General features: G+C 47.9%; 2 protein-coding genes across 2 annotated transcripts; both read right to left on the minus strand.

Annotated features, from left to right (window-relative positions):
- Nucleotides 1-13,052: 13,052 nt before the first annotated feature.
- JADE2 (jade family PHD finger 2) lies at nt 13,053-85,516 on the minus strand. Its single transcript, XM_066560475.1, is given in 13 exon segments — nt 13,053-17,590; nt 19,731-19,859; nt 23,772-23,889; nt 28,206-28,667; nt 34,115-34,231; nt 34,741-34,908; nt 39,848-40,059; nt 49,627-49,796; nt 66,942-67,099; nt 78,297-78,382; nt 80,781-80,838; nt 84,499-84,597; nt 84,600-85,516. Coding segments are annotated over 13 exon segments (2,712 nt in total). The 5' UTR covers nt 84,678-85,516; the 3' UTR covers nt 13,053-16,733.
- Nucleotides 85,517-133,466: 47,950 nt separating this feature from the next.
- UBE2B (ubiquitin conjugating enzyme E2 B) lies at nt 133,467-141,213 on the minus strand. The gene is made up of 6 exons (XM_066560056.1): nt 141,094-141,213; nt 137,975-138,055; nt 137,207-137,232; nt 136,091-136,180; nt 134,808-134,896; nt 133,467-134,034 (listed from the first exon to the last, which is right to left on the minus strand). The coding sequence occupies exons 1-6, from the start codon at nt 141,135-141,137 to the stop codon at nt 133,906-133,908; spliced, it is 459 nt and encodes a 152-aa protein (XP_066416153.1). The 5' UTR covers nt 141,138-141,213; the 3' UTR covers nt 133,467-133,905.
- Nucleotides 141,214-144,179: the final 2,966 nt, after the last annotated feature.

Raw genomic sequence — 144,179 nt, forward strand, 5'->3', positions numbered from 1 at the left:
TTTCCCTATGAATTTTTGTAATTAGAGGTGTCTCATTAACCAACAGTTGTGTTTTCTGCCTTGTGGCAGTTTATGGAAACTTGATATTTCCAGGTATTTCAGCTCTATCATTTGGATCCTTGACTTTCCTTGCAAGCATTTGTATTTAACCCACAGAGAGATTGGCAGTGAGATGTGGTTCATGTGAATGCTCCTCATAAAAAGCGAGTACAAAAGCAAACAGAACTCCAGGTTCACTGAGGAATAGGAGCAAACCAAGGCTTAACCAGCCATGAGTCAATGCAGAAATGAAGTGCCTATTTATTGGTAAATAAAGGCTGGCTCCCATTCCCTGCTTCCAAGCCCACGTGCCCCCGAGGGGTTTGGAAAGTGGTGATGCAAACTGATGAGTCACAGTTTAGAACAATAGTTTCTTCATGTGAAATGACTCAGGATAAAAGAAAAACAGGTTTTTCAAGAAGCTGATGAAATCACAAAAAAAAAATTAAAATAATAAACCAGTAGGACATCTTGAACCCTGTGCTGAAAGTATATCTGTTTCTAATTGGTAAGGTGGTGGGTGCCTGACATCAGGGGATCAGGTTGTGCCTGTTTTCAGCTCATTTTCTACTTCCACAGCAGGCATGGGGATAACCAGAGCAAAAAAAAAAAAAAAAGTATATGAGCACCATGTATCAAACGACATCTCATTTAACACTGAAGTGTGGTCTTTGTCTGCACCACAGTCCCTGCCCTCTCCTCTTTGCCCAAGAGGGCAGCACTGTGAGGTCTGGTGGGATTTTCTTGGGATGGGAGATGTCCCCTGCCATGGCCCAAAGAGCCTCTTCATGAACTAAGGGCTCTGCTATAAAAATAACATATCCATATTATAGCTGTGTTGTTATCTATAACATCATCCATATTAGACATATCTCTGTTTCCTCCACTGAAGGTGGAATATGCTGCTCTGTAATTTTCATGGCCCCACAAATATCCATTACAGGTGTTTTGTTGAGTATTATTGCAGAAATTATCACCTTAGAAATCTGAATGCAAATATGTACAATTTTTTTTAAGGATTTAATTACAACAGAACAAATAGGCAAAGGGGAAGGCAAGCTACAGTCTGTCAATGAAAACACCATAATCAGATTAATACAGCAGGCCAAAAACCAGGCTTATTTCCTCTCTGCACTATTTGTATCACATGATGGGTAGCCAATTTCCCAATACCCTTCCTCAGCCCTTTGAGTCCTACACTTTGCTGGGTTTGTCTGAAGGAGGAGGGAGCTCCCGTCTTTCTGGGCTGCCGGCATCTCCCCAGCTCCAGGTACTTCATCCTCAGCTCAGGTGTCCTTCCAGTCAGGCATGCTCCCGGGAGGATTCCTGCTCTCACTGCTTTCCTTCCATCCATAGGTGGCAGCAGGCTTTAAAATCTTTAACCTCTCACCACTGATGTTTTTGAAGAGCTCAGGGAGTTGTGCAACGATCTCCAGAACTACTGTGCACAGAGCTGGGGAAAGAGGAACGGATTCTTTTCAAGGAATGAAACGTCCCTTGCAGCTGTTTGCTGAATTGCTGAATTGTGAAGACAAACAGCAGAAAGTCAAACTCGGGAGCAAGAAAGGGCAAACAGGCGCCTGTTTGGGGCCAGCATACCCTTGCAACGAGCAGCAATTTCATCAGATAAGCAGCTCAGGAAGACTAATGTGGTTAGCAGCTTTCCCCTGCAAAAGTATGTGGATGCAAAAAGCTGTGGTGTGGATTTTAGCAGCTCTGCTCTAATTTGCTTCTGTGTGCCTCTGCCTGCAGCTGGGGATCTCTCCTCTCTCTGCCATGGTGCTGCCTGGCTGCTCTCTGGGTCAGCTGAGGTGGCAGGGCCAGCTCTGCGTGCTGGGGACACGGGGACAGGGATGGCTGCTCCTGCTCCAGCAGCACGTGGAGCACACTCTGCTCCATGGTGGTGTCAACTGCAGCTCCAAAGGCTGCTCAGGATCTCCAGGGCTGGCATCTCCTCCCTGATGCCCCCAGCTGCCACAGCAGCTCACTGGCTGCCCTGGGCTGGGCAGGGCTGGGAGCCAGCCTTCCTCCAGCCCCCCAGCCCAGCTCCTGAGCATGGAGGAAGGTGGTCAGCATCACTGTCTCTCCTCACATTGATTTCAGGCTGTGAGTCCCTGCTCGAGCTGCTCAGCACCTCCTGGGGCCCGTGGTGCCGCGTGCCAAGCACACTCCAGTGCCTGACTGTGGTTTGCCTTCTACTCCCATGTGTGTGGTGCCAGCTCACACAAACAAATCAGATCCTGCTGACAAGGACCAAAAGCCACGTGGGCTGGAGGTCAGAGGGCTCCCCAGAATGAGGCACTGAGTCACGGCCACCTCCCAGAGTGATTCATTGGGAATTTGTTGAAGCATGGAGAAGGAAAAGGTCAGCAGCAGGTGCACTGGCCAAGGGTGAGGGAAACCCTCCACAGAAGTTATTATACTTCTAATTAATCACTGCTCCAATTGAAGGAGACATTCTTTTCCACCTGCCCAGTAGCTGATGGGGTGTTGCTGGAACAGTGGTAATGACTCATTTGGAAACCACAAAGGTGACGGGAATTTGGACAGACAATCCTAAATAAAACCTTGCAAGCTTTACAGGGTTCTTGTAAGATTAAATAATAATAAAATTATAGTTGCAGCAGTGCCTATACGCACAGGGAGCTCTGTGACTTGGCCTGGAGGGGAGGCATCCAAAGGAGAAGAAGAAAGCCTGGGTTTGTGGGTGGATGTCTTGAGGCTGTGAAGGAGCAGGATCAGGCTGGTGAGCAGAGGGGCTGGCAGGGGATGTGGTTCTCCTCAGCAGAGACAGACCCCAGCTTTCTGCATGTGCTGGACTGGGGGCTGTGCTCAGCTGAACCTCAGGCAAAGGCATCTTCCCCACATTTACATCCCCAGCCCCATTTTCTGATCCTGTAGGGAAAAGTACATGGAGACTTAAATGTAAGTTTTCCAATAACATGATAAAATACACGTTTTACACAGCTGGCTCTCACAAGGCAAGGAGGATTTCATGTGCAATGCTGGTACCAGTGCTGGGACATGGGACACCAAGGGTGCCATGCAAGGTGACAGGGGCACCGAGGCTGCCACATTCCTGGGCAATCATTAGCCCACACCCCTGGCAAGGGGATGGCAGAGCCCCTGCTGCACTGCAGAGCTCTGGAGGGAAGCACAGCCTCTTGTTTACAGCCACGAGCTGGCTCTGCAGGCACAATTACCCCTATTTTGACACCTCTCAGGAGCACTGAGTGACGGCTCTTGGAGAGGAGCAGCAGCTCCACTCAGGCTGCCGTTGACAGTTCCAGATGACAGGAATATGAAGGCTTAATTGTGATATAATTAAGTTGAAGTGATCATCTCATGTCTGTTTAGTGTCTAACATAAAATGATCTGGTGATCTCAGTCTAGTTTGCAGTGGCCTTTGGTTACAAACCAGGAGTGTGGGGGTGGGAGTGGGTGATGAAATCTTGGGGGAAAAGGGGGTCAGGGAGAGAGGTCCTGCCTGGGCAGTGGAGGCTGCCCAGGAAACTGGGCTTCTGCAGTGTTCTGCCTGTATTTGGGTGGATTTTTGCTTTGCCTCCTCCAGGAACTTCCCAAAGAATGATTTCTGTGTCAGACAGCTGTGAGAACAGCAGTTCTTCATCTGCTGGAGCATAAAATGCAGATTTGTGCATGACACAGGCGGTGGCTGTCCTGTGCTGCTGCCTGGCCTGGGCTGGGAAAGGGGGAGGCCTTCAGCCTGGATCACCCTTGCTGGTCCTGACACCCATCTACCATGATCCCAATACCCAGCACACAAAAAAAAAAAAAAAAATTCAAGATAACCACTATTCAAATCAGTGATGCATACCCCAGCTTCTTGGTAGCTGCCAATGTCATATTTCCTTGGAGGCAAAGTTCAGAGGATGGATCCTATCCAGGATGAGCACCTGCCATGGGGCTGCAGGGAACCCCCTGTGCTCTGAGCACCCCAAGACTGAGCCTTGGTGGTGGCTGGTGCCACACAGAATCACACAGGATCAGAGAATATTCTGAGTTGGAGGAGATCCACAAGAATCATTGAGTACAGATCAGCACACAAGTAAACTCTTCTCTCTCTTCCCATGTGGAATTGGATTTTTCAGCCTTAAATTCTAGGAATATAGCTTTTCATTTACAGATATTCAAGATATCTTGACTATCTGCAGATGAAAAACTATATTTATAGAGCTATCTATCTATAGGTATTTACCCATATAGATTTTCATATATAGATATCTCAAGATATTCATTATAGATGTGCCTGTAATATACTTTTATAAGACTAAAAACCTTTGTAATTTCAGGAAAGTGTGGATGCTGGCATTGGTGGGTTGCTCAGCTGTAATTCCTGAGTAGCTTCTGTGCCTGTGGGTGGGAGCTGACTAAGGAGAAGCTCTTTAACCTACAGCTTCAGCACAGATTTGCTCCTTGGTGGTTTCTGGTGCCACCCAGCCTGGTTTGGTTGTTCTTCTCTCATCGAGGGTAGGGTAGGAAACGTTAGGACAAGTGTCAGGCCATGTTTGTGTTTTAAAGGCATTTCATGTTGGGGTTCAGATCTGCCTTGGGAAAACCCAGCGAGGAGCTGCAGTGAGTGGGGGACATTGATCACAGTTTAAGTGTCACACTCAGTAGAAGTCCTGCTCAGCCTGGGCTCTGATCTGTCATTCCCAGCCTCCTTCTTGTCCTGCTGCTCCCACACACCAAGGGCCTGCAGTTAATTCCAGGAGAAGTTCAGCCATTCCCCTCTGGCTCAAACAGTCCATGCCTTTACCCAGAAAAGATCTCCAAGTGCTTTTTGACTCCGAGCTGGGGATGCCACAGCTTCTGGGCAGCTGAAACAGGGCTCAGTCAAGTGGACTCTGCTCCATCACTACAGCAAATGCTGCTTTTAGTTATTTTCACCATTTCTTTGCATTAGCCACATGGGAAGTAGATGCTGTACAGCCAAGCAGTGTTTGTAGCTGACAAGAGCCCACTATTTCAGACTCTCCACCCTTCTCCTGTGGCTTTGCTGCATTGTTTGCTGCTCTAGGGGTTCATGTGGAGCTCACTAAAGGTGCCAAAGCTGGCAGCCAGAGCAGAGCTGTCCCTCCACAGGCACAGCAAGTGTCACTGCAGGCAGTAGGACAATTTCCTCAGCTGCTCCTAGGCTATCCCAGGGGATGAATTTGCTCTGCAGGCACTCGGTGTAGTCCACATGGCAATGCAAACCAGCCCAGTGGCACTGCACTCCCAAAAATGCTTTCCCCAGCACTGGGATGCCTGCCCAGAGTCAGCAGTGTCCAGGCTGGAGCAGGCACAAGTGGGGTGTTCATCATCAGGATCTTGGCAGTGGCCTTGCTGGGGCCTCATATTCCTGCAGAAAAGAGCATTCTCCACGTGCTGCTACCACAAAAGCTGTTCCTTCATGCCCAGCCCTGTGTCACTCTGGGTCACCTCTTCTCCCTGGTCCAGGGACTGGTCTGGGAGAGTTGAAGTGAGCTGGGGAAAATCCTGTCTGCAGCAGGCTGAGTCTTATTCCTTTATGAAGGTTTTATTTATTTATGGACTTATTTTGTCAGCTCCAGCCTTGCTCCCACCCACCAGCTTGTTGGGTGATGAGCCACCAGGACACCAGGGACAGCCCAGTGTCATTTGAAGGAGCAGTGAGGGCTCTGGTGTTCTGCACCATAACCACCTGTCCATGGGGCTGAAGTGCCAATTTGCCATCAAGCTAGACTTGAAAAGTCATAAAATTGTTGTGGCAACATCTTCACACTGTTTACATCGCTAAGCAAAACCTGTGCATGCACAGAGCACGAGGAAGCTGATCCCCAGGCTGCAGAGGTGCTGAGCATCCTGCCGTGCCTCAGGGTCCATGTCCTCATCCCTGTCCCTGTCCCTGTCCCCCCTGCTGGAGCAGGAGGGTGCCCAGCAGGGCTGTGCAGCACCAGCAGCAGTGAGGGGCAGCTCTCCTGGATCAGAGCCCCTCTCACTGCAGCAGAGCCAACACAAACTGCTCGGAGAGCATCAGGGAGGGAGCATCAGCCCCGCTCTGCCTTCCTGCAGCCAGCTGGCCCAGATCGACCGCAAAACCCCGCAGCCTTCCGAAGAGCAGCAGAGCCTCGAGCAGAGCTGTGGCTGGCGGTGGAGGGGCAGGAAGGAAGCAAGGAAGGAAGGAAAGAAGGGGAGCCGGCCGCTGCCGGGAACCGAGCGGCTCTGCCGGCTGCGATCTGCGGCTCGGCCGGCACCGACACCGGCACCGACACCGGCACCGACACCGGCACCGACACCGACACCGGCACCGGCACCGGCACCGGCACCGACACCGACACCGGCACCGACACCGGCACCGGCACCGGCACCGACACCGGCACCGACACCGACACCGACACCGGCTGCTGCTGCTGCTGCTGCGGTGACTCACGTGTTTCGCAGCCAAGATGATGCTCTCCATGCCGCCAAGTGATGCCTTTGCTTTCCTCCCCTCCCCTCCCCAGGTGAAGGTGCCAAAAGCCTTCCAGTACCTAAAGGGGCTGCAATGATGCTGGAGAGGGACTTTCTATAGGAGCGTGGAGAGACAAGAGAAACGGGAATGGCTTTAAGCTGAAGGGGGGTAGATTTATATTCGATATTAAAAGGGAATTCTTCCCTGTGAGGGTGGTGGGACACTGGAACAGGTTTTCCCATAGAAGCTGTGTCTTCCCCATCCCTGGAAGTGTTCAAGGCCAGGCTGGATGGGGCTTGGAGCAGCCTGGGCTAGTGGAAGGTGTCCCTGCCCATGGCAGGGGGTTGCAAATGAGCTCTAAGGTTCCTTCCAACCCAGTTCAAGCTGTGATTCCATGAGAACTGCACTGAGAGCAGGTGATGGCTCTGGGGATGGCAAAGCAGGGGTTGAGCCCTGTATGGCACTGGCAGTACCACAGCTCCTCTTCTTCATTAGGAAGGAGTTGTGTTCCCTGCTCTGATGGTTTGGGGACACAACTACTCATGCTGGAGTGGGAACTGGGCATCCCCCAGTGCTGCTGAGCTGCACCAGAGCTCAGCTGTGTATGGCACTCGGGCAGTGGGATCAAAGCCAGCATATGGGCAGGGGGCTAGGGATGAGAGGGACAGAGGTGGGGCTGGGCTGGGGGCAGAGGTGTTTCAGTCCAGGCTTTTCTTTCTATTTATGTTTGATTGTGAAACAAATTCGTCTGTGGAGGATCTCGGCCTGTGAATCCTCTTGCTCAGATGGGGGCTAAGAGCATCCTAAAAGGGGCTGCAGTACCCATGGGAGGCCAGGCTTGGAGCAGAGGTCTGCCAGCCAGAGGTGCAGGCAGTGAACTGGTGTCATCCTGCCCACTGCCCTCGGCTTTTGGTGTTTCAGGTGTCATTTGTTCCCCCACCCCAAGAGTTCTGGGCTCTGACTTTTAGTCTGGCGTGAGTCAAACTCTAAGAGCAAAATGTAAATGAAATTGCTGCCTGTGGCTGGCTTTCCACTTGTACCAGATTGCAGGAGCACCCTCGGGGGGACAGCCCTGCTCTGAGTGTCAGGTCCTACAGGGGGACACAGTCACAGCCCCACACAGCCTTCCTGGGAAAGACAAAGAGGCATAAAATGGAGAGAAGGGGATGGGATATTTTGTCAGCAAAGCCCCTGCTCCTGCTGCTTCCCTTCTGAGGGCTGCAGATGCTCATTCCAGCTGGGCTTAGCCTACAGCTGAGTCTGGAAGGTGCTTCAGTTGCTGCTGCAAACAGACTCCTCATTCTTTCCCATCATTCAGCAATGAGACAATTCCTTGCTTATTCACCCCATCAGTACAGCCCTCCATGTCCACAAACCTTTCCTCTGATTCCCTCATTTCCAACAAATTTCTTCCATTGATACAGAAACCAAAAGGCAAAATGAGTTTGTATATGCATGACAATTTCACTTCTGCCAGCCCCCAGCATCGCAGCTCTCCAGCAGCCAGCAAACACCACCCCCAGACTGGAAAATCAGCTGAAATGTGATTTCTGTGAGGGCCCCAGTGTGATTCCTCGGGCTATCAGAGAGTGCTGCCACCTGCCTCAGTGTAAGGTAATTCTGTTTGCTGAAGCAGCTGTTGTCCACTTAATTATCAAGAGGTGAAAACCCTTGCCTAAGCCAAAGACTTTATGAAACAATTAAAAAGAAGCCAGTGAGCAGTCTCAGAGGCCAGTAATGGCATCCTGTGTTGCCCCATCAGGAAGCAGAGAGTTAGACTGAGTTTCAACTCTCAGGTCACATTTTCCAACAGGCAGCTGTGAGCCAGGGGCAGCAGTGACATCTCCCTTGGTGTCAGGTGTGGCTGCAACTTCACCATCACTGAACATCCTCTAATGCTTGGGATGGAAAACACTGCAGATGCCTGTCAGGGCTGGTGGGATGCTGGGTGGGAGCTGTGGCTGTTGATGGAGTGGAGGAGGCGCAGCCACTCTTGGCACACTCTGGTTGTGCCAGTGCCATGCCCTTGCCACTCCCAGCCTGTGCTCCTGGAGCTCAGCTATTTATGCTCCTTTATTTACACTCCTCCTTCCTCCTGGTGTGTTGGCATGAGCTGTTTTTGGAGCTGTTGTGCACCACACACAGAGGACTGGGGAGATGCTCACAGGCTTCAGATCAGAGCAGTGACCTCAGTCCTCACGGCTCAGCAGACATCTTGCTCTTGCTGTGCCAATAAATGTGCCTTGTGGCTGGCTGTGCCCTGGCATCCTTGTGACTCAGCCTGAAATCTCAGCCATGGGTCCTTTTGCTGCTAGGAGAGAGCTGGTGCTGAGCAGGTGATGCTCGTGGCACAGGGATGAGTATCCCCAGCCTGCCTCTGGCCACAGAGTGATGCTGCTTGGCCTGTGCTGCTCCAGAGCTGCTCCCCGTGGGATGGATTAAAAAACCTGCTTGGAACCAGCTCATTGCTCGTGGCTCTCCAGAATAGCCCTTCAGGGGGGCTGGAGCATGCCAGCTCTGTGTGCTGGTCTCTGTGTGTGTCAAGGACTCCTGTGTCCCCCAGCATGGCACCTGGCTCAAGCTGGCTTTGGAAATGCAGGGCACAAGGGCTGGCATCCCTGCTGCTGTGCTTTATCCCCCAAACTTACTCCTTTTAAAGCTGGAGCTGCAAAAATTGCTGATTTCCCTCTTTTAGAAATGCTTTATTTATCCTGCTTTCTTATTAAGGGCAGGAATTCATCCCCTGCCTGACAGTCGCTCTGTGGAGTGTCAGTGTTATTTGTGGTATCCCACACAACAAACACCTATTTATAGCTGAGCATTCTTGGAAGGGGTTTTGGTACCTTGTTGTCTGCAGGGAATTTTCTCTCTTGCAGGGTACAGCACTCCAGCCTGCACAGGGAGATGTTTGGATGGAGCACAGCACGTGGCAGGTCCATTCCCACATGGATGGCTGGTGTCCTCAGCAGCTCTCTCTTGGGAATAATTCTCCTAGGAGTTATGGCTGCAGATGTGTTATTTTGCTTTCTTGACCTGCCATTTTTTCCCCTGGAAAAACTCCATTTCATTGATCTGACCATTTGGAGCTCATTGCAGAGCTGCTGATGACCAGGTGGAACAGCAGCATTTTAACCTCTGCATTTTCTCCTCGTGCTCAGTGTCAGCATTATAAAGTGCCTCTTAAAATGTAAGCACAGGCAGTCAATTACTTTAATCTTTATTACATCTGAATGTACAGCAGCTACTCCTGAGGAAAAAAACTGCATCTGATACTCAGCAGAGTGGGTTTAGCTGGGAAACACCACCCCAGCACTTCGGGAAATGCCAAAATCCCACTTTGGGAAACTCCATCCCAGCACTGCACAGAGCAGCAGAGCTCAGACCCCCCCAGGGCTCGTTTCTCAAGGCACCCACAGCACTAACAGTACCACCAGCACCTGACTTCTGATTTTGGAAGGGAGCTGCATTCCTCTGACCCCCTAATTCCCCTATAAACTCTGGTGTTTGCATGATTTATACCCGATGCAGACAAGGTCCAGGATCTGTGCCCATAGCACCCTCTCATGGATGAGGGATGGGTATGGGCAGAGCTGTGGGCTCACCCTGTGCCCCCAAAACTTGGCTGGGGCCTGGGCACCTCCCCACCATGTCTTCCTGCTGGATCTCCAGCATATTTGGCCATCTCAGGAGAAGGAAGAGCTGCCTGCAACCAGCACCAGTCCCAACTCATCCCAAGCTAAGTTGCCATGGGAAAATGTACCTGTTTAAACCCTCCATGAAAAATGCCTAGTTAGACCCTCCACAAGTCTAGTTTTCAGTTGTGCATTAAACAAACAGGGAATGAGTTTGTCAGATAGAGTTTGGGATGGGCAGGACAGCAGAGGCAGTGCTTGTGAAAACCTCTGGATCAGGCAGGGTCGAGACTGGCTGCAGTGGGATTTTTCCCTTGTTTTGTGGGTTAGTCATAGGTTTGTTTATTTTTTTAGGGATTTTTTTTCTTATTCATCTGTTGCAATCACAGCCGACACATCATTTCACAGCCCTACATGGAAATCCAAGACCAAGGAACTATTTTTAGTGTACAAAATGTCTCTCCTAAATGTATTAACTTTGGAAGAGTAAATATTAAATATGGTCTCATCACATTAGAGGCATTTATGCAGAAGTACAGCACCAGTGGTTTTAATGGTTAGGGGAAATTATGTTATACCACCAGCACTTAATCAAACACAATAAAACAAGGTCTTACTGCAATTCTTTCAGGATAAGCTGAAGGAAAATTAATTCCTTTCCACATCCGTTGCTGATGATTTACTGACACCAGGGGGTATTTGACCCATTAGTATTTATGGTGGCACTTGCAATCTGTATGCAAAACATATAAGGACTAACCTAACATTTATTTTGCAATTAAATTGAAATGATTCTTTGGCTACTCACTCCAAACCCACTCCAAACCAAGGCATTCAGCACCATCTGTGCTGAGGATACTATAGGCAAGCCCTGAGTGAGTACCATAGTGAAGCCCTATGTGCTCTCACTGCCTACAAATACATGTTTAATAATAGCTTTTTGTAACTTTATTGAGGAATCATTTCTCAGGTTGGGCTGTAGGACAGTGTGGTGCTGCTGGTGGAGCCCCAGTGCCCCAGGTCTGCCTGTCCCTGCCCTGCCAGCAGTGCCCTTCATGGCTGGTGGCTCTCCTCTGGTGATGGTGAGGGGCAGTGGGGTTGCTGCCTGGGTTTGGTACTCAGGACTGGGGTCCTGGCCTCGTGGAAATCCCTCCTGCACCTCACTCCTTCAGAAGGCAGCTTGGGGTTTAGCAGGTGTCTGTCTAAACAGAAAGATGTCAGATATGAGCTGCTGGGCTGTTCTTGGTGAGTTGGTCAGCTTGGTTGTTTTATTTCCTGTGAAATGGGGTCTCTGGGAGAGGAGGTGACATACAGAGGTGATGTAGTCTTTTCAGCAGCCCAAAATTCTCTGCCTTTGCTTGCAGGCACTTCTGTTCATTGCCCATTTCCATGATACATCCAGCTGGACCATCCCAGCCATCTCTGGTCTAATGCAGGTGCCAGCAGGCAGGGATGCATCTTCCCAGGAATTTGGCCAGCTCTCTCTTCCATGAGCCTTAAATATTTTGGAGACGAAATCCTTGCCAGTTTGTAAAGATGATGCCTCATGTTCCCCAGCATCAGATCTCTGAGATCCATCTGGGCTTGGCATCATCCCCTTGGACATTTTGGGGCTGGGAAAGGGGTTGCTGATTCAAGTTAAACAGTAACAGTCAGGCTGGCCTTGCTCCTTGCTTTATGGAATTGAACTCCTGAATATCTCCCTGCCTTGAACAGGTGAAAAACTTGCTAGAGAAGGCAACTCTTGAACTGGCTTTTTGACAGGTTCATGCATATTGCTGTGGGCATCACACCTGCACTGAGGGGCTCTGGGGACTAGACTGGAGTTTGAGTTCATCACTGGGGCGCCTGGAGAGCTGTGAGCAAGAACACAGCCCAGTAACAAAATCCTTAGTTTGTGCAATAAACCAATCCTTTCCCTTTTCATTGAAGAGCTAAATGTGAGGCCCATGGTGGTTGCTCCATCCCCAGAAGACCCATCTCAGATGAATGGTTTTGCTCTGACTTCACTGTGCACCATGACCTACCTGATTAATCACTTAACCAACAAATTGAATTAAGTATGTCTACTAAATAGCTCCTTTTCCTTCAGCAGCTTGGGCACTTGGGCAATTTTACAGAAGAAAAATGTGCCAGTAAAGGCCAAAAAAGGTGGAAGAGCCATTCCTTAATTACTCGAATATTTGCTGAAGAAGGCAGCACCCTTGCCTGTGGCCTCCAAACCAGCCAAGCATGCACAAGATGTGGATCCTATTCAAGTTTTTAAAGCTGTGTGATGAGCCCTGTGCTCCCACCACACTCCACAGGTGGAGGGTCAGGCCACAGCCCATATCAGCAGAGTCACAGAATTGGGCTGGAAGGGACCTTAGAAACCATTTAGTTCCCACCTCCTCCCATGGGCAGGGATGCCACTCACTGGATTGGCTGCTGGTTGGCACCAGCAGGATGCAAGGAGTGTCTCACAAACAGGAACACATCACTGGAGTATTTTGGATTTCACAGCTTGCTTTTGCTCCCATGAATAGCAGATCAGGCAGTGTGTTTCCCTGCCTGTTAAACCAGCTCCTGGTGCAAGAAGCTGTTTCTCTGAGCATCCTGTCTCACAGCAGGACTTCCTCTGTGGGCTTTGCTCCAAGTCTGCAAAACAAGACTTAAATCTCCACCAGAAAGGTGGCTACATTGAATTACAGAAACTTTCAGGCATGGGGAACTTTGTGAACATCCTCTTGCTTGGGCTTGCTCTTCCAGCTGTTACAAACGTCTCCAGTTGTGTTTCCCCAAGAGCTGGCTAAGATTTGGCAATGGAAATGCAATGAAAGTTTAAAAATGTGCTGCCCACAGGCAGAGTGGCTGCATCAGCAGGGCTGGACCAGCCCTGCATCCCCACAGAGCTGCATCCCTGGGATGAGCTTGCTCTGTGTGACCATGCTCACTACACCAACACGAGGTACACAGAAAACACTGCTTTATTGACTGCATTAGCCAACACATTGAGGAATGCAAAGGGGTTTCTTTTCATAAGCAATGGGCCATGGTCCCAATGTGTATTAAAGCATACACTGTATCTAAACAGGATGAAAATAATGGCAGACAGAGCTATTCCAAGGCAACACAAATAGCATGCATAATACAGTCTCACACAGAACGAGTTTGATAACATTATATTGCTTTAAGGATTAACTAACATGGAAAATGTACAAAAAGGAGAAATAGGTTTTTGCATTAATGAAAAATACATTTTTTCTCTACAAAGGAATTTCTAATACAAGAAAATAAATATTGCAACATAAGCCAAAAATAATTTAAAATTGCTCTTTTCAATATATTTTCAATATTTCTCTTTTGTATTAACAAATGGCACATCACGTTCTTTGAAACAAAGAAAACAGAAGGGTTTCTCCTCCTGCGACATTCATATCGTTTCCTGTAACTGATGTGAAGTGGATTGGTTTGCATGTGGAATGGTGCAAACTGCAGGGGATTTCCTTAAAGAACAACCAAACCTCATGCCCTGCCCTGTAGCAGCATCGTCCTGCAGCCTGCATCCATCCTGGCTCCATTCTGCATCCAGCCTTGGGGTGAGCTCCATGGGACAGTAGGCATCCTAATCCCATAAAATAGGTGCAAGTGAAAAAAATATAAAAGAAAAGAAAAATGAAAAAAAAAAAAAATCAAAAGATGGGTGTGGGGAAAATGGGAGTGTGGAATGGGAGCTGTCCCGGGGAAACTCCCTCAGCCATCAGGGCTGGGGCTGGTGAGGGGCTGTGCTCCATCAGGGAATGATGCTTTCTGCATCCTCATCTCAACAGTGGCTGCTTCTCCAAGGAAACAGGTGCTCTTACAGTGCAAATGTCAATTCCTGCAGTTTATACATCTTAAAAGATAACATTTCTGTACTAAAATAAACCTTTTTTTCTTCTCTTTCTATTCATTTCAAAATACATTTACATTAACATCAAAAATATTTTCCTTGTGCATTTTCTCTCCAGAACAGCAGACTCCCCTGCTCCCAGGACGCTCCAGGCAGGGGATGCTCTGGGGTGGCTGCAGCCATCCTGCCATGGTCCAGCCCTTGCTCAGCCCCAAAGCTCACCAGAGCCCTTTTCCTCCTCTCTATTCCTGCCATCCCATTCTTCTCCCTGTGCCCCACCAGCTTGCTTAGCTTTCCCCCCATCTCCTGATGGCAAAACACGATGCCTGATGTTTTGGGAGTGTTTCAAACTGTGCTATTGCCCAATGTTGGAGGTGCCAGGTTGGTTGTTCTTTAAAGTTTCCCCATTTTTGCTTTCCTGTACTGAGAAGACAAGTAGTGCAGAAGCTGATGAATGGAACTGTGTACAGTGAAATTTGTGGATTGCTTTTTTTTTAACCATAATTGAGTGAAGCACACGGAAGCAAGATTCATTAAAAGGCAGCATATTGATTATTGTTATGACTCGTATACTAGGATACTGGAGCTAAAGCTAGCAAGCCTGATAAGATAAACTAAGTCCTATTTACTGTATTTAACATTATCTGAACATACTGAGCCTTAATTAATGAGCAGATTTTCATTTCCAAACCTCAATGGATTATGCTAATTTATAACAAAGGTAGTTCCTGTTTTGTTGGTATTTTGTTGTTTTTTTGTTTTCTTTTTTTTTCCCCCGCTAATAACTTGTGTCACATTTTCCCATCTGAGGAAGATTCCTTCCCAGGCACGGTCAGTCTCAGCCAGGTGAGTGTTGGGCTTAGGCAGGACTGGGCATCCCACCCACAGCCCCCACCGGTCGCCGTGTCTGGGATCAGCTGGGCTGTCATCGCTGATCTTCGCTGCAATTTGATCAATAATAAGGACTTTGGAAGGCTGATAAAGATGATGATCTACTCTAAAACATCAATCGAAATAGTCTCAGAGTTTCAAAAAGAAAGCTCACAGTGAAATGAGCAAAAAGCATCGGAAACCAAAATGGCAGGATGCGGTCTCGGAGCAGCAGCATCCCTCGGAGCAAGCTTGGAACCTAACGCCGCAGCAGTGTGGTATGAGTGTGTCTTTAGTCCTTGGTTGCTAAATAACTTCCAATTTTTTTTTTTTTTCATAATGACAAGTTTCCGGTTTCTGGCTGTGCTGCTTGACTGTCAAAATATTTCTTTGGCATCCACAAAATTCTTTGACTGATTGGTTTGACAATTGCAAGGTTTTTTTGTTTAGTGATGGGTTTTAACCGGTTGCAGAAGTGTCCCAGGTTTGGGTTGGTTTTGTGGTTTTTTTTTTTTAGTTTTTTTTAAAACATTTTTTATTTTTAAAAAACAACAACAACAAAAGTTTCAGTGAATTCCTTTTTTTTTTTTTGTTCCCTGAGCTCACACTGGGGTCACTCCAATAAAACACGTAGCATGACTTAACTGTGACCTTTGAAGCCAAAACCGAAGTAATGGTGCAATTAAGTGCAAACATGGAAATTCGCCTGACTTATAGGTAACATGGGCTTTTAAACAACATTTAAGGCTTATTGGGGACATTTTATGCATTAAATTATTGTAGTATTTATAATGTCAGCTTCTGTGAATCACCCCCCCACAACGAGTCAACAGCTTGTAACCAGGATTTAAGGTCAAAAAAAAAAACCAAAACAAAACAAAGGATGGAGAGGAATAAATTCACCATTTCCATTGTAGCATTTAGAAGGAAAACATAATGGTGGTGGCAACATAGTTTCCCCTCAGTGACGGCACATTTGGCCTTGGGGCCATGGTTTTGGTTTGCAAGGGGGATTTCAAATGTACTGCCCTGGCATGGTAGGACCACGGCAGCATTGGAGGGAAGCATGGGCAAAAAAATTGCTCAGCCTCCTGGGTTACACCAACCCTGACTCCCCATGGTGGTTTTAAAGGATGCTTTCTTCCTCCATCCTGCCCCACATTTCCATTCTCCACTTGGTGATCCATTCACCTGAGTAAATCACTTCAGTGTTTCAAAGAACCTCACTAGGGGCATGAACGGGGAGGACTTTTGCATCCTGGCCCCTGGACGGATCCCAACCAGATGGAAAGGTGAGGGGAAAAATAATGACCAAGAGGTTTTTTTCCCTAAAAATAGAAATGTAACATTGCTCTCTTCCACCCCAAGCGTTTTCCTCCAACAAGCTTTTTGTGCTTTAGTCATTATTTATTTTAGAATCGCTTATTTCGCTTCCTTCTCTCCGTACACACAGGTGGGAATTTCCCCTCCCACAGCTGGCCACTGCCGGACCCTCTATTGCTCCCTGCTCTGAGGGCAACCGTCCCAGGCAGAAATCTGCCCCTCATTAAATAATGCCCATTAACTGAACTGTCATCCCTGCAGAAAGCACAGGCACCGGCACCCTCCACCCTCTCAGCGCCCTCAACATTGGTCCTGCCGGGTGCCGGCTCACGTTCCCAGGCAGTGGGGTCTGGCAGGGAGCCGGGGAGGGACCACTGCTGTCACAGTCGTCAATGTCGGTGAAGCTGAAGCTGTATCTCAGGCGTATCAAGAAGAGAAAGACAACAGTGCCGAATTTCCAACTATATACACATATTAAAAACCCCCCTCGCCGTGATACCAGGCAGAAATTGGACATGGCAGTTGGAACTGGGCTGAGGCCTCGCAGCCGGCGCGGTCGGAGGAGTTAGGAGGCCAGGATGCTCATCCTGACGATGTCCTCGCCGGCCGCCTCCAGCTGGCCCCGCTGTGCCCGGCCGCTGTGGGACTCCCCGTCCGAGTCGCTCATCTCGGCATCGGAGAAGTATCCGTCCGTGTCGGCCTCGAAGCGCCGCAGGGGAGCTCCGCCAGCGCCCTCGGCCTTGGGGGGCTGTGACCGCCGCGCCCCCCGGCTCTCCTTTGGTAATTTGAACCGCACGATGGTTTTGGGGCTACCTATGGAGTCAGGCACTTTGGCCGCGGGGCTGGGCTCCGGCTGAGCGCAGCGCGGCGTCTCCTCCTCCTCCTCCTTGCTGGCGCAGCCCCGTGTCCCAGCAGGGGGATGAGGCTCGCTGGCTTTCTGGAGAGAGCCCTTCCTGGCCACCTTTTTGGCCTCCCCCGTCCCTTTGCGGTCGGCGGGGAGCTTTGCCGCCCCTTTTTCCGACTTGCTGGGTCTGGAATCCAGAGCGAAGGGCTTGGCGGGATCCTCCGACAAGCTGCTGGCGTTGTTAGTCCAGGGCTCTGAGCCCTCCGGGTGGCCCCCGCCCACTGCACAGGGGCTGCTCCTCGGCAGCTTTTTCTTAGTGTTCGTTCTCGTTCTGCTTTTCACTTTCTTTGTGGTCTCGCTCTGCCTGAACGGGGACCTGAGGGAATGGTCCATCATGAAGCTCAGCAAGGTCTCCTCATCCTGGAGGAGCTCCTCGGAGAGGCCAGGGGTGCTGGCCTCGTGGTGGGCATTGTTGAGTGACCACTCGCTCATTGCCATGTTCTCCGCAGTGATCTGCACTGACTGTGCCAACCAGCTGTTGAAGAAAGTCCCATCGATGGGGAAGGAGGTTGACAAGCCTGGGAAAAACACAAGAGTGGAAGATTGCTTCAGAAGCCAGGAACAGCCATGTTGCCCTCTGTCACCATCACCCACTTCACCAAAACTCCCTGGCACTGGAGAAACACTTGAAAGATCAACTACAACACACTGGACACAGAGCAGGGGTTACTCCAGCACTAGAGCTGAACTTGGGGTGCGCTGGGGTCACAGCACAACAACCCAAGCAGTCCCTCACATCCAGCTCTCCACAAACCTCCCTGAACCCAAACCAAGCTTCCTCCTTCAGTGAAGATGACAACGAATGACACATCCCAGCACAGGTGGAAACATTCTCATGCAAAGGTGGACAACAAACAATTCAAGTGTAAGTTAAAAAATATGGTGATAGGGCAAGACAGGGGAATGACAGGTTCCCCAGGAAGCAGCTGCTGCAAGGCAACCCCCAGAGCCAGGCAGCCAGCATGGTAATGGGACCACTGCTACATCTGCAGGTCTGAGAACATCTGAGAAGGCATGGAAACTGAAGAAGAGGAGCAGAGATGAAGGCTGGAATGGAAAAAGCTGAAAAACTTCCTGATAATGATCACTGAGAGCAAGAGTGAGCACTGTGGGCTGGGCTAATTGGGTCCAATTAGTAATGGGAAAGGTGCACACCTACACAGGCACAGGCAGTTTTAATCTCTGAAACAGAAACCCACGGGTTCCACATCTGAGTTGGTTTTGTGGATGGAGGAAAAATGAGGTTTGATTTTGGATTTCAGGAAGAGCTTTCCTTTGAAACAGTCAGTCTGGCAACAGAGAGGGAAAGAGCAGTGGCCTGGGCAGGGTGACTCATGCTGATAGCAGTGTCAGCCTTACATCACCCTCACCTGTGAGCAGCAACACAGGCTGTGACCCTGCACCTCCTGCAACTCACCCCAGCCTTTTTGGAGAAGACAGCACCCATCCTGACAGCAGCCCAAGGCAGGGAAGGTGAAGGAGGAGCAAGGATGAAGTTTGGCCATTGTGTGGTACCCAAACACCAAAAAGCCCAAGTTTTGTGGGCAAGAGCACTGCCCAGCTCACCTTCCCCAGCCCTGCTCTGATGACAGCAGCCCCAAGGGATGCTTCAAGCCCTTCACAAAATGCAGGAGGTAACAAGACCTTGGTGAAGCTTTGGGTCAAGTTGCCTGGTTTCCCAAGCTCATAGCCATGCAGTCTTCCTCTGAGATTCTCCAGCCTCCATTGTTTGCTGGATTTTGCCCCAGTAAATCCAAAACTTTAGCAAAGAACAGAGCAGAGACAGAATGAGTGCAAAAGCCCCATTTCCAAAGGTCCAACAGCCAAAGGTCCAACAAAGCAGAGCAAGGCAGGGAGGTCCAGACCACCAGACCTCCTACGGAAATGTTCTGTACCCCCTGGAGGGTTTTACAGCATCTCCAGACTGCCTGAGAGCCTCAAAGGACCAGCACTCCCCCGTGCCCTGGCAGCTAGGCACACATGAACTCATCACCTTCTGCCTCTGCTGCTGGAGGTGGCAGCACCAGAGGAAGTAAAGCAACAACCCAATTCCATGTAAAAACCATATGCAGTTGTCAAGGACCTTGTCCAAAACAACCTTTTAGGTGATGGGGACCTGCTGGAGGTGGCTGCAGCATGTGTAGGGCCAGGCTCCTCACCCCTGAGCAAATTCAAGAGATGGATGAGCTTTGTGCCTGACTCCTGGATGCTCCTGCACCACTGGCACAACCAGCATGGCCATACATGCCATGGATGGTACACAAAACCTCACAGCCCACGTGCTGTACTCACCATCACTGCACAGCACAGAAGGCACAGGGCAGCAGCCCTACCGTGGGGTGGGTAAGTCTGATTTTATCACCTGAAAGTGAAATCCCGCTCCAGCAGCACATCACCGGTTTGTAACACATTCTCCCAATCCTGCAGCTACAGGGGGAATTTTAAATCCCCTGCCCTGCCAGCAAGCATGTTTCTGAGCCAGTCTCTCTAGTAGGACCTGGATGATTCAGGCTGATTCCCACAAAAGTGAGATGGAAAGTGTAACTCCACCGTGTTACATGCAGGAGGGATCAGGGGCTGGGACTCTTAACCCTGCTCCCCCAAAAGAGGGAGCCTCCAGCATCGCGGGTCAGCTCTGCGCCATAAAATCAGACTTACCCAGTTGTCCCAAAACAGTTTCGTTGATCGATTTCCTTTTCTCTGTCTTCTCAGGACTATTTTTTCTACCATCTCTTCCTTTCCTTCTTGGGTCACTTTTCTTACCCTTTGTCTTCTTCCCAGTTTGTTCTGGCATTTTTTAGAAAAAAAGGAAAACGCTGTGTGAGACGAGGCATCAGGGATGCTGCGGTGAGCGAGTTCCCCGGGGCACACCCCTGCAGTGGAGACCTGCAAACACCTCCAAGCCAAAGGGAGAGCAAGGGCCATTCTTTGGCCAGCTGTAGGCTAGGGTCTCTACATCTTAAGAAAATCTGAATCCTGTAGGTTATAAAAAAAATGAGATTTTAGCCTTAGAGAAGAGTGGCCACAATGGCAGCCCCACTGAAGGCAGGTGGCTTGCTGGAGATTCTACAGCCACAGACCTGGAGAGCAGGACTATGGGGTGAGGACCCACTAGGGAGTAACCCCAAATCCTGCCCAGACACCTTGCAGAAGCCATAGTGACCTACAAACCTGGTGCTGTGTCACCCATCACCAACAGGAGCATCTCCAGAAGGGATTCAGCTGCACAGCCAGACTGACAGAGCAAAGGTACCAGCAGTTTTAAAGCCAACCTTGATCTGACCTTTTGGCAAAACTGTGCAGGAGTGAAAAAACCCCAAAGTGATATAGGTACATGAAGTAGGAAAGATGACCAGGACTGTCTATGGAAAGGCAGGGATCTAACTCTTTGCTATAAAGACATTCAGCTAAAAATTAGCATTTCCTAAATGGCTTTGAACTTCTACTGGATTTATTCCTCTTGGGCAAACGGGACAAATACCCTATAAAAGTACAACTTGTATTGCCAAGTAAAATACTTTCAGCAGTTTTTACTTACTCTGTTAGGCCATTCTCCCCCAGAAATCCATGCTAAAACTACTGTTAATGTTCAGAGAAGGAAGGATATCGCCCTAAAACCAAAATGTGGGTGGCTCATGGAAATGGAGGCAAAACAGGCAGTTTTTCATAGTCTGGCCCATTGGCTAAACAATGATCTTAAGGAAGAAATCAGTTTATTGTGTGAGCCAGCAGCAAATCCTCAGCAGAGAGGCCATGGGGTGGATGGGTCAGAGGGAATAACCTCGGTTCTCCCCCTGCAGCAGCAGTGGAAATGTACTGGGTGGGCAGGGGAGGGAATTTGCATTGCACCTGCCTGAGTCTGAATTAACAGAGGATTTACAGTCCTGGAGTTGCCAGCCAGGAACCCCTCCTGACCAAAGGACTTACAAGAAAGAAAGAAAGAGAGGCAAAAGCAAATTTGGTATTTGCTACGTTTCTGCCAAGTAATGGGAGGAAGGCAGACACATTTTTCACTTCGCTTACAAAATCAAAATCTAACTTTGTTTAGACAGCACAACGGGGCTAAAGAGAAACCCGAGCAGCACTTTTTGAAGAGGAACCTGTCAAAATAGTAGCCGTGTTTCAAAGCCAGACAGTGTTTACTTTCCACTCAGTGCAAGAAAAATACAGGGAAGAGAGGAAGGTTCATTTTACACGGGAAGTTCTCACTGATTTTATTAAGAATCTCCTGCTTAAATGATCATTTGACAGCGGGAAAAATAAACCTCTCCTGTTCTGAGTTTTGTGTGGGAGCCAGTCCAAAAAAACCTTTGTGCCAAAACCATCTTTGGAACAACCCCAACAGATCTCAGTTGATGGCTACTGTAACAGCAGCTAAAAACTGGCCTCATCCTGGTGAAATAATGGAGACTTCTTCCTTTCTCCCAGGAACCCCAGCAATGGATGGGGGAACATTCTGGTCAGGAGCTGTGGGGGAGGATGCTAACAGAACCATTCCCCCCTTCCAAACCAGTGAGTGCTTTGTAGTGCTGGAAAAGGCAGCAGTGAGTTATCCAAAGCTTTGGTTTCACTGGATGCTGAGTATCTGCAGTTCCTGGTGTGGTCTTGGCAGGGGAACTCCTCGTGAGCTCAGGACACTCCACAGACTGATGCTGAAAGGCACTCGGGTCCCTAATGTCCCCCTGGCATGGGAAGGACCCAGATGCCCAAAACACCTGGAGATGCCAGGACCAAATTCCTGGAGCTGGGTTGTTTCCCTGGCAGCAAGAACTCATGGAAGCTGGGTCACAGAGGAAGCAGTCAGTCCCTGCTCAGGCTCAACCAGTAAGTCCATCCTGGGAGAGACAAGCAGCTCAGCTCGGTTGGTTCAGAGTGGAAAAGTGCAAACACCAGCCAGGTAGGGCAGGAGAGAAGAGCATCTGCATCATAAGGTCTGAAGTGATCCCTACACACCAATCCCTGTACAAGCAACCCTCTCACTGTGGGTTTGTCTCTGATCACTCACCTTTAGGCAGAACAAACACCATGGGCACAGCAGCCATGCTTTTCCTCAAGTACACCCATAACATTTTTGGGAAGGGCAATTGCACAGCACTGACACTGAGCAATGCAGACAACCCCAAACCCCCATCAGCAGAGCTTCAACATCAGCTCCCCATCATTGGCTGGCATCTGCACCCCACTCGTGAAGCTCCCAGCTCACCTACTCCCACTCTCCCTGGGAGGAACTGCTGGCTCCCATCCCACTGGCTGCATCAGAGAGGGTTGGACATGTACTCCCAAGGCATTTTGGGGAACACAGGTCCCCAAGAGCATTTCCAGTTATCTAACACCCTGTCTGCAAGAGAGGAGAGCTTAAAAACCCATCCTGGCAAACTACCCTGTGCCTATCTCCTTCTGAGAGCTGCAAATGCTGGGCTGGGTTTGCCCAGCTGAACTAAAGAGCATCCTCAAGTCCCCTGTGATGCCTCCAAAACCCTCAGAAGCTGGCAGTGACAGCACATGGCAGGTGGTGCTCCTGGCAGGGATGCTGCTGGCTGGGACAGTGAGGTGGGGGTCCAGCTCAGGAATAATGTGCACATTATACCCTGGGTGCCAGGGAATGGATGTGCAGTGTGGGATCCCCAGTAATGCACACACCATTTGTGTGTGTTCAGGCTGCTGAGCTGTACCTCTGGTCCAGCAAGGACATGCAGAGCAATTCAGAGTATGCCAGGGACTGGGATCTGCAGGACCCCCATCACCCCAGAGCACACCCTGGGGCCCCACCTCTGCCTGGCCTTGGCTATCAACAGGAATTTGCATGGGCCTGACTCACAGACATCTCAGCACACACATTCCTCAGCCTCCAAAACTTCAGTCAAAGGAGACTTTTGTCAAGGAAAGTTCAGCCCAGACAGTTCCTGAAGAAACCCCAACCATGTGATGGCTTCAAACACAACTCCAAAGCCACAAACACAACAACCGTCGGAAGCAGCTGCCAAAGCACCAGATGCTGCTGCTGGAAAAACTCTTCTGCAGCCACAGGGGCTGCTCTGCCCTGCCACAGGAGGCACAGGATGAGAGGGAGGAGGGAGCAGGAGCTGTGGGCTCCGGCACTGCTTGTGCAAAAGGAAAAAAAGTAGGACAAAAGGAAACCAGCTTTATTTCAGCTCCTTAATAAAAGTTGGCAGAGGCTTTGCAGCCAGCAGCAGGATCTCCACTAAGGGGCAAGTGAAGCAGGGAGCTGCAGCTGACCAGAGCTAAAGGAGCTGGTCTCCTGGAGCAACAGACTCCCCACCAGCAGCTTAACCCTTGGTTCTTGACACAATGCTCAGAGGCATCTGCAAAGAGGCTGAGGCAGGGCTCCCAGCCCGTGCCAGGGAGCCAGCTGCAGAGCAGCCCCGTGCCCAGGATGTGCCATCTCCTCCCAAGCAGTCCCAGCTCACAAAAGTCCAAATACTGTCTTAGCACCCCCACCTAAGCAAATGCTTGGTCCTTCTGAGTGATTTCTGGGAAGGGGAGGATCAAGAGGGATCTGTGAAAGCAAATAGCTCCAGCACTCCAGTCACCCAGAGTCTGGCTTTATTGAGTGTTTCTGAGTCAATATATCAACCATGCCAAAATAACACATCAGGGGAGGGGGCAGCTCTGGCTTCCCTGGCACACAATTTGGCTTCAGTGGGAAGCATCTGTGAGAATGAGTTTTGTGGTACTGACCTGGGTAAAGATCTTTCTCAATAAGCTTCATCTGGAGATGGAAGATCTGCTCCTGCAGTTTACAAATGGTGTGTTTCATTTTCTCCCGTCTTGTCACCATGTAACAGAGATTTCTAACCTACAGAAACACAAGAAACAGTGTCTGGTTTAGGCAGGGTCAAAGCAGGTCCCCTCAAGCTGTGCTGCTGCTCCTGCTGCCCAGGGAAATCCCCACTCCCTGGGATTCCATCCTTTTCACCTCACCATCATCTGTGCTGCTCTCCTCCCATGGCCCTTTGGGTGAGCCAGGGCTGGCAGAGAGGGCTCTTGATCCAAACTGTGTGGTACATATGGGAAAAGCCATGCAGTGAATCATTCCAAGCCCAAACACCTCTGTCCTGGCTCCATCAGCCAGGACCCCACAGTGGGCAGGGGAGGCTGGGAAGGAAGATGAGGAAGATGCTGTAGAAGGGGCATTTAACACAGTCATGGACAGGGCCAGCACCAACACCTGAACATTGTGCTGAGTCCTTGGCCCAGCAGCTGCATCATGCTCATGTCCTGTTCACACCTGACACGGCCACCTGCACAAAAAATGCCAAATTCAATGAAGCAGCTTGGTGCCCCCAGTTCTCATACACAAACTGCACCTTGAGCAGGGAGGGATAAACCCTCTTCCCACATCCAGTGCAGGGGAGGGACTGAGCTGGGATGGGGATGTCAGAGCCTCACAGAACTGCCCTAAAGCAGATACCAGGGAAAAGCACAGAAAACACAGCAAAATACCCTGGGGGTGCTGACCCAGGTCAGCAGCTGCAGCAGCTCCCTGCTTCAAATCTGGCCCCTCCACATGGTTATTCACACTTGCTCCACAGCTACCTGCAAATCACTGGTGCATTCTGTCCCAGTTCAAGACCTTTCATTAACCTGGCAGTGGGGTTGGAATAAGATGATCTTTTAAGGTCCCTTCCAACCCAACCCATTCTGTGATTATCTGAAGCTCTAAACACAAACAGCAAAGCACAAAATATAACTGCTCACATGAGCCCTGCAGCAGCAGCGGCTAAACCCTGCTGCTGATAAACACCCCCAGCAGCACAAGGTGACAGAATTATTGCTGATAACTCCTGGCACTTCTTGAGTTTCAGTGTCCTGCTTTTGCCAGCCCCACGTCAGGGTGGCTGGAGAGCCAGGCTCTGGCACTGCTGCCACAATGGACACCAAGGCCTTTGGAGCAAGCAGAGGCTTTCAGCTGCAGAGCATAAAATGCTAATGGCAGCTAACAGGATTTGACAGCATTTACTCAGCTTTTTGATGCTCTGAAGGAGCAAAGCTGCCTGTAATAAGGTAAGGAGGAGGTGGCCTGAATAGAGGAACATGCACATAGTTATGTCCACACCCACATGTGACCTTGATGTCTTCGATTCCTCCCCCTCCTCATGCTCACACTCTTCTCTGCAGGGAATATTTCCAGGCTTGGGGAACTGTCCCAGTGTGGCCAGGAGCCTCTCACAATGACACAGCAAGCCAGGACATCATCCCACACTCACCTCATATCTGCCACCACAGGCTGTGAGGGCAGCAGGACAACTGCAGGCAACCCCTGCCTCACATAAGGACAATTTGGGAATGTTTAGAAAAAAAGGAGAAGAAGCTGCTCTTTTTTTGTTGTTGTTGTTGTTGTTGAATCCCCTAGCTGTAAATACAAGGCAGGGAGTTCTATAGCATATTTTACTATGTTCTCTTTTTTTTCTTTCTGGATTGGAGAAAACATGAAACTATTTCTTTATGAAGAAAACAACTGCTTCTGGCAACCTGATTCTCCAAGAGTTTGGCCATATCTCTTCCCTATGATTTGATATTCCTGGAAGAAAACATTACTTTAGCTTTGCTTAGAAACTGCTGGTATTTACCCACACTTACACAGCTCAACACCACCCAGGGCTGCTTCCCCAAGCCAAGTTTAGATGCTGGTGTGAAAGCCTGGAAACCACAGCTTTTTGTTAAAGTTAATTTAAACACCCAGTCCTTGGAAAAAGCTTTTTTTTAAAGGCAAAGAGGGTTTAAAAAAAAGGCCAAAAATAAAATGGGGTGACTGTATTAGGATTCCCAGGTAATACCAGGTAATAGCTTTAATTTGCTAACACTGTGAAGTACAGAAATGTCAGGGATTAAGAAATGACAGAGAGAACCATCATCACTATGGCTGTCCCCATGTCATCTGCTCTCTGCTTCTGCCTCTGCAACTCCAGGACCCCTACACCATGACCAGCCCCAAAATCACTTCTGCCAGATTAATTGCTGAAATTGCTAAAATCCAACATGATGTCCTCTGAAAACCTTCAGAGCCTTCCAGGCTGCTCCTCTCTGATCCCAGTTTGATGTGATTCCTCACTACTTGCTAGTGAACCAGGGTGGCAGTGACCTGCCAGGTGCAGGATCAGATACCTGGGATGCTCTGCCCACAGTTGGATTTAAACCCCTATCACCCATCTGAGCACTGGACTTTGATCTGGCTGGTGTTTATTGTTCCACTCTTGGAAGCAGAACAAACAAACAGCTCTTCCAGGGACAGGCAGTGAAACCTGGCAGGGAGTTGCTAAGCAGAGGCTGAATGCTGATGGGCACACCCCACAAAGCCTGGAGGCAACTCTGGAAAATGAGAAATCTGGTAAAACACGTAGTTTTGACACAAAGAAATCAAAGAGAAACTGCCATGAGCAAAGCATGGTACCCAGGGATGCACAGTGGTTCAGTGCAGCTGGAAAAGCCAAGCTGGCAACAAAAGGAAGCAGCAGGAGGCAAAGCAGCCTGGTTTAGATTTGCAGTATAGAGCAGATGAGGGGGAAAAGTGAGTTGAACTTGTCACCCTCGGATCAGGCAGATGCAGCCTGTTGCTGGAGACCCACTAATGGTGGCACCAGCCCAGCACAACACAGAGATGGAAATGTGGTAAGTAAAGGCAGGAACAAAGGGGGACAGACTGGCAGAGGGATGGCAAAGATGACCACAGGGATGAAAGCCACAGAATCACAGAAAATAGTTCAACAGGTTCAAATCCAACTATTTCCACACAGAAGAAGGCTCTTGGGCTCCAGGATCCACACGGGACTGGGTGCAGCAGGGGACCAGGGCAGGCTGGTCCAAAGCTGAACCCCCACCTGGACATGGACACAGTGCCCACCCACACTGCCCCTTCCCCCCACAGGTTCAGTTATGCTGCAGACCCACAGCAGATTGAAGAGAGGGCTCAGGGACATGCAGGGCCAGCATCCCCACCACCTTCACCTCCCAGGGAACAGCATGTCACCTACTGCACCCTCAGCCCCTGCTCAGGAAACCACAGCATCATATCCACCAGGTCAGAACAATGCTATTCTCCTGCTTTCCTTCCTCCTAGAGACTCCCTAAGCTGTGGGTGGGGGGTCTAACAGGGATGTGGGCAAGGGCAGTGGATTCACCCCTCTGGCAGGGGCAGGAGAGAGGGGACCAGGCAGGGCTTGGGTATTAAGCAAAGCAAGTGAAGGAGCTTGGGCTGTGCGTGCCAAGCTTGGCATCCCTGCCCTGCCTGTCCCTGTGCCACTGCTGCAGTGTGCTACACCCATGTGCCTCCCCAGCAGCAGCACTACTGCACCTGTCCCCTCTCTGCCATCTCACCCCAGGTTCTGTGTGTGCTGCTTCTTCCCCTGTGCCTCTTCCTCTTGCTGCTTCTCACCTTCCAGCTGCTCCTCCTCTCCAGCCTCTGCCCCATCCCTGCTCCTGCCCACTGTGTGCAGCAAGCCCAGCCCAGGGAGCACTGGCACCACTTGGGCACTGCTGCTCCACCAATGCTCCCTCTCACCCAAAAAGCTGCTGTGGAGGCTGCTGCTTCCTCTGCTCTGGCTGGGAGGATTCCAGGATGTCCTGCACCACTGGGAGCTGCAGGTGCTGCATCCTCTGGCCTGGCTCTGCCTCTGCTCCCTGAGGAGCTGACCCACTTTTGGCTGCAGCAGGGCAGGGCATGCCCAGTCCCACTGGCCCTGCTCTCACTCTGCTTTCACTCATCTTTGATGTTTAATGTAAGTAAATGATGATGTGTTCCCAAGCCTTGCTGCTGCAAAGCACCTGAGGGACAACACAGGATAATTTTGTGAAACTATTTACGTATAGTGGACACAAGCTGCAGCATCATCTGCCTCCCATCCACCCAGCCCTGCCAAGGCACCCCTCCCTGCAGACATTTGTTTTTTTGAACCCCTGGATGAGGCCAACATGAACTTATTCCATCAATGTCAGTGTTTCGGCAGTGATGATGTGCACACACCGAGCACTGCTAAGTTTCTGAATGAAGATGGAAGAACAAAACCGCAAGAGGAGTCAAACTGAGGCAGGGAGAGCAGGGCTTGTGCTGCCTGTGGGTGCCAGCTGCCCTGATGGAGCACAGGGGTACACCACTGAAGGAGAAGCTGTACTCACCCTCTCCAGGTCTTGCCTGAGGTGCATGAAGAGCTTTAAGCGTCGGTAGAGAACATCCTGCTCCTGCTGAGCCAAGTTGTCCACTTCATCCGTTTTTGGTGTCAGCAGTGGTTTGTTGGAGTTTGCTTTCCTCTTCAGCTTCCAGTACTGGTAGACAAAATCCACCAGCGATTCACTCAAGTCAAGGTTCTCTGCCACCTCTGAAGGCTTCACGAGCTCATAGAAGTCCTCCTCCAGCTGCTGGAGCTTCTGCTTCCGCAGCGTGACCTTCTCCAAGTCCAGCTGGGCTTGGTCGGGCTCTGTCCGCGCCTCCTCGGGCAACTTGGTGGCGCCAGTGCTGTGCTCAAGGCAGAAGGACTTGAACTTCACCTCATCATTGTCTGCAAGGATGGTCCTCATGTCCAGGTTGTGGTCGAAGGCGCAGGTGACGTGGAATGCGGTGACACAGGCAGGCATGGAGCACTGTGGGAGAGGGACAGGGCTCAGGGACAGCAATGAGGGGACACACAGCAATACAACAGGCGACTCGGGCACACCACAAACCCAGGGACAGCACCAGGGTGGCACCTGCCATGAAGTGATGGATGCTCCACCACAGGAATTCCTGATGGAGGAATGCCGGTATTGCCCCACTCACACAGACCCAAGGGCCCAAACACCATAAACACAAGCAGAAGAACCCAGGGCTCAAGAGGTGGCATTTTTCCACCTAATCTTCTTTAATCCACCTCTGTAATGGGCCCTGCTCAGCTCTCACCTACCACAACCAGAAGCTTCACATGGTTCTTCCAACAAGACATGTCAAAACCCAAAGAACAGCACGTGCCCATGGGATGCTCCAGGACTGTCAGTGGATTTGTCCTGATGGAGAAATGCTTACCTGTATTTCACCATCAAGCTACTCCCCCTCTGTCACCACATCTAAAGCCAGCATGCCATTTTTACAGGAAGCATACAGAACATGGCAAGGTTTAGGAGTGAACATGGGATCTAAGAAGCAGCCAATGCTCCTAAATGCCTTCCTCCTCAGGAAATTACACAGCCTCTAACTTGCTCCATTTAAAAAAGAAAGAAAAACGTAACTGGAGCAAAACATCACAAAACGAATGCTTTAGAACTTGTACGTTGGCTACAATGTTGTCAAAATTGCATCAGATCGATTTTTTTAATGATCTTCTGAACTTACCTCAGGCTTAAATTACTTTGGGCCCCACAGGCAATAAATCTCAGGCTGGTGTCCCACAGAGGAACTCCCACCAGCCAGTGCGTGCCCATGTCCATGTCAGCACCTTTTCCCCCTGCACTCATTAACTGTTTTTAATGGCTCAGAGTGTCAGGTAATTATTTCAACCATAATCCATAAGAAATCAGTCTATTCCAGCTGCTAATGACCAGTTAAACTGCAATAATGAGACCTTTTAAGTGGGCTATTACTGTAGGCACTACTTTGGGTTAATAGAAGGATTGTTCTTGTGGGGGATGAAGATGCACTTGTGGCCTGAAGGACCAGGTGGAGGCATGTGAAATTTCCTGAATGTTGATGACAAACCATTTAGTTTTACTGGGGCTCTGCTGCACCTTAATTTTAAAAAAGAAAAATATATTCTGGTAGTAGTGGAGGAACAGAAGTTTTACAGCTTTTTATCATTACCCCATCCATCAGCCCTGAATCCTGCTCAGGCACCCGGGGGCAAACTTTTGACGTTGCTGATTTTAGATATTTTCCTTTGATTTTTTTTTTCAGTCTGCTGGTACTCAAGAAGCTGCCAGGACCAAGAAAAGCATAGGCAAGCATTGTCCAAATCCTTCACTTCCAGAGCTCTCCAGGCCCTGCTCCAAAGCCTCAGAGAGCAGTGGGAAGAGCTGGATGCAGCTCTGGCTGTACCAGCATGGCCCGGGCAGAAATGCTGGGCACTAACTCCCGCAGGCACCACAAGCAAGCAGATTATGAACTCCAACACCATGTTCATCCTGTTTAAAAATGGCCATTTGGTCCTAATTTCAGTCTGAAATTGCTCACAAAAATATCTGGTAACTTGCAAAACTCAACTCCTTCTGCTGTGCTGCTGGCACTCGCTTGGAGCCTGGCACGGTGAGGGACCCACTAATGCTCCCTGTGCCAGCTCAGGGCACTCACCACCACAGTGGGCAGAAGGTGCCTGCCCTGCCACCCTGGCCTTCCCCTGGGACAAGCCCTGTCACACCACACACACAGCTGAAGCACCAGCTCTGTTCCCAAGTATTTATTTTTGGCAACGAAGGAGGGACAGAGGGAGCCCAGCCTGACTTGCAGCTTCCAGATTTACTCAGGGCAGTCAGTATATCACATGCTGGCTTTTAAAGCACACACAGTGCTGTCCCTTCCCTTCTGTTTCTGCCACCAGTGCTAAAAACAGCATTAACAACACGCCCATGTCTTCTGCCAGGACAGTGTCCTGCTACCAGGAATGACCATCACTCCACCTTAGGAATAAAGCAAATCCAGTGACACTCATTCTGGATCTCTCTACTCCAACAGATGGCAAGCAGCACTTGTCAGAAACTGTGCCCAAAATGCAAACAGAAAATAATTAGGCAGTTCAGCTGACAGGGCAACAAAGAAAGATACCTGGTTGGCTACAGCCACTGAGGGACCCTGGATAAACTAACAATAAAAACATATTGATCCACCCCAGAATGGCGCTGGAATGGAGCCACTTGTGGCAGGAGGGAGGGATCTGCCACACAGAACGAACCAGGCTCAAAGACTGGAGCAGTCCCTGCTTCATTATTGATTGTGCCTCATTATCTTACAGCACCTTCCATTCAAGCACTTCAGCACACTTTGCTTATCCAGGCAAATCCATTCCCAAATAAAATTCTGAGAGAGAGAGAGAGAGAGAGAGAGGGTAAAAACTGCCCCAGAGATTTAACACAGGCTCCTAATTAGTCCTAAAATCATTCTTACTGGGAAGAAACAGAGATGATTTGAGTTGCCAAGGTCACTCAAACAGAAGTTCAGCAGCTTGCAGTGGTGCTCTGCTGCAGTTTGGGGCTGAGGGGAAGGAAGCAGCTCCTCCAAAGACCTGTGAGGGGAGCTCAGGAAGGAAAAATTAATTACCGGTGCTGAACACTGGCCAAGCCATCAGACACAACACTTCTGCATCCTTAAAAATCTACCATGTGATTTTTCATGACCACAGATGGTCTGGAGCCTGGTAGAGCTTCTCAGCTAAAAATGGCAATTTCAGCCTCACAGACTCCTCAGGGCACGATGAGGGGCAGAGGACGGATGGGGCTGGGGCAGCACACCCTGCTCTTATCCCTGGTGCCACGTGCTGCCTTCTCAGGACTACAGGCAGAAGAGCTTTGGGAACCACCAGTTATCCCAGGGGATGAGGACCAGGGGCATTGATTGCTTAAGGGGAGGGGGTGGCAGTGGGCAGAGAAGTGATGATGAATGGGGGAAGTGATGGAGGACATTTCCAAGGGCTTTTTCTCCAAAAAGTGACAGCAAAAAGAAAGCTGGAAGATGATGACTTCTTTGGAGAAGCTTGCCAACAACCAAGAGAGCCCTGGCATTCTCTGCTGCCTTGGTGAGCTCCTCCAGTCACTCTGACAAGCAAGGAGGAGTCCCAAAAAAGCATGGTCAGGACTCAGGCTGCACCAGAGCCTGGCTCCTGGCACTCTCTTTTCCATCTCAGAAATGCAAACAAGAAAATTCCTCCTGCATTCTGAGCTCTCTGGCATCTCCTGATGTCTGACCACACGAACCACCATGAAGTAATGACTTCCCCTGAACAGGACTCAGGCAAAGGGTGTCTCCAGAGCTGCATCCCTGCACAGCATCCAGTACTTTAGGCTCAGTCACAGCCACGCTGAGTTACACTGGGCTCAGAGCTCTGTACCAGAGAGCAGGGGTTGAGTCACATGCAGCAGCAAAGCCAAAGGCATGGACAGCAGCAGAGAGCCCTTTCTCAGGCTCCTCTGAGTTTCTTTTCCTTTTGATGGTCAAATTTGGATAGGGGAAAAAAACACCTCCACACACAGAGGTCCCTACAAAGACTTCTCATGTTTGTCTCTGCAAATGTGGCTGAGGTGGGTGTTTGCTCAAGCTGCAGTGCTGCCTCTGAGATACCCTGCTTGGATGACAGTCTTCTACTCCTCCAGCCTGCCCCCCAGATTTCACCTTCACAAAAACCTCTTGACCACTTGGAAAACCCTCTCCTGGAAGCAGCTTCCTTCTTTCCACAGACCTGCCCACCTGCAGCACCTGACTGCTGCTGCCAGCAACAAACACCCAGTGCTTTTGCAGAAAACAACATCCTCCTTTCAGAGCTGGGTCACAAACCCAAAGTGCTGACAAGGGTAGATCCCACCTGTACAAACAGGCACTAGCAAAAATATGCTCCATAAAATATGCTCCACAAAATATGCTCCATAAACATAAGCTTTCAAAACAGAGCTCTGTACCATGGATGAGTACAGAGCGTATTTATTTACCTATGGGTGTTAATTTACCCCATAAATCTTTACATAAAGGCACTGCCTGCTTTTTTGTCACTTCTCCCCCTTTTCCTTGAAGCAAAACCATCCTGCACATGGCAGGGTGGCCTTGGCAAATGCCCCAGCGGCAATCTCATGAAAACTTACAAACCACGAGCTGCCAGCACATGAGGCAGCAAGGCTCCTGTTCTGTCTCAGGTGACCTTTAATGCAAATCCATTCAGTTCTCAGGATCTCACAGCTCCTGAGAGATGGCACTAAGAGGATGAAGCCTGAGAGACACTGAATTCTTTTTGATGCTGCCAAGCCTGTTTGCTTCCTTCCCTGCCCCTCTGTTCTTTGAAAGCAGTTGCCATTCTGACACAGTATCTCCATCTGGCAGGGTGAATAAGCACCCAGAGCCATCAAAAAAAAATGAGTCAATGCGACAGATTTAAAGAAGTATTGTGAGATTTCATTTCAAAGTATGGGGATTACTTTTAAATAGCTGCCTTTAAGGTATTAAAGCCAAGATGACAGCACAAACACAGCTCAGCACTGCAGAGCTCCTATCCCTGCTGTCCTTCTGCCACCAGCCAGCAGCTCCTGGTCCATGGTCACTGCTGCAAACACCAACTACCTGCAGCTCCTGCTGAGGTACCAGAGCTGATCACTTGGGGTCAGGACACATCCCTAAACATCTCTAAATTTTTCAAAGCTTAATGGCTATTCTCTGGGACCACCAAGACATCACACTGGCCAAGCAGGTGGAAGGAGGGGGAATCATGGGGCTCGGCAGGGGTCCCTAAAAATAGAGATCATGGTGTGGGAAGCTATGTCCCACTTTTGCAAAAGAAAAGCCTGGAGAATCCTGCTTTCTATCTGAAAACAGAATTTCTGCCTCTCCTGTTGTGGGGAGGGCAGGCAATCAGGTATCTGCAGTGGTTTGTTTAGTTGTGGCACATCAGAAAATGTGGAAATGTAATACATGGTAAGTACTTTATTCTCCCAGCCAGCAGGTCAGTGAGGACTATCCAACCCTGGTGCACCCTGATATCCCCACAACCGAAAGGCTGACCCCCTGAGGTTTGTGAAATACTTGTGTTAGGTATCCCATGAGCATCTCACTTTCCTGGCAGCCTCACAAAGCCCTTCTCCTGGAGGTTTCAGATCTAAATCAAGGTCATTTGCAGTCCCAGTAATTAGTGTCACTACAGCAACACCATTGTGTTATGCAAATAAAGTTAATCTAGATTTCTAGCACTCGGTGCATTAAATGATTGCAAACAACATCTGATGATGCCTGACAGGCTCTTGTCATTAGGTTTACTCAGAACAGAAATAAGAGTCATTCAGACCTTGTCCTTCAGCATCTCAAGACTCTCCAGTGGCTAACACAGGTACAAGCTCAGAGCTCTGAGTTTCTCCAGTGCCAAGTCACGTACCTGAATGCATGTCCCAGTGCACTCCTTGCAGAGGCTGCAGGACAAAGCCCACCTGCTTGCTGGGATATGTGAGATCTTCGTAATGGGTTCCATTTTTTCAGGACATCCAATGCTAACCTGGCCACGAGACAGAACACAAGTGGTAAATATTGGATATGGTCACAAATCTCCTACAAGGGGGTGTCTGTGGCAGTCTGAATGAGGGATGGATTATATTTCTTATTCTTCAGGGTCAGCTGTAATCTGGAAAAAAACCAAAACCCCCCAAACCAGAAACAAATCTGGATGACAAAGAAAGAAAAATTTATGTTGGTTTTTCCTCCGCATGAATTCCTCATCTGAAGTGTATCTCAGATGGGCATACGAAATTAGCTTTACTCTGCTCAAAGGTATGCCCCTCCCTCTGTGGCCTTGCAGCCCAATTCTCTGCCCTCCTTTAATTAGCAGCTCCTTGGCTGCTAATTAAACACATGATAACTGCCCGGCGTTTTGGCTCTGGCACAGCCAAACCGCGTTTGTTATTTACACATTTGTTATTTACACCCTTAATGAACGCCCTGGGCTGAGACCTGAGGCCTCCCTGGGGTGCCCACCCAGGTGTCAGGGGAGGCTGGCAAAGCCCTTACTTCAGGTATCCATAAGGCACAGCTAACGTGGACCCATTTCGTCCCGCTGCGGGTGGGCTTCAGCGCTCCCCCCCTCTTGGGGCACAGCAGACACTTGGGCTGAACACCGAGGGCACAGGTCCTGCACAGCCAGCTCCCAATGGGCACCTTCAGGATGCCATAGCACGCCTGTGGAGACAGGAGGGACCAGGGTTAATCCAGCAGCCCAGGATGAACATCCTCCCAGACCTCCTCCCTCCCACCTTTCTCGCTGCTGCGGCATCCCAATAAACAGCAGACAGAGAGCTGAAGTTCTTCCTTGCTACCTTCCCTGTTTTCACATGGATGCTCATGGTGGATCAGTGTGTCCTGGGTGTTAATTAAAAGCCAAGTATAAAAATGTGCTGTGCACCATGCCAAGCACAACCTGGCCCCCCGCTGGGGGTGGGCAGAGCCCCCACCACAGACATCTGCCCGCTCATGTCCTGCCTGTTCCTGACCCATGATGATGGGAAAAGTCAGAAATGCTGTGCAGAGAAATCTTCTGAGGTCACTGAGGGCTGAAAAGCCACAAGCCCATGATTGAGAAAGTTGACCACACTGGTTAGAGACCCAGCACAGCCCAAAGGGGAAGCAAAAATAAATATGGAAAGGCAAAAAGGGGAAGCCAATAGTCATGAATGTAAATGAGATGGGAGGAACCAGAAAGGATAATAAATCTTAAGGATGACACATCTAAAGGGGGCACAGATAAGTCTCCAGCCAAGAGAGTGAGAAGTGAAGGACTTGGGCTCCCTGGAGCTCCCTGACCTGCTGTGGTAATGCAGGATACTGAGAAGCCAGTGTTTCATAAATATTTCTCTTCCGTGCTTGGGGAAGAGCCAAATGATAAGCTGTATCACATAATGATAAATACTTCCCACTTTTACCATGATTTATGACTGTATTAAACAGCTACTGCTAAAACTAGACAGTTTTTAACTGGCAGGTCCTGATAACTCACACTTAAAGGGTTTTCAGAGGGCGACACACTGCCTTGGGCACTAACACAGGGCTGTGTCCCTATTTAAAGCGAGGAGATGTAATTAATTCTACATCTGGCTGCTCTGACATCCCTGCAGAAGGCAAGCAGCCAGTGCTGACAAGGACCCCCAGCACTGGTAGCTGCAAATTGAGCCCAGGCATTCATCAGCTCCACTTCTTGATGTTTATCCCCAAAAAGAGCAGAGCAGCTTTTTCTCCTGCTGCTGCAGGTCACTGTCACAGCAAGTAACAGTGCAGTGGGTGGGGACAGGAACAGAGAAGGCACATGGAGATGTGTGAGCTTGGCAAAAGTTCATCATCGGTCTCTGCTGGCCCAGAAGACTACAACATGACTTTAGGTTGCCCCAAATCACAAACTGATAGTGGTTTCCAAGTGGAAAAAGCCATTTTGTGAACAGATTATTAGGACAACAAGGAATTAAGAGAGGAAATATTATTGCTCTAAGTCTACATGGTTCAAAGAGCCTTAACTCAGTGTTTCACCGTGCTTCCAAGTCTGATAGATAAATCATTTCTGGAACACAGTTTTATAAAACATGTGATTTATTACCAGGCAGGAATCAGCCTGGTATGTACTAGCAGCAGAATGAACTGGCAGACTCATCTCAAAATCCAGGGGAAAGCAGGAATTATGACCATCTCTAGCAGACTCATGGATCTTGGTTATTTATTTCTAGTGATTTTAAGAGTAGCTGAAGGTGCAATCCACTCCTGAGAAGGAAACACAAGTCTTCTGTCCCATACAAGGAGCAGCTCTAGAAACAAGGTGCATTATCAGCTAAACACACTCCTCCAAGTCCAGCAGCAGGCAGAAGGTGCTCCAGAAATATGAAGCCAGAGGAATGCTGAATAGGAGCAGCACAGCTATTTTTATTGCTGCATCTATTTGGGGTGCATCATCACTGAGAACAAGATGCCAAAAAACCAGGGAGGATGCCAAGACATAGACAAGCTTGGTGTGGTCCATGGAACAGAGGGTGGGTTCAGCCATGTGCCACACCAGGGAAAGGGAATTCAGTGATGACAGGCCCATGGCATGGTGGCTGCAAACTGGAGGTGGCTCATTCCCATGCTAAACAGGAGTGTGATGCTGTCGCTGTGAGAGCAAGGAACTGTGATTTAGCAGTGGGGGGCATGGCTCCACCTCGCTGACAATTTTAAGAGGACAACTGCATGTGCTTTCCAAAAGCTTCCCTTCATAGGAATTAATTAATAGCAAGCCTCATGGCCTGTGTCATGCAGATGAAGTGAGTACAGAGATATCACCTGGCACCATAACCCACCACCACGTGTCCTGAGCCCCTTCCCTGGGGATGCAGGAGGACAAGGCATGGCTCTGGTGAAGCCCATGGCACCAGCACCCGTTTGCCTGCAGGAAAGCATCATTCCCAGCAGGTTTTGGACGTGGTGCTGGCAAAGGCATGGTGCAGGTTAGATAACCATGATGCCATCTAACACCCTGCACTGTGGCTCTGCACTTCGTGGCTTAGGGTGTAAATTGGGGCAGAGAGTAAATCACAGGCAGCTTATGGGCTGCTATAGGGCTTAGGGCTGGACTTTGCTCCCTGAAAACAACTGAAAATCCCTCTTTTCTTTCAACAGCCTTGAAATCCAGGCTGCTGTGTCCCCTCCTGCAGCACTGGGGCTGCTGCTTTAAGTGGAGCCCACACGGTGCCACGGCTCCTCCTGAGTCCCTGCTGTGGCTCATGCAGCTCACAGCCTGACACTGCCACTTGGGCTTGTTAAAAAAGAGCCCAAGACAAAAAAATACCTCGAACCCAACCCTGAATCATTCTGGTATTTTGTGGAATCTGATTCACTGATGGAAACCATTCAAAACACCCACCACCCGCAACTATAGATATCTCCAGTGCTCTCCCACCTCCAGGAAGCACTGATGGAAAAGCTGCCCAAAAGATGAGCAAATGGCTCTCTTTAGAACTAAAAAAACCCAAAACTGCTCACACAGAGGGTGAAGCCCAGGTGCTGCTGCTGCCATCCCAGCACCACACAGCTTCCCCTTGAAGCCTAACCAGTAAAACCTCCCTGGGTCCACGAGGGACCCAGGAGACCCTCACGTGGCTGCCTTCCCCTTGTCAAGGTTTCCCCAAAAGCAGGAGGCCCACAGACTCCCCCCAGCAAGAGCCTGAAGCATTAGCACTCAATTCTAAAAATAAAATTATTTTCCTCCAGGCAGCAAAATAAAATGAAATCCCACGCTCACACAGTGGGGAAGCTGGGACAGAAACCCTGTGATGTGAGACTGCACTGGTGGAGCTGGAAGGTCCCACCACTCCCCAGACAAAGCAGAGGAGGAGGAGGAAGCTGGGGGGTCTGTGCAAGCCCACCCCTATGGTGAGCACAGGACTGCAGACCCACATCCCACCCAGCCACCAGCCAAGTCTTGCACACAGTGCTGGTCACATGAATGTGCTAAAGATCCCACTGGGGTTCCATAAAAACCATAAAGAAAAATAAGCATATTAAAGGACAAGGAGACAAAATAAAATAGCCCAGAGAGCAGAGAATAAGGAGGAAGGGGCACTTCAACCTCTGGTTGAGTGTTTCTGTGGGCACTTATAAATTCCTGGGAGTAAGAAAGTTGCCCCAAATCTCAGGTTGCCCCAAATCCATGGGACTTGGAGCAACCTGAGATGGTGAAGGTGTCCCTGGGTTTTCCTCTTTCTTGATGAAGGCTGGGGTTTCCCACCACTTCCTCAGCCACCATTTGTGGTGGAAACTGATCCTTCTCTTTTGGTTGCAAGGTGCTTTTGCCCTTCTCATTCCCTGAGAGTTCATTACTCCTTGACTGAAGCAGTGACAGCCACTGCATCCCTCACTCCTTCAGGAGACTGTGCCAGTAATAATTTCAATCTCTTTCATTTTCAGAGGTTTCAGCAAATTCAGATGGTAATGCTGGGAAGTATGAAGATAGAGGAGATAAGGTAAAATTTCCTGTAAGTTTCTATTTCCTTACTCCCAGATGGGGGTAAGGAAGTAAGAAAAGCAAATTTGCTGTCTGCCAGCTATCCAAGACCCCATTGCTGTCCCCACTCCTCTGGAGCTGCAAGGAAAGCTTACCAGGTGTCCAGAGCAGCCCAGGGGAAGGGATGGGCAGGGATGGGAGGAACCCAGAGGAGGAGGGTCTCAGGGCTTCTGCTGCTCAGAGTGACCCCAAGATGTGTTAGAAAGTCTTTTTTCCCAGCCTGGCGGTCAAAGAAGGAGTCAGAACTCTTCAGTTCTCATTCTCAAGGTTGCTTATTATTTCTTATCTATAAAATTCTTCCTCTGACCGCCTCAGGTCTGTCTGGCAGGCTGGGTTGAGGCACACTGGCAACCCTCAGGGGGGTGTTATCTTTTTATACTAAAAACTACATGTACATTGCTTACCATAACTTCCCAATACCTATCACCTATGTCAGACAGTGAGCTTCTACTCTAAACCAATCTAAAAGTGCCAGCATCACAGCAGAAGATGGAGGCCAAGAAGAAGAAGAAGGAGAAAGGCTGGACACATCCAGATTCCTCCGTCTTGCCTCCTGAACCCCCCGTTCTAAAAAATCCCAAAAAATCTATTTTTCACCCTGTCACCAACTATTATTCTACTTAAACTCTCTTGACTTACAATTCTTCATATAAAGGTTGGTAATTGTTTTTTTCTAAGGGCTAAATCAAAGGCACAGGGGTCTTGGGCTCTGTGCCAAGGTCTCTGAGCCCCCTGGGCAGGGTCTCGAGCCCTGCGGGGCAGCCAGAGGAATTTCCTGGGTTCTGACAGGAGGGTACCAGAGTGTGATGAGCAGAGCCACGCCCCAGGGCTCACCTGGTGCATGTGTCACAGAACACCATCTCAGTGCCATGCTCCCCCAAGGCTCACCTGGTGCACACAGACATTGCCCTTGTCACAGAACACCATCTCAGTGCTGCCATGCTCCCCCAGGGCTCACCTGGTGCACACAGACATTGCCCTTGTCACAGAACACCATCTCAGTGCTGCCATGCTCCCCCAGGGCTCACCTGGTGCACACAGACATTGCCCTTGCCACAGAACACCATCTCAGTGCTGCCATGCTCCCCCAGGGCTCACCTGGTGCACACAGACATTGCACTTGTCACAGAACACCATCTCGTTGCCGTCCTCCCCCTCGGGCGAGCGGCACACGTCGCACACCACGTCCTCGTCGTACTCGATGCCCAAGCCCTCCTCGGTCTCGATGGCCATGTTCATGTTCTCATAGCACATGGTCTCCAGCTCCTCCAGCACTCGCTCCAGGGTGGGCTCATCCAGCTCAGGCTTTTCTGCAAGGCAGAAGGCAGAGAGTGAAGGCAGAGCCACCAGAGCAGCTCCAGCACAGGCGCCCACCCGCCTTCGGGCAGTGTTTGGCCAGGGGCTGAGCATTTCAGATGGAAAGTCAAGAGCAAATCCACAGCCAGGGTGAAACGGCTGCTCCTACCTCGGGATGCAGTTTGTGTTTCATAGACAGTAACAAAATATTGCTGCTGGCTGAGAGGAAGGAAACCCATTCAGCTGAAGCAATGCGGATAATTGGGGCTGACAGTTTCAATGTTCAAGGAGACAAGTTTTGCAAAGATGCTTTCTGCAGAGAGGGCTCAGACAAGCTTTGGCAACAGAAAGTCAGTGCTTTAATTGTTAAGACTGAAAATTGACCATTTTAAGGCCAATTAAACAGAAATGTAAAACCAAAGCCAAAGGCAGAAACTGAGCATAAATGAGGGGGGGTTTTGGTGTTTGGGTTTATTGAAAGCAGGAGGTCAGACCCAGGTGGGTCTTTTATTCCCCCCACACCAGGATCTTTAATGGAGAGAGGCAGCAGAGATGCTTTACCAGAGCTTTCTCCACAGAGACAACTAGGAATGTAAGGTCAATCATCAGTGGAGGTTTTTTAGAGCAGCAACCTCTAGCAGAGAGATACCCAGCTGCCTTTAGACAGGACATGCTGCTGCCCTGTCCAAACCACCCAAAATGGTGCCACACAGAAGGCTTGTCCCAGAAGTGCTGCCTCCCACCTGCACACTAAGATCCTGGTGCCACAAATGCAATGTAAGGTCACTCCAGGCAAGGAAGAAAATCTGTCAGGAGCAGGGGTGAGGCTCTCCCTGAAGGGTCAGAGGCAGAGTTAAGCCCCCATCACACCCTGTCTCCCAAGAGCTTTATGTCATCAGAGGAGAAGGGACAGGGACAACAGAAGTACCAGCAGGATGCAATATAAAACAATTAGACTTTGTAGTTCATTACTGTGGATAGAAATATCCACAACTGGCCAGACAGTGGAGGAGCCTGACCCAAACTGCTGTCCACCCTCCTTGCTCCAAAGCAATGGAAGAAAATACCTCATTTGTAAGCAGAGACGAGAAAAAGGGCTTGAGAAAGAACCCATAAGGACCAGTTACTAATTAAATGTCCAGTGAAAATTCTGGCATCCTGGTCATCTCTCAAGCCACAGTGTGATGTCCCTGTTCTGGGCTGAACTCTGGGCTTCTCCAAAGCCCCAAGGGATGGGGTTGCAGGGGTCCCAGCACCTCTGGCTGGATGGGGCTGGCAGAGGCTGCATCTTTCCCCCCATAGCCACTGATCAAGTGAAAAAACTCTGTCAAGGGGGAAAGCACCACGTAGGCGAGCTCAGCAAGCAAACACACCATTGTCTGCCTTTTTAAGCTCTTCCCCAATGTTTCACTGGCACGGTTTCCCTTGGCTTGACAAGTCCCTGCAAACATCCAGCCTGGCATTTTACATGTCTATGTCGAGTCTGAGATACCATCTAAGACAGACAACACTGCTCCCTATCACAGCCCTTGCAGGAGCTGGGGCTGCTGTGCTGCAGCGTGCCAAGGAACCTGCTGATACCTGCTGGATTCCACAGCAGCCTGGAGATAGGTGTGGGATCTGAGCCCCAGGCTGGCACAGGCTGCCTGGGGCCTCTGCAGCTCAGCAATGTGAAGCATCCTGCACTAGCACAGCGAGTTCTGAGCACCAGGGCTGGGATGGAGCCACCATCTTGCTCTTGGCACCGCTCCTGCTGGATGTCATGGAAACATGGAAGGGTTGAGATTGGAAGGGACCTTAAAGATCTTCCTGTTCCAGCCTCTCTTCCACGGGCAGGGACAAATTCCAGTAGACCAGGTTGCTCCAAGCCCTGTCCAAGTGTTTGCTTCAACACTTGCAGCCACAGCTTCTCTGGGTAACCTGTGCCAGGGCCTCCCAACCCTCACAGGGAAAAAATTATTTCCAGTATCTAATCTAAATCAATTCTCTTTTAACTCAAAGCCATCCGCCCTTGTCCTGTCATTGCCTGCATGTTACAGAGAAAGTCAGAGTGTTATTTTTGCCTTAATGGAGTCCCTTTACAAACACACCACCCGAGGTGCACTTGCTCAACATGACTTTATGTGAGTATTAAACCAGTCCAACAAGAACATCCTCCTCTTGGTCAGGGTTTCAACTCCCCATCTGTGAGTATGAGCCTGAGCACCAGAGTGCCAGTCTGGAGTTATCCATTTCTCCCAACACTTCAGGCTCTGCTCTTCTGGAAAGCAAAATGATCGTCAAGGTGTTCCCAGTGCTTTTCCCCACACACTTTCCAGAGCTGCCCTGTGCTCATGGGAGAGGGCAGGCAGAGAGCTGACAGCTGCAGGCAGCATGAGGAAGGAAAGGGAGGGGGTTTTCCACAGGAATCACAAACTCAACCTTGCCCAGGGTCAGGATCATGCTGGCATTGCCACCGTTCCACTTCACCTCGAGTGGAAAGAAGCAGCACCCATCCCACCTCCCAAATTTTCCACCATCGCCTGCCTAACCCTGGGGAGAAAGTTCATGCTGATCCCAAAACTCCTGCCAGAGGAAGGGCAGAGGCAGAGGGAGAGCAGTGCCTCGGTGGGGTTCCCCCATCAGCCTCTGTGGCATGCAGCTATTGCAGCCCTAGATGGGAGTATGGATATCACACACACACACACACACACACACACACACACAGAGGCACTCTCCCACTCCATTTAGGTGTAATTACATCAGGAATGTGTTTGCCAAGCCTCATCCCAAACACCTCGGAGCTCATTGAATTGACAATTGCACTTGATGGGGATGAAGCGATTAATCGTTTGTGAAACACTAAACAATGGGGCCTGGGGGTGAAATGCTTTTTCCATTTGTGCTCGATTTATCTCCTTCTGTATCACATGAAGTTTGTGCTACTAAACTGCATTCATAAAATTGTCATCTTTCTGGCTGCAAAAGCTCTCTCTTTATTGATCGTGGCCAGCTAAACAGCAAACAAAAAATCCTCCACCAAAGCACTCCCTGTGTGCACATGCACAAGTGACACTATTATTGTCCCCAGAGAAGGAAAGCAAAGACAGACAACTGATCTTGGCTACTATTAACAATCCAGTGATGTCCACATTTGGGACCATCCCCAGGCCAGTGGACTCTACCTGCTGACCAAGCGAACAGTATTTTCACCTGGTTAAGGTGTGCCAAGGTCTTAGAAAAGAAAACAAAGTTATTCTGAGCCCCCACAGAAGACAGCAGTGATAGCCATAAACTTCTTCAGAGTTTGTCTGGAGAGAGGCAGGCAGAGGTGAGGTTTCAATCCTGTGCCAATATAATCCCTGGCTATTTAGCTCAAAACACTGACACAGGAGGAGAATGTCCCATCACCCCTTCCAGGAGGCCACCCACACCCTTTCCCCATTAACAGGGAGCTCATTAACCATGATGGGCTTTGATGTGGCCACCCAGCCTCCCTGGAACACCCCAGTATTGCCCCACAGTGGGGAGGGCTGTAATCCAGGGAATGCTGCCTCCCACGGCACCTCAGAGGAGAAACTCTGTCCCGTTTGGTTTGCACAGGGCAGGATGCTGCAGGGCAGCACCTTCCCAGCTAAAGGAGGCACCTGAAAATGGGGCTGGCTTCAGAAATGGAAGAGAAGAAGTGACAGATAACTATGCACTACAGGAGGTCTCCAGATCTGATTCATGAAAAGGAAACATGAAAGAACTTTGCTCCAAGCAAAAAAGTCATCCCTGTGTGTCTGTGTCAGGGTCTGCTGTGATCCCTGCAGCTCCACAGCATCCCCATCACCCCAGGGGCTCCCAGCTCCACACAGCTCCGCCCTTACAGCGCCCACACAGCACCTGAAACACGGAATTTAACCCTCTGTCCCAAAGGAACTGGGGTTACTGGGCTGGCCCTGCAGGCACAGTGCCAGGCTGGGGACAAGCACCAGGCACATTCCTTCACACAACGCCGCCCTCCTTACAATTATTCCTCTAATATCGTAATTTATGTGGCATGAAGGAGCAATATTCTTCTGCTAAATGAATTCTCAGCTGCTCCTTGTCGTGGTGTGAGCCAACTCACTGCGAGGGGAGGAAAAAAATAGCTGGAGAGCCACCTTTCACAAAATAGAGACCTATTTCTGACTGAACTGTGCTCCACTAATATCAATTTACTGAAACAATAAATCCTTTCCCCCTGTGGAGAATACCTGGAGATGGAAACAGCTCATGAACAAACAGCTATCAGGACTGCAGGCTGTGCCATTCACTGATTCACAGACTATAAACCTGGGAGTCCACTTTTCAGGAAATTTATATATATATAAGAAGTAAAATTACTGCTTTTTAAAAGTATAATTAAAAATGGAAAGCAATTGTGAGATGATGTAGGCTTGTCTCTGACTATCTTTGAAAACGTGAAGCGAAACAATGACAGGTCCCTGATGGGATGGGGTGTTCACACATGGTACAGGGACCACACACTCCAGCAATCTCCTTCCAGCTCGCCCCAGGCAAGCCACTTCAAACCTGTCTGCTTTGTCACCTGTGGGGACACCAGCCACCCTGCCCCGGGCCGAGTGCCCCCCTGGGCATCCTTCAGGGACATCAGGGGATGACAGCCAACCACCTGAGCACCACACCAGACCACCTGGGACTCCCAGAGCCACCTCCTGCAGCCACACAGCCCTTGGACGATGCAGCAATTGCACATTCATCTTTTATCAGTGTTATTTATAAACAGACCCGGCACGTAAAGCGTGACCCACACACAAACAGTGAACTGAGCATCCACGGTGAAGCCTCCAGACATTTTGTTACAAACACAGCCTGCTAATGTACTTAAAAGATTTACAGGAACCAATTATCACCCTTTCTGCCACCCACCGACATCAATTATTGCTCAAATTTAAGATGATGACAAAATGTTTCAGAAGGCACTTTAGAAGCTGCTGCCTCTCTGCAGCGATGCTTGGCTCTGACAGGGCTGTCCTGGAGCACTCCTGATGAAAGCCTCCTCACCTCATCAGCAGCAAAGCTGGAGTACTGCTGCAAACTACTGCAATTACTGCCAGGAATTTATGGAAACAGCAAAACAGCGACTTGATGTAAAAACTGATTGTGCTGAAAATGTGGAGGGAAAACGTCTTAAGGGTCTCCCACTGATCTCCAACCCTGCTAATCTATACATTAATACATCACATACAAACAATTAATACATTCATTTACACGTGGTATTGATTATCTGTATCTCTGAGGAGATAAACAAGCTCAGATCCAGAGGCCTGTGGTGTTTTACAGCGGGGAATGGCTTCAAACAGACAGAGGGCAGGGTGAGATGGGTATTAGGAAGAAATTCTTCCCTGTGAGGGTGGTGAGGCCCTGGCACAGGTTGCCCAGAGAAGCTGTGGCTGCCCCATCCCTGGAAGTGTCCAAGGCCAGGTTGGATGGGGTTTGGAGCAATCTGGGACAGTGGAAGGTGTCCCTGCCCATGGCAGGGGGCTTGGAATGGGATGAGCTTTAGGGTCCCTTCCAAACCAAACCATTCTACAATTCTATCCTGGGGTGTCCTGCACAGTGGGACATGGACACACAGTGGTGGGCAGCAGCTGCTTGCAAACAGGCTCTGCCTGGGGAGTGCCAACTTGCTGCCTCACGGTGAAAAAGGGGCTCCCAGAATCCCAAAAGGATGCAGTGGGGTGGCAGCAGCCTCGGAGTGTGACACCCAAGAATGCCAGGGTGGGAAGCAGCCACTCTGTGAGGAGCAGGACTGACAGCAGCCTCTGCTCCACTGAGCACATCTTGCCCAGGGTGCTCCACTGACTGCAGCCTCTTTCACATCTATTTGACCAATCTCACCTCCACCAAGGGAGGGATCAGCACATTAGCACACAGACATATCTCAAGTATGCAGCGCTGAATTCCCCCCGAGCTTCAAAAGCAATCCATGTGACCTTTGCATGTTCCTGCCATAAAATACCAGGAACACCTCCAGCTCCAAAGATAGAAGCTGTGGTGGGCATATGTGAGCAGAATACACCATATGGATTAAGTCAAGGGAATACTTAGAAACTTTGACTCTGCCTTCAGCAAAATTGATTCCGACAACAATTTTAGCAATTTCTTGAGGATTTTCCATGTGTTTATGAAGTGCCCATCACTGCAAAAGGATCTTTCAGCCTTGGTCTTTGAAGTCTCTCTAGCTCCACTCTTACAATAGCTTTGGATTTAGCGGAGATCACAAAACACAGCATAAAATGTTAATGTAAAAATGAAGACTTATGGCATGGCTGCTGTCTAAAAGGACAGGCCTGTGCTGCCTGGAGTGGCATGGACATTAATCTGGCTCCAGGCTCCATTCAGTCTTCCTCAGATCCACTTTTTTTACAATCTCATATTGCAGCAGCAACAAATAAAACACTTAGGCATGCCTAAATACTGACTTCATCTCTAGGACACAAAGGTTCTTTAAACAGCACATTTCCACCGAGTACAGCAACAGCTACTGAGGCATATTACTAGGGGGTTTAAAACTATTTAAAGCTGTTTTATGTTTAAGACTTTTGCTTTTCATGTGAAACCTTTGCTTTCTGGAGCAATTCCATTTAATTGGGAGAGGAGTCAGCAGGCAGAATGCAGAGAGCTGGAGCTATCTGGAGGTTTATCTGATCTTGGTGATAAAATTCCATCCCTGGGGTGACCTAAAAAGGACTGGAAAAGGCATGTGCTGTGTGCTATGTAGTCCCACGAAAGGCGAGCTGGATGATCTCATAGGTGTTTTCCAGCTCTCCTCCCCACACATCCTCAGGAGCCAGTCAGAGATCTGGATCCTTCTTTGTCATTAAATATTTTGGGAATGACATATTGTACCCCTGCACAGCCCAGTGACAACAGTTCAGCCAAACACCCATGAAGAATTTAAACTTCTGCCTACCTCCTAAATTAACGCTGGGAGATAACTCCTGACTCCTCTGAATGGGAGGACAGGCTGCCATTCTCTAGTTAAGTCATGTTAATGATCTTGGAGATTAGCAAAGCAGGTTTGGAAATCTCAGGGAGTCATTAACAGTGTCATTAATGTCAAGGGCTTCCGGGAGAAAGAGCTATTTATGGACTGCCTTGGGCCAACCCTCTGCCTTGGGTGCTGAAGGGCACCCAAATCCCACCCTGGCTTTTCCCATCCGGGAAGCAGAGGGAGCAAAGTCCCTGCTCTGGCTCAGCCCAGGAGCTCAGCAGCAACAGATTTGCCACAACAATTTTCCTCTATGAGCACCCAAATCCCATCACTTCCAGGGGCAGGAAGATGCACCCCCTCAGAGAAGCCCAACGACCTCCAGCCTCCACAGCAGGCACAGCTCCCATGGGTGATGAACCACGATCCTGCAGCCAGGAGCACCAGCTCCCATCCTGCTTCCCACCTGCCAAACCCCCAGCTCCCCACAGCAGCAGGGATGGGGCATTATCAAAGCCACATCTTTTCCTTTCCAAGCCACTGGAAAAAATGCACCAGCCCTTGCACTGCTAGAGAAGTTGGGAGGACTGGGGGAGGGGGAAAGATACCAGAATCTATTGGGCTGAAGCTGAACCTGCAGTGGATTTCACATGCCAAACACTGGTTTTCAAAGCTACTCTCTCCCCAGCATATTTAAGGCTCAGCCAGGAATGACAGAGCTCCCTCAGTGACAGGAATGGGCAGGAGAAGCAGGAATGGGCAGTGATGCTCTCTGTACTACCACTGTTGGGGTCACCTCAGTCCTTATCACCATCTAGAGCTGGTGAGCAGGAAGGCTCAAGGGCTTCCTCAGATTCTGTGGTTTCATCCACCCTGGACAAACATCTCCTGAGGGCACTCCTTGGAAAAGGTGACTGGCTGATAAATGATGAGATGGAGGGAAAAAGATGCAGCTTGCTCAGCATGGCTGAGGGTCAGCAGCAAAGCAGTGCCTGTGTCCTGACCTGGGATTGATTCCCTGGGATGCTGAGGCGCCAGCCACACCACACCTGCACAGAGCAGGGCTATGGCTGGGATGGAGCTCAGCCTAAAGCTCCCCTCCTAAACTCAACTCACTCCCAAGGCAGAGCTGCTGGAGAAGCTGCCCCTCTACCCCAGCACTCGTGGGGCTGGCACATGCCAGCCCAAAGGTGACATGGGGACAGCCAGCTCCTGTCTGGGCTGGGGCAGGACCTTCCAATTATCTCAACCTTCCATCACCCCAGGAGCTCCACAGCTGGAAACTGCATTTGAAACCTAACACCCTGAAGAAATAATAAAGCAAAGCAAATGTAATCCAACTGAGCTGGAGGAGCCAAATCTCTGCCGTCTTCACTTCTAGAGACTTATGAAATACACACAAGAGGAAGTGGAAATAGAGACAACGCTTCTCTGGAGCCCAGAGAAGTTCTGATGGCCATGCAGCTGTGGAGATAGCGAGGGAAATGCAGCAGGGGATACAGTGAAGGCACAGTGAGGTCAGGATGATGCCCAGTGTGGCTGAAGGTGGTTTCTTGATGCAGCAACAGCAGCTGTGCATGGTTAGGAAGGGTGGATCCTCTGCAAGTCCTGAGCAGGACTGAGGCACTTGGCTCTATCCAGCAGCACCCTCTGCTCTGCACAAGGACTTCACTGTAGCTGCCAGTGCCTCAAAACCTGTGTGTGCTAATGACAGAGCTGAGGCTGCTAATGAGGGCAGAACTGACTTGTGACTTCTCTATGATGCCACAGGCTCCACAATGTTGACATTATGGGAAATCCAATATACAGGATACCTATACCAGATAATCAGACAAACTCTGAAAGCAGCTTCTAAAACTTTCTCAAGGTCATGGTAACAAAATTTCATTGTAAATCAGGAGTACACCAGAAGGACAGATCTTCCAAAAACAGCATCAGTCAAAGTCATGGCCAACTTCTGAGCTCACTTGTGCTCCATGCAAGCTCATTGAACTGCATCTTCCTGACCTCACCCTGAATCCTGCTGCAGCCCTCAACCAGCTGCCTGGGAGAGCCAGCACAATCCTCCTGCTCCTCAGGGCACTATCCCATCTCCTCAAGCACCTGACAAAATCCTTTTCCCCACTCCTGAAAGGCCTTTGCTACCAGGACTAACCCTTCATGTAGGCATGCTTGAGCCTTCACTGACCTCACAAGGTGAATGCTTTATTGAGGTTATTACTCTTACCTGCAGGGCAGCAGCCACACCACAGCAACCCTTCCCTAACAAGGACTGGAAAATCCCTCCACAGTCTGGCAGGACTACACACACCCAGGGGTCTGTGCCAACAAATCTGCCCAGCAGACCATGCTAAGCACTAGTGCCAGTGGTCAAATTCCAAGCTCAGGTACTTGGACTCAACCAAAATCCACTAAAGGATTTGAAGAATGTGCAGTGATATAACAGCAGTGACGCAGGCAATGTTATGCTGTGATTATCTGGAGATGCCTGGAACAGGAAACAATCAGAACCAGGGTTTCTGACATTTCTTCTTCAAGGCCTTTAGTTCCACATGCTTACTCAAAAATGCCCACTGTGGGACACCCAGGCCAGAAAGAAAACAAACCCAGCAATACTCACCCATCTCCTTGAGCTCCATGTTAACAAGTTCCAACCAGCAGGCATCGAGCTCGTCCAGGTCGTAGCGGCTCATTCCCTGCAGGTAAGTCCTTGTAGCTTCTGAAATCTCAGAGCCAGGCAGGCTGCTGGGTGAAACCTGTGAAAGTGAGCTCTCCAGCTGGGGGATGATCCTGGAAGAAAAGAAGGGGAGGTTGAGAAAATTCTGTTTCTTGCCATGGAGGGTGAGAGCACACTGGGCACCTGACTCCGTGAAGGAAAACAAAGCCACTGCACCTGAAGTCAGTCCAAGCACTGACAGATGGCCTCAGGAGAGCAACTACAGCAAGAGTGCTCCCATTCATCCACAGAAATTACTCTTTACATGAGAAAAATGAGGTGCAGTGGAGATGATGCTCCAAGTACTCACAGCAAGCCCCCCAGGCATTAACTGCTCCATGAACACCTCCAGTGTGCCATGCACTGCAGTGCCACAGCCACTGGGCAGCTCTTTAGCACTCCTGGCACTGGGGAACATCTCATGGTGGCCTCTGAGATTTGTTCTGAGTGCTCTCTAATCACAACCACAGGGATGGGGAGAGGAGCTGCCTCATCTGCTGCAAACTCCCTGCACAGAGAGCAAGCAGGCACTGGCTGTCAGCTCTTCTGCCTTTCCTTGGCAGCTCTGCAGCACTATGCATGAGACTTGCCATGCACATGTCAACAGTGTCACGCCTCATGACATGCAAGCAGAGGACAAGCTGGAAATGAGAAGCAGCCTGTGGTGCCAGCTGACAGATCTGAGAGAGGTTGGGAGCTGGAGCTTGCTGCAGGATTTGCACAGCTCACATTTCCTCCCTGAAATCCACCTCCTGGCACAGACAGCAAGCCAGAAAGATGCTGCAAAGAAACAGCAACCAAACATTACTCACTGCAGCACATCAGCCCCCTCCAAACAGCTTCTCCCCATGCAAAGCTGGGGGACCCAGCCCTGCTCTTGCACCAGTGCCAGCTGGGAAGGCTGCTGATCCCTGGAAGACTTTTATCTGCCTTCTGTCCTGCTAATGTCAGAGCATCGAGTGCCTTGTGCTCTGTGATGTGTCTGGGGCAGAGCCATGGTGTCCATCACAGAACCAGATGAGCTGTGGTACCAGGTGCTCCAAGGTCTGTACGTGCCAAGGAGAGACACCTGAGCCCAGCTGTCCTTGGGAATGGGACCCCACCTGCTTTGCCAAGGTTGGGAAGGAAATCTATGGCAGGGCAGGAAAATGAACCTGGAGGTCCTACAGAGCCAGACATGCAGTTTAATTGCTGTCCTCTGTGGTCACAAACACTGGAGGTACTTCAGAGCCACCAGCAGGAGAAGCAACAGTTTATGGCACAGAGAGGGAAACATCAAGAAATGGGTTCTTATTATCTCTTTTGCTTTACCTTCCCCACCAGTAAATTGAAAATAAACATGTGACCCAATGTCCTGAGTACAGCTCCAAATTTAAGGTAAAGAACCAAAAAGAGCCACATGGAAGGGCAAGTCTCAGTCCCCACATTTTAGAACAATCTCACTGTAATCAAGGATAGGATTTGGGGATTCACTGACTTCTCTAACACAGACATTAGAGGTATGCTCCAGCCACAGCTTCAGGATTGGCATCTAAGGAGCTCCCAAACCCTTAAAAATCAGAGAATCACACAATAGATGGGTTCAGGGGGAACCTTGAAGATCATCCAGTTCCACCCCTCCCTGCCATGGCCAGGGACACCTTCCATGAGCCCAGGTTGCTCCAAGCCCCATCCAGCCTGGCCTAGGCCACTTCCAGGGATGGAGCAGTCAACAGCTCCTCTGGGCACCCTGTGCCAGGGCCTCCCCACCCTCACAAGGAAGAATTTCTTCCTATTATCTAATCTAAATCTGCCCACTGTCAGTTCAAAGCTATTCCCCTCTGTCTAATCATTACATACCCACCTAAAAACTCCCTGTCCAGCCTTTCTTATAGCCCCTTTAGCCACTGGAAGATTCTATTAACAAAAAAGTAAAGCAGAAGCTGCTGGTGCAATGTGCATTGGTTCACATCAGACTGAACCTCTCCTTCCCATGAGCTCAAGTCTGGGTCATCCCTCACAGAGACAGAACCTGGGTGTGGGAGCAGCCAGGCTGGGCACAGCCTTCTTACAAGAGAGAAAAAAACCAGTCCTCCACCTGCAATGACAGCTTCTGTTGGGAAGAGCTGCCTGAGCAGCACGAGGTCAGGGCCATAAGCCCTCATTAAGCCAAGTTACACAAGCTGCTCACCCAAAAGCCCCTGCAACAGGTGATGCTCTGACACCGAGCCAGCCACGGATGCTCGGGATGGCAGGAGCAAAGAGCTGCTATTTTTACCCTGGCATAAACCTGCAAAGATTAATGCTCTGTGCACCTATCAAAGGAGTAGCCTGAACAGGTCACTCACTGCATTGAGAGCACTGAAATGCACTCAGTGTGATGAGGATGCTGACGTGGCTGGAGCTGTCATTATCTCATCACAGGGGTTCCATGCTGTTGTCTCCTATCACAAAAGTTCCAAACCTTCTTGGTGTTTCTCGTGGGCATCTCCTCAGAGCACTGACTCTTTCTTCTTCACAAAGCAGCCAAATGACTCTAGTGCCCTTCTCACCCAGCCACCCCACTTTTTTATAGCACTCTTCTTCTCATTGGTTACAGCTGTGGCCTGTTAAAGTCAGGCCTGTTCCTAATCTTTGATAATTGGCCCAGCTCCAACTCCTTTAGGGGTGAGATTATTTTCTACACTATATTTTCTTATATTCTATCCCCCTACATGGAGCAACCCCTTGGGGTTACCTCACACAGTGCATACAGCACTGCCCACCAAGAGTGGTGTGTGGGACCAGCCCCTGCCTGAGCCTGGGCACATCCCCTCCCAGCTGGGCACACAGCTCCACCTCCTTTCTGCAGGAACCTCATGGAGAAGTTTTGCTGAACGTGATGCTCAGAGACAGGAGACAAGTGACTGTCCCTCGAGTCATGTACCCACCTCCCCAGTGCTCCCAATACCCCCAAACCTGGATTCATGTCCAGACTCTCAGGTCCTGGATGTGCACAGTCCCTGGTGATGCAGAGATCATAGAAAGCTCAGGGGCTCACTGATGGTAGCAGCTCCACCAGTGCTCAATGCCCAGCTCTTTCTGACACTGTAATTAAATGCAGTTTGGTTTAATGGGAACTGGCACTTGTAGAGGGACATTTTGCCTCTCACCATGTCACTGATGATGAAGATCAAGGTAATGAAGATACAAACATCTAACAAGCTGACCAGCACTCTGTTAAAGGTTTGAAACATGCCAGTGCAGTGATGGCATGTGCCTCTCCCCATCTGGGAGCACAGGGATCAGGGAGGGATGATCAGGTGCTGCAGCTCTCAGCAGACACTTTCCTACAAGGAATGAGCATTACTATGAACAGTATCTTCCTAAGAGGATCACTGAACTTTACTTTTGAAGTTTCCTGCCCATAACCCCATGCTGGTCTGGCAGCATGGGTTGGGATCTCCTGGAGTTAATTCAGGCTTGGGGATGCTGAGACATGTTCATGCCATTTTCTCACCATTTCAAATAGCAGCAAACAGAGAAGGTCAGAAATTAAGAAACTGAAATAGCTGCTAAATTATTTTTTATACAGTGAGAAACTTGTATAACCCTATGAAGACCTGCTGGAAGCCTGGTCCAGATCAACTCCCTGACTCATCTGAAGCACTCAGTCAAACACAAGGGTTTTATGGCTTGCAAACAATTCAGCAAACCCTAGGAGAGCCTGTGCCTGCTCCCATGAACACTGCTCCCACCCTGAGGGGAGCTGGAGGCTGCCAGATGCTGAGGCTCACATGGGGCATCCCAATGCCCTAGAGAAGCACAGCCTGCCACTGATTCCTGGATCTGCTTTGGTGGATAAAATCACATTCCTAGAAAGCAGCCTACTCCTTCCTGACACACCTGCAAAGGCCTTCCTGGTGCTGAGATGTAAAGATCAGTGACTGCAGTGACAGTGCCTTAGGCCAGGAGGAGCTTTGAAAGGAAGAGACCCTACAGTTTAAGACAAGAGAGCAATCCTTTGTAAAAGACCATGTCCTGCCTCACAGCAATACAGAAAACAGACCAACCTGGGCACCTTCCTCACGTCCAGTAGCTTCAAGAAACTGGAGCCCAAACAGTTGTAGGCTTTGTGCTGTCCAAGCACTGCATTAGAGACAAAGCAATAAAAAGGGAACAAGGCACAGAGGCTGCCCTTCACCAGTGTCTGTGCATCTCCTGCTGGGCTCCAAGAGCTGGGGATGTCATCAGGGCTCCCCTTTTGTGCAGCAACAGGTCTTAATCCACTGGGAAACCATGTTTCCAAACTGCTGCTTGGTGGACAAAGAAATACCCAGGCTGGGTGATGAGGAGTCTGCACAGGAGCCACCAACCCACCCAAATTCACCATCGTGGCAAAGAATCACAGAGGCAAAGCCTCCACCAGGAGCCAGACCATTCACAGAAGCTCAGTTGCACAGGAGGAGCATTTACTCCTTTATTTATCCAGAGACACAGCATTTTTTAAAAATCCTGTATCAATCAAAGGCTCGTTTAAACGAAGGGCTGAAAATCGGGATCAGCCTGAAAATCACAACAAACCTGAGGCCATTAGTCTGAAAGTGGGTCTCAAGGGCACTTGAGGAAAAGGAGTAAGTGGACCCCAACACTCTTGAGGATCACATCTATCCCTGGAGAAGATTACACAGTAATAAAATATACTCAGCAAATTCCCATGGTTAATCATCTCTGTAAACTGAATGCTTCACTTGGCTGAAGGGAGAAGGCTTTTTTTTCTATATGCTCCCTTTTAATATATCAGAAATAATTAATCCTGCATAGTGTTTCTCATCTAAAAATACTTAATTTTATTACAACGAAGACATTAGTCAGTAATCTTTTCTTTACCTCCACTCCAGTCTAAATTAGTCTTGTCCAATGTCCATAAATAAGTCAGCTTAAGAAAGTCAGTGAAAGACAGCTCTGCCAGCAGCCTTCAGTGCTGATACTGCTCCTACCACCAGCTCTGCTTATGGGGGAATTCTCCTGTGGCACAAAACAGTTTTAAAAGGGCAATTTAAAGGGATGATTTTCACTTTCTGTTTATTAAAAATAGTATCTAGCAGGCCATTTGGACTGGATGCCCCACTTTCTTATGAACTTAAGCTAACAGATTTTATACATGCTGTTGCCTCTCAACAGCAGAGCAGAATTTAAGCATTTAAGTTAGAAAAAGTGCCTGGGGGTATAAGAGTGAAGGATAGGGCTGGAGATAGTGGTGGATGGTCACAATAATGAGCCACAACCCACACACAAGGGTTTGTGATCCTCAGCATTCCCACACCCAGGTTTACTGACCATGTTACTCCTACTTCTTGTATTTTTATGGCTTCTAGTAAAGGCTATAAAACCATGAGCCAAAAACTATACTCCTAAAGCTGGGCTCAAAGACAAAAGGGAAGGCCAAGAAGATAATATATATTTAGGTTTTCAATTAACTGGCCTGAAGTACAGACCTGCAAGCAAGCTGGCCTGAGCAGCTGGATGAGCCCAAAAGTGGCTTTAGGCTCACCCAGGTCTTGGTGCTGACAGGTACCTGTGCACTTCACCCCTTCCCTCCTTGGCTGAAGATACTCCAGGTAATATCTGGAGCACCCTGGTCACCAGCACAGAGAGTTCAGAGCCCTGTGGGCACCCTGCTGGCACCCCTGGCATAAGGAACCTGACACCAGAGCCCAGAACCCTGCAGAGGGACCACAGGTACAGAGTTTGTCAACACATCCTCCTGTGGATGGAGAAGAGATGCTGGAGGCAGCTGGTCCTGGAGAGGGAGGGAGAGAGGTGACACAGTGCATCTAAACAGGGCACTGTCACCAAACCCTCTTTAAAACAAACAAGAACCTGAGAAGAATGAGATGGCACTGCTGGGATCACTTTGTGCAGAAAATAAATGATTTGTAGTATTTCCTTATTGGCTGCTGGAGCCAAAACCCCCTCAAGATTTGGCAACAGCCTCTGAAAATCCATGTAAGTTCATCATGCAAACATACATCAACAGAGCAGCCATGGGAAGGGGAACCTCTGATCTGGGAAGGGAAACCTGTGATGGCTGATGGATGAAGGGAAGCCTGGATGGCCCCATCTGCCACCCATTCTGCACCATTTGTAGGCTCTCTTCATGGCAGGGGCTGCAACAAGCACATTCCTAGTGAAAAAGGCTGATGGAGGGAACTTAGCATCAGCCCCTCCTGTGTACATCCCTGCTGCGGCACACAGCTCAGTGCCACGAGCAGTTTGTCCCCACTGCCCTGATGGGCACAGTGGGTGGCTGGGCTGGCACTGCCCTTTGCTATAACCCAAACCTTCCTTTAAGTGCCTGTCCCAAAAACCTACACAGGCAGTTACACACACAGTCCAGCCATGAAGCTCCATTTGCCTTTTGCTGCTGTACTGAGAGAACAAAGCAGCTGAACCTGGCCCCAGGAGCATCCAGGAACAGGAGCAGCCGTGCCCAAAATGCACCCCCTGACTGCACAGACATCAGTGCCTAATGCTCAGCTCTGGGAAGGTCCCTTTGTGCTGCCTGAGTGGCACTGAGGATGTTCAGGAAGGGGTTAATGCTGCTTGCAGCAGCGTCCTGCCCTCGGTGCCAGCAGCCAGTGAGTGCAGCTCCAGGTGACGTAATGCTGGGTGCCTGTGCAGCAATGCCTGGCTGCCTGTGCAGGCTGCACTCCCAGGCTCCTGCTGGATGCCTCAGGGACCCCGGGATGCCTCAGGGACCCCAGCATGTCCCAGGGACCCTGCTGTCCCCTGCCAGGCAGGGACCAGCCCAGGACAGGGTGCCCCCCTTTGGCTGCCGCTGCTCTTTCCCAGCTGGATTCTGACACTCGTTGCTACCCAGTGAACATCAGAAATTTTCATTATTAAAGCATCCGGAGCCATGGGGAGCATCTGATCTCTGAGCAGCACAGCACAGCTCCGCAGGGCACAGCCAAATTCCTTTCCAGGACCATTCAAGGGCTCTCTCTTTGGGCTTGGAAATCCCCCTGTGACAATCCCATTCCCATTAAGGTGGCCCCTCCCAAGCTGCTGGCAGTTTAGGATTTACATAGGCAGGCTCTGGAAGTTTTACAGAAACGCAGCTGAAGCTCCCAATTACAATTAACAGGTGCAGTAAGAAAAATGCTAAGCTGTTCCCTCCCCATCTGAAATCTCCTTCTGTAACAGCCTGTAACCACAGTGGGTCCTTCCAGGCCCCTGGAATAACATAATCCTCTAAGGAGAAAGTGATTCACTCTTCTTTGATGTGATAAAAAGAGGAAAACAAGTGAACAGGAGGCACTAAACAGCCATCTTGTGAAACCCAGACAGCTTTTCCAATTCCATTTCTGAGCTGTTTATCACCACATAAAAAGCCTGATACCCAGCAGACTAGAGGAAGACCAGTGTTGATGTCCCTGTCTTTCTCACATTTATATTCCAGCCTAAATCTCACTGAGATTTAGCTCAACAAATGAATTATTTAAGTTGCAACTCTGATTCAGTGCCCAGAGAATCATTTTGATGTAGATGGGAGCGGGGACCTGGTACAGAAGAATTCAGGTGCAGGGCAGTGTCTGCTTTCCCAAGGCAGAGGAGAGCACCACAGCACAGCTGGGTTCATCTCCACAGCTTCTGAGAGAGGAAAACCAGGGCTGCAGGGACACAGCAATGGCTGGGCAGTGGTTTGCTGGTGGGCTGACTGAACAACAAAACACAGATGTTTTTCTGGCAGACCAGACAAAAGCAGTGTCTGGGCTGAGAGCAAAATGCACACATAATTTCTGATGCTGTGCAAAGATCTTCTCCATATTCCTTTCCCCTTTTCTCTCTGTGCCATTCAGCTCTAACAGTGGTGTTGAAGGCAGCAGGGGGACTGTTCCTCCCTGCTGCTGGGAGGTGACACAGCCTGTGCTGCTCTCCTGGCTCTGAAACCCAGCAAAACACAGCAGCCTCCAGTTCCAGGGCAGCTGCAGAGGATGCTCACACAGCACCTTCTCCCTGAGGCAAGCAGGGCAGAGCAACCCCAGCACCCACAAGTGCTCCTCTCCCCCTTTCCAAGAGCATCACTGACCCACCCATGGTCCTTCAGGGACCCATGTCACACAGCAACCTCCTCCCAACCCAGCCTGCAGGCTGCCAGTATCCTGCTCATTTCCATTTAAGCAATATATGTCTTGGAATTGCTACTAGAGAAGCCAGGGACACTTGAGTGTGTGTTTTCTGGATATAAAAAGACAAAAACAAAGTTGCTTCTTTATGTAACTTAAGCCAAGCTACTAACATTAAAGCATCTGGAATTAATTATCCCAGCCAGATAATGTTTCCATAATTACTTCAGTAATGCAAACAGCTCCACTTGCCTTTGTATCCACCTACTAATGGAGACCAGAAACAGAAGACATGAGCAATGGTGGTGGCTCTGCACCTGCCATGGTCTGAGCATGAGCCACAGCAGACCAAGAACTGGACAAATCCCCCTACACTGTGACTCACAGGGCTGAGTGTGGCAAAGCTCAAAACACAGACACAGGCACAAGATGACAACAACTCCCATCCACCAGCACCGTGTCTGCACATGGGTCTCCTTACAGAAACCCAGCCCAGTGAAAGCAAAGCTTTGAGGAATTTGAAAAGGCAGCACCCAGACTCTTTTAATGTGTTCTGGATCACTGAACTGACACTGAACCCTGAAGCACATGAGAACAGCTCTGACACTCCAGGCAGCTCACAGCCCACCCCAGAGAACAAGGAGGGATCCACCTGCCTCTTCCACCATCCCCTGCAGCTACACTTGTTTGGGTGCCCCTCATGAAACCCCAGAATGGTTTGAATTGGCAGAGACTTTTAAAGGTCTCCTAATCCAAGCCCCATGCCAAATGCAGGGACACCTTCAGTTAGATCAGATATTCCAGATCTTCTTCAAGTGCACTGAGATAAACCACCTACAGCTCTCCTCCACCTCCCCAAGGTCTGGCAACATAGTGAAGCTCACTTTCCAGCCACACCTCACCTAAATTCAACAGGACTACTCACAGCAGCACCAAGAACTGAGCAGCTATTCCTGCTGCTGGGCTATCCCTCTCCTCCCATCACTCTGGAGAGCACTTAAAAGTAATAGTTGCTTGCATTGTTCAAAGGGGACCCAAGGTGCACTAAATCACTAAGAGGTGATTTCATTAGGGCTGTGGTTGCAAGCCCAGCAGTCAGAGCTGCTGGGGTTTGCCTGGCTACACAATAAATCCACGGTTCTGGATGGAGAGCAGAGGCAATGGAGTGAGATGTGGAGGCTCCCAAGGCTGTACCAAACCAGACTTGGTCCCAAGAGCTGTAAACCTTGTTACAGAGCAGCAGGAAATCCAGCTCACTCGTGCTATACATTTGCTGCTGAAGTACACTTGACTTTCTGTGTGCTTGATCCAGTATAAACCACAGGCATCCACTGGGAAGATTAGCAAACATTCAAAATAAAAGTCCAAGTGGCTCAGAATGAGGTAAGAACAGGCTGGATTAACACATTTCCCATAGCAAACTAATAAAGGTGAGGACTTGCTGAAAGCCCACACAAGAACTTGTCAAGCAGAGAGTAAACCAGAAATGATGACAAGTAACAGGCAGAGTAAATCACACTCACTCCTTTGCAAAGAACTCACAGGCACTGGGCAAGAGCCAACAACCCTCTGCAGCACCAGTGCCCCTTCTGCAGCGCCAGTGCCCCCTTCTGCAGCACCAGTGCCCCCCTGTGCAGCACCAGTGCCCCCTCTGCAGCACCAGTGCCCCTTCTGCAACACCAGTGCCCCCTTCTGCAGCACCAGTGCCAACCTCTGCAGCACCAGTGCCCCCCTGTGCAGCACCAGTGCCCCCTGTGCAGCACCAGTGCCCCCTTCTGCAGCGCCAGTGCCCCCTTCTGCAGCACCAGTGCCACCCTGTGCAGCATCAGTGCCCCCTTCTGCAGCACCAGTGCCCCCTCTGCAGCACCAGTGCCCCCCTGTGCAGCATCAGTGCCCCCTGTGCAGCACCAGTGCCCCCTCTGCAACACCAGTGCCCCCTTCTGCAGCACCAGTGCCAACCTCTGCAGCACCAGTGCCCCCTGTGCAGCACCAGTGCCCTCCTCTGCAGCACCAGTGCCCCTTCTGCAGCACCTGTGCCCCCTCTGCAACACCAGTGCCCCCCTCTGCAGCACCAGTGCCCCCCTGTGCAGCACCAGTGCCCCCTGTGCAGCACCAGTGCCACCCTGTGCAGCACCAGTGCCTCTTCTGCAGCACCAGTGCCAACCTCTGCAGCACCAGTGCCCCCTCTGCAGCACCAGTGCCCCTTCTGCATGGCCCAGACCCTCTGCTGTCCTGGTGTGATTCATCCCACCCTAAACCAGGTACCTGAAGCCCTGGCAGGACAGACCACCTTGTGCACAGACCATCCCTCCCCTCTGCCTACAGGGACAAGGGATGCCTGAGCAGATCTGACTGGAAACCTCCCTTTCCCAGTGGCAGAGCTGGAGACCAAACTCCCTGATGTTACATCACTGGGATTATTTTGCAGTCCTGGACCAGTGCCACTGGCCAGCCCATCCTCACCACAGCCAGCTGTCACTGTGGGGGTCCCCAGGAATGGGCAGGCAGGGAGCCTTCCTCTCCCCACACATAGCCCAGGGCTTGTGATCAAAACATTTAGGCCTAAGGCAATTGGGATTTTCATTTCTTTTGATCAGAGCACAGTCTCTGAGGGAAGTGTACATGTATTTCTGGAGCATACCAGAACCCAGGCATATTCAAGGGCAGGCAGCCACAGAACAGGGATAACCAACCCAAGAAATAGCCCTTTGTAAAATCGCCAGCATGCCATCTGCAAGCTCCAAACTCACACATTTTTCATGATGAGCTGGAGGGAAGGGGAAAAAAAAACAGGGGGAAAAAAAAGAAAAAAAAAAGGATTATGTTAAAAGAAAAAAAGCTGTGCTCCAAAAGCTCCTCAAACTGCTGCAGAATCCTGCCTGCCCCTTCTGCAGCAAAGCCCAAGGGAAGCAGCTGATGAGTCAACAGCCAGCCTGCGTCGCCGACCGAGGAGAGGAAGTCCAATCTGAGCACTGAGAACAAAGTGTGCTGGTTCATGGAGTACACACTGAGCAGGCAGCCTCGGGGAGCCCTCCCCAGGCTGGGACTGCAGGGATACAGCCTGGCTGCCAGCCAGCACTCCCAGGGGACACGGAGAGGTGACGTCCAGGCATAGCTGGGACATCTGCATCGTGCCACCCTGCTGCCAGGCCAGCCTGGCCACCTTTCCTCAGGCTACCATGCTCCACATTGCAGCACAGACCGCTCCTGGAGGGGCTTTCTCCCTTTGCTGGGTGTTCTGGATGCAGCACCCAGCCCTGAGAGTAGGAGCTGAGGTGTCTTCTCAGTGCCAGATGGGGGCAGGGATGTGTCCCAGTCCTACACCCACTGCTGGTGCACCAGTTCATTCCTCTCCCCGCCTCAGTACACTCATCTCCAGCACTGCTTCCCACAGACAGACCTGCTCCGTGTGCCTCCTCTGCCAGTGACACTGGCATCACAAAAGCACAGCCTGCCAGCAATACACACCCTTGGAAAGAGCTGCTGGAACTCCTGGACATGTGGGGGCACCTCCTGATGGGAGTCCAGTAACGAACAGCCCGGAGGAGATGAACCTGAGTGGGCAGTGCCACACCACCCAATCCAGCCAGCCCTGCACCAGCTGGATGTGTTCCCTGAGCACAGCAGGAGCTGCCTGACCTCTGTGTGGCCATCAGAGAAGGGCAGAGGGGACTGAGGGAGGACAGGACAGGGACAGGGCCGTGGTGCCGACACAGCAGACGGTTTGTGCCGGTGCCGCCATCGCCGGTGCTCGCCGGGGCTGTGCCTTCCTGTTAGCACAGCACTTTCTGTTTTCTGTTAAAACAGGGCCACAGCGACGATGCAAGTATAGATCTGCAATGCCAAGAATATCTGGGAAGGCTGCCAGCAAGAAGCAGCCTTCCTGCTCGTCCTCCCGCTGTGTGCAAATTCACAGGAAACAGAATCTACAGCACATACTAATGTGGCTTAATGCGAGATCCAAGAGCCACCTTGAGATCCTGCTTGCATCCCTGTCAGCCTGGGGAAGGAGCCACATGCCAAGAACATTAAATCATTAAATAAAGGAGGAAATAAAACCTGCACAGGTGCATAAAATCCCACGTAGGTGCCGCTGCTTTAGGAAGTGTTGAGCTTGCACTGTGCAAGCTCAACATGCATCGCCACCAGTACGAAGGGACAAGCCCAGGTCCCTGGCACATCAACTCAAAAATGGCTCCATAGCCTCCTACGAGCACACATCAACCAGCAAAGTCCACATCCTTTGGGGTTTATTATGGTGTGACTCTGGGAATACAAAACTCATCTGAGTTTTTCCCATCTTCCCATTTACATCAGGAGAGGTACCCAAAGCCCTGATGCTCCCAAACTGCTGGTAACTCTTATTCTTACTTTACCCTGTTTAATCCTGAAGCTGAGATGAGCCAGCTTTGCCTCCAACACCCAACTGCATCCCACAGCAGACTGGGACCTTGCATCTGGATCTCCTCATGCTGGAAATCTCTGTGCCTCTTGTTTACACAAGTGTAAAATAACTGCAGAGTTCACACAGGGGCTGTAAGGCTCAGCTCTGGTCCAGCAGAGATCCTTCCACTATGGTCTCTAGCAGAGGTGGAGCACAGTACCACGGGGATGCAGTGTCACCACCACACTGCAGGTGGGTGACCAGGAGACACAGGGCAGGGGATGCCAGCCTGCCTGCTGGAAGGGAAAGCTGCCCTGACTGCTCGCTCCTCTGATAGCTCCCATCTGACTGGAAGTGGCTTTTATCTCCACACAGGAGCCCTTCAAGCTCTGGGCAATTCTCAGGCCAATAAAATTCTCAGGTTCAAATAAAACCCTTTTGAATAGCCGTGAGCCAGAAGTAATCGTGGAGAGGAAACAGCTGATCTCCTGTGCTGCCTCTGATGACCCTGGCATCCAGGTGGCTGCCAGCAGCATCCTCCTGAGACAACAAGCCAAGATATGCTGCACCTCTTCCTCCCCTGCTTTCCTCACAACTGCACTGCAATTTGTGCTAACCTAGAAAGGACCCTGGAGTTTAAGGTGGCTCTTAGTGAAGGCAGTTTAAGACAGATGCTTTCTGAGGAAAGCATTCCTTAAAATACAGCTCTTGCCTTCTGCCTCTACCCCAGCTTTTGACATTTTACAGCTCCAGTAAAACAAAATGTTTTAAAAATCTCATTTTCAGCTTTGGAGGCAAAAAACCTAGAGCTGGTTTCCAAGCAGCCAGGAGGGAGATGAGAAGAGCAGCAGTGGCTGAGTGCATAGCACCTTTCGGACAGCGAGCTCAATCTCTGCTCCAGCTCATGGCACCTTTGGGACAATGAGCTCCATCTCTGCTCCAACTCACAGCACTTTTGGGACAATGAGCTCCATCTCTGCTCCAACTCACAGCACCTTTGGGACAATGAGCTCCATCTCTGCTCAATCTCTGCTCCAACTCATGGCACCTTTGGGACAATGAGCTCCATCTCTGCTCCAGCTCATGGCACCTTTTGGACAATGAGCTCCATCTCTGCTCCATCTCTGCTCCAACTCACAGCACCTTTGGGACACAGCTCCATCTCTGCTCCAATTCACAGCATCTTTCAGACAACAAGCTCCATCTCTGCTCCATCTCTGCTCCGACTCACAGCACCTTTCAGACACCAAGCTCCATCTCTGGAGCACGAAGTAGCTCCCATCCCACAGCACAATCTGCTGGCTGCCCATGGCTCAGCCCAGAAACCAAGTCCTGAGCAGCAGCACCATGGGCTGCCTATTATTTTGCAGGCAGTGCTTGTCTGCTCACCAGCTCTCAGGGCTCTCCTGTCTTCTTTCCAGCCTGCTCACCTCCCCCAGGAGTTCCACATGGAAGTGGCTGTCAGAAGTGACAACATCAGGACTGGATTAGCACAGGCATCCCCCCCTAAGGGCAGGATGCTCTGTTACACCTCTGAGATGGGGAAAGCAGAGCGCTGTCAGCGAGGAAGAGCAGCAGCCGCTGGGCTCCACATTTCCAGTCCAGAAAAAACATCAATGCTGGGACTTTTTTCAGCAGATTAAAGGAATTTGGATTGTCCACAGCTAACACAGACAGGATGTTCAGTTTAGACAAAATTTTTTGAGTAGGGAAAAAGGAAAATTTGGAAGCAAAGGAGGAAAGCGATGCCGAGGCCATGGGGCAGCAGCCACAGGGTGGGGGGCAAAAGCAGCAGCTCAGGCCAGACCAGCAAGGTGGCTGCTCCTGGGAGGGAGACTGGGGTGAATTAGAGCAATTAAACAGGGGAGGTAAATGGAGTTGTAAGGCCTTTTAAGGCTGCTCTCTTAAGGCAGATGAAATAGAGTCATCTCTTGTGAAAAAACATTTGACATTTCTCCAAAACAGGGCAAGATGCAAGAAGGAGTTGTCTAACCCTGGAGATAGCAAAATTACTGCAGTCTGCACTGTCCCTGGCAGTCCAACACTGCCCTTTCCACCTCCCATTCTCACATCAGTGGCCCAAGTGGGAAAAGCTTGAGGGCAGGGATGCTTTGGGAGGGAGAGCTGCTCAGCAGAACACACCATCTCTGCTGTGCCTTCTGGCGTGCATTCTGTCCTGATTAAAAAAAAATCTGGCAGTGTCACTGCCTGTCCCCCTGGGAGTGCATCATGGCTACAAACCAGGTGCAACCATTAACACTGCTGTAAAATGAGCTCTTCATTTCCCTCCCATCACATTGGGGAAGGCAAAATATCCCAAACAGGCATCTATCCGAGGACAAAGCCCTCCAGGCCGTGCTTGCTGTCCAGCCAGCAGAGAGAGATGGTTCAGGCAATTGAGACACAGTGCAAGACAGAGCAAGAGCAGAAGAAAGAAGAGGAAGCTGAAGCTGTGGGCAAGCAGCACAATCTCCAAGCAGAGCAGGAGCAGTTTGGGATGAGCAGGGTGTGACACAAACTAGACGGGATGCAGAAATCCACCTGGGATGAGCTGGGAGTGATGGAGTCAGCAATTAGTATCTGAGAGGTCATAGAGAGTGGGACAGATTTCAGAATTACAGACTTACAAAGGACTTTAAAGGGGTCATCTAGTTCCAATACCCTGCCATGAGCAGGGACACTTTCCACTAGACCAGGCTGCTCAAAGCCCTGTCTAGCCTGGACATTCTTCCAGAGATGCAGCCACAGCTTCTCTGGGCAACCTGTGCCAGCACCTCACCACCCTCCCAGGGAAGAATTTCTTTCTAATATCTGTTGCTTTAAAAATAAAACAAACGCTTTGTAGAGCAAGACTTGAACTAAAAACATGTTGAGTACTGAAGAAAGAGCTGGAACTATTTCAGGAGGCAATTCATCAAGGATTATGGAAAAGTGCCAATTAGAATAATCAAACAAGTAAAATAATCCCAAGAATTAGGAAATTCTTCAGAGGATAACGCTGGAAGAGAAACTGACACTGGAAGGGAAACTTCCCACTCAAGGTGAGTGGGCAGCACCAGGATGTCCCCTCCAGAAACCACAGGGGGACACCACCACCACCATCATGGTGCTGGGGGTGCCAGAGCAGCACAGAGTGGGATGGGGACCTGGGAGGGAATGACCTGTTCCAGGTGTCACTCTAGGAATATCCACTCATGAAAACATGCAGCAGAGCTGCTCCAGCACCCCCAAATCCAAGGGCTTGGAGACAAGAGAGGTGCATTTCCAGCCTGTCCTGCACCCCAGGAGCCCCTGGCTGAGAGGTCTGGGATGCCAAATGCCACTGCTGGGAAGCAGCACTCCCAGCTCTACATGGGCACTGCCAGCCCAGGCAGTGCCAAGCTATCACTTTTCAGCTGGAAATAGCCCCGGCACGAGCCCTCAGCTGGGAAGCAGAGCACTGGCGAGGCCAGACTGCGGTTAGCTATCAAAGACAACTAAAAAAAGATATTTCACACACAGGCTTTTTTTCTCTCCCTTCTCCTTTTTTTTGGGTGTTTTTTTTTTTTTTTCCCAAGGATTAAATCAACTCAACAGCCCCCTTTACAACTTCCCTTTTGATGTGTTCAGACTCATTAAAGTTTCATTTCTTTCTCTGTTTTCCCCGGGGGAGGAAGGGGAGCGTACACAAAAGTTTATTTCAGAAGCGGGGTCGGCAGCTGCAGCAGCAGCAGCTGCTGTTGCTGTGGGACAAGCAGAGCCTCCACCAGCCTTTGCTCTGTGCCCAAATCCCTTGGCAAAACACATCCCCCAGCAGCCACCCCGCTCCCGTGAGCAGCCCCAGCATCACCCTGGCACGATGCTGCACCAGTGTTTCTGCAGGATGCACACACGGTGTCACACGTCACAAAGGGAACACACCAGAGATGCAAAGCTCCTCTAAACCCATTGGGGAGTTTTGGGTCTGATCCTGCAACTTTTCAGATCCAGCCCTGCAAGTTCTGGGGTCCCTTCCCATCCTTTTCCATTCCCCCCACTGGCAGCACCAACCTTTCCCCCACAGCTTTGGCCACTGGCCTGGGATAATCCCCCACACACGTCAAAGGGAGTAGCAGCTCCCCCATGTTTCCTTCTCGCCTGAGCAGCTGTTTGAGTGTCTATTTTAAACCTCAGTTCCCTATTTTAAAATAGCTAATGAGCCCCCGATCTCTGCTGACAGACGTCGTCTCTACAAGGTCTTGGGAGATGCTTCTGTGTTTGCTGGGCTCCTTTTCCCAAGCCCTGAATCTCAGCATGCCCAGCACGTCTCCAATCTGCACAAACATGGTAAAGAGGGAAGTTTTTAATTTAAGGGCCAACTCCTGCTCCCCTGCCGTGAAATACCAGCGGTACAACCATGTGCTCCTCGACAGAGAAGCATCAAGCAGCCAGGCACAGGCTGGCATTCTGCATGGTTGTCTGTTGTTATTTTTTTATTGTTCCTTCAATTTTATCAGGTCTTTTTTAAAATTTCCTGACCAAGAGCAAACAAGGAGCTATCCCAGCTGGCCACTGCCCAAAAAAAGCCACACACAAGAGAGGGACTTCTCAGGATGTGGTGAGAGCATCCCTGTGCAAGCCCAGGATCCTGAGCATCACCTCTATGTGCTCTCCCAGATGGTGTGCACCCCACCAAGGCGGAGGGAACCCCACAGAGAGGACAGGTCCCCAGCCAGGACCAGGTTCCCCATGGACAGAACCAGATGGAGGAGACCCTGCTCACTCACCTGACCACAGGCTCAGGGATGGCCTCGGCACTTGCTGGCACCTGGACACCCTTCTCCCACTCCTGCCTCCAGGGATCAGCCAGCACGTAGTACTCGTCAGGACTCAGCTGGAAGGAGTCAGGGATCTTCATGGCTGTTATCAGATCCGTCCTGAAAACCTGCATGGGAACAAACCATCCTGAGTGCAGAGTCCAGGGAGGGTGTCCAGGGAAAATGCCCCCAAGGCACAGCACAGGGGGTGTCTGCATCACCAACTTCAGGGTGTCAAATTAAGCCCCTGCAGGGCAAGTTTTGGGCAGGAGAACATGGCAACAGGCAGGGACTCCCCTCCAGCCAGGCAGTGCCAAGTGCCCAAGCCCTGCAGCTGCAACCCCTTCAAGGTCTCCCATACTGGGCAGACAGGAAATCCAGCCACAGGGTGTGAACTTGGACAAGATGCAGACCAAAAATTAGTTTCAAACTGAAGAAACAGGCTGCTTTGTCTTAGGGGATTGATGGTTTCAACACAACCACACAAATCTACTCCAAATGCCAAGGGATGTACAGCAACTGGGCTTCTCCACATTTGGCCTTCACAGGCCACAAGAACATGTTGTCCTTGTCTTGAATGAAGATGTGGGGAAGACACAGCCACTTTTTCCCAAGCACCTTCATATCCTCCTCATGTCACTTCACCATCCTGAGCACCGTTGTGTCCCCTTCAGGTCACTTCACTGCCCCAAGCACCCTCATGCCTCCATCACATCACCTCATTGTCCTGAACAGGGACAGACAAAAGCTTCAGACAGAAATTATCCAGCTAAAATGTGATCTAGGTGCTGCTTACATATCCACACAGATTTTTCCTGACTCAATAAACCCCTTGTGAGATCAACACTGGCCCCCTTCTGTAGGAAAATCCTCCAGTCCTTCAGTCAGTGAATGGGTTCATTCTCCATCTCACTCGTGGCCCTGCAGCATCTTCTCCCAATACACAAGGATGAAAAACTCATTCTAAAAATATCCCTCACGGTAAGTAAGGTTTTCCTTCCAGAGGGCTGCCTGACAGCAATGACTCGAGCAATCCTGCCTCTTGCAGCACAAAAATAAATTGTAAATGAAAATGGATGATTTCTCCTCTCTACCATCTGCTATTAGCTGGAATAATAACTGCCAGTGCCAGCAATCCTGCCTGGACACCATCTCACTCCGTCCCTGCTACTTCTGCATTCCTTCCACAAGGCTGGGATGGATCAGGTGTTTTCTTTGGATATTGTTTAATCTCTTCACAGTCTGTTCTCCAAATGAGAATTGCTTTGTCAGAATCACAAGAAATAATACAGGATAGTTTTACATTTTTTGATACAAAGATAACACACTTTGGAGAGTATTTGGGAACCCAAATCGACTGAAATGCAGGAAACTAGACATTAAGTAAGACCACTGAGACCAGTATTTAGGTCAGTTTGTTTAATCCTCAGAGCCTCAGCTGCTAACCCAATTAGAGTTAATACAATATATAAACAACCTTTGCTATGTTGGGACCTCTGAATTTCATTGGTACTCTCCTCCTGATGCAGCTGTTTGGAGACATTTTTAACTATGTCCATAGAAACCTGATTTGAGTTGGTCAGACACAGTCTTGGCACACCCTTCCACAAACATAATTAACAGCCTATACATTACAGTCAGCTCAGTTTGGGAAAGATCAGGAACCTTTAAGCCTCTATGTGTTACAAACCCATGGTTACAAACACCACAGTAACCTTTTAACACACTGCCAGTGTGGGAAATTAAAAAAAATATTAAGACAGGCATTAATTAAACATGAGAAGGGATATGTGAGATATCATAGTCCCTTCACCAGTGTGGGTCTGTGTACCCAAACAAGTGCAGGAATCCCACTGTAGAGTGTTTTCTAAAACAAAATGTAGAAACACACCCTGTTCTTGACAGCCCTGACAGGTCCCAGCCTGGGTCAACAGCATCTCCTTAACCCAGGTTCAGTGCCCAGCTTCAATGAGGACAACACAAACCTGAGGGATCCCTCAAGCCTCAGAGCTCTTGGCTTGGGTGGGTGAGATGCTCCCCTGTGCCTGAACCACACGGGGCTGAGGCCACCATGGGGTCAGAGCCACGTCCCTGCTCTGGCCACCAGCACCACACAATCCCTGAAGCACAGAATCATTAAATTAAAGCTGGAAAAGCCCTACAAGATCATCAAGTCCAACTGTCAACCCAGCAGTGCCAAGCTCAGCACTAAACCATGTCTCCAAGAGCCACATCCACTTCTTTTGAATTCCCTCTAGGGATGGTGATTCCACCACTGCCCTGGGCAGCCTGTGGCAGTGCTTAACCACCCTTTCAGTGAAAAACTTTTTCCTAAGATTCAATCTAACCTTACCCTGGCAATAGCACAATACTGTTATAGGAAATACTGTTTTGAAGACACATCCCTAGGGATTTGTGGGCAAAGGCAAGCAGGAATGGTTCCAAAGGTGCAGGGCACCCAAAAGCTCTTCTGAACGACCTGGACTGGATCCTGCTGACATGTGAGCACCCTCCTCCCTCAATGCCAGCTCAGTTGCCTCCTGAGGACACCTCCTTTGATGCTCTGGGGTGCAGGAGCGTTGCATCCTTTCATGCAGGCAAATACAGCCAATTCTGGCAGGAGGCTGCTCGGGGCAGTGCTGGCAGTGCAGGGCAGGATGGCAGCATGCTCCTGCTTCCACCTCAGTGCCCAGACCTGGCAGCCAGCTCAGAGCAGTGGAGAACACTGCGGGGGGACTGGGAGTGGGACTGCCCTTTGCAGGACAACCAACCATTGGGAGGGTCCAGCCATCTCACTACCCTGCCCTGAGGCCCCTGGGCACCCACAGCAGCTGTGGCCTTCCCAGACCCTTACCCCAAGCAAAAATCACCATTTTCTTTTGCTAGGTCAGCACCAGCAGTGAGGAGACAAGCCCTGTCCCTTTGGGTAACACCAGGGCTGGTCACCCATGGAACAGTGTCAAAATCCTGGCCCATCACTCTCCTCCTCTTGATGAAGAGGGAGATGGAGGAGCCTGCACAGCCATGGGACCAGCCCTCAGTATAATTCCTCCCTCTGCCTGGTGCAGATCCCAATCCTGTGGTTTCCTGCATTAAGTCTTCCCCAAATTCATCCCTTCTGGCCTTTCAGCTCGCATCAGAATAGAAGCTTAGTTTTAATTTTAAGCCAAATAAGCACGATTGTATCTATTTCCCTGAAGATAAGGCACATTGCAGGCTGGATTTGCAATCTCACTACTTCATTTATTTAGTCCTTCTTGGAAAACAGATAAGCTCACCCATCCGACGGCAGCACGCGCGCCCGCACTTTATCATAGCGACGCCTCTGTCTTTTCATGAAGAACTGGATATGCTCAAATTATTAACTATCAAAGCAGAACACTTTAGAAATGATAGAACAGCACAGAAACTGTAAAGGAAAGCAGATCAGTTGTCTGGAAATCTCCCAACAGCTAATACGCTCAAATTGTAATCTAAATGTCTTTTTGTTTTGAATTGTCTGGGATTAGGGTTGGGAAAAGACTCAATTATTCTACTCAAACTCTTCTGAATTATTTATGAAAACCAAATAAAGGATAAATTGGGCACTGATGAACCGAGGACCTGGCGATGAAGAGAAAGTTGGGTACCAGAAAACAAGCAATTTTCCCTCAATAGGAGTGTTTACTGTTTCTCCCCGGCCGTGGGAGCTGACAGATTGTCTGCTGCCCTGCACCCGCTCCCCTCTCCACCACCACAGCCCTGGCCAGGCTCTGTCCTCCCCTTTCAGCCCTGAATGGGATCTCAGTTATTGCCTATCGATCTGCCAGCAATGGGAAAGGCCAAACCAAGATGTTCCTTTATTACCTCTGCTTGCTCAGGAACCTCATGGAGGTTTAGTGATGCTCAGGATGCATCACACCAGTGCCCAGGGCCAGCCTCTCCCTTTGTTACTGTCAGCTTTAAAGAAAGGGAAAAAGAACATGAAATTTCAAAATCCCCAGATATTTCTTCCCTCATATTTCCAAAAGAAATGGACGTAGAGTCCACACCAGGTCGGTGTGGTTGTGCAGCCTCAGACTCCAGGCAAAGAAAGGAACGTGGGGAAAACCTTAATCTCTCTTGTATCCCACTGGCCAGGCAAGCCTGGACTACCCCTAGGACCTCCCCATCCTTGCTGCCCACCAGTTTGTGGTGTTGGACTGACACACCAGTAGAGCCAGTCCTGGCAGTCCAGTAACATGAGAAGTCACTGGGACACCACAGCCATGGTGCTCCCCAACAAAACATCAGCACTTTTGTAATTTCTGTAATTTGCTATATTGAAGCAAAAGTTGTGCTGCTTTTACGACTCAAAAAAAAACTCAAATAAACCCTGAGCTCATTAAATGTGACATCCTCTGATGTTCCCATTCCAATGTGCCACTTGGATCCAGCCTGGCACTGGAAGGATGCTCCTGCAGGTATGGCAGAAACCTGCAAGGCAGGGGTTGGATTTGGCTCCTCCTTGAGCCCCTGGCACCTTTTACATCAGCTGCTCCATCTTGGTGAGGATCTGCTGCTTCGCCCACTGGACACAGCCCTGCAGCCTCTCCCTGTGACATCTGTGAGGCATCTCTGGGAGCTCTCCATGGACCATCCTCAATTTGTCCAACAGTTGGACAACCTCAGAGAAAAACACGTACCCCTGGGAGATGCCAAGGCACACAGTGCCTCACCACAACAGGAAGGATGATGGACATGCCATGAGGCATCAGAAATGCTGCACTCCATCCCTCCCTTAGCTAAGGACTCCCAGGCTGTGCTGCTTTCCAGCATTCTCCTCCTTCTCTGCCTCTGCCCCATCACCACCCAGCCCCTCTGAGAGCCTCTCCACCACCTTTCCACACAACTCTCACATCAATTTCTAAGCTCTGTGATTCACTCACAAACCCCTCTTAATGAAGTGCCCAGCAATCTCCCTGCCATTCAGTTCCCACTCCATGTGCTCTGTCAAGGACTTGGCTTTCCCAGCAACTGCACTGTGGGTCTGAGGCTGCCAAATCTCCCCTTTGCCCAAACAGACCCAAAACCACCAAACTCTGATCCCGCAGTAACGACTTCCCTCTTGTACAAAACCAGCTCCTGGGTGAGAGCCAACGAGCCGGATCTGTTTTGGGCTTTCCATCGAAATGAGAAGAAACACTCGTCTAGCACTGGCTTCAATTAGCTCGAAAGCAGCAGCCAGCCCGGGACTGCTGTGCTGGATCCGGCACAGCCCCGGCACGGCCCTGGCATCCCTGGCATGGCCCCAGCAACCCCAGCATGGCCCCGGCACCCCTGGCACGGCCCTGGAATCCTCAGCACGGCCCTGGCATCCTCAGCACGGCCCCGGCATCCCCGGCACGGCCCTGGCATCCTCAGCATGGCCCCGGCATCCTCAGCACGGCCCGGCATCCCTGGCACTGCCCTGGCACCCCCGGCATGGCCCCGGCATCCCCAGCACGGCCCTGGCACAGCCCCAGCATCCCCAGCATGGGCACTCGGCTCCCGGCGCCTGCTGCAAGCCAGCCCAGGAGAAAACAGAGGGAGCAGGCAGCTCAGCCCAACACAGCTGGGCTCCAGCAGGCTGGGTCCCTGCACACCAGGCTTCCCGAGCTGGCAGGAATTCCATCACACATCTTCCCCTGCATCTGCACCCAGCTGACTCTGGAGCTTTCAGACCTTGCTCCTGGGACACAAGAATAAACTCAATCCCTCCTCCTTCAAATCCCAGGATGGGATGCCATTTTTTTAATACACAATAAGATCTCTGTCCCTAAAAAGTTTTAGCGCAAAGAACTCTTCCCAAAGCAGTGGTACACAATGCAAGAGAAGAGAAGCCCAAAATGAAGTGTGTGCAGAAAACACAGCGCTCACTAGGGTGAGGGTGGGCAGGAGAGGTGAGAGGGAATGGTCACAGCCTGTATCTGAGATCTCACCTTTGAATTCACTCCCTCCATCACCCAGCAGAGCTGTAATCCTCCCTGATGCCCTCACACCCACAGCAGCCACGTGGTGCTCACAGTGATGACCCCTCCACAGCAAGCAGGGGTGGCAGGTGCTCTGAGTGCTGCTCCCAAGCAGGGGCAGCAGCAGGTCACTGCAGGCAGGTGTGGGACTGCTTCCTGACACTGACATAACAGGTTTTCTTCAGGTTTTGGCCCAACATTCATTTTTCCCCTCCCTTACTGCAGTCCTAGCAGCTGACTCCTGCATACCCCAGCCACAACCACCTTCCTCCATCCACACTGGGACCAGGGAAGTCTCCAGCTGCCTCATGCACAGGACTCCCTCCTCATTGCCAGCCAGCTCTCTTAGCCCTTCACTCTCTCAAGCATAAAATTGTTTGTTATAGCTCATGAGTCACAAGGATTTTTAGAGAAAGAGAAAACAACGGGAACAATGGGAGCCCTGAGAATAGGTTTTGGTTGTACAAACTGTCTTGATATCAGCTCGAGATGGCACCTCTGTGGGTGCAGCCCTGGCTGCCCCACCCCACTCCCCTCTGGACCTCCCAGTCCTACATCCCTGCTGCTCTACCACATTTTTCCAGCCCTTTCCAAAATGAGAAGAGAGTTGATACTCAGTAGCAAGGTTTTGAAATGTGGCAATGCCAGGAGTGTGTTTGCAAGGAGATATTATCTGCCTGTGGGGGAAGAAATCCTGAACTCCCATGTCCAACTGGGGAGCCAGCCTCCTATCTCTTCATCTAGTCTTGTTTCCTCTTGAAATGCTGGATGTTAAAGATTCAATGAACAACAGAACTCAAAATAGGAACAAGAAGCATTTTTGTCCAGCCCTTCTCAGCATTCAGAAGACAATGGTTTTAATCTGTTATCCCCATGCTGGCAAGGGAAAACTGACAAAGCCAAACTGCAGTCAAACCTTTCAACAGAGAGGGATTTTCTCCCCATCCAGCCCCATAAAAGCATGTCCAGTCTTGCTTGGCCACATCCATTAAAGCTCTTCTCCAAACACAGGAGAGCGCAGGAACTAAATTCACATTGCACTGGGTCATTATATACCCAATGCAGGAGGAAAAAAACATGATCCAATGCAGTAAGAATTACTTTTTAGAAGGGAAAAGAGTTAAATCCTTGTAAAGAGATATAAAAAGGCGCCTTTCAAAACATGGAAGTAATATCTAAACAAGGCAAGCAGAAAATAATGTAAATTGTATAAATTTGTGGTTTCCCCTTCATCCTGAGCCCTGCCTGCAGCTGCAGTCCCCTGTCCTCCTGAAGGTCTGGAATGAGGGAGAAGGGCAGCGAGGATGTCGGGTGGGATGAGCAGCACCTGCACAGCAGAGCCCAGACTGCACAGGGTTCTTCAGCTGAGAAAGGACGGCTGGAGGGCTGGCAGGCAGGTGTTCTGCACAAAAAAAGCAGGCTTTTGTCCCTCCAAAATGTATTCCAGCAGTGCAGGTGAGCACTGTGGATCTCAAACAGCTCTGGAGGTAATGACTAACACAGCAGCTAAGGCAGTGACTCAGAGGCAGCATCCGAGGGAGTCCCTGGGCTGCTGATGGCTGGGAGCTGGCAGATAGAACCAGAGACTATCATTACACACTTGCCTTGTTCTTAGATTCTCTCCTTAGACACTGACAACTGTTCCCTGTCAGGAACAGGAGAGAGGCTTGAAGACTGCAGTCAAACCAGCGAGGCTCATGCTCACATCCCCAGCAGCTCTACAGCCGGGGGCAGGATTGCACTGGTGTGCCACTAACAGAAGCAGAAATCCGTGCTTCAGGCATGTGTTACTCCCTGCTGCAGATCCAGATCCATGGCAGAGATAACCTGAGCGAGCATCCCCTCCTTGCAGCTCCCAGGGTGGGGAGCATGACCAGCAGCTCCTTGCAGGGACCCGGGGAGATGGGTACCAGCCACCACGCTCCATTTGCAGACAAGTTAAGAGACAAACGAGCACTAATGAGATTAATTAAAATCACCAGATTGGTACTGCTATCACTGCAGATGCAAGAAGCTGTTGGCAGCTGCCCACATTCATCTCTGCCTTCAGGCAGAGCAGTGCACCAGAGCCTTGCCCAGGGCACCATCAGCATCAGGTTTGAGCCTTGAAGGCTTTGCTGCCCAGGCAAGGGGCAGGGAAGGACAACTGTCACCTCTGCGAGGGACAGAGCCAAGAAGACAGAGGCTGGTGCCTGGGACAGTCAGGGAAGAGCCCGGGCAGAGCCCCGTGACAGGCACAGATAAATATAATCACCCTCCCTGGCAATGGCCCCTTTGCGGATGTTTACAAACAGCTCAGTACTTTTCCATGTTAAGAAGCTTGTTTTTCCAGATGCCTTGTATCCGATGGTTTTTAATGTGTATAGTTAATCCCTTCTCACAGAGTCTTTCATAATAAACATCACCCCCTGACCTGACTAATAACTATGTAACACTAATGCTTTCGATTTTTTTATCTCCTGCCCGGGCTGTCAGGAGGAATGCCTGTTCCTGTGGGACAGCAGCTCCCAGAGAAAGGGGACATGACTTGGAGAAGGGCAGGACAGGTTGGTGGCCAATTGCCATTTCCCCAGCCCATCCTCCAGCATGGCCATCCCTCAGGACACGCCTGCACCCACTGCAGCTCTTGAGAAAGCTACAATGTGTAAAGCTGGAGTTTGAGTTGTGGTTTGAAAAGATGTGTCCAGACCCAAAATGGCTGGGGGTTCAATATCTGCTAATGCATTCATCCTGCTCTCCCTATTATTCTCCTGTGGTTTCCATCTGTCAGTGATGATGAGATCAACATCCATCCTCAGCAGGATGGACAAAAGAAAAGGTGATTCACTATTTCATGTGAAGTAGTTTGATAGCAGTGTAGTTTGTGTTTTACAGTTCCCAGCATTTGCTCCAACAGGACATGATCAGGTCACAGTCTGTGCCTGAAATCCCCCAGTGTTCCTGGGAAGATGTGCCAAACCCCACAGTGCCTGGACCAGACACGTTCATGGGTGCTCACAGGAAGAGCAGAAGTTGGGTCACTCATGGAAAAGTTTTAGAGGATGCTGTTGGAGAGGAAATTCATACAGGAGTGATCTCCAAACCATCTCCCTGCACAGCTGCAAGTCCTGGGCTGATACTCTACCCACCTCCAACAATGTCCTGAGCCCTGAGTTTCACTGGTGCTGATTTCCAGCAGACCCAGACACCAGCAAGTGCAGGGGCAATGCACAGGGAGGGGAGCACAGCTGAGATCTGCACTGCTCCATCTGCCTGTGTGCCCACCATGCTTTTGTAAAAGATGGTTTGTCAGCTTGAGCATCCTGGCCAAACTCCAGCTTGAGTAATCACACATGGCCTCCCCAAATTCCCCTAGTCTCAGTTCACATAAACCACAGAGGTTCACTTTCTGTCCCAACTGCTGCTAAGCTGGGACCTGCTCAGCTTTTGCTCCACTTTATCTGTTCCACAGCTACATTTCACTGAGAACCCTCCTCAGGGGATAATGGAGCAGTAAGCAGAGGGAGAAGCCCTCTGCAGGCATCTGATGTCTCCCCAGGTGCCATGGATTAATATATAGTTTTCACCCCAGCTGTTGTAGAGCAGCAACTTGGATCCAGCTCTTACCACACTTCATCAAGTCCAGAAGCATTTTCACTTGGAATCTTGGACTTATATTCAGTAGCAGCCAGGTAAAATCCTACATGGCTGATTAAACTAACTCATATTAAAGACAAAAATGTGTCTGCACCAGTGAGGCAGAAAGATGTCCCAACTCTTGGAGAAGGATTTTACTGGGCAGCAGCAGGGTGGCAGCTGTGACACTGCTGTGACATGAGTCACATCTTCTCACATCTAACATGAGGCATTTCTGTGGCAGAGACTCCTGACAGCACCTAGAGAGCTCACCCAAGGCCTTTATGGACACATCAGGCACAGGGATGGGCAGTTATTTCAGAGAGGGGTAACAGAGCCACAGGAGGAGGAGGAGATGCCACAAATGCTTCACTTTCCAAAGGAGGATTCAGCTCACAGAAATCTCCCCCACACCCACACTGAGAGACACATCTACAACCAAAACCCAACATTACTAGTGCTAATATTCAATTTTTCAATTTTCCAAGAGCCTTGTTAGCAGTCAGTGACATCTGCACCGCTGGTTCTTGCTCTCTGGAGTATTTCCAGCTAACTCAGCTGGCAGTAACAGCTTTCCAGTCCCTCTCTTTACCCAAGGCACAAATAACTTCAACTCTCTCAGTCTGTGTCCTTTGCCAGCACAGATATTTCAATGTAAACCTATCAGAGCAGTAAGAACCAAGTGCAGCTGTAATTCAGGCAGTGACCACAGGAAAACCTCAAAATCTCTACTCAGCTTGATGCAAAAGGAGGATGTTGCAGAGGTTTGTGCTCACCAGGCCACAGCGTCAGGAGAGGTGAAATGAGGAGTTCACATGAGCCATGCCAGCTTCATCTGCTGCTAAACTTAGCACTGTTTGACTCCAGACCCCAGTCCAGAGGGAAGGGAATGTGAGAACAATGTCCCTCTGGCTTTGCTCACGCTGCTGCTGAAATGAAGATGACCACTGCCAAACACTGCAGTTGCTACAACAGCAGCTCATGCCTGGTATAGTTTCCATGGCTAGTGGAAATGTATCCGAGGCAGAGAAGGAAAAACAGGACACAGCACCAGCCCTTCCAACAGTCCTGGGGACAAACAGCTCCTCCCACCCAAGGCCCAGACCCTGCACTGCAGAGCCAGCAGGTGAAGCTGGGCAGTGTCCCCACCCCAGCCAGGGGAACCCTGCAGCAAGGTCAGGCTCTGATGGCCTCAGCTTAATGTCCTTGAGCCCTGTGACAGGGGAAACCAACACAGCACAACCTGCAGCTCAGCCCTGCTGTCTCTCATTTCACAGCTCTCCACGCCTCCCACTCGCTCGAGGGAGGAGTCTCCACATCACCCTCCCCTGCCATCAGAGCTGTGACCTGGGCCATTAATAAAAGGGCACCCAGGAGGGCACCCAAACCAGGGAATCTTGGTATGCAGACACCCCAATGCTGTAGGACCTCCCAGGCCCACCAAACTTAACTTGTCTTTACTTGCCTCAATAGGGGGGGAGTGGGCACAAGGACCCCAGTGGTTTTGGGCACAAGGACCCCCCACCCTTCACCAGGGATGCTCACTGTGTGTCCCCATCAGCTCCCTCCCCAGGGGAGCTGGGTTGACACAGCCCTTGGGAGTTGTGGCTCTGCAGCATGGGGATACCTTGTCCTGGCACCCACTGCCCACAGAAGCCATGGCCATGCTGGTTGCCACAGCTGGGTGAGTGCAGTCCCATGGGAAAACTCTCCTTTGGGAAAAGCCTGAAAGCCCACGTACCTCAGAGGGCTTCTTCTCCTTCTGCCGTGACCAGGGGGATTTGGTATTTGGAATTTTGGAGCATCTGGAGGTGGATGTGGTGTGACCTGCAACAAGGCAACAGAGACAGGTTATTTGGGAAAGAGTCAAAGGCTTTTCCTTACCTCACCAGCCCCCCTGCTCCAGCCCCAGCCAACACTTTGGGTCAGCACTAAGATGGAATAACTCCTTGACACGACATTTTTTTGTGCAGTATCATCACCACTGCTGCCACCCCAAAAGAGAAGGGTAGCTAAAGCCTGAAATGTGCTGGAACCATACACTACTGATCTTTATTTCCAACCCATTTGTGTCATTATCACTTAAATGTAAGACTCTATTTGTTAATAATAAATAACAAACTGATTATTGGAATTTCTGTATAATAATGATGACAGTTCAGTCTTCTGTATAGGAGGACCCCTCCATATTACAGTATATAAAAATGTTTCTGTGAGGTTGCAACAAAATAACTACCAATAGGCCTATTTAACACCGATTTTTTTAATCCTTGGAGGGCTAAATAGGAGGAAACAGCACTGTGCACATAAACAACAACATCCAAACTGATGGAGCCAGGAGCTGAGCTGACTCAGGGGTCAGGCTGTGGTACCACTGCAGTGGGAAGCTGCTCGTCCACCAGCTCAGGCAGCTGAGCCCAGGTAAATTTCACGTGCCTACTTTTCCTGGCAGGGGAAGAGGCACCAGCTCAACCTGTATTCTTTACTTGCAGTGCACTTTCTTGTACAGCACGAAATGAAGGCCAAACGTGGGGGCATCACCTGTTCCCAAAACACAGCTTGTTTTTTCAAGTTGCAGGCCAGATGTTATGAAAGAGGGTTCCATCCAAATGAAATTCTTTATAACACTTCAGAGCATAACAGGACTGTGTAGACAAAGCCCAGAGCAGACATCCCTATGCTGTAGCCCCACAGACACACTGCTTTACTCAGCAAGCTGCTCCACAGCTTTCATGGAGAGATCAGCCACAAATTTCCACCTTGCCCCCTCTTCTCAAGCTACAATGTGATGCTACAGCTATACAGGCTTGGATAACACACAACTACCCTTTCCTGGCAGAGGCCTGAAAAAGAAGGTCACCACTCTGTTTACAACCATCCTGCAGGAGAGCATTTGTCAAAAGCTTAGATATCACCTGCAGCATAAATATCCAAGCCCCATAGAGATAAGGCCATGTTGTTTAATACCATGATTAAAGATGCCTTACCCCTGCAAGGCAGGGAAGCCAGCGAGCACAGCTCGGCTCCATAAGCCTTTGAGCATCTGGGGATTAGGAGACGGGAAGTTTGGAGCATGGCTTCCAAAACAAACCTCTTTCTGAGATAGAGATGTTTCATTTTACGAGAAGCAAGGGTGTTGACAGAGCCTGAAACACTTTGTGTAGGCACAGCTCAGCGCCCAGGCCCCCTGGGCTCCAGCAGGATGGGGGTCCCCGCTGGCAGCAGAACAGCAGGTTCCCTTCAGCAGTTGTGGTGCAAACTCCACTCACTCTGACAATTTTTTTGGCTGAAGCTGTGGGAACAGCAGCCAAACCCAGCAAGATCAGCCTTTCCATAACCCCCTGTAATCTCTCCATCATCCTGTTAGGAAAAAGCCCAGAAGTTTAGTGTCTTTACTAAAGTCCCTTTCGTTCTCGGATATCCAGCAGCCAGATCCTGTAAAGTGTGGAGAGCAAATTCCCAGCACGGCCCAGATGAAATTACTGTGACATTTGTAAGAAACCAAGAGCAACTAGTAAGAAACTCCAGAGTCCAGACAAGGGATTAGGCTGGTGCCTTGAGGGTACTGAACACCGAGGCACTGCGGTATGTGTGCAGCGGGTGAAACCCTGGAATAAGTGGGAGAGGAGAGTGCTCTATTTATAGCCAGAATTCAGCACATTTGCACATGTTTATTGTTGAACACATGCTTCTGTGCCTTCCTGAATGAGGATGAAGTGAGGTAGATGTTGAAAAGCAAGCATGGGCTTGCAAGTTTTGCTGGCTTGAGCCTTATTCCTTTTCCCACATCACCCTTCAGTTTGCAAGAAGGGAACAATGCAAACTGGTCCAGTTTTACTCTGACTCCAGTAAAAACTTCCCTTTCCCCTGGTACAACCCAAATCAAGAGCAAACTAGTCTCAGGCTGCAGCTCACAGGAAAGGACAACTCATCTACAAAGGGTGTTTGCTGCTTCGTTAGCAGATCTGCAATCAGCAGCTCTCCTCGCTCAGACTCCTCACACGAGGGAGACACTCTCATCAGTTAAGAGGAGCCACAGCCGAGTGTTTAAATAAATTGATATCAGCTTGCTGCTGCATTTCTGACAAACCCAGCCCTGCACACTATTCCCTGTGCAGAGACTTCCCAGTAAATGCAGTTTCCTCCACTCTTTGTGAAGTAATTATTCAAGCATTTTGACTGCTGGAGATGAATCTTGTTCAAAGCTTTGAATGAAAGCTCTTACTGTCAGTGGTGTCCGAGTTATCACTGCTGATGGAGTACTTGCGTCGTTTTTCTTCCATCTGTAACAGAAGAAATTGAACATTACACCCCATGTCCAGAAAACTCATCTCAGCAGCACCAAAGCACTGCTATATGAGTATCTGCACACCCTCCTATCCCAGAACCAGCCAGTCCCTACCCTCAGGACAGACAACTACCCAGAGGCTGAAAAAAAATGCAAGAAAACAATTCTCATGGATTTTTAAAAAAACTTTAATCGTCTTTCTACCAGCTTTTCCCACTCCCAGTAGTTACAGTGGATGCATTTGGACCACTCAGCTTTGCATGGAAATTTGTCTGTGCAGGATTTGCATCCAAATGTCTCTTCCTCTGCAAGAGCACTGCCAAGGGAGGGAGCTCCAACAGGACTGGAGGATGTCCTCAAGGGACCATAGTGCTGTTGGATGGGAGAAGAGATGTCCTGGGAACCACCTGTCCCAGCTGCAAAGTGTGAAGACAGGAGAATGGAAACTGCACACTCTCGGTATGTCTGCAGGGGGAAGTACGAGCATCCCAGAGCTGAAGAGAACCCCTGGGTACCACAAGCCTGGGGTTTTACCCTCTGACTCATCTTCCCATTCAGCCACTATCTATTTCTTTTAAGAGCTCGGGAGTATCTGTCACACAGGAAGCACCTCCCATCACTGCCCTGCCAGAGGTCCCAGGGGTGGACAAGTGCCTTCTGCTCAGCTGTCCTGACTTCTCCATCCTCCAGAGCTAAAATCACAGCAGCAGCTACCACTGCACTGATGAGGAGACCCGTTTCAAGTTCAGCTGATTTGCTTTGAGAATTTGAACAAGCCACAGGAGTGCCTGAAATCAGCAGGTTGTCCTGAATTCACCCCTTGGGCAACAAGCTCTGGGAACTCAAAGTAGGTGCTTCAGGAAAAATAAAAAACTTAAAAAAAAAAAAAAAAGAAGAAAGGTATTTTAACTTTTGAAAATCCAAATTTTACCAATGTGGCTGGTGGCTGATCAATGTGGCTCCCAATAGAGGGCTTGGGCAGCTCTGGATGGAAAGGGCCACCTGTGGACCAGACAACTATCCAACAGGCTGTAAGCCAAAATACATCCACAGAAATCAGTCTTAACCTCATTGAAATCTTCCTAGTACTTTCTGAGATATTTTTGAAGAATCTGAATGTGTTCATATGTCATACCCTCTATTGCTTCCACAAATGGTAACTGGGAATGATAATGAAACACTGGGTTTGTGTGGTTTGGTTGCAACAGGTACAAGCAGCACACAGACTGGGATAGCAAGCTAGAGCATGACATTTGCCCCCAAACATGAGGAAATGTTCCTCATAAACATATAAAAACCTTGTAATAGGTGTATTTTACAATATATGTGCTATCACAGCATTATAAAGGTAAATACTACAAAATATCCTAAACATTTTAACTATCAGTGTTGTGGTAAGGCATTGCCCTGTCAAAATGTGACTTAAAACACTCCCTAAGAATATGGCAATATCAATACTTTTCCCCTGGTGATTCAAGGGGAAACAGATGTTATTAAACCAGCCTTGTTCCAAATAGCCATTAGATTTTGCTTGGGGGAAACGAAATTGAAGATAGCTCTAACTGCAGCTTACTTACTTTTAGTGAAAATCCTACCTCAACCTTTGAAACTGGTTCTTCTGGTCTAAAGTGACAAACAGACATTTGGAGCACAAAGACAGGGCAATACTTTTATTGATTCTGGAGTTCCTAATCACAGAGATTAAATAAACCAAAGCCAAGAGGAGGGAAAAAAACCACCTGAGGTGAAGCAAAGGAATGCCACTGATAGCCAGTGATATTTCCCAGGTTTCCCATCTTTGCTTTTACAGCAAAACAGCATCACTGACATCACTCTCCTTCCAAGGAGGGAAAAAGGTTTGCAATCAATGCTCAGGTAGCAGGAGGCTGGCACTGGTTTGGCTGATATGTGTGAGGAGATGCACTGATCATCCCTCTCACTGAACTTGGTCCCTGCATCCTGCTTCTGTCCTAGAGCTGCCTACAGAATTAACACACTCACTAGGTAACAAGATGAATTGATATTCACATACAGAAGTGGTTCACATTGCAGGTAAAAATAGCATCTGTACTTCAGTAAATCATTTTGCCACTGTTTGGCAGGATGCAAGACAGCATCCTCCAAACCGAACTGCATTAAATTTGTGAATGAAATTCTGGCTTGAGCAAAGTACAGACATCTCTGAACAGCAGCACTGAAAGGCTGGGCAGGGGATGGCACACAAAGTACTGTGTGCCTGAAAGAAGCAAAAGTTTTGGCCAAAAGCAGGTCATTCCAGAAAATGGTTCCATTCCAGGCCATGCTAAGAAGATGCTGTTTCTGAGGGACTCATCTCGAGCAGCCAAACAGTAGTAAACCACATGGCACTTAAGAGAGGAATTTACTGTAGAGGGGTTAATTGGGCCATTTCCCCATCTGTATCCCAGAGTTATAAAGTCTGATGGTGGCTGAGCTCCCACCACCCTTTTGGCACCCGCGGGGGGGTGGCTGGGGGTGGGGAGGGCTCACTGCCCACATCCCTTCCAGGGCTGGAGCTCCAGCTCCCAAAAGCTCTCAGGAGCAATTCAGTTGGTGAACTACTGAGCAACTCAAGTCCCCACAAAATATAGTCTCTGCTCCAAAATTAATATTTTGTTTACATTAGAAGTTAATTTCACCTTTAACTGACCCATTCCCCACATGGCATCATTAATAAAGTCATAAGCAAATACCAAAATAAATTGTAATACTTTGAAAAGGTCACTGTTAGGTCAAACTTGGCCCAAAATCTAGTTTTTACAGAGCCAGAAACCAAGTGAAAGGTTTCTATGTAGGCTTGCTTAAAAAATTCAAACAGAAACAGATGTGGGTTTCTTTTATAAACAAATGAACATCCCCCTGAAGTGTCTGCAACTCAAATCCACAGGCATAGCCCTGGCTAATGCCTGGAAACCAAAAACTGAACTGCTTGCAAACCAACACATGTTTAGCATTGCCTTTGTTCAAAGCTGAGAAAGGCAGATAAATGCTAAACCAAGGAAGATGATGGCCCTTCATCAGCCTAAACAAATGTAAATCACTGTGTCCTTGGACAAATTAGCACCACGATTGGTGTTAAAATGGAGATGATGGCCTCAGGCTGGCTGGTCCTGCCTCACAGCAGGGGAAGGCTGGAGGGAGCTCTTGGGAATGTAATTTGTCCAGCCCATGCAACCTGGGAGAGGTGAAGGCAACTACTGCTGGCACACAGAGATGCCTGTGCCCAAATCCTGAGCTCAGCTGGGCACACTGCCAGGGACAGGCACCAGCTCCCATCCACACTGAACCGAAATGCCTCATCCAGCCTTCAGCTAGCACAGAAATCTTCCTCTGCAGACCCCTCCAGCAGCCCTGTGCTCTGGAGAACCCCCTGATGTTCCCCAGCTCCCTGCAAACTCTTCTGCACATCAACTCCACGTGCAATTTCGAGATTTTTTAGCGGCATCCCAGCACCCTGTGCAGAGGCTGTTTCCACTGTTTCCAAGAACGAACCATTCTGAATTGTGGCAAGCAAACAGAGAAATTCATACATGCCTGTGCTCTCCACTTCCACAGGAAACAGGCACAGAAACCTGCATAAGTTGCAGCAAAAAAAAAAAAAAAAAAAAAAAAAAAGAAGAAAGTATTTGGTCATCACCTCCTCCCAGCTCCCGCAGGTTGAGGGATGCGCCGCGCTCGTCCCCGCGCCGTCACCTCTGACGCTGAGAGCAACACCGGCTGAATGATGTGCTCTGTTTGTGAGCTGCAATGAGACTGCAGAAAAACCACTTCCCTGTTTGTTCTTCCAGCCCAGAAATAGGAACACAAACAGAACATAGTGCCCCCAGCGGCACGCACACGGCTCCGGCCACCGACCCCGCTCGGGGACCCCGTCCCGGAGCCACCTGTGCCCGCCGGCTGGCAGCGAGCCTGGGGCTGCTCCCGAGCATCCCCTCAGCGCTCCCCCTCTGCCTTAAATGTGCTTTTTTCCCTCTGTCTAGGAACACCAGCCAGTTGTTAGAAAGTGTAATAAAAAGGGTGGAGGGCTGGAACATCCCAGCCGGTACGCCGTGGGAGGGTTGTCCTCATCCCATTGCCTTTTCTCATGAGCAAATTCTGGAGCCAAGCGCTGCTGCGGGAGGCTCTGAGAGGGCAGCAGCATCCCCCAAATTGGCACAGCCCCAATTTCATAGTAACAGGACAAACTTTTGGACCAAAGGATGCACAGCAGCGGGGCCAATAAGACCCGCAGCAAACCGTGGTGCTCAGCCCCTACATCTGGGAGGAGCTTTTCCTGACCTCCCTGGTAACCCTGCGAAGTGTAAATGCTAAAGAGCAGGATCCTGGTACCTACAACAACCATTTTCTGGGCAGCAGGAGCCTGCCCCTGCCTGCCGGGGCTCGTCTGTCCCTCGCCTCCTCTACAGGCTGCTGCCAGCCCCAGCTTTCCAGCAAAAGCTCAGGTGCCCAGGTGAGGAGCAAGCCATCCCTCCTCTCCTCCATACCAGCGCTGCTGTCTTGGCTTCCCCAGGGCAAAATTTAATCTCATTTCAATTTAAAACAAAACAAGCCCTCGTTTACTTCCTGTGCTTTGCCTTTCTCCACACCTACAAGGGGCTTTTTTTCTTTACTACTCACGTTTATAACTTTACTTGCCTCTTCTGACTCTTTACCTTATAATTATCTATTTTTTCTTTAGCAAGCCCAGACGGAGCACAGATAATCAGAAAGGTCACCGAGGGCACTGGGGCCACCCCTGCCTTCCTGGGGGAAGGTGCAGGCAGTGACACAGGGCATGAGAAGGGACACCAGGCACAGCTCCATGCCCACAGCCAGCTGCCCCATCCTGCAGGTCTCTTGAGTATCAAAAACTCAGAGGAAATCAACAGGAGCTACAGACACTCCAATCTTAGGGAATGATGAAAACTCACAGAAAGGTAAAGACCAAAGCTGGTCTGAAGGACCACCCACCCACCAACTTTCAGAACTTGGGTGTCAAACACTATCAGCAGCCATCAATACTTTAAAGGAATTGCATCTCCTTGCCTACAGACCCCCTAACGTGTACCCTCCATCCTTTGCTCCAAGCCTACATTTCTGAACATCAGCCTCAATTTTCTTAAGAAAAACAAATTTAACCTTCGATTTAACCTTTCTGCAATCTATTTTTACTCCTATCTCAAGCTTATTTTAACCCTAGTAGCCAATAAATGCTTAAAGGTCAAACACCATTCCTAAAAGCTGGGCTCCTCACCCCTGGGGAGAAGGCTGAGATCAGATAATTGGTTTTTTTTTCCCCCAAGCAAAACCTTCTCATAGAACTGTCCAAGCGGTCGGAGGGTCCTGGCTTCAACCCTTCAAAACAATTTTCACTGTGGGGGCTGAGAAAGGCACTGAGAATTTTCCCTGCGAATGCCATGCCATCCTTCTCTTCCCACTCAAAAAGCTCTCAAAACGTATAGGTATGGAGAGAGAGAGAGAGAAATTTATTTTCCCCTAATTGCGATCGAGGTTGACGATCCAGCAGCCTCCCGCCTTTCCAGCGCTTCCCAACTTCCAGCTCGCCGCTCCCACCCCGGGCGCGGGGCAGCCGGGGGGGCGCTCCCAGCCCCGCATCCCGGCCGGGGAGCGGCTCGGCAGGTGGGGAAGGGGCAGGAGCCCGCCCGCTTCCCCGGAGGATGCAGGAGGGAGCCCGGGGAGGGGGCAGGTGGCCGGGGAGAGAAGGAGGGGCGGCCCGGGGGGGACAACGGCGCGGGGGGACGCGGGATGTTTCCGAGCGCGGCTGATGCCGCGGGGGGAAAGCGGCGGAGCCTCCGGGCTCGGCAGCCCCGGGACCCCGCGGCGCGGCGCGGTGCGGCGGGGGAAGGCGGCGGGGAAAGCCCCGCGGTGGGGAGGGAAGGGGGGAGGAAGGGGAGGGCAGGCGGGAGCCGGCAGCCGCCACGCCCCCGGGCACCGCCATCCCGGCCCCGCGCAGCGCTCCGCGCCCGCGGCCCCTCCGCTCGACCGCGCCGCCCGCCCCGCGCTGCCGCCCGCCGAGCCCCCGCTGCCCGCCCGAGCCCCGCGGGGCGTCCCCTGCTCTGCCGGCGGGCAGGGCAGGGCGCGGGGCCGCTGCCGCAGTCATTAATTCGGGGAATAAAGGGGCGAAGCGGCGAACCGAGCCTTGAAAAGTTCTTGTTTACGTCCCCGCCGCCTCCCCTCCCGCACTTCCAAAGGAGAGTGACCACCGTGCGCCATCCGCCCCGGGAATGCTGCACATCCCCCGCCCGGCAGCCGGGGGAGGGAGGGGAAAAAAATAAATAATAAAAAAAAAAGACATATATACAGCAAAAGCAGGGGGAGCTGCAAAATAACCATCCGCTGCAAACCCAGCCCGCTCCCGCCGCCACCCCGCCGAGCCTTTACCTTGGCCAGGAGCGTCCGCCCGGAGTTGCGCCGGTCTCTGGGGTGACAGGCGGGAGGAGGCGGGGGCGGGGGATGCTCCCGCAGTCCCCGGCCGGGAGAGCCCCCTCGGCGGCTCAATCCGGTGTCATTGCCAGGGCCGCGCCGCCCGGGCCCTCCTTAGGAGCGCCCGCCCGGTAACTCCATGGATGCGGTCCCGCTCCCAGCCGAGATGGCCGCTCCGCCGCGGCCGGGGCGAGCCCTGCCCGCCTGTTTCTCTTTCTTTTTCACCCCGCACTTCCTCCGGCGCTCCGCGCCCCGCCGCCGCCCGGGCTCCGGCTCCGGCAGGGAGGCGGGGAAGCGACTTTCGGAGCGGGGACGGATAATGGTGGCGGTGCTTCCACCCCCCCACCCACCCCCCCCCCGCCTCGGCCGCCCCAAATCTTCAATTTCTTCGCCTTTTCCCCTCCCCGGGCGCCGCGGCAGGGCCAGGTGCGGGCAGCGCGGGTCCCATCGCGGGCCGCGCCGCCGCCGCCGCCGCCCGCCCCGCGTCACCCCCCCGCCGGCCGCCGGGGCCCCATGGCGCTGCCCGGAGCCCCAGCGCCGCTCGCCCGCAGCCCCGGCGCCCCGCAGCCCGGCCCTGCACACGCACTCACACCCGCACACACTCACGCTCTCCGCCCCCCCCGCCCGCCCGCTCCCCCTCTCCGCGCTGTGCACACGCGTACACGGGGCGGCTTCGCCAACCTTTAAAAAAAAATAAATAAAAAAAAATAAGCTTATACTTAAAAAAAAAAAAAAAAAGAAGGGTTTTGGCGCCATATTAATGACGTACTTAAAATTTGCCATTTCTCCTGCGTCAAAAAGACGGCTCTTGCCCATCGCGGGGCGGGCGGGGGCCGCGGTGCGGAGCTGCTGCCTCCCTCCCGCACCCGCGCAGCGAAGTTCCGCGGCCGCGGGGCGTGGGAACCGCGGGGGGGCGCGGGGGGGGGGGGGGACGCGGAGCCTCCGCGCCGGCACCGCGGCCGCTCCGGATGGGCGAGGAGCGGCGGGGCTGGGGATGCGACCGCAGCACAAGAGCCCCCCCAGCCCGTGCGTGTGTGTGCGTGTGCGTGTTCCCCCAAAAAAACTTCGCAGAGTTTCCGCGGAGAGGTGCGGAGCGGCGCGGCAGCTCCGCGCGGGGTGACCCCGCTGTGCGCTCCACAAACGAGTGCTTTGGGCTCTGGGTGGCTCAGGGCTGCCTGTTGCCAGCTGTTTTGCACAGGATTAAAAACAACGACAGCAGTGCTTTCGGGATAGAAACGGCTTCTTAAATTAAAATAATAATAATAATAATTGGATGTAGAGCATATATCTGCCCCAACTCCCAGGGGCCCTACAGAAGTTGGCTTGCACTGTTTTAAACCATTGCTGCAGAAGATTAAAATTCAAGTTAAGGACTCTCTTTCAGTGACAATCTGCCATCATCTCTTTCGATTCATTAAGCTGGTCAGCCCTGAAACTGTGATTTACCAATTATAAACCATTAGGAACCAGAGCTACAACAGCCAGATGCTCCCCAACTTACATCTCTGTTGTGGCTTGTTATAAATTACCAAACTTGAATGAATTAGGCTGTAACTTTCTGCACAGTCTGTGTTGGATGTTTTCCGAACATTCCAAGTCCTTTGGCACTTCCAAGGATGAAAGCAGAGTCGGGGAAGAACATCACTTTGGTCATTCTTGAGTTTGCTGTGGTTCTTAGGACTAACACTGGAAATAAGGTCTTGAAATTTGGCATGAAGCAGCCTTTTATGGTCTTTTAGATAAATCCACCCAAATTAGTCGTGTTACTGGGTTTTGAAGAGCAGTTCACCACACAGCAATAAACATGCCCAGTTCTGGCAGCTGAAATCTCTCAAAAAAATGCAGCTCTTGGGGCACCTGCTGCTTCAGGTGCTCAGAGCCCTCTCAGCAGCCCCCCAGGGAGCAGGAAACATCAGCTACTGACTAAAAAGCATTTCACTGGATTACAAGAGCAATGGGATTCATGAGCACAGCCATCTTTAAGACCCTGACAGGACTTCACCTGCAGATCCCACCTCATCTACAGCACAGTCTGCCTTAAGGGATGTTGTGAAGGTCACTGTGTTACCTGGTCTGGACATGAGAGGTGTCCAAAGTGAGGCATTCCATACCAATTTCTGCAGATTTTCTTGTGCACACGTACTCTAATGCAGTTCTTAGTTACACTGTCACAATCTGATTTCTCTGTGACACCTGCACAGCACGGATCTGCTCTGTAAGCCAAAAAGAAACAAATTTTGGCCATGTTCTCATCTTACCTGCATCACCAGAGACTGCCCAAGGAGCAGATGCAAGGGCTGCAGGACACAGGCAGACTGTGACAAAAGGATAAAACTCTCCCAAAGAAGCAGATTCCTTCCATGCCCTTGCCACAGGCTGTATAACACTACAAGTCATTAAGCCAAACTTTTGGCTGCTGATGGCTGTGTTGCCCACACTGTGGTGTGTGGCTGGAAGCCTTTAGCCTGAATTGCTGACATCCATCTTTGTGCAGCTAGAAGCAGTGGGTGCTGTGCTTGCATGTATGAAGTGCTGTATCATGTTAAATGCTCTGAAAACGCAGACGTTATGCTTTTCAGATGGAGTACCCTGAATTAGTCAAAACTGACCTTAATCCGTCCATGTGTCACTCTGACCCATCTTCAGAATGAGTGTTTGGGGAGGATTAATGAAGGTGCTGAAGCACTGAGGCAGTGTAGTGGAAAGTGCTGTAGAAAGGGCCATGAGGAAATTAATAATTCTGTCTTTTGAGGAACCCACAGGTCCCTGCTCTGGTCCTGTGCAGCATGCTACAGCCTTACCACCCTCTGGGCCATCTCTCCAGGATTTCTGGAGTACACAGCTAAAGAAGGTCACAGCTGGGCATGGCAGGTCCACAGCATGCCTGGTTGCAACCTCGGTAGATTTTTACCAGAACTTGAGCACCTTGCTCTGCTTTGAAAACTGCACTGAGAAATATTGGAGCTGTATTTTCTATCGCTGTGAAATCCAAAAGTGGTCAGACATGTGAATGATGCTCTGGATAATGTGCTCTGCCTGGGCTCATGTGCTGAACAATAGGCATTGCTGAGCCCCTCGCTGACCATCTCACTGCACACAGCCATGCAGAAGGAAAAGAGTATCTGGACATGCAACTGAAGTCTTGTTCTGCTTCAGCAAAAGGGTGTAGATGAAGTTGCACTGACAAAAGTTCATACATCCCTGCTTTTTGAGTACTCTCATTAAGAGATTTTTGGCTACCATATATGCACACTTAAACACAGTTTGTGTACAAATGCATAAACGTGGCACACACAGCACCTGATGGATGGTTCTCCAGAAAGGTCATGTATATGTTACATACAACACTCAGTTTACATAGTATGACATTTATGTAACACTTATGAAGAGCTCTGACAGGGTGTTGCAGGGTGTTGTCAGTTGGCATTTGCTAAGAGAGGAAATAAATCTAATAATAAAAACAAAACAAAAAAGCATTTTGGAAGAAACAATACCGCACAAATCCTTTAAAAGGACAGAATTGTCTGCACAACAAAGGCTTGGCTGATTGATGCTAAAATAAGCAGTTATGCAACAAGTAAGAAATACGATCTCCGGGGAAGAAACCAGCAACATTTCTCTTTCATCTTCATTCACCGGTGCTTATTTTCGCAAACCTGAGAGGACAAATGTAGGCAGCCTTTCGATGATGAGCACACAAGCAGAATTAACAGATGTTTTGAAGTGAAGGACAGAGTCTCTGTGAGCTTTCTATGAGTTCTGCAGAGTTAAATCCCATCACTTTTCCTGAGTCCCCCAAAATGCTGCAGAGCTGTCACCTCAGGGCTGCTCTCCCACCTTGAAGGAGCATCCTGCTGGAGTGATGAGTTGTGAATATCTGAATTTTAGGGGTGAATTGGCTCACCTTAGAGCTACAAAATTGTTAAAGCAACTTCAGGAGAACAATCATATGAAATAGTTACTCTTCAAACCTTTGATTGAAACACACCTTTCAGTAAGAGTTGAGACCAGTGAAAATCTCAGTGCAGACAGGAGAGAGAAGGAGGAAAGCCCAGTTGCCATGTTGGCATCAAATTTGATTACCATAGCCCAGGAGAACCAGATGGAAGGGACTGGTCCATGGGAGTGCAAGTAGTCCCGAAAGAGAGCAAAAATCCAATGTCATTTTGAAGATCTTTAGAACTATTCTGTTTTCTGACATTGGCTAGGGAAAAGGCCACGAGGGGAGCTCAGCTCCCTTAGCCCATTCCTGCTCTGACACCCACCCAGCCCCGGTGCTGAGTGTGGGAGGACATCATGGAGCAGGGAGCTGCTCCAGTGACAGCTCCTGGAGACCCCTCAGAAACACCACACAACTTGAAAACAGCACGGGAGACACACAGCTACTAATTCACTGCCTTAGATGCCCTCTTTTGAGGCCTCTGGTAGCCAAAAGTCATCCAAATTGCCTCATGGCTACTTTAATTCCTTTGGAGGACCAGGGCAGTGCACAGTCATTCCAGGAGGGCAACACAAAGATGATAAAGAATTTTGCTGCATCCATATCCCAGCTGGGGTCATCCAATATCCCAGCTATAGTCAGGACATTTAGTTTTTATTAAAATATTTGTTAATTTGGAGAGTGGTAAGCAGATGCAGCAGAAGGAAAATGGACAAGCTCTGTTCTAAATGACAAGGATAATAATTCACATCTTTGGGAATGAACTACGACAGATCAACAGAGAGATGGCTGCTATGGTCATTATATAAACTAATCCCTTCCTAAACTAACCCTTTTCTTTCTCATGCATTCTGCATAATTCTTTTTCTTTCTGAAGCTAAGGAAAAACACTATACTTACAGGAGAAAAAATTTGATTTGGCAGATCAGTGGATAGTGAGATTTTGTTTGCAGTCTCAATTACCTTCACTAGCTGGAAATTTGGTATCAAAATAAAATGTAAATTAAAAAAAAAAAAAGTAGATATAGCATTACAAATGTCCATCCCTTGACAGATAGCTCAGTAATTCTCTGTGTTCTAGCAACAGCTGCTTTAATATCTTTCAAAGAAATGGCAGCCTCACACTGTCTGAAGGGATTACCTTTAAGGAGTGCATCCGTAAGTGGCTTTGTGCAAAGATACTCACACTCTTGTGGGGTTTGCACTGCATTTCTTTCTGCCAAATTTCAAGATTCCTTTTTTGTTGTTGTTGCTGTTGATTTTCCTGTTTTCTCTAAGTTTGCTGCTGTTGCTGAATGCACTTAATACACCTCACATTTCATGCATTCCCCAGAGTGGAAGAGCTGGGGCTTTTAGAGGGCTCTCAAAAGTAGACTGGGGAAAATGAGGACCATCAGTAGTCAGGTGAACAATCTCAGTGCCCTTCCTGGCTCAGGAGAGCTGCTGTAGCTCCTCCCGCTTCTGAGGGATCCTTGGGCATCTCAGCAGAGTCCCCTGCAAATCCCTTCCTGCCTTCCTTTCCTTTGCTGCCTTTTTGCTGGCTTCTCACACTTTCCACACGTGATGTGGTAAGGGGACAACACAACTCCTTGGACCACACAGGGCTGCTACAGGCAAAACTCTGATTCTGGGTGATGGATGGTGAAAGTGGAAGTAGATTTGAATAATTCAGTTGGAAGGGACCTACAAGGAGCACCGAATTCAGCTGCCTCAGTAGCTCTGCTGTCCCTTGTGAAAGGCTATCCCACAGGCAGGACATGCCATTGCAAGCCCTTGTCCTGCCCAATCCCACCCCACAACACAGGAAAGACCAACTGAGGTGTGAATGCTGTCGTGCTTTACTCCCTGAGCAGGCCAGCAGAGCTTTCCTCCTCCTGCAGGTGCCCTGGCATGGGAGGGAGGTTCACAGTCCAGTGCCAGCGAGAGTCTTCGTACCTGCAGACCCCACCAGAGAACATGCAATTACTCTCCCAATTCAGAAAAAAAAGTAGACATTAATGATCCCAGTCACAACTCAATGCACCATTTGAGTGAATGGTACATATGCTAAACAATACATGCATCAGAACTGCATTAATCCACATTTTATATGGATTCCCTCTAGACATTCAGTTTATAACCAAGTTGGCTATTTCCCTGTATTTCTCTGGAGTTGGAGGGTGTGAAAAAGACATTTCCATTTCATTGACTAAGTTCCCAAGGGGAGAGTTTATGAAAGTGCAAGTGCATAATTTACTGCCTGACAGGATGAAGATGGTATCTGGTTTTAAAAAAATAGTGCACCCTGAAAAACAAAATTGCTAGAACAGACATTTGTTTTCCTTAAGTACCATATTTTAGAAGCATTTAATTTAGCTTAGAAGCACCGTTAAAAATATATGCATTGTAAATTGCAGCTGTATAACAAGATATTTATCAGATAATGTCACTGAATAGTCTCCTGTTGCAATATAAATGCCATGGCATTTATAGAAAATAAATGTTGAAGTAGTGAGCTTTCTTTTCAAAGTGGAAAACCATTATCTCATCCAAAAGTCATAAATAAAATTATGAAGCTTTGCTTACAGGGTTGGTTTTAACCATAGGGGGGCTGACATGGACACTCCATCAGTGTTGCCATGCACTCCATGCAGCAAACCCAGCCTGGATGAGGGAAGCACATGGAAGGGGAAGCCACATCTAAGACCTGAGAATAGCCAGAAGGACAAGTCAGCTGCTAATGCATTTAAGGAGAAGAGATAAAGATGGAAAGTTGGGGATTTCTTGATCTACAACTAAACATGATATTTATAATGAGATTCCTGCAGCACTCTCCTGGCTTCATGAATTTATCTTTCTGTGGTTCTGCTCCTTTAACCACTTTTTGAATGGTTCATATGGTGTATTGATTGCTTCTTTCTCTCTCTGTTTTCTCTCTCTGCATTTTTCTTTGGACAAACCAAATCCACTCTTCAATGATCATACTCATAGCAAATTACTGCTTACCTGCCTTGCCATGCTCACTTCTTCCTCACCCACTTTGGTCTGCCCTGTAACATCACACAGTCAGAGCTGAGGCTGGATGTGCTGAGCTGAGCCAGATCCCTCTTTCTGCTCACCAAGTTCATCCATCCATCCATCCATCCATCCATCCATCCATCCATCCATCCATCCATCCATCCATCCATCCATCCATTCATCCCATCTCCCAGCCAGAGGAGCAACACACACCTGCACTGCTCACTGTCAAAAGCATTTTATATGATGAATGATATATGTCTAAAATAACTTTTACATCCAAGAAGTGGCTGGCTGGCTGGCTGGATGGATGGATGGCTGGATGGATGGATGGCTGGACAGCTGATCCACTGACACATCAGCCATGGAGGGGGAGCAGAGCACATCAGCAGAACACACCACACAACAGCACCCAGGTTTCTGGTCCATGTTTGGGAGAAGATAAGTCAGTCTTGGTAGCTCCTTGGAGAAGGGGTCCCACACTGAGCATTTCCCATCTGTGAACACTGAGGACCTCTGGGCTATGCACCATATTAATAAAATATCACAGCAACAAGGGCATGGAGACTTGTTAGATCACCAATTCTGTCGCCTCCTGGGACAGGATTGCAGCCCTTCTGCAGAGGATGCTACTGATTTGAATTTACCTTTTCCCTTTGAAACTAGCCACTCTTTGCTACCCCTTCCAGGCTGCTGAGCAGCCCCACATCTGTTTGAGCTCCATGGATGAGCTTTGGTGAGCTCCACATATGACAGGCAACCATTGAAGCACAATTCCTGCACGCCAGGACTTTAACACATTGTATATGCAATGCATCCCCCCTTTATAGTGGTTGTAATCTTCAAATCAATCCTACCTGGCAGTGGAAGTTTAACATTAATGACTTTCTTATTATGAATGGAAAAACCTTTCAGAGCTAACGAGCAGAAACAAGATCGCTTGGCTCCTGGCTGAGGAGGTGACTCCGCGGTCACCACCAGCACTTGGAGCAGAGCTCTACAGTGCTTGCTTTAGCACAGCCCCAAGGGTTTGTCTGGCAGGTTACACTGCCTCTGCCTTTGGAGCTGAGACCTGAGGTCAGAAAATGCTTTAAGGGTCTCAGCTCCTTAAAATAAAGATATCAGGAGAAGGTTCTTCACCCAGAGGGTGGTTGAGAAGAGGAACAGGCTCCCCAGGGAATGGTCACAGCACCAAGCCTGACAGAGCTGAGGAGCATTTGGACAATGTCCGAATTCCCTTAGGACGACACCCTCAGGCACATGGTTGGATTTCTGGGATTGTCCTGTGCTGGGCCAGGAATAGGACTCGATGATCTGTGTGGGTCCCTTCCAATGAGTGCTGTCAGCAGGGAGGAGGCAGCTGCCCATCACCCTGCCCTGCAGCAGGAGCTGGGACTGTGGTCCCAGGTGAAGCCTTGCTCTCCCCAGCCAGGGACAGCTGCTGAGGTGTGAAATGGGGGGGTTCAGTTTAATTTTATCTTGACAGCCAGGAGAAATCAGGACCCGACCAGTTGCACATTTAATTTCCAAGCTGGTCCCGCAGGGCAGGAGGAGCGGGTGAGGCAGTGAAGGTGAGCTCCTGCCCCAAGCGTGCCAGGCATCCCACATGCCCTGGGGTGGTGGCATCTGCCCTGGCATACCTCAGGGAGCAGCAGCCTCCAGCCTGGCTGCTGGAGGAAAAATAAACAGCTCCAGTGAGTCACAAAGGCAAGCGGCATATGACGGGGACAGGTACTTATGCAAATAAACTGTTAACACCCAGCCAGCCAGAGCTGATAAGCCTCCTAGGCCAGCTGGAGGCTTCTTCATCCTGCTGGGGGGAGGAGGAGGAAAACAGCTCTAGGACAACAATAGGAAGCCGAAAAGCAAGAGCAAGGCAGCTCTGGAAAGGTTGCATGGGGATGCCTGGTTTGGGTACCAATCTGCTGCACCCTGCCATGCCAGCGTGTCCCTGGGCTGCTCTGCTTCCAGAAGCATCCTGTGGTGCCACTGTGGGTTGGTGTGTGCCATGGTGCCCAGCACAGAGATCTCCTGGGGGTGCTGGGCACAGTGACAGGAACACCCACATGCCCATGGCAGCAAGGTCCTGCATCCTGCAGCAAAGTTTGGGATTCAGCAGGGTCCTGCATCCTGCAGCAAAGTTTGGGATTCCTCAGGCTGTGGCACAGGGGCTGCACAGGGTGCTGCCTCCCCCTGTTTGGAATATCCCTGTAACTCTTCCCCCCTGCCCTCTCAGCTGACCAGTGCCCTCAGAAGCATGAATGAGGCAAATTATCCTTCTGTGACACTGCTGGGGATCCCCCAGAATCCCCATATCTGGGCTGGCTGGGCTGCTGATAATCAGATAGAGGGGTTTAAAATAATCAAGCCTAAGCAGCTGAAAACCAAACTGGAATAGGTAATGGGGTCAGAAAACAAACACTGCAGGGCACAGCCAGGGCTCTGCAGGGCACCATGCACGCACTCAGGGTGGGCTGAGCTGGGAGCTGTGGTGCTTCCTCAGGATGCTGCCCAAAACCCAGGGTCTCCCAAACCCTGCACTTTTCTGGTACTGGGAAAGCTGTGCAGAAGACCCCCAAATGTTTCACAGGGAGTCCTGAGAGCCAGGTGGCACCTTCTCCCCCCGCTGCAGCCACCACCAAAAGCCTGAGTCAAAGAAGAAAGGATTTGGCTGCCCCAGAGCTCTGTTAGTCCCAGCAGCTCAGAAGATGCAGGACACCTCCCTGCTCCTGTGGCATCATCATCCACTCCCAGTTCACTGGTCCCCATCCCTGCTGGCTCTGCCAACACCTCCACCTGCCTTGCCTTGGGCAGGGCAGAGGGACAGAAGCACCAAGGAAAGGGGGAATTATTAAGTTTAGGGAATTTGTTTTGCCCGCTGCTCAGATTTCCAGCTCGTTTTAATGACGTAATGCTCCAATGGTGAGAAGCCAAAGTTTGCCCTTCCTGTGGTATTCCCTTAGGAAAAGCACATTACTGCAATGTAAAACTGAAAATTGAAACAGGCTGGTGCTTCACCAGAGAAAATGCCTCTCCCTTTTCCCTATTCAGTGAGGCGGGGATGAATGTTGTGAGGTTTGAAAGAAAAACTGAAAAAGCCTTTAATTAATCCCTGGAGGCTGAACCCTGCCAGATATGGACAGGATTTCTCCTCTGCCTCCTTTTCGGAGCAAGAACACGAAGCTGCCTTCCTGCTGCGGCTCTTTCCGGGGGATTCTCAGGTCCCAGAGGAGGATCCAAAGCATTTTACAGAGCTTTTTTATGGGGGAAGGGCTGCCAGGGAAGCCTCATTGCTGTCCCAGGACAGTGAGGAGACAAGGAGCCCCTGCTCAGACTTTTGGAAGCTTTTACCTGCTCGGAGGAAACTTTTCAAGTTCAAGGTCAGGTCTGTTTGTCTTCCCTCCTGACAGACGTAAACTGTTATGCAATATTCAGGAAGTCACTTTTATCAGACTCAATTCAATTTCTAAGATTAAGAGCATGGAAAAACAAATACTAGTGCTGGATGGAAAGTGCTGGCACTAACCAGTCCAGCACTGTTTGGACAGGGATTGCTAATAGGGTATCTCTTATTCCACAAGTCAGTAGAAGCAGGTCACAAAATGTGCTGCTTTTTATGGGGGGCTGATGAGGAGGAAAATTAACCCTTGCTTAGAGGGCAGAAATGATAGCAAAGTTTTTCTTTGGAGAGCAACTTTTGTGCTTGCTACTGCAGCATCTGGGAGCATCCCATGATGTAAATTCAGGGCTCAGCCCCTGGCAGAGGGCAGAGGGCTGCTTTGTTAACAGTACCTGTGCTGGACACCTCTGCCCTGCTGCCTGGCAGGGGTGTGGCTGCAGGACAGGTAAAAGCTTTGCTCACAAGGAACCTGACCTGCAAGGGAACAGACAAAATACAGAGCATGTGCAATTTTCACAGGGATCATCACCTGGCACAGCACCACGGCCCCATTCAGAAAATGCATTGGAGAAAAGAAATCTCAACTTGCAGGGGGAAGTCTGTCCTAAGCAAGACCGAAGCTGGTCCTATGACCCAGAAGTCCTGAAGTCCTTAAAGCAAAGCACCTGGAACTGCAATGGAGGAGGATAGATCATTTGATCTGTGGAGATCCATGCCAGGGATCACACCAGCCTCAGCCCAGAAGACATCCCTGCTTTCATGACACTTTTTCCAACCAAGGCCCTTATAAAATTTCAATAATAACCACTATGGATATTAGTTCAGTGCTTTCTGTTGGTACAGGAAAAAAAAAATTTGAAATTTAGCTTCCAGCACTGCAAATTCCCTTAATTCATTACCTTGTATATAGATATTATACACAGAAAAAGTTAAAATGTAGAAATAAGGCGCTCTGGAGCTTGATAAAAGCTAAGGGAGAACCTGAGGTTTGAAAGAAAACCATTAGCAATAGCAGATTTGCAAGTTCAGCTGTGGGAAGGACCACAAAATCCAAGCACATGCTATATATCTTCTTTTTATTGACTGCTTTGTGGGAAGCTGCATTTCTTGTTGGAGTTGGGAGCTACAGCTTGCACTCTGTGTTGATTTTGATTATAGAGTGGTGGTAATTAAACCTCTGGAGCATTAAGTTACCATTTTAACCAAATGCCTGCATTTTATCTTGATGGGAAATTGAGAGTGAGACTCAGATTTTCACAAGTAAATAAAAACTGTTAGCTGTTTCACAGATCATCCTTTTCCTCAGCTTATGTATGAGAAAATCCTCCTGTGCAGTTTCTTCCAGCCTTTTGCAAAGGCACACACTCCTTGAAGAACCTCAGCAGCAGCCCTGCCAGCTTGTAAAATAATAATTATAATCATAATGTGCCTCCTTAATGACACTTTTAATCCAGAGACGAGTTTCCTTATCTCCATGTAAGCAAACAGAAGCATGCAGAATTTTGCTCCAGTGATATAAGTGCCAAGGTCAAAGTCAGGAGTTCCCCAGCACCCAGGTTCAGTCTATCAGCAATATCCCCTGCCTGTCTCTGAGGTAACACTCTTATCTGCAGACAGATAGGGAAGGTGCAAATCTGGTTAATTTTTAGACAGTTCTGTGCTGACAGGCACAGGTCTGCCTGGCTGCACACCTGTAGCTCAGGAATTGGGCAAATGCAGCCATTTCAGGTTGTTCCTGTCACTGTGCACCATCCTGAGCCTACCTGACAAGTGACTGAAATGGGTGAATCCCTTCAGTCCAGTATTTTATTGCAATCAGCAGCAGCATTGCTGAAGTAAGGCTGAGATACTCAGCAGAAGGCAGCCAGGCTGCAGTGTGTGCAGGCAGGGGCATTAATGCTCTGGAGATCAGTGATTGTGATAATAAACAGTGCAGAGGATTGGGCTCAGCCCTTTCAAAGAGAAGCCCTTGCCACAGAGTCTTTCATCCTCTGCTTTGGGAGTAAAGTGCATCCTCCCTGCCCAGAGCAGCAGCAGGTTTGCCACAGAGTGTTTGCAGGATTTGCTGCTGCTGCAGAGGCAGGGATTACTCACCCAGAGGCTCCTGATGCAAATGTGCTGCTGTCACCGGGGTGGCAGGGCCAGGAGCTGGAATTCAGGCTGCTGGAGATGTCCATCTGTGGATGCCACCCCAGAGCAAGGAGAGCCACAGGGCTCCTCTGGGGCTGTGTGGCTCAGCAGACAGTGCTCCTGCAGAGCTGTGGGTTCACTGGTCAAATTGGAGCCTCAGGAGCTGCATCTTTTGGTGGGGACAGAGTCTGGGACTGCATGGCTTCACCTTCCCCATTACTCCCCCTCCAGCCACCTGTGGAGAGGAAATGTCTGTCCCAGCAGAGACCCAGAGGCTCCTGGCAGCCTCAGAGAGCTCCTGGCTGCACAGCTGCCTCGGGAGAGCTCTCAGGAGGAGATGATGCCTGGAGCACACAGGGCTGCTCCCTCAGCACGGCCCAGGTGAGATCCACACCTCCTGCCAGGGATCAGGAGCAGCTCTGCTCCTCCATCCCACTCCCAGGAGGAGTTTGGGGTCTCCTCTGCAAACCCTGAGCCCAGGCTGTGGTGAAGGTTGCTCCACACAACAACACAGGTGTTGCTGCTGTGGTTGGGAACTCACATAGAGTCAGGCAGCTTCCAGTTTGGAGATGATCACAAAGAAGCCACTTATTTTGGAGAAACCTTGAAGGAGTACAAGTTATTCTATTATTCTTATCTAATAAAGGTAATGAAAACTGAAGGAACTATTGCTGCTGATGCTACTGGATCCAGGATTTCACACCTTCTTCCCACTGTACCATACTGAGATATGTTGCCCTCCAACTGTAACTGATAAATCCCCCAACCCATTTCCAGCTGTTCTACATTCTGGTTTTATACTCCAACACAAACAAACCAGAAAAATCAATGTAAAATCCCTTTTTTTTTTCCCAAACCAAGTACACTAAGGAAGGAAAACAAATCTACTTACCTTAAATATTTACATCTAGAAATGTTAAGAGAAAGAAAAAGCTGATACTCAGCTTCTCCATTTGACAGCGTAAATATAAAAGTGTCTTCTTTGAAAAATTCATCTAAGCATTATTCTGCATTCTGACATTAAGGGAAATGGTGCCTGATTGCATCTTTTCCCAGAAATGGTAAACTGCTCTAGTGGTTTGGAAAAACATAAGTAAGAATCAATTTTTCAATTATTTTTCTTTTTTTCCACAGACCGCTGCCATTTTTTATTTGAGTGATGGCCAGAGTTATAAAGGATAAACCACCTCAAGACAAAATTTTCTCAGGGTATTTTTCTGCTATGAACTGCTGGAAATATCAAAAGAAACCAAGTTGGTGTGAAGCTGGTGTCCCATGAGGAAGAACCAGGCTGGGTACACCCACAGTCACCAATGTTTTGTGACACTGGGTAAGTTACCAGAATCAGTTACAATATTTTTAAAAAATCCATTAATCAAAAAATAAGTTGGAGAAGTACCCAAATAACTCAAAAAGACTGCAAGAGCTCTATAGAGCAGCCCAGTCAGTGTTCTCCCACCCCCCACTCAGTCAGGAATAGGTTGTTTTCTGCCATCCTCCTTCTTTTCTCCATTTCCTTGTCACTGAAGTGATAGCAGGCTGGATTTCTTGGAACTGTGTCTCAAATTCACTCTTTTTATCATGTCTAAAACTTTATTTTTTAAAATAATCTCCTCCAAGCCTCTCTCTTCTTACATCAGTTATTACAAACTTCAGCTTTAGCAGCTACCCTCAAGGCCACATCAATTCACTCCACAACCATACCAGCCCTTCAGTTACATAATTTACGAGCTTCTTGCCTTCTAGTCTTTATTCCTGTTACCTTTGCACATCTCCTCTTACCTGGCTAAACCAACAACCTACCTACATATGGCCAGCCCACAACCTTTGCCCCACCAGGCTCTGCAGTGCTGCTCTCAGCTCCTTCCCAAAGCTCACACTCACATTCTGCCCAGCTTTCTTTTAAGCCTGGGAAAACCATCCTGATAAAATCTGAAGAGCCACTCCTTTCTCCTCCTTCAAAACCATCCTCACAACTCACTTCTGCCAAAATCACAGCCAAACCTACCTTCAGCTGTGGCTGGGCAACATGAATCAGGGTTTTCTTCCCTCCTTTCCTTGCTCCTTATCTCTGCTCTCAGCTAAGCATTAGCCAAATCAAATTATGCTACCAAAGAAAGGTCCTTGTCATATATATATATATATATATATATATATTTTTATTTTTTTTTTTTTTTTTGTGTGTGTGTGTGTGTGTGCATGTGTTGTATATCCCCTTGGCTCCCAGTGCCTGCAGAACAGAAGACACACAGGGCAGGGATTGCCTTTTCCCCTCCACTTTTCAGAGCAACTTGCAGAGCCATGGCTCAATTCCTGTACAGGCTCCCAGAATATAAACATGTGCTGAGACAGAGCATTCCCTGGAGGAAAGGTGCAGCAGGGCTGGGAGCCACCAGTGAGCTGCAGCTGGCACTGGCACAGAGCAGAGGGGGACAGGAGATCAGACTGATCAGACAAGGGCTTGGAGTGTCAGGACGAGGGGAAATGGCTTCAAACTGACAGAGGTTGGTTATTACAAGAAATTCTGCTCTGTGAGGGTGGTGAGGCCCTGGCACAGGTTGCTCAGAGAAGCTGTGGATGCTCCATCCCTGGAAGTGTTCAAAGCCAGATTGCATGGGGCTTGGAGCAACCTGATCTAGTGGAAGGTGTCCCTGCCCATGGCAGGGGTTGGAACTGGATGTACTCTAAAGTCTCTTCCAACCCAAACCATTCTATCATGATTCATTGATGATTAATTAATCAATATTACAGTTAAAATATCCTTGATGTAGTAAAACATTGAATTAATAAGAATTAAGCACAGAAGAACGAGATAGAAATCTCTCACATATCTTTCCAGTGGCTCCAGGACATGATGAATCTGAGAAATGCAGCTGAGGTGTGAGGACACAACCAAAGTTACTGTGCCAGGGTGGGTGTGTACTGCCCAAATGTCCCTTTTCCTGTTGTCATGATGTGGGACAAACAGCAGGTCCCACATAACACAGGGCCAAGTGTGTTCCCAGAAATGCTGAAGCCATGGCCAAGTAGGAGGCTTGGTGTATGTGCCAGAGTGGATGTTGCTGTGGTTCCAGGTAAAATATTGTGTATAAAACATTAGAGGTGGGGATGTGAGTAAATCACTTGGCTGGAGAGGATTGGGACTTACAAAAATCCTATTAGGATGTCTTCACTATCCAGATACACTTAAAAAAGCTGTTTCTAAGTAGTTAATACAAATTGCAGGTTTTTTATAAGTACAAACTATGTAGTTTCTGTGACAAGAGTGACTACAAGAGCAGAGAGCACTGAAGCTGGGGGTACCAGGTGTGGGGGGAAGTGACCCCCAGCACTCTCAGAAGCTCCTGTAGCTCCCTGGTCCACAAAGCTCAGACTCAGTTAGAAGCATCCCAGATTCCCTGCACTTAAACCAAACTTCACTTCCAACAAAAAACTCCCATAGTTTTCAGCCTTAACTCCTAAACCAAACCCATATTCCAACAGCTAAAATGTCAGAGCTAATTAAGAAGAGGAAGCCATGCATAAAGCAGCCAAGATGTGCATCTGCCACCAAGGAGAAACCCCATCCCTGCCGCGCGTGCCAGGGCCCGGCGTGCACACCACGTCCTCCCAGAGGCTGAGAGCTGGCTGGCAGCTTGGGCAGCCCTGAATGACACGCTGGAGTGCTGACTTCCCCTGTGGTTTCCAAAAGAGAAAAAAAAAAAAAAGCCTTAAACCCATGATTTTCAGTGATGCCCAGGGGTATGTTTAAGGAACAGCCAAATTCCACCCTGCCTGCTGGAGCAGCTCTGGTGGGGTTGCACAGCAGATAAGAGACCTCAGTGTTTGGGCAATTAGTTTTAACCATCATTATATAATATTGATGTCATATTGACTCCACATATATATGCTGGCACAGGGACTGGAATTACATTGATTTATTAAGTTGATAGCGTGCACCGGTGCCAAGCTACCAGGTCATTGATCAGCTGCCTGGGCTGAACTTCAGTGTGTAATTTCCAGCACAATGTGACTGATCAGCAATACCATAATTGGTTGCAAATGTCCTTCCTTCTATTTGTTTTGTTAAGTGGCTTTTTCATTAACACAGCAGAGCCAAGAAAATAAATATGACTTTACTATTGGACTGCAGGCAGAGAATAGCTGAGAACTGAATGCAGACTGGGGCAGGACTGTGCAATATTGTCAAACCAGCACTCCTCACTCCATTTTTTAGTTATAAATTTTATGTTTTGCTGCTTTTAGGGCCCTGATTGCTTCAGAAGAGATGGCCTTTGGCTAGAAGGGACTTGGCCGACATTATGTTCAGTAAAACGCAAATTTATTGAATTCATGCCCCCAAATGCCCTAAGTCAATAGGTTTATTATTAGGCAAAGCCATGATGTCTCTACTTGGAATATGGCCCTCAGATGTCCCTGGTAAGAGAGCAAAGTTCAGTTCCTGGGAACAGGCTCTCTGCTCCTTACAGCAACACCCAGGCATCTGAACCAGCTGGAAAACTCAGAACTGGGCACAGAGACTTTAAGGGAGGTGGCACCTCCCTCCTGAACACCAAATCCAAGGCTGAACCAAGCAATGGGTCCCTTCTCCAGAGCCTCATCCCAGCTGCAGCCCTGCACATCTGCAGCATCTACATGAAATGGGATTTGCTCTTTGAGACTGCAAAAAGTGCCAGATATGGTCTGGGCCTGAGTTGCAAAGTTCCTGAAAATATTGACTCAAGTATTGTATCTGTGAGCAAGTGCAATTATTTGAACAGGAGAAAGAAGTGAGCTGCTGTGGCACCAGCTATCCCATGAAATAGCTCTGTGTATCAGATTATTGCATGCCCTTTCTGATTTCCAACAGATGTAGAAATCATTGTCTTCTGGGTGTGGGACTCCTCAGCACCTGCTTTTAAATGCTCTTTCTACCTCTCATTTTACCCTGTTCTATTAATGTCAGCCCATTTCTGGCTATATTCTAAACATACATAAGTGTGTAGGGCCTGAGCTGGAGTAGTGGTTATCAATGGATAACTTAATATAGATAATAGATAACTTATTTAGTAGTGGTTAGCAATGGAACATTATTACAGACCTTTCACATGAGTCACCACAATGCATTAGAGGAGAAAAGGCAATAAAAAAAAATAAACGTCAAAAAGAATGAAGGTATTGAGTCAGGAGAGAAGAACCAATCCATTATTTTTCACTATTTTCAGCAGTTTAGGACTTTATACTTTTATATTTTTCATCCACTGGACTCTGCCAAATAGAGCCATTGTTTCTCTCCTGTTAGCTCCCTGAAAATATCTGGCAATGGTTTACTCCAGCATGAATAAAACTAAAGACTAAGCTACTTAACCAATGTGTGTTCTTTGAAGTGCTGGATTTGAATCTCCAGGATACCAGCATGTTGCAAGCAGGCACACTTCATTAATGCTGCTGAAACATTTCCTCAAATCAGGATGGAAGTGTTTGATACCCACTGTTTTATTTTCAGTTCAGTTCAGCTGCAGGTTTCAAAGGGCTCTGGAGCACCAGCCCTGGGGATGATGCGAGTTTGACTGAAGCAGTGGTGAACAAGGCATCACTCCCTACCTGTTCAGGGCATACAGGGCTGAGGACTCTGATTTTGTCTACACTTTATAAAGAGCTCAGCATAGTCATTACTCAGCATGTAACTAAAAGAAACAGGTTTGTAATTTGGTTTGTTCAGAGGGTTGTAAATTATTAGCATTTACTATGCCCTGGTGCATGTACAAGCCAGGGAAAACACCCTTCATGTACGGGCCTGTCCTGCAACTTCTGCTCAGAGTGGTTGCTCCTTGCATGGGGTCACAGAAACATCACCCTCACTGATGTCCTGAAGCAGCAGGTGCCCTCCTCCACATTTCATTCTGGATGTGCTCCTCAGTGCTCTGGTGCCTGGACCTGCTGAGCCCCCCCCACCTCCCATCCCAACCCGGCTCCTTCCCACATTGCTCCTGTCCCATCAGACTGCTCCTTCCAAAGCCTAAATCCCAATTTCACAGGAGTTCTGCCTCCCCCAAGGCCAGAGCAGTGCTCCCAGCAAGGCACACAGCAAACCAGAAGGTCTCTTTCCATGCAAAGGGCAACATAAATCTGCCCAAAACGATTGGAGGGGATGCACTAATTGAGCCTTGAGTCTTTTCACCCCTGCTCTTGGTAGGGAAGAAGGTTGGTTTGGTTTGCAGCTATTCCAGAAGTTTTACATGAGAGGGAAATGCTCACCAGCTCTCAATGATCCGTCAAGGGCAGTGTCTGCTTCTTGGCAGGAGCCTGTGCTGAAACACCAGCGAGCATCTCTCCCTCTCCCAGCACAGCACTGCTGCCAGTGACTAAGCAGTTTCTATAAATCAAGCTGCAGCAGAGTTCAGAAGCCTAATAATAATCTGAAAATGTACAATAACGATAATATGGTGGTTTTAATGGTGAGAAGGTCACAGATAAGTATAATAGGCATTCTGATGTTGAGACTTGTAGCTTGGTTTCAAATAATTTTAACATTCTATTTGATGTCTAGTCTTAGAGCAGTAGAAACTGGAATTAAACAATGCAATTCAAACACAGCAAAGCTGTAATCTGATTTTATGTCCTACTTCCAGCCTTGCTGCTTCACCTTTTCCTCTTAGCCCTTCATCTCTCCCAGGATGAAGTGTTTGCCATTGCCTGTCTGGGGGCTGGAACCAGCTTGCCTGCTGGGATGCCAGCAGTGCTGCTGCTCCCCATCCTGCTCCATTTAGCAGCAGAGGCCACCACAGCAGGTGGATGTTCATGGCTTGGCTGTGAATGTCCTCCCCAGTGCCACAAACATTGCATTCCAAATGCCTGACAGTGCCCCTGCAGCTGGCACAGGCCGAGTGCTGCTCGTTCCATTTACTGGAACTGTCTCATTAATACTTTGTTTATATTGGTGCAACTTAATCCAGCTAATTGCCATCGTGAACCAGCAGCACATGGAGGCCCTGGCTATAAAGGAACTATTGTGCTGCACCAAATGTAATCCTTCCAAAAATGTCCTGTGTTGGTACCTGCCAGTTTTCCAGGATTCCATCTGTGTGGCACACTGACACAGAGGGGTTTGCAGACCTTTGATGTCCTGTGCAAACGGCTCCAGAGCAGGCACAGCTTTGCTCTGCTGCTCTTTTGGGGCAGGAGGGGTTTGTTCCACGTGTGCTCAGTACAAAGCAGTACCAGACACCATGGCTGGAAGTAATAGACATTCCCAGAGCAAGGTTAATGAAAACCTTACCAACAGCTGTCTTTGTACAGTTTTACTGGGAGAAGCCATTTTCCTGGAGTTTCCCCAAGCAGTCTCAAGTGCAGTGTGGTTCAGGACAAGGCAAGCTCTCCTCAAAAAAGCTGAAGGTTCAACTTTGGATGTTTTTCTGAGGAGGATGGGGGCTGATGCTGAGCACCTGCTGATCCAGTTCTGTCCAGTGCCATTCTTTAGACCTTTCACCTGCTCTAGTGTAAGTCTCCCTGCCCAGTACAGGGGGGGATGGAACTAGATGATCTTTAAGATCTCTCTCACCCAAACCATTCTGTGATTCTATGATTAGCCAGAGTTGTGACTGATGGCACAAACAAAGCAGGGACTTTGGTGGTGCACAGCCTTTGTGATGGTCTGCTGTGCAGAAAAAAAGGGAAACATCTCTGGATGCATGAAACCATCCCACAGCAGCAGTTTATCCATCAGCTTAGGGAAATATTCCTGCACCACACCAGCCCTTTGCCCAGCAGTCATCCTTCACTGCCTGCATGCACAGAGCTTTCCAAAGCTGCTCCATCCTTAGGGAATAAAGAACTTGATCCATAATGTGGCATCACCTTGCAAATCAACATCATGCTTATCAAGTATCCAAACAGTCACACTCTTGTCACATAGTCAAAGACCTGAAACTCAGCCTGGAAAATAATCCAGCTGTATGTCACTTCACTGTGGTGGTTAAATATGACCATGCATGATGTGTGGGTGGGGAAACTGAGGCATGGAGGGAGAGCAATGTGCTTGGGATCCTCATCAGGCCAGGGGGGAGAGCCTTGCTGCTCCATCCCCTGATCCCTTGTGTGCCCACACAGCCCCTGGGGAGCCCTGCACTCCTGCCTTGCTTCACAGGGCCTGGCTCTGGCTCCCCTGCAGCTCAGTTCCTCATTGAGACCAAGGGGAGCTGCAAGAATTAACCAAACCCTCCACCTCCTGTTCATCCCCTGCTCTGCCAGCAAGTTCACCACCAGTATTTAAGCAACTAAAACTCAGCCTAATTTTCTGAGTTCCTGGATGTCTGCATTGAGTCCAGAGACATCTGAGGTTCCTCAGAGCTGCTGAAAATCAGGGCATTGCTCTAGAATTAGCATTTATGTCTCTTTATGTAATCTTAAATGAAGAGAATAGCAGAAGCCCACAATATCCTACCTGAGCTGAGACTCAGATGAAGGTGGTGGTACAGTCAAGGCACTGCAGTGGGTAATAGGAGATTCTGCAGAAATCACTTAATTTCTGTGTGCCCTATTTCCACATCTGTGAAATGGGGATAACAAGACATCATATTGTGAGGTGCTGAGCCACCAAGAGTTATTATGGGAGCTGCAGAAGTTGCTATAAATACCTGAAGAACGAGGGCATTCAGTGTTACACTAATAGAATACAAAGGCTATAAAAGCCTTTGCATTTTAGAGATGAAGGTTTCAGATAACTACAGGAAGCTCAAAAAAATCCTCCCAGAGCTTTGTCCACGGGCACTGATGTTCCCCTGCAGAGAGGGGTGGTAGGAAGGCAGAGTTTATTCTTTGCAGGGATGGGGATCTAAGAGCCTTCAAGCTGGTGACTGCTTGAACTTCACTTGCACAAGGAGAAGGCTGTAGTTTCAAAAGTGAGCAGCAGGGCTTTGGAGCTCACTTTCAAGTTCAAATTAGGGCAGATCTGGAGACCACAGACATTTTACCACAGTTGGGCTGGTCTCTTGGCTTTCTCATGAAGTCAAGTTATGTCAAGTCCTCTTCACATCACCCAAATAGTACAAAAAAAGCTTTAGAAGAGATCCATCCCAGGCTTCCCACAGCAGTTCTAGCCCTTTCCTAAATTAAAAAGGTCCTTGATTCCTGCACAGCTGTGACCTCCTGCTCCTTGGACTTACAGACTCTCCTGCCAGATCCAGCAGATGCAGACAAAACAAATGGGTGAATTCTAAGGAGAGGGGAGGAGAAAGACCTGCCCCAGCACAGGTGGTGCATCAAGGCTTGTCTGGAATCACAAACCTCCCTTTAGGTTATGGAGCCTGTTTCTGTGGGCAGCCACAGCTGGCAAGTCTGTGCAGCACAGCCCAGGAGTGAGCAGGCTCAGACAAGGGCACAGCTCCACCTGGTTGTACCTCCACTCCCAGGGGGTGGTCAGCAGCCTCCCCAGCCTAGAAACCCCCAGCATTTCCCCTAAGGGGCTGCAGCAGGTTGGCTTTCCTGGGTAACCCTCCCCAGACCTTTGGAAGGAGCCCGTGGATGCCTCTGCACTTACTGCAAGGGAAAAATTCTGGAGGAATCTCGACTCGTGCAGAACTGAGGATCAGAGGGATTTGGAAAGGCTAATCCCCTTCCTCCTCCACAGCTATCACCCCTGTGCAGGTTAATTTAGCAAAAAGGCAGCAAAGGAGCTTCCCATTGAGGGTTTTTCCCCATGCTGTGCTGGTGGCTGTGATGAGAGGCAAAGAAGAAAGAAGAGGGGAAAGCTGTCCCCACCTCAGCACCGTTACCATCATCCCTCCTGGATATTACATTGGCAGCAAAAGGGAGGTGCCTCAGGCAGAAAAATACCATGAAAAGTATTTTGCTACCCCCGACCTTGTCAAACAATATTTGTTCCTGGTGAGATGTTTCATTTCTCCAATTCAGCTGTTTTCCCAACAAATGGATCTACACCTTGCAGTGGTTGCTTCTGCAGGTTAAAAATTGACTGAACACACTGATTTCATGAGCCCTCTGGAGCTCCAGCAGCTCCATCAAAGCTGCAATCAAATGCATTTATTGAGCACTATATGTGAGAGAGATTAAGATGAATTGTGAGTCTCTCCCTGTTAATTGCAGGGTCTACCTGACCATCCTGCATGTGCAAGTCAGTGGGAAAGGAGAAATGAATTTACTCCTAGAGCAGCCATGGTTAAAATGTGCTGGACAAGGTCAATTTGAAGTGCTACTCTGGCAGAGTAGCTCCCATTCACATGGGAAATGTTCAATAAAAGGGGATGAGGACTCAGATCAATGAGTGCTGGAGTCACTGGAAAAATATGTGAAAGATTCCTGTTTAATTCCTCTGGGCTTAATTTTTATTAATTTGGATATATTACTACATAAAGGATAATTTAACTGTAATATTGCTTAATTAATCATGATAGAATGGGTTAGGCTAGTAAGGACCTTAGAGCCCATCTTATTCCAATCCCTCTGCCACACTTTCTTCTAGACCAGGTTGCTCCAACCTGGCCTTGAACACTTCCAGGGATGGGGCAGCCACTGCTTCTCTGGGAAACCTCTTCCAGCACCTTACAACCCTCACAGGTAAAATTTCTTCCTAATATTTGATCTAGTAGTCAATTAATGTTCATTAAGGTGAAGAGGTGAACTCAAAACTGATAAAGTACACTGTTGGATCTGCTGGAAGAAATCCTGTATGCTCATAAATAAGCAACAACCAAGGAGAGCCCCAAGTCCTGTGTGGGTAAATATAACTGTATATTCAGAGATCAAGTTTTGAGCCAGCCCCCCTAAGTATTAGACTAACATATTTGGGGGGAGAAAATACTCCAGGGGAACAGGGAATACATCCCCACCACCACATCTCCTGGACGCTCTCTGCAGCCTCTGAGACCTGGAGAGACTGAGCCAGCTGGACCCAAGCATGGCACAGTCTGAGACCTTTCACACTTGACAGAAGCTGATCTCAGTCACATGCCTACAGTTAGGGCAGAACCAGCTTTTGGAGATTTTGGCTGCAGAGCTCAGTTACAGCAGAAAAAACTGACCTCGGGAAGAGCTGCTGCCTCTCTCCTGCACTTGGGAAGAATTCAAGGCAGAGAGATTGCAAGGGGCAGCCTCACATTCTGAGATGGAGCAAATGAGGAATTTGGATCTAAAAGCCTCCAGACTCTGGGGGAATTTAGGTCCAAATCTGTGCTTTCCAACTTCACACTTCTCCCTTGTTGTGGTGTCTCGTTTCACTTGGCTCTCTGGCCGTGTTTTTCAAGAAGCAGACGTGGAAACCTATTGGTTTCAGTTCTGTCTGATATTCTGGGAAATGGCTCAGAAAGCTGGAATTTGACCAAGACTCATGTCTAAGCTCCACTGGACCCTTCAAGCACCACTGTTAGCATTCTAATAATAATAATGTTTCATGTGTCAGAGCCCTGGATCCAAATCTCACCCTTAAAGAGCTGCTTATCCCAGTGGGGTACTGCACAGTGCAGCTCTCTTTGAGGCACCCATCCTCTAAAGAGGCATCCATTTCCACCCATTCACAGAAACTGCCAGTTTATTGTTACAAACCCAAAGAGAATCAGTCCCATCTGGTGGCTGCAGTTCCAGTGTTCTGGAAACACTGCTCAAAACCTGTGTAGGGCTTAGGGTGACTTTGAGGCCATCCAGCTTCTCCTGGCCCCCCAATGTCCAGCCCAGCACTTCCTCATGCACCTTAAGCAATCCACCACCACTATCCAAAATCCTAAAGCAGTTTTATTTAAATTTTTAGCCTTCCAGCACACGCATGTTTCCTGTTATTTCATCAAAGACTTGGATTTCTTTTTGGTGACATAATTTGTCAACACATGCAGTTCATAACAGAAAAAAGGTTGATCAAAGAATAGCAGGTAAGTCTTATTTACTGCCTGATAACCAGCTAAATTGCTGCTATAGCTTTGTATTAGCAAGCTGCACATTTAGGGCTTTTATCAGCATTTCAGCTGCAACACACTCTTCAACTTTGGGTAGACAATTTAATAATCAGAAAAGAGGCTTTTTTTCCCCCCCAACAGAGCTCACTGCCAATGTTAGGATGCAGAAAACTGTAACTTACAGCCAGTGATTAATCCAGGCAAAATACTGGATGTGCACCAGGTGCAGAAAGATGGGAGCAGTGCTCAGCTGGCTAACCATGAGACAGCAGTGCAGGTCTGCAGTGCTCACAGGGAAAGCCTCTGCTTGGGAGGGGAGCAAAGGCAGCAGAAATGGTTCAAAGTATAAAAGCAAGCTGTGGGCAGCAGTGACTGTCAGAATTTAGATTCAGCTTCAGTTTGGGATAAACCCTCAGTTATTTGGATTGATCAGTTCCATTATCCAGCAGAATAAAATGAGCTGTTTTGATAACATGTAGCCTTCTTTAGGAAATGTCAGACATTTGAAGAGTGCTTCACAGATGTCACTGGCTCTGCCTCCCTTCCTGGTAACACCAACATCCCTGGGTTTCAGTCTTGGCTGGGATGCCAGGGGGTCAGGCAAGATCTTCCAGACTGACAACCTAGACACACAGTACCTGTGTTTTCAACCATTCATATCACCTGTAAATGTAATTTTTCTCTTTTTTTAAATTCATAATACTTCAGGAGTACGGGGCTCTGGGAGCATGTGGTGGCCCTGTGTCAGCTGGAGTCTGTGGGTCCATCTGAACACTCCACATCCCTTTGAACTTCCCATTGGCCTCCTGCACCCCAAAAAGGGCATGTCAGGTGTTTGTAAATCCAGCCTGGGCAGGGTTAGCAGGGTTAGCAGGGTGCTGTGAGACTCTGCCTCTGGTTTTCTGTATGAGCTGTAAATAATGCCCAGCAGCCCAGGTCTCTGTGAAGGGAGCACACGGTGAGACAAGGCCAGCTCCTCACCTGTGGCTACATCAAAGCAAAGCTGCTCCTTTAAAGGCAGACAGGAGACCTTTCCCTGGAGAAATCCACACCCTGACTCCCAGGCATATGCACAAGGCAGAGTTTGCAACTTGTGACTTAAGTGACTTGAAACAAATCAGATGTTGAACCATATGGGTCTGGGGCTTTTGGAGACTGTAAACTTTTTTCATTACAGACAGAGGTACTGATGGGGCAGCTGTGTGCTCCAGAGCTGCAAGCCCAGAGCAACGAGGACACACAGGTGGAGTGGGATGGAGGGTGATGCCATAAAAACATGGAGGGAGATAAAATTGCAGGAGGTGATTGCGCGCTGCTGGGTCTGGCATGACAGCAGGACGTCACAGAAAGGCTGGAGGGCAAAGTCTGCCCCACTGAGAGGCACAGTGTGGCTGAAGAGCAGCTGAGGGCAGTACCTGGGCTCTGCAGGAGACAGCAAAGCACTCCTGCTCCTGCCTTCAGCTCAGCTGAGCAGCCCAGGGAGGTTGGAGGGCTCAGACCACACATTATGCCTGCTGCAAGAGCCCATTACTCATTCTGTACAGCTCCAGAGGGCCATATTTTGGCTTGTGAGCTGTGCACTTGTCATTTATCTTTCTGCTTACTGCTGACTTTCTACTGTGCTCATCTTTGCTTCCCCTCCACTATTGCACTGTGCTTATTTCAAAAACAAGACCATTGTTCATTCTCTGCAGTCTCACACTTTTCCATTCCCTATTTCCAGTGGTCTCCATTCGGTAAGTTTGTAACAGAGTGGTTGAGAACAGCAGACTTACAGGAAAAAAAAAAAGAAAAAAACCCCAAAAAACAACAACAACCAAAAAAAAAATCCCAAAAAACCTCCAAAACAAATAAGCAAGCAAACAAACAAAAAGCCCACAAAGACACCCCCCGCCAAACAACAACAAAAACCAACAACCAAACACCCACACCAGGAAAAAAGATAAAACAGGGTGTCCTTGTCTAAGGTGAGCCTGCCATGGGAAGATCTCCTTCCTCACATCTTTCCTTGTGTTCATGGATTGCACAGACACAAACAATTTGTCACCTAAGAGGGGTGTGAACCCCCATAAGAGTTCTTGAGAGGTGGGGGGAAGTTTGTCCTGACACCCTTCACAAATTGTAATCTCTATCCTCTGTTTTATGCATGATATTGAATTGTTAAACTTAAAAGTCTTTTAATTTGGTTAATATTAAATTTTCATTTTCCTCTAGATTATTTTTTAAAGAAATTATATAAGAAAGAGAAATTCTGCACGGGACAAAACGCAGAACACCATCAGTGTGTCAAAAACCTTACTGAAGTCAATATATTTGATATTTCCCCTTTTCTTCTATCCCCATGGCCTTTTACTCTTTAAAATTAAATTAGAGCACTGTGACATGACTTGTGCTTGGGAAATCTGTATTGGATGTTGCTCATCTTCTTATTTTCCAGATATGTGTCTATTTGCTCCAGCGTTTTTCCAGATTTTGAGAGTAAGCTGGCTGTTGTACAATTCTCCTGTTCTTTTTTCTCTCACCTCTCCCACCTTTTAAAGATAGGCAACACATCAGTCTTCTGGTATCACCCCAGCCCATCCAGGAATTCAGAGATACCATTAATAGTTCTGAGATTACAGTTTTTCAAGGACTGCAGGATTAAGTCAGCCCCAGCCAATTTCAAAATCTCTAACTTATCTAAGTATTCTTTAACCTGATTTTACCCTAATCTGTCCTGGATTTTATTTTGCTTAGTATTAATTTAGTAAATTCTTATTCACTATTTACTTTCTACTGAATATTGTGAAATAGGCATTAATTCATAGAAGCATAGAATCAGAGAATGGGTTGGAATGGACCTTAAGGTCCATTTGGTCCAAAATAAGGTCCAAGGATCCTTTAGTCCAAACCCCTCAGGAGGACAAACCTTTAACTTGCTCTTCCTCACATTATTAATGGGCTTAAGGACTAATTGTTGTTGACCCTGATGTCTCTTGCTGACTGAATTTGGTTTTCTACCTTTTTCATTTGAATTTTCCCCTATGTATTTGAGCTAATATTTTATGATAATTTTCAGTAATATTAAAATTATAGTTCTTTCTTCTGACGTTGATAAAAGATTTATGATTTAGTAAATAAATTGCATTTCTTGTGCTCTCTCTAGGGTAGTACATTTCTGTATTCTCTCCAATAAACATCTGTCCATTCTCTGATTTTACTGAAGTTTGAATATAAGGTTTTTGCATGGGTTTTTTTGGTTGTAGTTGGTTGGTTGGGGTTTATTTTGTATATTTTTATTTATTTTGTTTATTTTCTATATTTTATACATATATTATATATATTTTGTATATTTTATTTATTTTGTTTATTTTTATTTTTGGTTTATTTTGTGTGTTGTGTTTTGTTATCAGCTTCTTTTACAGCAAACAGCTCATGAAAGTGGCCATGGGAGTCAGAACTGTCTCGGCAGTATCACCCAAAGAGCTGAGGATTTATGGCCTTGCTGTGGGGCTTGGGAAGCTGCAGGGACAGAGAAGGCAGGAATGGCCACACAGAACTTTGCACTGCTCTGCAGCTGGGGCTGCTGGAAGAGCCTGTGGTACCAGATAAGGATTTTCAGACTGTGCTATCTGCCTAACCAGTAAGACTTGTACGAAGTGCTCATGTTGCCAGAATTCAGCCTGAATTTGCAATTCCCTGGCTATTCAACATTTTTTCCAAGGGTCATGAAGAAGCTATCATGGAGCTGGCAGTGCTGAGCCTAGGATGCATCAGGGAGTTCCCTATACCAGGAACTCAGCTATAAGTCTGCTTTGCACATCTGGAGCAATGGAAATGGCCTTAATTGAGGTTATAAACTAGCTCATGATGACATTTCCTCCCAGTTCTGTGTATCATAGAGGATATGCATGCACTGAAAAGTCTTAAATCATTTCTGAGCTGGAACAGAAAATCAATCTATTTAAATATGTTGTTGAGAGTAAAAGGTTCATTGAAAACTGCCTTGTACTTTCAGGAGTAGAGACTCAATGGTGTGTATAGAAATATCCTTCACAAAGTTTCATCCCATACGTTTTGTTTGAGATGCTTCTGGGGCAAGTTTAGAGTGGCCAGTTCCCCTCACTGCATCATTTTCTAGACTTATATCAGCAGCAGGTTTCAGTCAGGCTGCAGATCAAAGGCTTTGATCTCCAGTCATCTCAGCATAACTAAAAGGAAGCCACATCTGGAGAATTTATCTAATTCTGCAAGCTATAAATACGTATGGTTTTGGTACTATGCAGTTAATCAAAAGGCTGGAAAAGAATACATGTGCCAACCTGCAAAGGTTGGATTGTACTGTAGGAACTGATGAAATACCTTCTGATGCCTATTTCTGTGTCTGAGCAAACCACTCAGTGGTTTAGCATTTTGTTCTGGTGAACTCAGTGCCGAGGACACGAGCCTTCCAGAGCCCTTAAGAATTAAGTCACTTATTCCTAAGCAAATATAAGTTTACTACAGGGGAATAGCCCAGAGACTTTCCTTGAAAGATTTTGAATCAGCCCACTCTGAACACAGGGGCCTCAGGATAAAACTTGGATCTAGGTCTGAGTCCTGAATTTTTCATTCTCAAAATCTGGATCAGCTTAAAGTGCCTGGATTGTGTGTCTGATTTTTCCCATTTGCTCAAAATCAGCCTTAAACAGCACCAAGTTTAATTTAATCAGACAGCACTTAAAATCTGTAATCAGGCTCCAGTGGTGACTCCCTGCTCCAGCCTCTGAAATACAACTGATTTGTGCACAGAAACACGAGACCATCAGAACTCCTGATTAGCTGAATGCTCCACTTGTGGGATTATTTTTAAGCTTAGGTTCTTTTGCTGCAGGTTTTTCAAGAGTGTGTAGCTGCTTTATCTGAAGGCTGCACCTAAATGCTCGTGGCAGATCTACAGATACTGGAGTGGCTGAAGGAGGTGTTTGCAGGTCAGTGGCCAAGGTCTGTGCTGGGAAATGGAGGAATTTTGCAGACACAACACCTAACTGGGAATCTACCCCACAATTTCTGAAGACAAAATGGAAGAATGAGTAATGAGGATCCCCCAGAAATACTCCCAATCAAACAAGCATCATGCCCTATGCCCACCTGTGCTGCTGCTGGTTTTCCTTGCTGGGCACCATTGCTAAGGAATCTCCACCTGTCTTTTAGCTGCCAGACCCGAGACCCAACTGCAAAAAATACCAAAACTCAGAGAAACAATTTTCTTTGTGGTCGTTGTCGTTTCTCTCCTTTAAAACCCCATTTTCCACAAGTAGGGAGGAAAGATCTGTAATGAAAGGCAAATATTGAGGAGCAGCCCAGGACAGCTCCCAGTTTCCCAGCAACACAGACACTCCGATCATGACTATTATGATTTCACCTTTTAAAGAATCTCCTGGCTGTGGCTAATTTTACATAATGGGCTTTATTAATATTAATTATGTCTCAAACCCATGTGTGATGTAGCTAAGGCACAGTTTTGAGGCAAACCCCAGTTACATGACTGGCATGAGGATTGTAGTGAAGTCAGTGCTCCCCTCTCCTGACGCCCTCATCTTTGGGACCAAACCCAACCCTGCCTCCTCCCCAGCTGCAAGGATGGCTGCTCATGTTTTCCCAAGCAATGATCATGCTCTGTAGCTTCTCATAGCATCCTTCACCTGGCACAAACAACCATCCAAATCTGAGCAGTACCTCCAAATCAGAAGAAATGGAATAAATAGCATCGTGCTGCAAATACAGCATGAAAAGTCGTGTTTGGGACACAGTCTCACCGTACTTTTAAGCTTCTCCATGTTTTATAGAACAATTTCAGAGCAAGATTGATTCATTTACAAAAGAAACCACTTCTCCTTCTCTCTTCAGGCACTTAGAGAGGCTTGTTTCACTGGTCTTGTCCCTGCCAAATACTTGCTACAGTGAAATACCCAGAACCACACTTACTCATCAGAGGACCATCCTCTTGGGAAAATGTTTCCTCACTTTGCTATATTTAAAGCAGGATACTCACAGATCTCTAATTGGAATTCTGTTGACTAAGTATTTTTCTTGACTATTCACACCCATCACTGGGTAATGGAAATTTGATTACTGATGGTTTGCACCAGAAGAAAATAAATTTAATGCTTTCAACTGGTACATGTACATGGAGTCTGTCCATACCACTTTTTTCATTATCTGGCATAGAGTAATTAATTATTATTAAACCTTATGTGCTGGGTTTGGGCAACTACTTTAAGCAGAAGAGAACTCTGGATGGTTAAAGAGCCATTTAAAACCTGGTCTCCAGGGTTTATTTTACCAGATTTTTGCATGGTTGACTGACCAAGTTTGCAGTGTGAAACCCAGAGGCAACACAGAAAGTTCGGCTTTGCACTGGTTTTGAAAAAAAGAAAATAAATCTTAATACTCTAAAATTTATCCCCAGGGTTGAAAGAAGAGAGTACTTTAATTGTAATGGGTGTTCAATAATTAGTAAAGTGAACCACTGGAGAACCATTCCAGCAGTAGCAGTTAAATATTCTCTACAGAGAAAAGTGAACATGATGAAAAGGCTGCAACTATAGACATACCTCCCTAAATACACTTCCTTTGCAGGACAGAGTCACCAGACTGAAGACAGAAAAAACACCACAAGGCAGCCAAAAATAAAGAAATCTGGCCCTGTGTGTGGATGTGTTGGTGAACAAGGTCACACAACCTGCTGTTCTCCAGCCTAGGTGTGTAAATCCCCTCTGTAAACCCTGGAGGGTGCAGGGAAACCATCCTTTCCCTGAATAGAACCTGAAAGGCAGTTTGGGTACCTCTGCACTGGGCTCTAATGGAGGCCAGACACAAAGCCAGCTCTGAGGCTGTGGGCAGGTCAATGTCCCAGCCCCACATCCCAGGAAGATCTCCCACCCAAGGTGCCTGCAGTGACTTTTACAACGTTAATTACTTGGAAACGGCCAAAGGAGGCCTCTGCTCTTGGAACGTTCTGACTTCACATGGTTACTTCTCATAAAGGGTGAAGTCTTTCTTCTTTGTTCTTACTTATCATAAAGTGTGAAGTGTCTGCTCTGGTCCCTGTGCCTATTGCCAGCAAAGCCTGACCAGTGTGAAACACTGGCCAAAGGGATTTGGGTAGAATTTAGAAGCTCTGAACTGGGGTCAGTATTTTATTTGTGCGTGCTCATCCATCGTGGTTCATTCCTCAAGCAGCTCTACAGTCCATGAGTGCCAAGACATTGCTCCAAGCAAGCAGAAAATCCTTGTAGTGGTGAAACTCTAAATGGCTATTTTATTTAATATTTAAAGACCACTTTTATGCAGGTTAGCACCCTTGAAACCCCTCTGATCAATACTGGGGGGCTTAGGACCAGCACAAACCTGGGAGCTGCTGTCAGTGTGTCCCTGCTGTCAGTGTGTCTCTGCAGACACAGTTCCTGTGCACAGGCATTACTGCTCAGGAATGAGACTCCACATTCCAGCTGCTATAAGACTGCTGGATACTCAAAACCACCCTCACTTAAGCTCAGAGTCAAGGGTACTTCAGTTTCTAGTTTAACCCTTGAGGAATAAAGCCCGAGCCAGCACGCTGTGCTCAGGGCTCTCAGGGGAAGGCAGACAGGCTCACAAGGCATTTACTCACTCACAGGCTGAGCGTGCACACAGATTTAAGTGGCATATTAAACATCTCCAGGCAATTCTGAGCCCTTCAGAACCCACATCATCACTTGGTTTCCGCTTTAATTTTGTCATTTGCCTCCTGGCCTCTGTGGGCACAGGCTGCTTAATGATTCCAGCCCTCAATATGTTTGTAACCACTCCTCCCATCACCAGATATGTCTCCTCTTCACAGCCCTTAATGCACATCTGCTTTTACTCCTTTCTGCTGGGGCTTTTCCACTGCTGTCTGTTGCTTGCAGAGCCCAGATTTCCTCTGCCTTTTACCCAGGTCAGCATCCTCACCTCCCTCCAGCAGATCATTGCAGCAAGTGACACTGGGCTATTCCTCTCAAAACTCTTTAAGCTCAGACCTGAAGCAGACAACATAAATTTTGAAACAAAGCTCTGAGTCTTTATACAGTGAGGCATTAAATAATACAGCAGCCTCATGAATTCAGGCAGAATTCATAACTTTGATACAGCTGAAATATCCTAAGCCTTCACTTCATATTTCCATGCCTTGATGCGACAGGAAGCTGATGACTCTCTGAGGGCTTTGCTGCAAAGAAAGTTGTATTGCTGCAGAACTTAATGTGAATCCATAAACTGATACAGCTCGACTGGAGCAGGACTGCACTGACACTGATTTCCATATAAAGTGGCTGATTACAGGTTAGTCAAATGTGGGCCCAACCAAACCAGGAAAAATTGATATTAACTTGTATAGATTGAAATGTAGAGATTAGGTGTAGCAGGTGGCTTTGTCCTGTAGATGATCTCTGAGCTGTGTGGCTGGGGACAGCTCAGTGAGGTGCCAGCACAGGGGGCTCTGTCCCCAGAGCGATTCTCTGCCGTCCCTGCAGCGCTTGTCCTGTGCTCCAAACGTTGCTCCTTTCCCTGGCACATGTTTGGTTGGTGTGGAGGAGCTCATGCTGTACCCCCCAACATCTGCCTTTACAGAACTGCAGTGGTTTTACCTTCACCCCACACACCTTGATGGGAAAAAAGATTGTACAGAACAGTGCTCAGCTGTTAGGTGGAGGGAGCAGATAAGAAGCTACTCTTTCTCTCATTTTAGTAATTCTTTCATTAATTGATATCTATGAGCTTCAGATGCTTCAGATTCATCAAGACATGTAATTTTCAAAGCTCTAGGCACTATAAAAAGCTGTAGGTCTGTACTGTTAGACAACCACACACTGCAGCAATGCCTTTGCTTCAGTAAAAAACTCTTGAGTTGCAATTTTCTATTCTAACTTTTGCTACAGAAACACCACCTTGGATCTAGGTAGTAGCTAACACAAAGAACAGTGGGTGAGGAGATCCTGATTTGGATGTGTTTCCCTGGTTATTTTAGGGACTTGTTGAGTAACAGTGTGAGGAGAACCCACTCCATTCCCTGTGTGTGTCTGGAGTTTGTGCTGTGATTAGTGGTACTTCACAGCCCGTCTGTGAAGCAGTCTGCAAAGTTTTCAGACTGAATAAGTCACAGAATTACACACATTTCCATAATTATGCATGTGTATGCTGATGCATTTTTATTAATTGAGTAGCCAGCTGGGAAATTCTAGTCCTAGTAATAAGTCCTAATATGTACAGGCCACATTTTAGCTAGGAATGACTTAGAATACATCTCAGGGATGTGCTGTCACCTGGTGTTAACACCTGCAGAAAAGACATTTGTACAAAGCAGAGGAATTGGGAGGACAGATCCATCAAGGCACTACACGAGGAAGCCCTTTGCCCCAGGACCAGAGTGGGAACAAATGGAAATAATTATTCTGGAGAGTGAGTAACTGAAATTCCTGTTACAAGGACTGTTTTAGCCATAAGCTGGTGAAGAGATGAAAAACTGCCATCAGAATGAAAAGTGCTAGAAGCAGCAAAAATACATGCAACAGCAAGGTTAGCAATTGGGTAGGAAAAAGGAGAAAAAAACTCTGCAGAATCTTCACTCTCAGCAAAAATTGAAGGCAAAACCCAACAGATTCTGTTTAAAGAAATCGTTTACAGCGATTTTCTTTACTCCCAAGTTAAAGTGTGCATGTTCTCATTCCAGCTGAATAAGGGAGCCTTTTTGCTGATGCAGAACACATCTTACTAGTTCATTTTCAGTACAATGCACAGAGAATTAAGTGCACAATTCCTGGTAACAAGAATGGAGATTGCACACGTCTCCTTCCTTCCTGCACATCACAGAATAAATAACTGGGAGTGCAGGGCAGAGAATGCCAGACACATCACTCTGGCTTTGGTTATCAGGACTTGAAGGGCTATAGCTAAAATCTACCCTAAAACAGAGGAAATATTTCTCTGTATAGCAATTCTTCCTATCTGCCATTTACAAGAGCAATGACCAGTCTTAATATGCAGCAGCTGAATACAAATCAGGCTGAGAGCTCTGTGCTGTGCAAAACCATCAGAAATAAATGCCTCAATTTTACTTTCTCAGGAAATCATGTCAACATCAGCACAGCCAGGTCTTCCTTCCAGTATAATCTCAATCAGGGCACAATTCAACTCTGATGGGCTTTTGTAAATATGGGGCTGACCTTTCTAAGCTTGTGACAGGGGCTTCAGTGTCGCCTGATCCGCCGAGGTGATGAGCTCCCTCTGATGAGCTCCCTCTGAGCTCATCTCATTGGGGTTTAACAGTGTGCAGGCTCTGGGCTCAGCCCTAAGCCCTTGGCTCAGCATCTGGGAAACAGGCATGACATTGATCCTGGACTTGGATGGGCCTGAGCCAGAGCAGAAGCAGAGCTGCATTCAGGCATGCAGAGGTGGGGTGGGGAAGTGGTTTTTTCCTTGCAGCAGAAAGGCAGAAAAGATCTTATTAGAGCAGCTCCAAGGGAGAGCCATGGAGATGCTCTGAGGGCTGGAGCACTTCTCCTATGAAGACAGGTTGAGAGAATTGGGGTTGTTCAGCCTGGAGAAGAGAAGGCTCCAGGGAGACCTTACAGTACCTAAAAGGAGCTTATAAAAAGGAGGGAGGGGGATTTTTATACTGGCAGACAGTGACAGAACAAGAGGGAACAGTTTTAAACTAAAAGAGGAGAGATTTAGGCTTGATGTTAGCAAGTTCTTCCCTGTGAGGGTGGTGAGGCCCTGGCACAGGCTGCCCAGAGAAGCTGTGGCTGCCCCATCCCTGGAAGTGTTCAAAGCCAGGTTGGATGGGGCTTGGAGCACCCTGGGATAGAGGAAGGGGTCCCTGCCCATGGCAGGGGGATTGCAATGAGATGATCTGTAAGAGCCCTGCCAAACCAAATAATTTTATGGTTCTTTTGAGTATTGAGAAAATAATTTATGACAAAACTTCCAACCTGCTTGTAAGATTATCATGTCTGTTGGTTTATAGCTTCATCTAATTGAATGTTTTCCTTTCTCAAGAAAAAATGGGGTGTCTCCTGACTGCACAGAAGGTGCTGGACTCCTCTCTGGAACTGGGAGTAGCTGGGACAGGGTTGCTGTCACCTTTAGTATTAAAGCCTTCCCCTCCCTGGTGCAGAGAGGCATGGCAAAACCATGGCTTGAAAATGGCCCAAACTACTCTTTAGCCCTACCTAGGACACAAATGATCTAGGAAAGTGTCACAGCTATAGCTCATGCTCCCCAAGCAATGATTGTGAGGCTTCTAGCTGGAACTCTGAGCTCAGTCTGCCCTTTCTGCCCTTATTTTTTTTTAAGGAAATCACTAAACCATTGCACCTTTTTACCAAGCGACTGAAACAAACACAATCTCTTTGATTTTAATTGAAGGTGATGGGGATGCAAGATACAACTGGTTTTTGCAATCATCAGTGTTTTTCTGAAGAGAAGGTTACTGGATTTAAGTACTACAGTTCTGGATTACTACTCTAGTTTCCAGAACTGGCTGAGAAGAGAGTCTTCCAGTAAATAAACTGGAATAATTAATTTCCTGAATAGTACCCTATCATAATCATAGAATAGTTTGAGTTGGAAGAGACCTGTTCAAGGTCTTCCAGTCCACCCCCCCTGCAATGAGCAGGGACATCAATGACATGGTGTTGGTTGCTCAGAGCCCTGTCCAACCTGGCCTTAAATGTTTCAATGGACACACCACCTCTCCAGGCAACCTGTGCTAGTATTTTACCACCACCATTGTAAAAAAAACCTTCTTTATATCTGATCTAAATTGGCACTCCTTCAGCTTAAAATAATGAGAGGAGGCTGCTTTTAGTGCAGAGGATACACAGCATCATTTCATTCCTTCCCTGTAAAAACAAAACACACCAAGGAACAGAGAGATGAAATTCAGCAGTGAATTGCTAAAACGTGCTGTATTTCAGGCTCTCATCAAAAGCTGCTGCTGCTGTGGCATGCCCATGTGTTCATACAAGGAGGGCACCCTGAGACTCTGCCAGCTACAAATTGTGTTTTGCTTGCAGCTCTGACGAGGAATCATTTTCGTAGCAAGCGCAGAGTGGCCCTGCCTGGAGTTCCTGTCTCCGAGCCTCTTTGTGCATCTATAAATAGCAAATCATCAGCTCACCTCCTCTGAGCTCATCACACCCTCCCTGCCTTCCCCTCTGACTGCTTGTTGAGGCTGTCACCGTGACTCAGATGTCCCCTATCAGGTTCCCTGTGCAGGGAGATTCCCCATACATTAAATGGCATCGTGAAGCTATTAAGCTCCTTAGGTTTATATCACCTAAGCTGCTTAGGTTTCTATCACCAGCAGTGATATGATGTTGAAGAACCTGACATTTGAAGCAATGTATTTACAATTTAAGGTCTCAGAGCTCCTAAACACTTAAGTTAACAGAGAAGGTCTGCATCATTTTGATGACAACACTGAGTGAAAATAAAGTGTCAATTTTATTGTGTTTGTCCTTGATTTTGTGTATGACGAATGTCATACACAAAATCAAGGACAAACAAGCTATGACCATGTAGGACTGCAGCATTTCACAGATCCTCCTGCAGAATTCCCTAAGACACCAGGCATCAATCTATTTCCCTTACATCCAGCCCCCTGCTCAACAAAAATATTATTATTTACACTCTAAACCACAATTCTCTGTTATTCTTTGCTTAAGAAATGCACAGATGAAAAAAGATATTTCTCATTTTAATTGACTTAATTTTGAGACTTTATTTATAATTGCTGAAATGACTGCAACTTCAATCCAATATTGCTTTCAACCCCTTGTAATGGCAATTATTCGTGTATTCATCAAAGTGCAGGATTGTTTGCACTAGAAATCTCCAGATAACCTGCTTACTCAGTGACACTAGAGATATCTGTCAGGCCCTAATTCTTCATTTCCTGAATAAATGTTTCATAGACTCCATACTCAGAATGCGAAAAGAGAAAAATATTCTTTTGATCATTCATTTGAAATATTTGCTTCATCCTTTGAAAATGAATGTAACCCAGCATGCAGTCAGCAGTGAGACAATTTAGCTGGATAAATTAATATGCAGAGATTTAATGACATTTTGTGGTCTTTCAAGTGATGTAAACCCAGAGTTTCACTTCTCCACTTTTCCTGTATACATCTGGCCTCTATCTTGCAAGGTTTAAGGATGAAATGTTGCTGGAGATGCTGCCCAAACTTTCCATTTGAGCTGAGCGTGGATGCCAGAGCCAGAACAGACACTCAGTGTCTGTGCAGCTCCACCCCTGAGGTCCAGGGAGGTATGGAGATTTTAACATTTTGACTCAATGATTTAAAAGGTGTTTTCCAACCTAAATGATTCCACAGTTCTGTTGTATGTCTGTACCTGTACACACCTAACATTTTACCTACTAATATTGCAGTGAGTCCTGCCCTGCCTGTACCAAATTCAGAAACAAGAAGTCTTATGATTGACCCAGAGCAACTGTTTCTCATGCAATAAAAATCCTAGAGAACTGTGTATTTGTTAATATAACCCACCCAGGAATGCTGTGAGATAAATACCTACAAAACAGCAAGGAAGGTGTAATTTCAGAGCTGTGAATCCATCCTTTTTCAGATGGATGTGCACCAGTACAGCTGGAGAGCCAGGCTGCTCTTCATGCTGACCCTCATAACTCTCACCTGCTTGGTAAGCAAATGCAGTTTGCAGGAAGGAACAGAAACAAGCAGCAATTTAACTTGTAGTGCTTTACAATACTTTTAGAAATGCAGAACTGCAGAAAAACAGAGGTGGAGATCACCCAGTCTGTGAGAATTGTATTCTGTAGTCTGCCTGTGGAGCTGAAATACACACACTGAGGACAATTTGGCTTTCTACTTCAGGTGTGCATATTTTTAATGAAATATATAAATTGCCAAGCTTAACTATTGATTAATTATGATGTTTGATAATTGGTTAGCAAAAAGAGACCAGTAGTTCTCTTGGCACTAATTGTGATTTTGTTATTTTCTTCCCTTCTGTGCCTGACTATTGCCTGTCATCACCTGCCTTACACCTGTGCTGAGCAAAGACAAGGCACTGGATTTGTTTGTGTAGAGCCTATGTAGGCTCCTTGCCATATCCAGGAGTCTGAGACACTATAATAATTCAAATAATAATATGCAAACAGAATCCAATGTCATGTATTGAGAACCTGTTTCTGCTCTGCTTTAAAACATCAATGAATAAGGAGTTTCCTTGTGGTGTCACTTATTCTGTTATGTATTTTTATCAAGGGAGCCAGTTGCAACAAGTAGAACCCTGAGCTGGTTAAAGCTTATTTCAAGTTAATTTAAAATAATGCATTCTCTCTCTTGACTCATCCATCTCTACAAAGAAAGCAGCAAGCAATCCAGGACATTCAAAGAGTAACAACATTCAGATGTGTCTAGACATAAATAGCAACTTCTAAACCAAGAATTTGCCTCTGGAGCCTTTTCAGTAGGTCCTCAAATAGAAAATATTTAAAGGGTGATCATGATAGTATAATTTCTCTTTGTTTGAGGCAAGGATGGAGTCAATGTGTCATAAGGCACTAAGAAAGAACAAGAGGAATCTCAGTGAGACAAAATGAAAGGACTTCATTATAGACAAGACCCTCACTCTGGTTAAATCAATCATAAATCTGTTGACTTCAGTAGCCAAGGATTTAATGACACAGCTTCAACCAAAACCACTTTTTAGCACTGTATTGTACAATCTGAGGGCTCAATTTTATTTTTTTCTGTAAGTTTATACCCCAAAGCTCAGGATCTGGTCATGTGCCTGCAGCAGAGCTCCCACTTGAAGCCATGGCTGGAGCAGGGACTTTCAACAACCCTTTGAGCAACATCCCAAACTTTCAGCATGGGAAAACTCTTTCTAAATATGAGTCTACCTGAGATTTCTTTGAGTATTAAGTAAAGAATTGGAATTCCAGCACTAACCAGTTGGTGTTTCCACAAATTGCCATGAAGTGCCCTCAAGAATAGGTGGCACAGAACCCAAGAGAGATGCACTGACACCACCTGCCAACAGCTCCAGCTCTGTCTGAGCTCTCCCAAGCAGGAGAGTGGGAGACTGAAACTCTCCTCACATCCCAGACTGCAGGGAAAGGCACCAGCAGTGAGTGAAAGAGCTCTGCCTTTGCCTGCCATGGGTTATCACCCTAGAACAACACACTCCCTTACCCCCAAACACAAGCTTGAAGCAGATGAATCACAATGAAAATACTTAAAATTTCACTGAAAATACCTAAAATTTAATTTTGCTATTTCTTTATGCAGAAGAGAGAGCACACAAACAAAACTGGGAACAACAAATGGAGTTCTCCAGTCCAGTCCTTTTCCCAGCCAATAAAGGGTATGCTTTGCTACCACTTAATTCAATGGAAAAATTCCTTTAGGTCTCCATGGGAACAGCATTGGGTCTATAATACTTAACTATACTATAAGTACCAAATTCTATAAGCTTTGGCTGAAACTTTTTAGTGTCCTTTAAAAGATCTCTGTGGATAAAGAACTTCAGGCTCTGGAGTCAATAAAGTCAATGAAGCAGCTTTCACAGGCATCAAAAGTTCACTTTCAAACTTTTCTACAAAATAGTTACTGGAATTTGGGGGAAGCCAGCACAAAGAAAACACTGTAATAACTAACACAATGACCCTTTCAACAAGGCAGGCGAGCAGCCTTCTTAATGAAATCGGACTTAATGTACGTTTGGACCAGACAGTGAAAGAAAATCTCTCACCAGCACATCACAAGGCCAATAATGTGTAAACAGATAATAGCAAGAGCTGTGTGGTTCATAATTAATTCAGAGGAGATGGCATTTCTGCCTTCTTCCCATTTTGGTCAGTCATTGAAGACAATTTGCCTCAGCCTGTGTGAAGTATCATATTTCAGAATTAAATCCTTCAAGTCCCATAATGATAGAACTAACATGAAGTAATAAAATAGCAATATTTATATCTACTGGACATTGCAGTTATCGGGCAGAATTCTAGACAAACCTCTGAACCCATAATCTTCTAGTCATACCCAAATCAATTTCAAAATTGTCAGAAATATAAAAAAAGCAGAAAATATTTAAAATATTATTTATAAATAAATGGTGATGATAATGAACTGTGTAATTAATACTCTAACACTGAGGCTGAGTGGTTAAAAGTTCAACAGGGCCTTGAAAACAATGTGAATTTGTTCAATGATTTTTGCAGAGGTTTATCCAGGATAAAAACCTCTGTGGGTTTCAGATGCTTGGGGTGACCTTTCTCTGACCAACTTTTTCCCTGATGAATACCTATTTAGGGCCCCCTTTGTGCCTGAGGTTGTTGCTGTGTCAGGTAGAGCCTCTGCTCAGGCTTCAGAATCCTCCCCAGCTTGGTGGCTCCCAGCTCAGCCCATGGTATGTGTACCAAATTGGCAGCTGTCAAAATTATTCAGCTTAGAAATGCATCAGACACGGCAGTTAATGACCCAAACTGAAAAACAAGGGAAGAAACACAAGATCTTTTCAGTTCTAGGGGCTGAGGGCTGAACACCCTGTGCTACAGGTGGAGGCTGGGGCAGGGACATCTGCCCACCTTCAGCACTAACAGCCTCTACAGCCAAGTCTCTGTTATCAGTGCCTTCAAAGCACATCTCCCTTATTGCAGCAGTGTGGTGTGACCCAGCTCTAGCACTTGTTTAAGGGCAAAAATAAATTATTATATGACCTCACTGAACTCCTGATTGAAACACTGACATAGTGGGATTTTTAAACAAACTTTCTTCTAGTAACATTTGCACCAGCTCAGAAAATCCCACGCTACGTGCTCTGACCACATCATGAACAAGGGCTCATCTGGATGCTGAACAACATCCCCTGCTGGGAGGAGCATGTTTGCTTTCTGGCAGGATACAGCTTTCACACAGACCACAGCAGACACCAGCATTAAGAATGGATTCACGCAGTCACGGAGGCTGAATATTACCATTAGTGGGACAGTACCAAATACAGAAGATACCCTGTCTTAAAAATCTTTATTTTCAATGCAGAAACCGAGGATAATGACAAGAAATCTTCAGGGAATATCACAATTTCCATAGCTTGTGATGCTAATTACAGTCATTATCAGAAAGTCTAAAAAGTTCTGCCTGTTTTTTGTTCTCTGCTCATGGTGGCTGAGCTGTGAGATGAACTCAGGATGCAGTAACAGTGCTAAGTAAAAAAATTCCTCATATCCTAAAGCCCATTTATTTTCAAACACTACTACCTGAAGTTTCTCTAATAGCTCAAAAAGCCCTCTCCTATGTACATACACACACATAATCCAAGATAAATTATTTTCTATAAGACTCATATCCTTTGAATGCACAGCTAAAGCAGTGCAGCATCCTGTTAATGGGGTTTGTTCATTGATTCTGCATATTTAATTTTTTTTAGAGTTAGCTCCTTTTCCTCTCACCTCTTTCACCATCATGAATATGAAGAAATTTCCAGAGATTATCTGTGAAGATTTATGTTCACCAAAACTGTCCACTTGCCTGCAATAACACATATTCTTTGCTGGTCTTCTAGTTTTGGACTGGTTTTATCCCCAAAACTTTAAAGAAATAAAAAGAACACCTCCTAAATCATTTACTGCTCTAGCTACAGGTGTTCATATGGCCCAAGGCTGGATCCAAGGGTTTACACCACTTTACACTTTTAAGGAATTTGGGTGTGCTGAGGAGGGTCTGTGATCCATTGTCAGTGTGACAACATGGGACACACACATTCTGTACTCTGCTGAAGCTCCTCCATTAGAAAGATTAACAAAATCAGGGAGGGGAGGTCAGATAATTGTTTTAATACTTAAACAACAAATTAAACAGAGTGCTGGAGCTGGCACTGCTCACACTAATGCTGCCCACTCACCCAGAGTCTCTGGTCACTGTTTCCCACTCACAGTCCAACCAGCCACTCACCATGGAGCCCCAAAGCAGAGGTGGAGAACCTGCCTTGCCAACTCACACATTACAGCACATTGCCTGCTGATTACACCTTTCCTCTTCCAGAAAACAATTCCAAACAAATAAGGCGTAGTATTTGCCTGGGACAGCTTCCACAAACAGCAAAAACCTCAAATAAAAACATAGGCTGGGAAGTCTGGCCGGATGAGAAGTCGCTTCCTCTCCTGGTGCATTTTTATATACATCAAAAGCTATTCTCACACACTCTTGACATGTTAAATGTGAAGTATTTAACTGTCTACATTATCCTACCTATTTTATTTTGAATATCTCAATGCCCCTGTAGTGATCAGGGAATCTTCCTTTTTTCCTGTAAATTCTTTATTAGGCACCTCCTAATCTCTAAATATTTAAGAGCTTTATTTGTTTGACACACTGAATTAATTGACTATTAATACAAAACCTCCCACAAAGAAGCTACAGATATAGTACCTCAAGCTGTGATTTCTTCACTTCTCACAGCCTAAGGCCTTGATTCTTCAATTACACAAATTTATCTGTACTATGGTGAAGAATCCCAAAGGGACGACTCACGCGAGTGAAGTTAATCACATTTGTGAAGATCCAAGTCCCGTAGTTCTGGCTTGGGACTGCATTTGGATGAGACATCTTTAGGGAACTGAGATCTGAAGAAAGCAGCACGAGCAGTGCAGTGTTTGATTCTTCTTATGAATAATGTTAGTGTGATAAACCTGAAGGCAAAGGTGTTTTCATACCTGAAACTCAGACTGGGGAATGCCCAGGAATGGTTCACACCCACAGCCCCACCAATGGCTTCCTGACCCAAGAACTCTGCAAACCTGGATGCCCCTGTCTGTCCACCTGTAAAATCAGGGGAATAACATGGATATGTAGGACAAAAACTCAGGGGAGAATAATTTAAAGACATCTCCACTGTTTTTCAATCTTTATATGAATCCAATGGAAAAGAAGTGATTATGAACTGTTTAAAATCAATGAACGAAAGCCCCATGAAAAGCTATAAATCCAAAACTGTGAACCCACCAGCCCTTCCTTAATTAATCCCACTGTACTAACAAGCTTAGTGCATTACATCTCCTAATACATTAAAAATCAACCATCCCAGTATACTATTTAAGAAGGTAATTGTGCCACAAAGTTTATTGTGACTACTGAGTGCTCTTATGAGTCAGTGCACTTGAACCTGTCTTTGTCATCACTCCTGCTCTTTACAGAGGGAAAGGGCTTTCATCTGTCCATTACCTGTTTCATCTGCTCATTACTCCTGACCTGTTGGTTCAGGACCCACACACAGCTTCAGGGCAGGGCTCAGCTCAGGGACCAGATGGTCCCAAAAGGAGGGAGGTGGGAGCAGTGAGGAACACACAGGCCTGAACTGTTAGTACATCTAAACCCTGGAGATGCTGAACATGGGCACGTGAAGGCTCCAAGAGGAACCTGTGGCCCTGAGCAGCACCAGTGAGTGCTGACAGCTCACACACATTGCATCCTGTACACCATGACCTCTGGCCTGCTTCCTCCTGCCTGGCAATATATCTGTTTTCTAGCAAGTTTTAGCAGATTTTAGCCTGTGCTCTCTGATTGTTTTTAATGTGTATTGGTAGAGGGCTCAGAGAAGTCACCCTTTCTCCCACAGTCCCTGGGGATGCCCCCAACTGCTCCAGGACCCCACCTGCAGAACCAGCAGCTCCTCTGTCCCAGTGTGTCCCTAAAGGTCACCCTGCAGCCTGGATTCTCACCATTCCCACAGAGCCTGCAGTCATCTCAAGTGTTACTGTGGGAAATCTGGGGAGCAAGGGAATGCTCCTCTCTGTTGTCATTGTATTTCAGGGGTTCCATACTGTTGCCTCCTTATTGCAAGAGTTCCACACCTTCTCGGTGTTTCTTGAGGGCAGCTCCTCAGAGCACTGACTCTTTCTTCTTCTCACAGCAGCCAACTGACTCCAGTTCCCCCTCACCCAGCCACCCCACTCTCTTATAGCACTCTTCTTCTCATTGGCTACAGCTGTGGCCTGTTAAAGTCAGGCCTGCTCCTAATCTTTAATAATTACCCCAGGTGCAACTCCTTAGGGCAAGATTACTTGCTATACTACCTTTATTTTCTAATATTCTATCCCCCTACACCTCCCCACCCCAGGACACCTCACCTTTGTCTGAGGGACAGCAGGACATTTTCCAGCCAGACTTTACCAAGTGTAGGCTCCAAGTTCTGCCCTCTGCACAGAATGCTCTCAGACACACCTGCTCCTGAACAGGGTGGGTTCTGCACAGGCAGCCTGCAGTGCCCATCATTAATTAAACCCCTGCTCCAATTTTGTTTCTCACACATCCCAGAGACACAAAAACATGTTCTGAGCGTCATCAATCTATAACTGGGCCAAACTGGCTGTTTAGGAAAAATCAAATTAATGTGAATGCTAATGAACAGCAAATCTCAGCTCAAGCATACGTCAAAGGAACAAAAATACTGAAAGAGGAGGCAAATTTAAAAAAAAATCAAAGTTTAGATTAATTCTTAGAAGGGGGAAGCTTTTCCATGTTAAATTCATGAACAAAAAAATCTTTGCATTGATGTTTTAAGCCACGTAGCACCAATTTGCCAGTGTTACTGAAACTTCACCACAACCAAAAGCAAATTGGATCCTTTGGAGTTTCTGTTATTAATCAGACATAGACTGAAAAATTCTTAAACACAAATCCAGCAATTCAAGGAAAGCAAACTGACTTAATGAGAGCAAAGTTATTACACAGGATTGATATATTCTGAGCCTGTGTACACTAATGCTTATCCAAGGCACAGCAGTTTTACTCCACAAGCTACTGTCAGAGTCTGGTTTGGGAGTATTCTGAGTGCCATTTCTAAACTTGAGTGCTGCTCCTAGAAGCCATAGGCCTTTACAAACAGGTGTGAGGTGTAAATTGATATTTTTGTTTCAGTGCATTGAGAATAACTTCTAGTAATGACTGCTGCAAATAAACAACACTTTCTTTTCTAGGTGAAATCAATTGCCACTGCTTTTTAGGCACCACTGAGCTGTATTTTGGTAGGGGATTTGGGGAGTTTAATATATATGTAATGCTGGCTGGAATTATGAAAAGTTGTTACAATTTTAATCCTGGAAGAAAAAAAAATGGCTTAATTCTTTACTGCAGTCAGCTAGCCTGGTTTACAGAATACAGTAAGAAATTACCACCACATCAACACTTACAAAAACAAAGCCAAAGTTCTTTAAACTGTCAATTCAAGAATATGTGGAGCCTCTGTGATACAGACATGAGACCTGACCACACAGTACATAGTCCAGCTTAAAAGAATAACTCCATTAAATCTGCAGACATGTTTTCTTTCGTTGGTGATTAATTTTTTCCCTCCCCCCAAGGGAAACTAATGGGAAACCTCTTTAATTATTAGAAGATATTCAAAACTATATTACAGTATCACTATGTGAATATAGGACAGATTTAGATGACAACGTTTCCAGGTTTGTAAAATACAATATTTCAGAAAAATAAAACTTATTAGAATATGTTCTCATCAAGCCTGGTCATCCAGGTTATGTTTGCCATTCTGCTGCTGGTTTAAGGTGGGACTTTTAGCAAATTAGTTAACATCTGTTTCCCCATTTGTAATTGGCAGCTACTAAAATGTCTCTTCCTCATACAACTGAGGACACAATGAATCAAGTCAAGCTGTGGTGCAGAAGCAAAGACATGCCATGAAGACAGTTGCATTGTGGATTAACTTTTCTGTTTGTAAAGTGCAGGGTATCAACAGCATGGACAAAAAAATGAGCCCTTGGAAAAAGATAGAGTGAGAGCAGAATGTCTTGCACTAAGGTTATGTATTTAACAGTTTTACATGAAATATTCATATATAAAAACTTTTTAAGTGCTTTTCTCCAATTTAAAAATCTAAAGAATTCAAAAATAAGGCATTCAATATTTGAAAAAGTACAGATTTACAAAATGTGTATATTCTGTCATGAAAACTCCACACCAACATTATACACTTGGAAAAAAAATACAAACAGGATATATTACAAATTTATGTAGCAATAACTTAGTTCTTACCATGCAATAAAAAGGACGTTAATTGAGATACACAAGCTTTTAGCTTCCCCTAAACTGGAGGGCTTAATTTTGTTTGCAAATGAGTTTTTATGCAAATTCATAGAACTGTGGCACTTGAAATTTCTGGTAGCCTTTCTATTGAGAGTTAAATTGTACATAATGATTATGAGGATGGAGAGTAACACAGCAGCTGTTACGAATCATTCCAACTTTGTTCGACAATAGCTGAAACTCTTTTCTCATATTCACGTTTGTTCTCCTGGTAAAGTTGTGCTGCCTGACTGTTTGCTGGACTGTTTGGATTGGGTTCATCAAGCAGAGACTGGAAAAAGGGGAAAATATAATGTGAGACAAACCAACACATGTAAATCAAGAAAAAAAATCAACTTACTTTCAAGTCAAATGTGTTTCAGAGGCAGACACAACTCAGAATGGTCCAGTTAAAAAACCTAGTTAAACTCATGGTTAGGCACCCCTCATTATATTACTGACCCACAAATTACATCCTGCCTAAGCATCAGTGCTGCACACACTTGTAGCTTCACAAACCAAACAGAGACAGTTTGTGCTAGTCAGCACTATGGAGCTAAATGACTATTTGGTAATTACATTATACTGTCATTCAGGACTAAAGAGGGCTAAGATATCTACTACAAAACATCACTGTTGAAAAATTGGAAAATCACACAGAAGCAAAGGAATTGTGCACTTCCACTGTGCCAGGCCATTTTTACTTATTCCAAGTAGTGTGTTTCAGCAATATTGTCCCTTTGAGGGCTTCACAGTAAAGTTAAATGCTTCAAACATGAGGCAATTTTCTGCATCTGATATCCTATCTTGAGTAAAAACAGTTAAAAATGAACACAAACCAGTAACTGCTTTCCTGTGCAAAAATATATAATAGCAGTTTTGTATCTCAGAATCAGTGACTACCTAGCATCTTTGTCTTTATTTGATCTAAAAATACTGCTTAGCTCATAAGGATTTGAAGCTCCCCATGATACAGACACCTGGCTAACCTCATGACTGAGCTGTGAATTCTGGAATAGAGACCAACAATAACATAATTATTTGGTAAAACAGATGCAAAGTTACCTGAATTGAAGTTAAAATAGATGAAACATCATATGTTGGACTCCAGCGATTCTGAAGAATATCTAAACATATGCTGCCATCTGCATACACTGTAAATACAACACAGGTGTCACTTAGAAACTGTCAGATTTATGGCACTGCTCAGGGCAGAGTTATTGTTCCAATTCAGTCTGTGCTGAGATTATTAATGCTTTAGGAAAGAGGACAGCAGTTTGCCTCACCATCTTCTGTGGCCTGACACATACTTTGAAGATTTATTACTGAAATTAACAGAATGCCCAAGAGGGAAAGAAGGAAAGTCTGAAGATTATGGCATCAGCACAGGAAGGGGCAGATTTGGTGTCCTGCTCCTCCAGTGTGCCTGACCCACAGGGTCACAGTGGAGAGTCTCCCAGAGAGCAGCAAGGCTCCACTGCAGGAGTGGAACCCCTCACACCATCACACCACGAGCAGGGACAGCTCCTGCCCCATTTTCACACACTCACTATGAGAGGCACCAAGGCAGACCAGTAGAAAATATGGAAAAGTGCCTGAAATCCTACTTCTGTCTGGATACCTATCAGTCCTATGGAGCTCACATGAACCTGAGACTCACTGCTCAAACTTCTACACCTTTGTCTTCCAGCTTGTTCCCAACAAATACAGACCTTGTGGCAGAGACAACCTGGCCTGCACAGTATGTGAGGTATAATTTCTACAGAGGAGCAGCAGGCAGGATTTTTCCTGCACTCAGCAAAACCTATCAGTGCTGGGGGAGGCAGCACAGTGCACTCTCATAGCTGCCCTCATCACTGAGATGGGGTCAGACTCTTCCTCTACAACTGAGCATCCTCAATTTCTTCCCTGTGCTGTCCTGGTGGGCACAGGGCACCAGATGAAAGCAGGGACTTGGGTGAAACCTCACCTGGCAGGAATAATTAACACTTGGCTCCAGCAGTTCCCTGCAGCTCATGCTGTGGCTGCACAGACATGGCTGCTGTTAAATGGAAGTGGGCAGGAATCTGCAGCCAGAACTGCCTCTTTAAACCAACCTAAGTGCAGCTGCTGCTGCTGAAAATACTCACAGGCTTTGCTACTGAGGCTATATATTGATTAGTAAGAGGCAGATAGCTGCTTCTTAATAGCATCATAACTCTCAATTTTTCATCAAGCAGTTGCTGTCCTAGACATCTACTTAGGAGATGGCAGTGAAGAGAGATTAAGCATTTTGGAGCTGCAGAGAATGCCTGACCACACTGTAATATTTAATGAGTATTACAGCTAAATAAAGATGGTTTACTCACCATTTGGATGGAACATTTTTGATAAAAACCTAACAGTTGGAGGCTTATTTGGATATTCTTCAGAAAATTCTATTACTAGTTTAAAAGTACCTGTCCAAACAAAGATAAATAAAATCAGAAAATTAACAACAAAAGAACATATCCAGGAACATAGACAACAAATTAATTTATGTGCTCCATGAACAGTATTTCTCCTCACCATATCTAAAAAAACCCCAACACTGAATCTGATTGTTTTTCATATATTTCAAGTGATATTGGAACTATGGAATGACTGCTTAGAGTAACAAACCCAGCAGTAGTGGTTGGGTAGGAGCTTGGAGACTCACTGCATACATGGCAAAGGCAGTATCCAACATTATCCCACTTTTCCATGACCCAGGGATGCTGAGCCCATGGACTTGGGTGACTTTAAGGCGTTTCATTAAGAAGGCATTGTGGTGCCAGCAAAGAAACACTGGAATTTCATAATCAGCAATCTCAGTCTTTGGAGCTCACAACTGATTCACTGAAAACCTTTGTTATGGATCAGTGAATAATTTACTGTAATTCCTCCAACCCAACACAGAGAAAAACCCATCTGCTGCCAATTACTGCAATAATACTATAATTATTAAACTCATTATTCCACATATGCCTGAGGGAGGGTTATTACACACTAGCTTTCATGTTTATGTACAAATCTGGGATTCCCTCAACCTCACTGAGTTCTATCTGTATTGAGAACACCTCAAGGTTTTTCACCTGCTCTTCATTAGGAGAACAGTGATGAATCAAACATGCCAAAAGATGAAATGAGAAAAGCTCTTGTTGAGCTCAGCTAAAGAGATGTGCAAACACACCTGGCAGTGTCAGGCCAATAATCCCTGCTAAAAGCTCTTGTGGGTATGTATGAAAAAGCCTTGACAGAAGCATTGCTTCATAGTTTTCTAACCAACCATGAGCCAGCACAATGAGACACCGCTTAGATTAAGATATATATTTTTGTAGCCCTCATTGTTTCACTTACTTGGTTTGTTTCAAATGATACACATCTATTATTTTTCAAAAGCAGAACAATGTTAGTACTGTTAACATTTATTAGAATGACAAAGGATACAAAAGTCAGCAACTTACCATCTTCAAAAGGTGTCCCTTCTGGCCTGAAAGGTTTTAAAAAAAATAACTCCAGTTAAAAGTGATCGTTACCTACTTCCACACAGGCACAATAAATGTATATCTTCTTTCTCATCCTCTCCAAGATACAGGCAGAAGCAATAATTTAAATTATTAGAGAAGCATCCAGAGGTAACCTCTGAGAGCTTTGTTGTATTTAAGACATGTCCCACAGTCACCTGCTATTTGGGACATCAACTTTATCATCATCCCAAACAATACAAAGGCCTTTAGGTGACTAGTTTAGAACAAATGAGCAGATTATTAGCAAGCACACTTCAGTTTGATGAAAGGATATTAAGTCCTCTTCCACAGGATCCATACTGTAACTTCCCAGACAGATCCTGTACCCTGTCCTACTAGGATTCAATCCAATCACTAATACATCTGGATTTAATGGCTGAGAACATGTGGCACTTATGTACTTTAAAGAAGAATTCTGCTTTTTCATAACACATGTATAACCTATTTTTCATAACACAGTATATAACCTATTTATTAAGCCACATGCAAGCTTTATTCAACAAAAAAGCTGAACAAATTTAAAATTTAGTTTTTTTCCTTCCTAACCATTCCCCGTTATCTGTGAAAAGAGATTTTTACCTTGGCTATTTTTTTAAGTTTACTGACTTTACATACATGTAACAAGATAATAACTGTAAATATAAACATCAGGTTGTCATATTTAGCCCTCTAATACTGAATTTCATAGTGACCAAAGACTCTTACCCAAATATAACTGCATTCCATTGCATTATGTTATTCTCAGATGGTGCACCACTGACACCCACAGGAGGGTCTTCTTGCAATCTAAGAATTACAAACATAGAATGACAAGTCATATATATGAAATATTTCCACCTGCAGATATAACTTACCAGTAATATCCACATTTTATAAACATTTTCTCATTCCAGATCAGAGAATACACAAAGCATTCCATGCAGATTATCAACACTCTGAAAGACAGACCTACAAGGCAATGCACATCAAGATTTTCTCATGTTTTACACTGAGACACAAGGGCATAAGAGGTCTGATTAAGTGTTCAGGGAGCAAAGGATTAACTGTAAGAATAACTTATAGCACCATGGACAGCTGGGATTTATGGTGCTACACTGTGAACTATGAGAGAGCAATTGCTGCTGGCTGCCACAGTGAAGAGGAGAACAAGCTGCAGCCACAAGCAAGAGCTGAAATCCAGGCAGTGGCACACACACACAAGGGACTCAGGGCAGGGACCATCAGGGGAGCTTTTCCTGCATCCCCAGATCCATGCATGACAAGTGGCTATATTTGGTATAAGCCTATTTTGACTGACAAGCTGATTGCCTCAAAAGAGAGCAAAGGGGAAACCTGCGTGCTGCTACTTCCTCTTACCAGCCCCACAAATGTGTTTATCTCTAAAGCAATTACAGGAACATTTAAAATTATTTTTAGTTCCTTAATCCTCAGACTAGGCAAAAGCATGTTGCTCACTGAAAGCTTCACAAACTTGAACCAGAAATATGTACTGCAGCCAAAGGACAGGATCCAAATGCCCCCCCTGTGCCCATCACTGATCCATATTAAGGATCACAAGACCCTGACAACTGTACACCAGCAGGTCCCAATCAATCCACCTGCTCAAACCCCCTCAGTGACAGCTCCTACTCCCCTCACCTGTTTTACCTCCACAGTTATACAAGAATAAGGAAAATGCAGTGACTGCTCTTGTGTCACAAACAACTCTTGAGCGTTACCATGAGGTTTGGTAATATCACAGCACACGTATAAACAAGTCACTACAAAAAGCTCTGCAGACCAAGGGACAAATTCTAACTAAATGCCATATGCAAATGCAGATTTACTGAGAGCTGTCAGCAGCACAGGCAGGCAATCCTCCCTGCACTTGCACTGCCTCAGCCTGGGGTAACACCATGGATGCTGAGCAATGCTGCTGCCCTACAGAGCCTCTTTAAACTCTGTGTTTACATCTCTGCTCTTTGAGCACACACAGTCCAGACAGCTGAGTATCAACAGCATAAACCACCTACTATTTTGGTCAGGGAAAGCAGGAACAGGATTTCTTCCTACGTGACAGCCAGGCTGCAGGCCAGCAGCAGTGCCTGAGCATTAGCCCGACAAATGCATCTGGGAGATGACTTTGGCTTTTAGATCAACTTCAAAGCACGTGTGCACCCTGCTTGTCACAGGGTCTAACTACAGACAGGATCTGGCAAGGACTGCAACCAGGACTAATCATGAAAGTCCTAAACAGCAGGGAAAATGTGGTTTGAGTACTCCCTTTTTATCAGCAAAGTAAATAAATAACCTTTTATTTATTTTGGTTTATTCAAACAAATTAGAGGAGGTAAGAAATCTGCTGAACTCCTCTCTCTTCACTGCTCCTGACAATCACAGTATGCAAAAGCAGTTTATATTTAATGAAGTGAATCAGAGCTCACAGCACACTGTCTGGTTTTTCAGTATGAAGTACAAGTAACATAAGAAACAAATACAAAACTTGCAACATAAAAGAGCAGAGTAAAACAAAAACTGACATGAAAAAGTTACATAAGTTTTGGAATATCAAAGTCGCTATATATATGACAAATGGATTTGATTTACATTGTCTACTTGGTTATATTCTTCCACAGCTTTAGAATCTTCTTTCCAGCCTTAACTTCAAAATTATTGAACCATTCCTTGTAGGAATATAAAAGCATAAAACCCACATCTGATTGCAATCTTGAAAAATTGAGTTAGTCAGCCTGAAAAAAAATCACTGGTTCATCTGTGTAAGCAAATACAATAAAAAGTCTGAATATCCTGTTTTGATTTGAACAGGAATCAAGCAACACCCACTTAACAAACACCAACACTCACACAACAGCAGGGGAGGGCTCCACTTCCCAAAAACCTCCTCCTGCTTCCACATGCACGAATCAGGCTTTTGTCGCTGATGCTTTACGTGCAGCCACGTAAAGCAACTACAATACACGTCAAGTGTTTACTGATGTGTTTTCAGGGCCTGGTATAACATAGCTATGCTAAAAAAAGAGACACTATCAAAGCTGACTCACCTCCAACTACTCCTGAGCGACCCAGCCTGGAGAACTCTTACTGTACATCCTACAAGGAAACCTCCCACCCTTTTCCACACTCTGTTCTAAGTATGTTTACGTGTCAGACTGGAAATAATTTATTCCAGAGTCAGTGGTTCAGTCATTAACATTTAAAAGTGCAACTAATAACTGCTCCTTTAGCAGTTCGCGTATATTACACAAGAATTTTCACGACTGCAAACTTTAAACACGATATCACACGATTGTGCATAAAAACATTAAAGGGCATTTTGGTTCTTATAACACACAAACGAAGCGTTCGCTAACTCTTTGCGCTTCGTTTCCAGGTGCCTATCACAACAAACTTATTTTCAGAGAGATCCCCTGATCAGCAAGCCCGGAACACTTGTGAATTCTACCCGAGCTATCCCAAAGCCGGAGCCGGCGGGTTGCGGCCGCACTCTGGGGTGCGGGCCGGGCGGCCCGGCACGGACACGGGCACGGGCACGGCCCTGCCAGCGGAGCGGGCCCGGCCCGGCAGGGCCCGCAGCCCCGCCAGCCCGGCGCCCCGTGACCCCGCGGGCACTCCCGGCTCCGCAGACACCGCTCCAACTCCGATCCTCACACGCCCCCAGCCGTCGGCGCCCGGGCGAGGCGGCTCGAACAAAGCCGGCGCTGCCCGGCGGGACCCCGCTCTCCCCCGGCGGTGCCCCCGCTCCCCCCGGCTCTGCCGCTCCCCTGCCCGGGGAGGCTCGGTGCCAGCCCCGGGCGCGGGGCAGCGGCGGGTCCGGCCCCGCTCACCTCTTGAAGTCGCGCATCAGGCGGCGGCGCGCCGGGGTGGACATGGCGGAGCCGCGGCGCCGCCTCCCGCCCGCGCTGCTGCGCGCCCGCACAAACAACCCGCAATGGCGGCTCCGCGCGCGGGGCGGGGCCTGCGCTGGCCGCACCACTGCGCCTGCGGGGGGGTGGGGTGGGGTGGGACCGCACCATAGCATCACGCGGGGGGGGAGGCGGCTCCGCCCTCGGAGGAGTTTGGGAGGAGGCAGCGGGAAAGGGTCGGGAGAAAGCGGGAATGCCGGGGGGGGACCGGGCCGGGGAAAGGGTCCGGGAGAGAGTCGGGAGAGAACCGGAAATGCCGGGGGGGACACTGTCTGGGAAAGGGTCGGGAGAGCACAGTCGCACCACGGGACAGCCGCACCCAGCACAGCCGCACCCGGGCCCGGCCGGGCAGCAGCGCTGCCTGACGCTCCCGGAGCGTTTCAGCCTGGGATTTTCTCCTTGCCAGGCACTCCAGCTCACTGCGGTTTAGCTGAACTTGTGCAAAGCACACAAACAATTACTCGAGGTCAGATTACAAGGTTGTACGTTTAGATTCTTCTGTGCTGTGTATTCAGCCCGCTCCCACTATTTGCAGTAACTGGATGTTTTAAAAATTTAGTTCTTATCAATTTTTAATTTGGGATAATGGTCCATTTTGCCATATGGGTCCCTCAGCATTTCTTTAAGTTCCCTCTAAATACAGACTGATGTCCTGGCTCTCAGCCCTTTTTAAAAATCCCATTACCCCAACAGACAGAGCAGGTCTCTTTGAAGTCGTGACCCAGTTCTTGCATGCAGTCTTGGAAGTTATCCCTGAACTTGGATTTGTGTGGTTTCATGTGCCTCCCTGCTTTTCTTTCAGATGATTGTAAGGAGGTCAAAACATCATGGGACTCATAATGAAATGACAGAAATAAACACTGTCTGCATCCCCTGCCCGTTCCCTTTGCCTCCAGCCATCCAGGTGGTGGAACAGCACCAGCCCAGGGTTTAACAGCACAAAGCTCAGTGCTGCTTTTTCACCAAGCTACTGCCAGCCCTGCTGCAGCAGCACCAGTATCTGGGTTGTTTAGAAGAGGAATCTGCATTTCACATGGGATGGGATTTAACTCTGCAAAGATTTACTCAGACCACTTTAATCCAATGTCCCACCTTAGTGCAAATAGTCAGATGCCAAAAGTGAGGAATTCACACAAAGCCTGGTACTGCAGGGGAGCAAGCTTTTCCAAAAGGCTCGGTAATAGGAAACTATAATAACCCAGCCACTAAAACATGATTCCCCACACTAGTGAGGAATGGTTCCTGGCAAGCAATCCCCTCCTCTGGACTCTCCTTCTCCCACCACACACGTTCCCATTTTTCATTCCACTGCTCCTTTACCTTTATCCAGCTTTTATTTTGCTCCTGTTAACTTGGAAGGCAGAAAGCAATCTGTAAAAACCAATGCAAGCTTGGACCTGTACACAAAATGAAGGTCACTTAACAACTTTAATTAATTCAGTATTAGCAGGCACTGCTTCAGAGCCCAGACAGGGCATCCTCTGTCCCCAGGGCAGCTCTCTGCCCTTTGAAGCCCAAGTCACCCTCAGCCTGTGCAGGGAAATAAACAAAAACCAAACAGCAGCACCAAGCTGGAGCTGCATCTGAAACCTTTGGTATTGCCACCTGGCTTGGGAACTTTTTCAGCAATATCTCATCAAGGACAATATTTCTTCTCCTCTGACACCACCAGGGAACAGTGTATTGATGTTATCGAATGGAATATTTTAATCCTACCTGGCAGTAACATGTGTAGCTGGTAGTTTTAATAATAAATTAAAAGCTTTTTTTTTCTCCTCTGAAGAACTAGGTGCAATTTCTGTTCTGTTGATTGCATGGCACATATATATTTTAAAATTAATATATCCCAAGCTACTTAAAAAAAATCAGTCCAAACTAACAATAAAAGACTCTGGCCTTGTGAAGGTGGTTTAATATGTCTCAAAATGAAATCTGCACTAAATATCCACTTTAGATTTGTATCTGCTGATAATTATTTCCAGTACTTCCTTGCCTAATGAACTTAAATGCATCACTGCCATTATAATGTCACTATGGGAATTTTAGTTCAAATGTTTTCAATTTATCAGGTACTTGTAACCCACTGACTTCCAGAGATGAGTGGAAACAACAATTTCAACACTAGCTTTGTCATTTGGTTCCTGGAGAGTTTTTTTTGTGTTTAACCATTAAAGCTATCGACTGTATCAGTGCTTCAAACACTTGGAAAGAATCCTTACACAGTCTGTGGTCTAGAACAGTAAATAATGTGTTCCTTCTTGAGTAATATTGGGATGGATGTAACAACTTCCTGATCAGGATGGCTGTTTCAAGTTCAATTTTTATTTATATTTTTAAAAATGCAATTTGATAGGGCATATGTTATATATTTATATATTTGTGGTTTTCTATTTTCATATTTTTATATTTTATTTACATATTTTATTATAATATTTATTATAGTATATAGCTTATTTATTTATATTTTTATACTTATATTTTAATCTATTTCAATATATTTTTTAATTTTAATTAATTTTTATATTTTAAAATATTATTAATATCTTTCTATTTTAAAAAATAATTTTAATTTTTACAGCACATTCTACATTGATCTTGAGTAAGTACTAGATTCTTGTGCAGCATTTCACAAACCCAAACAATTTCTCAGGTAACTTTGACCATCCACAAGATGATGTGTGTGAGCTGGGTGAGCTCCTGGTGTCCTGCCTGGGTGCTGCTGTGGGTGCTTCCATCCTGGAGCTTCTGGGTGTCCTCAGCCCCACCTGGCCATGGCAGAGGGGCAGCTGTGCTAATCACATATCCTCTGAGAGAGACATGCTTCTCTCCCAGGATTTTCCTAGGAAGCTGTGAGGAAGTTCAGAGAAGAGAAGGAGAAACAATTCTCATCTCCATTTGCTGCCCCTGTTGTTGTGCACATGTGGAATGTGTTATGGAGATTGTTTACCAAAGGGTGGTTTCTTAATTGGACACTGGAGGGTGTTTGGGTTGATTGACCAAGTAGGTCA

The sequence above is a fragment of the Molothrus aeneus genome, chromosome 15, assembly GCF_037042795.1.
Source record: "Molothrus aeneus isolate 106 chromosome 15, BPBGC_Maene_1.0, whole genome shotgun sequence".
NCBI lineage: Eukaryota > Metazoa > Chordata > Aves > Passeriformes > Icteridae > Molothrus > Molothrus aeneus.

Bases quoted from the DNA above. Each gene is read 5' to 3' on its own strand.
- UBE2B (XM_066560056.1), bottom strand. From the start codon at position 141,137: ATGTCCACCCCGGCGCGCCGCCGCCTGATGCGCGACTTCAAGAG. The intron at 136,181-137,206 runs GTAAGTTGCTGA...TTGTTTGGACAG, and splicing joins AGGGACACCTTTTGAAGATG to GTACTTTTAAACTAGTAATA. The intron at 134,897-136,090 runs GTGAGTAAACCA...TTGTATTTACAG, and splicing joins AAAAATGTTCCATCCAAATG to TGTATGCAGATGGCAGCATA.